This window comes from Mobula birostris, chromosome 4 (assembly GCF_030028105.1).
Source record: "Mobula birostris isolate sMobBir1 chromosome 4, sMobBir1.hap1, whole genome shotgun sequence".
Classification (NCBI taxonomy): Eukaryota; Metazoa; Chordata; class Chondrichthyes; order Myliobatiformes; family Myliobatidae; genus Mobula; species Mobula birostris.
The window spans coordinates 92,114,900-92,236,795 of NC_092373.1; the positions used below are offsets into that span (position 1 = coordinate 92,114,900).

The following is a 121,896-nucleotide window of genomic DNA, read 5'->3' on the forward strand; positions in this document are numbered from 1 at the left end:
ACTAGGATAATTGACCATCACTGGGTTTTGACCAGATGTATAAGTACAGTTTGGAATCATGACTTGGTTCTATTTTGTATTCATGAAGTGTTGTGAATATGATATAGAGATAATCAAAGGTAAAGAATGAAAGATGTGGAGGTTAGAGAACTTCATATTCATTTGGAGCTCTAGGTTAGCATTTATTAGATTATGAAGACACGTAGTCCTTTTTATTGTCATTTAGTAATGCATGCATTAAGAAATGATACAATGTTTCCTCCAGTGTGATATCACAAAACACAGGACAGACCAAGACTGCAAAAACTAACAAAACCACATAATTGTAACATATAGTTACAACAATGCAACAATACCGTAACTTGATGAAGAAGTCCATGAGCACAGTAAAAAGTTCAAAGTCTCTCAAATGTCCCACATCTCACGCAGACAGGAGAAGGAAGAAAAACTCTCCCTGCCATGCCCGACCACGATCATTCTTAAGTAGCCTTCCAAAAATGGTAGAGAATCAGTTTTAGATCCACTGCCATGCCTATGGTGAGGATGATCTCACAGTATGGTCAGGTTTTACCAGTGACAACTGAGAATCAGAGATCTGTTTTAACAGGACAGAGTAATCTAATTATACAGTAGCTTCTCTTCTACTTCTGAGTGGCTGATATTACAGGTTTGTAGGATGCTTTCAAATAACCCTTGGTGAATTGAGTAATGCATTTTGAGTAAATGGCATACATGTCAGTCATAATGGGGTGGCAGTACAGAAAAGGAATGATCGGGGTAATGGATAAACTGCTTAATCCTGGCTGATGTCAAACATTTGAGTGTTTTTGTAAACAGATTCCTTTGTTTTACCACACTCTGTAAGACCTACTCTGGTTTGTTCTCCCAAAGTGCAACACCTCTCACCTGTCTGCATTAAATTCCATCTGCCATACTTTGACCCATTTTTTCCGCTGCTCCAGACCCTGTTGCAATCTTTGATAACCTTCTTCATTGTCTACTCCGCCCCACCCCCAGAATCTTAGTGTGATCTACAAATTTGCTGATCCAGTTTACTACATTATCATCCAAATCATTAATATAAATGACAAACAACAATGGACCCAGTACTAATCCTTACGGCATACCACTAGTTACAAGCCTTCAGTCAAAGAGGCAACCATTTAGTACCACTCTCTGGCTTCTCTCGCTAAGCCAATGTTGAATCCAATTCAATACTTTGTCCTGAATGCCAAGTGACTGAAACTTCTGGACCAACCTCTTATGTGGGAGCTTGTCAAATGCCTTGCTAAAGTCCATATAGACAGCATCCACTGCCTTTCCTTCATCAACTTTCCCGGTAACCTCCTCAAAAAACTCTTTAAGATTGGTTAGAAATGACCTGCCACGCACAAAGCCATGTTGACCAGACCCTAATCAGGCCCTGTCTACCCCAAATATTTATACATCCTATTCCTTAGAATACCTTCCAATAATTTACCCACTACTGACATCAGGATCACCAGCCAATTTTTTTTACACTCTGTGTGAAAAAACTCAAGTCCCCTTTTAAACTCCTCTATCCCACCTATTTTGACTCATAATCTTATATACTTCCGTCAAGTTACCCACTTTGCCTCTTTGACCCCAGGGAAAAGAAGCTCACCTTATATAATTTCTCCTAACTAAATCCTCCAACCAGACAACATAAGACCATAAGCAATAGGAACAGAATTAGGCCATTTGGCCTATTGAGTCTTCTCTGCCATTTCACCATGGCTGAAATAGTCCCATTCTCTCTCCTTCCCATAACCTTTCATGCCCTGACTAATCAAGAACCTATCCACCTCCACCTTAAATACACTCAATGACCCGGACTCCACAGCTGCCTGTCCTGGGGAGTCTCCTCTGCACTCCCTCCAGCATCAACAACTGTAGTTCTGTTCTGCAATATGAAGTAGATGTATTTTCCAGAACCTCAGTCTCCACCTGCATTATTCCTCAGAAAGATCGACTTATAGCTGCTGTTCCCTGAACTATGTATCACCTTGTGAGGCCTCTCTGGCTATACCTGTTCTCTCACCCCTCACCTCCTGCCATTCCTGATCTTCCCCTTTTCTCATCACCTCTCTGTCATCCCAGCAGCCCAATAGGATGATCAACAAAACAACCTGAATCACAAATGCTAGTTTCAATTTGAAGGTTCTCTGTTGCCTTTTAATACGAGACCCCGATTGCACTGAGAAATCATATCTTTCAGGTTCTGCATTCAGTGCAATCGGGGTCTCGTATTAAAAAGCAACAGAGAACCTTCAAATTGAAACTAGCATGAATTCAGCCAAGATTACCAGCAAGGGAAATAAAAGATGAGAAGTATTTTAGAGTGACTAAATCTATGGCAATTTTATTGCTTAAAGCTGTGTGTGAATTCTCACTCTCACTTTAATTTCATCAGGGCCCCAATATATATCCACATTCTACAATGTAATCCGTCATACTAAGAGCACATCTCTGTGCATGGCAGCATAGCAGTTCGCACAATGCTTCACTGCACCTGCTGTAAGATCAGGGTTCAACTCCTGTTGCTGTCCGTAAGGAGTTAGTATGTTCTCACTGTGACCACACGGGTTTCCTCTGGGTGCTCTGTTTTCCTCCCACATTCCAGAGATGTACAGTTAGGGTTGTGGGCATGCAATGTTGGTGCCGAAAGTGTGGCTGCCCAGCACAGTCTTCACTGATGCAAGCTACACATTTCACTTTATGTTTTCAAGCAACACACACAAAATGCTGGAGGAACTCAGCAAGCCAGGCAGTATATAGGGAAAAGAGTAAACAGTCGAAGTTTTGGGTTGAGACCCTTCATCAGGATTGGAAAAAAAGATGAGGTCTGAGCAAGAAGGTGGGGGGAAGAGAGGAAGAAGTACAAGGTAGTAGGTGATATACGAAACTGGGAGGGGGTGAAGCAAAGAGCTGGGAGATTGATTGGTGAAAAAAATAAAAGGATGGAGAAGGGGGAATCGGACAGGAGGGGGTAGACCATGGAAGAAAGGGAAGGGGGCAGGGCACCAGAAGTAGGTAATGAACAGGAAGGAAATAAGATGAGAGAGGGAAACAGGAATGGTGAAAGAGAGGGGCATTACCAGGAGTTTGAGAAATTGATGTTCATGCCATCAGGTTGGAGCCTACGCAGACAGAATATAAGGTGTTGTTCCTCCAACCGGAGTGTGGCCTCATCGTGACAGTAGAGGATGCCATAGATTGACATGTCAGAATAGGAATGAAAAGTGGAATTAAAATGGGTGGCCACTGGAAGATCCCTGTTTTTCCAATACACGTCGGGTCTCACGGATATACAGGAGGCCACACTGGGAGCACCGGATACAATATATGACCCCAACAGACTCACAGGACTGTTTGGGGCCCTGAATGGAGGTAAGGGAGGTCCAATATCTGCAGATTTTCTCATGTCGCTGTATATTTTGATGTACATTTCAAATAAAGTTAATCTTTAACCACCTATGTTAAAAATATATTAAATTCCATTCCATGATTTTCCATGATTTAAAATAATAAGCACAGAAGGAGGCCAATCATCCCTTTTTGCCTGTATTGGCTTTTCTCTTTTCCTCACCTACCTATCACTTCACCTTGGTGCCCCCTTCTCCTTACCTTTCTCCCAGGGTCCACTCTCCTCTCCTATCAGATTCCTTCTTCAGCTCTTTATCTTTTCTACCTACCACCTCCCAGTTTCTCACGTCAACCCTCCTCCCACACCCACCTGGCTTCACCTATCACCTTCTAGTTTGTGCTCCTTCCTCTACCCAACCTCCTTATTCTGGCTTCTTCCCCCTTCCTTTCCAGTCCTGATGAAGGATCTCAGCCTAAAATGTCGACTGTTTATTCCTTTCAATAGATGCTGCCTGACCTGCTGATTTCCTCCAGCATTTTGTGTGTGTTTCTCTGGATTTCCAGCGTCAGCAGAATCTCTTGTGTTTTCATCGTAAAGTATCTATTTAATCTCACTCACCCAGTCTTTCTTTTTGGCACCAGATTTATTCCCCATGAATGAATCCAATTCCCTTTTGAAAGTTATTTTTGAATTTGCATCCACCAGCCCTGGGGCAATTCATCCTAGGTTACAGCAACGAACTGTATGTCCCCTACTCTCTGGTTATTTTTGCCAATCACCACAGTCTGGGATTCTTGCCCCCCCCCCACCCTTAAACCAACACACCTGGCAGTTTTTTTAGCTCCCTTGAAATTTTAGCAAGTAGTTTATAGTTTACACTGCGTGAACACTCATTGGGCCAATGATAAACTATAGTCCACTGTCATAGATGCTACATTGAGGGGGATTTATTAGCAATCAAGAGGACACAGAGGGCACAGATTTTATGAAAATGTGAGGACTGAAGCTTTTTTTATCTATGAGAGAAGACTGGCTAAAATGTATTATGCAAATGTAGAAACATACAAATAAGGAGCAGGAGGGGGATTCTACCATTCAATAAGATCAACTAAAACTCTGCATTCTCCCCTGCTCACTTTTCACCCCTTTGCCTATCAAGATTCAATATGCCTCTACCTTAAAAATATTCAAAGTCTGCTTGTACCATGAAGAGGTAAATGATAGATGGAGGCAGACAGACAGGGAGAAAATACAACCAATGGAGCAAGGTGGGAGAGTGGAGTGTGGAAAGGGAGACAGCTGCTGGAAGGAGATAAGCAGGAACACCAGTGCTGGATACTGATAAGTAAAGGAGATGAGAATAGGACCATTAGAGGAAAAGGGAAAAACTGGAAACAGGTGGAAGGTGGGGGAGGTGGTGAGGACAAACCTTTGTGTGAATTAGGTGGATAGAGGAGAAAGAAGGGGACAAAGATGGTGAAAGGGGCTTGGGGAAGAATAAGAAGGAGGGTCAAACATGAGAGGATCAGATCATCAGAAGGAGAAGGTGGGGCAGCACAGTGGGTGGGGTACAAAAGAAGGGGGTGGTTTACCTAAAGTTGGAAATCTCAGTATTCATGAAAATAGGTTGTCGATGACCAAGGCGAAATATAACTTGTTAGCTCCTCCGGTTTGTGTTGGGCTTCATCCTCCCAGTAGAGAAGGTCAAGGATGGACAAGTCATTTGGGATTGAGAAAAAGAGCTGAAATGGTGAAAATTTCTTTCCTCCCACCAATACAGATTAACCCACTGAGTTCTTCAAGTAGGTTGTGTGTCGTTCCCATTTTCAGCATCTGCAGTTTCTTGTGTCTTACATTGTGTAATTATGTCACCCCTCACTTTTATTAACTCCAGTGAATACAAGCCTCAAGATTTGAAGTAGATCTATCTACGTTCTGCAAGTGATAAATAATTTTGTCCTGGATTAATCTCCCTAAATTTCTACGACTGGTTCAGCTACTGACCTGCATCCTCTTTTTTCCAACAGCATAGGACATCTGCAATCCTTCAGTCTCCTGACCCATGGCCATATCTGAGCAAGACTAGTGAGTGATAGATAAAGCCTTTGTTATACCCACCAGTAAATCTCTCAGCAAACAACAATGCATTCCATTTGGCCACTTAGAGCAGGACCAGGTAGCCTGTCTAGTTTTAAGTACAGACTCTGAGCAATTTTACCCACTAATCACTTCTACCTCTTCCTTCTATGTTTGCTTCACTATTCAATCATGGCTCAAGACACACCCAAAATGCTGGAGGAACTCAGCAGGTCAGACAGCGTTTACAGAGGAAAATAGACAGTCATCACGTTGGAAGAAGACCATTCATTAGACTGAGGGACGCCTTCTCCAATCCTGATAAAGGGTCTCGCCCCGAAACTGAACATTTCTCTCTGTAGATATTGCTTCACCTGTTGTGTTCCTCCAGCAGTTTGTGTGTGTTCCTCCAGATTTCTGGCATCTACAATTTTGCTTGTGTATTCAGTCATAGCTGATTTTTTTCCATCCCCATTCACTGAAAACTGTCCTTTAAAACTAGGGAGGAATTTTTTCAGCCAGAGGATAGTGAATCTGTGGAATTCATTGCCATAGAGTTGTAAAGACAAAGTCATTGGGTGTACTTAAAATAGAGTTTTATAGGTTCTTGATTGGTAGGGGATTGAGGGTTATAGGGGATATAGGGAGAAAGCAGAAGAATGAGATTGGGAAATAAAAATCAACCATGATTGAATGACAAACTCAATGGCCTAATTCTGCTCCTATATATTGTGCCAAATTCCTTCACTATATTCCCTGGGTGTGTGCAGTCCTACTGTCAGAAGAGATTAACTGGAATTGACAATACATTAGTGTACAGGCAGAATGAAATAGGCTAAAATGTTGACAGCAGAACCATGAAGCCAGGTGGAAAGTATGAGGAAAGACATGCTCAAAGTGAAAAATGAGGTACCAATCTAGCAAAGCATTAACACGGGACTACATGTGCCCTAAACAATAACAGCATGCAGTAATCAATCCTGCAACCAACAAATCAAAGCTTCATAGTCACATCTAATCTAATTAAACAGTTCAGGATAGGCAATGGCTCCAGGAGCATCACTGGTCTTAAGGCCTGTACATTATTAGGCTGAAGTGTGGAGTGAATGACCCATCACAGTATTCTTTTAACACCCCCAACATTCAGAAGATAGTCTTTAGACAACTTGAATCACTCCGCATGATATCAAGAAAAATGTGAAAGCAATGGATACAAATCAGGCTAAGACCAGAAAAGATCCCAGCCTTGTACTGAAAAATTCATGTCTCCATCCAAACTGATCCTATAGTGTAGCTATGTTGATATCCAACTGCCAATGCAGAAAATAGTGCACAACAGACCTGTTGTACCATAAGATGGATTCTTGACCTCATAATCTGCATCGTCATGATTTTCTAATTTATCATTTACCTGCACCAGTAAGATGACAGTGCACTCAGATGCAGTGGCATCTTTAAGGTCAACCAAAGATGTTATCATCTTTTAAAATGTATTTTTTACAACTACAAGACACTGCTGGACATTAAGAACTTGAAGTACTGCAGGTCTATCCTTTCAGCGAGCTGCTCACTGGTGGAGAAACTGAAGGAGCTGGACTTGTTGCGGGCCGTAATGCTGCCTGCGTCAGAGAGGTATTGGTGAGTGAAGGAGGTGTGCAGTCTAACAGCGAGTGATTGTCTTAGTCATACTTCTTGTGATCGCAAGACCCTGTTGGACACTGGTGGTGTGGAATGCTGCAAGTCTAGAATACAAGAACAGGGATGTGATGCTGAGGCTTTATAAGGCACTGGTGAGGCCTCACCTTGAGCATTGTGAACAGTTTTGGCCTCCTCATCTAAACAATGTTCTGCATTGGAGAGGTTTCAGAGGAGGTTCAGAAGGATGATTCTAGGAATGAAAGGGCTATCATACAAGGAACATTTAATAGCCCTAGGTCTGTACTCACTGAAATTTAGAAGGATGACACGGATTTCATTGAAACCTTTTGAATGTTGAAAAGCCTAGACAGGGTAGATGTGGAATGGATGTTTCCCATGGTGGGGCAGTCAAAGACAAGAGGACTCAGCCTCAGGATAAAGGGGCATCCATTTAAAACAGAGATGTGAAGAAATTTCTTTAGCCAAAGGGTGGTGAATTTGTGGAATTTATTACCACAGGCAGCTGTAGAGACCAGGTCATTGTGTGTATTTAATGCAGAGCTTCATAGCTTCTTCACGGCATCAAAGGTTACAGGGAGAAGGCTAGGGAGGGGGGCTGAGGAGGGAAAAAAGGGATCAGTAATGATTGAATGGTGGAGCATACTCGATGGGCCAAATGACCTTATTCTGCTCCTATGTCTCACGGTCTATGTCCAATACATTGGTTTATTGGAGAACAGCAGGAGAGCTGCATGGTCTTGGTCTTAGTGAGGACTAGGCCAAAGCCACCGTGTCACCTGCTTGCAGCCACCCGGAGGAAGGCATCGAAGTAGGGTGCTCCACCAGAGTGCTGGAGGCAGTGTGGCGCAGCGTCCATGCTGGAGTTGGTGCTGCCCCCCAGTGTTCACTCGACAGGAGACAAACTGTATTGTATTCACCTGTAGACAGCTGCAGCGTTCATGGACTCAGGGACTTGGACTATACTTTGATGTGCGACTATATTTTACTGCTGTCTTATATGTGCTGTAAGTGCCTTGTGCTGTGTATGGCTGTTGGTGCTGTGTTTTGCAACTTGGCCCCAGAGTAACGCTGTTTCGTTTGGCTGTATTCATTGGTATTCATGTATGATTGAATGACAATTAAACTTGAAAATGAACACGGACATTTTTGGTAGCTTTACACTTTATTCTGCATTGTTATTGTTTTGCTGTATGTAGCTCAATGCAATGTGATGGTTAAATAGTATGCAAGACAAGCTTTTCACTGTACCTTGGTACATGAAACAATAATAAACCAATGCCAATACCATAACCAATACAAGCAGTGGGATAAATAAAATCCAACTAATTACTGCCTAATCAGTCCATACTGAATCATCAGCAAAGTATTAGAAGTTTTGTAACGTAGTCAACTGGTTACTTTTGGTTTCACAGGACCTCATCTTGTTAAAGCTTTAATCTAAACATGTACAAAAAACTTCCAATGGTAAATTGAGAATGCTTTCCCTGGTAAAACAGAGGTCAGTATAGATATGCAATGGAGAAATACACATCTTGTGCATAGGAAGATAACTGTGGTGGTCAGCAGTCAATCATCCCAGCCCCGGTACAATATAGTGGGAAATCCTCAGGCTTGTCAAAGCTCCAAAGATATTTAGCAGCTTCATGAATAAACTTCTTTCATCAGAGGTAAGGGTAATTATTTACATTTACAGCTTCTAAACAAGGACATAAGTGGGAAGTGGAATTATGGGGAATGATGAGTTGGCATTGGCTCAGAGGGCCTGGTATTTTATAAGGGAGTAATATGGAAAGATGGAGATTGAATTGAGGTATATAAAATTATATCTACCCTATTATCAAATACACATTTCAATTGAAAACATGGGTCACAAATAAATTGGACTTCCAATTCAAACAATTCCCATTCCTACTAATACGGTTGTTAAAATCATAATTCTTGTTGGTTGTGAGTTGCTACTTTCCTGGTAGGCCCCTCCTGCAATTTCTATCAATGGATGTCTCTGTCATAATCCTTTTGTTTCTACTGATTATTTGCTATACATCTGCCTCTTCTTTTTCTCTATACATTTCATACTTTCATTTGACTGTTCCAGGAATTAAGATTGCTTCAGAAAAATACTCAAATCACAGAATCTGTTTACAGAAGCACTTTCAGCCCATTTTGTCTGTGCCAGTTGCTGTTGATGAAATTAAAATGAATTTCCTTATCCTAATGCTTCTTCAAAGAAATGCAGAAGACTATGAAAGTTATAAACATGAGAAAGTCTGCAGATGCTGGAAATCCAAAGCACCACACACAAAATGCTGGAGGAACTCAGCAGGTCAGGCAGCATCTATGGAAAAGAGTAAATAGTCGGCGTTTTTGGGTCGAGACCCTTCATCCATAAAATTTATATTGTTTCTAAAAATGTAAATATTAACCAGCAATATATTTTACCCTCCTAACAAACTCTATTGCTACACCATTACAATAATTTAATGGTAGATTTCTAAAGACAATCTGCTGTATTGTTTGGAAATCTTGATGATTCAATATACAACTCTTCAGGGCCCTAATTACTGTACTGTCTTTAGCACACTAGGACCCTGGTTCCTGCACACCTGGGCTCATGTTCCTTCGCACACTTGAAATTAACCAGGATCCATTTCAATCATTACTTTGAAATTCACCAGGGCTGTTTTCCATTTTCCTTTAGCCTCACTGGGGCCTTCTTTGGCAAGCTCTTTTGAAACACACCTGATTCTGATTTCCATGCATAATTTAAACTCACCAGGGCCCAGTTTTTTGTGCTCCCTTTAAACAAACTAGCTTCACTGAAAAAATGTTTTACATTATTGTGTAACATGTAAAACAAAACTGAATTAGAAGTGTTTTAGAGTGTTAGGGTTAAACTCTGAAAAGCTGGAAATCCAGATAGTATGGTATCTAGCTCAATCATTGGTCTGCAGTGTGAGCTGGACATCCAGAATGCAGGTAGGTATGTCCCAGTATGAGGCTGGGGCTGGGTGTGTGACTGGAACATCAGGAGTCAGGAACATTTGTGGATTTAAAGCTGGAGCAGTGGTAGGTGAGTGGATCGTGCTGTCAGGAGTGGTGGTAGAGGCAGACACATTAGAGACTCTTAGATTAGCATATGGATAAAAGAATAATGGAGGGTTATGGGGAGGGAAGGGTTAGATTGATATTACAGTAGGTTAAAAGGTCAGAAATGATTGCCTGTATTGTGCTGTACTATTCAATTCTCCCTGTTCTACGTAAAAGGTCACTCAGTTCTCTCTGAGCATCAACATTTAATGATTGCACACCACTCAAAGGATACTCTGCTGTTCGGTCTTCCTGCCAAATCTACCATCTTTGACCCATATCGGCTTGCGTTTATCTATACTCTTAGTTAAATCCTCAGAGAACTTTGATAAACCTGCTAAGCACAATTTCTCTTTCGTACTATTATCCTGATTTTACAAACTATGCTTGAAGTGTTTTGTTGTGACTTTCTTATTAAAGAATGAATCATTTTCATGGCAGTTGATGTTAGGCCAACTAGCTTGGTGATCACTGTTTCAAAGAAGGACTTCAGCCGTTGGAGAAAATGTGTGGTAGTGTAAACAGAAAATACGTGAACTATATAAATTCCAGCACAATGGAGTGGCTATCACAACACCAGAAACCCAGTTCAAACTTGGCCTCGAGTGTTTTCTCTGTGCAGGTTACCTATTCACTCTGTGACCATGTGAATTTCTTCCGGGGGTTCATTTCCTCCAACATCACAAAGACATGTGGTTTGGTAAGTTAACTGGCCACTGTCAGTTACCCTTAGTGTGAAGCTGAGTGGTAGAGTCTGGGGGAAAGTTGATGAACATCAGGGGAAAATAAAAAAATGATAATAATTTAAGGTTAGTGAAAATAAGTGTTTAATGGTCATCAATCACTCAGTTGGCCAAAGGGCCAGTTTCCGTGACACATCTCCTTATGAATATGATTCACCAGGTTAGACACCATTTAGAGTGCTAGAGCTATACAGCTTGGAAACAAGCCCTTCAGCACAATCTGTCCATGCCAACCAAGCTAGTTTCCAGAGTACTCCCATTCACAGAGACAGAGAGTTAACATATCATCAGGTGTGGTGTTGGGCAATACAGAAGGAAACTTTTTGGTTCACATTTCATTCTTTGCACAGTAACAATCTTCTTCAGAAATCTACAGGATTCATTTGCTCTTGGTGCTCTCCTGATCTCCAGTGCTATCTCTCTGGATGTTGATAACATATCCTTGAAGCCACAGACCTTCACAAATTTCATCTGTGCTCTACAAACAAACTTAACTAGTGATGCAGGTCTGAATTTAACTGGTACCACAAACTCAGATGTGACTGCATTAAAGATAACATCAAGAATTATCATGGTGAAATTTGAGTCACCATGAGTTATACTTTAAGATGCTAGTATGAAACAGATAACTTCATTTATACAAAATATAAAAAGATATTTCCTACTTTTCTTCAAGGTTTTTCTACTCAGTTGCATATAGTTGTAACCATCTCACTGGGGATCGTATACAAACTCGGCTGATTAGCTCACTCTGCTAATGGCCACGTGACTCAGCAGTGAGAAGGCCATCTTTCATAAGCAGTATATGTCTAGGGTCAGTATGATCTGGGCTTCAACCAAATGGGAACATTGGAATTCTGATTAAAGGAACCTTTATTTAAAAGTGAATGCTGTGTAAATTCTGCCCATACACGATTATCAGTCACCAAGAAATAACAGATCGTACACCAGCGTAAAATTATAAAGAAAGTATATTTACCAATTTCAGCTTTGTCAAACAGTTAATAAGAAAAAAAGAAATAAAAGGGCCCATTACAATTAAAATAGTCTTAGTGTACACACAATGTTGGAGCTCATGTACTGGTCAGGTATATAGCTTTACTCATGGCTCTAAATTCTCATCACCAATTACAGGTGGAACTTCCCTCCATGGATTCCTTCGTCTCGCAAAGCACTCCTTGCAATAGGGTCTCCCCTTCGGATTGGATCCTCTCCTCTCCACGTCTCCTGCCAAAAAACCACAAACCTGACCACTGTCCGTCACAAATCTCTCTCCACCCTGCTCTCTCTAGAACCTTTTCCCGATCCCATCATCCTGATTGGCTGACACAACATTCATAATTTGAACAATATGGCTCCTTATTTTTAGCCAAAACTAAAAGAGCAGGACAAACTGCTCTTACAGAAAACTGCTAAAATGAGATACCTACAGCATAGCAGTAGAAATCTTAACCAGGGCATCACATGGTTCAAGTTCAAGTTTAATTGTCATTCAACCATACATGTATATCCAAGATTACATCCAAACGAAACAGCGAATAAACAAACAAAGCAGGCTATATTCATATAATAAGTGGGAAAGATTCTTTGACATTGGACATCATCATAGCTTTTTCTCAGATACCTACAAAGCACATACTGAAAATTTTCAAACTCTGAAAACCAAGGTAACATAAATGATGGAAAAGGTATGTTACTATATGTTGTGTATTTAATATTTCAGTAATATTTAAGTAATATTGTAAATATATTGTTTAAATAAGCATTTTTGTTTGCTTAATGAATTCATTATGGGTTATATGTAACAGTAAGCGAATGGCATACATTATCACACCACCACGTCATATGTAGGCATCTCACTAAAAATAAAACTAAGAATGTACACAAGTTATTCGAGCTCCATGTTTCCTTTCAATTAGTTTTTATGTTTTGAAGTTACAAACATAACAGTAGCAACAAGGAAGTTTTAAATGAACCCAAGATGACTACCTACCTGTTGAAGTGCAGTGAGGTGATCCGAGTTAAAAGAAGCACAGCGAGAAACAATCAAGTAAAAACTAGCACAGCATGTGTTCTTCAGAAAGGAAGAGATGTTCAAGTAATAAAAAAGCAGAAAATAGACAAATTCACAAGTTCATAAATAAAAGAGGGCAGAAATGGCTAGCTACTTTGGAAAGATAGATACATTCGATTGCACAAGAGATAACTGGGTATTTTATACTGAGCGGATTGAGCCATATTTTGAAGCAAATGATATGGACATTTTTCTGAGCGCATTAGGTGGGAAAGCACACAGTTTGCTTAATTTAACTGCTCCAACCAAACCAGCCAAAATGAGCTTTGCTGATATCGTGAAAGTAATGCAAGAGCATTTAGAACTGAAACCATTGTTGACTAAAGAATGCTTCGGGTTTCATAAGCAGAATCAAAAGGAAGGGGAATCAATTTCAGTGCACTTGTCTGAATTGAAAAGTTTGTCTGAGCATTGATGTACTGAGAAATCACTTAATTTGTTGAAGTTTACAAGAAGGCATACAAAAACAGTACCTAACTGAACCACAACTTACATTTAAAAGAGCAGTTGAAAAAGCTGTGTCAATGGAAACAGAAGTGATCCAACTGAGTTGCTGTCGGGAATGAAAGTGCGCATGAACAAAATTCCAACGCATGAACAGAAACTTGCTTAGCCTGTCAAATTCCGTTACCATTGTGGCAGGGGTCATATACACCAGACCAATGCAGGGTTAAAGGCGAAGCCTGCAGAAAATGCAACAAAGTAGGGCACATACAAAGAGCATGTCAGGCAGACAAAAATAAATGTACTGCACAGAAAAGATAAAAAGTCATTGCAGTTTCAAAAAAAGCACCAATCTGCATGCTGTTAATGAAAAATATAATGATGAGAGTGACACAGGACTGAGTAGCCTTGAGATTTACAATGTGAAAACTAACACAAGACAAGCAACATGGCTGACACTAAAAGTGAATGGCAAATTAATTAAAATAGAATTGGACACTGGCTCAGCTGTTTCAGACATTCCACAAAATGAGTTTTAATGGCATTTCAAAGATACTGAAAGGAAGTCTGCAGATATCAACTAAGAATTTATATGGGATAAAGGATGACTCTGGTGGAAATAACATTCAGAACAGTGAAATACAACAACCAACAAACTACATTGGATTTGTATGTGGTTAAAAAAAAACTGGAGGACCTGCATAGTGGGGCCATGATTGGCTGAGACAACTACAACTTGATTGGAGATCCATTCACCATTTGCATGCCACATCCCCTGCAACAGAGATAACCAAAAGTAAATTAAGGAAGGTACTGGATAATGCCACAGCAGTGTTCAGGGATGGCATTGGAAAACTCAAACATATCAAGGGTAAAATAGTGTTAAATGAAAATGCCACACATGTTTTTCAAAGCCCATATAGTTCCTTAGACCACCCATGACAAAATAACCAGTGAGCTAGATTGCATGGAGGCTGAAGGAATTCTTTGCAAGGTTGTATGGAGCTCATGGGCAACACCAATGGTCCAAGTAGCCAAGAAGAATGGGTCTGTCAGGATCTGTGCTGATTCTAAGGTCACCATCAACCCAGTATTGAAAGTTGATCAATACTGTCTGCCCAGGATAGGGGATATCTTTGCCAACCTTTCTGGAGGAAAACACATCAGCAAAGTGGACCTAGCTGAGGCCTACCTACAGATGGAGATGGAAGAAGAGTCCAAAGTGTTTCTCACCAAAAACAAAGGACTTTACCTCTATAATAGGCTTCCATCTATGTGAACAGATGGATATTCAAATTTCAAACTTTGGTGAGATATCATTTCTATCGATCAATAAGTAAACCAATTCTGGAAAGAGAGTTTGCCACAATTACCACAACTGAAAGGGCACTCCAATGATGATGCAGGCTGATCACTGGTTTTCTGGTTTAGATTACAATGCTAGTGATACTAGCCGCATAGCTGCTGACTGTCTGGTCCAAAGTTTACATTGCTATTTGCTTCTATCATTAGCTAAAGTTTCCCTTATCATAATTGAAGGCTTTTACTAACAATTTTTGCACTTTGAGCTATCAGGATTTTGGCTCAAACTACCTCCATGTAGTGCACACTTGAGGATGCAGCGCTCTTTCAATCTATCCACCTGGCCAATCCACTGAAGTATTTGTTTCTGGGATGATGATTGTGTTAGAAAACCTGTCCTTCCCTAAGTTATCAAGAATATGCCATTAAGTTAAAGGTGGAAGTTTTGAGCAGCTGTATAAAGTCTGTGTTCCAATATCTTTTAGAAACTACTGCTATTAATTGGGCCATCAGTTAATCAGGGCAGCTGCTTATTTTGGACAACTGTTAAAGAACAAAAACTAATTTAAAAAATAGCTAGGATACCCTTGTTTACTTGGGACACTATGCCAATTAATTGAGACAGGAGACTTGTTGAACAGTTTCTAACTAGCGTCCATCACATGAAAGTCGTGTGGTTGTGAGATTCTATGCCGTGCTTAGAGCTAACAGTTTTTAAATAGCATCACTTGCATGTATTTGCATCCAAAAAGCAGTAAGAAAATTTAGAACTGTTTTGTTCACTGCGATTTCAAGCATTCAGGCTTGGAGATGTCAGAAACAACTGGGAGTGAAACTGAAATGATTTCACCACTTCAACAAGTTAGAAACTATGAAAAATTTGAAGGTATCAACAATCCTCTTGAATATTGCAATGAAAACATTGATTTTCAGGATGCAATGGTCAGAAGCATTGTTTAAGGGCAGTCTACTGTCTGCACTAGCTGTCTGCACTGATCTTGTTAACTTACAGTCAATCAAAAGAACACAGCACCATACACTCGATGAATTCCCCTGACAATAACCATTAGGAACTAATACACAGTTTTATAGTACTGTAGTAGTTTTGGTCATGTTCTAATTTGTTATTTATTTCATTTAAATACATAATTTGTTACTCAGTTAAATGGTAGTTTGTCTTTTCTTACACCTTTATAACTTTGACTAATTGAGGCAATTAGTCCAGCAATGTTCGATAACCCTAGCCTAATCATGGGACAATTTAGAATGACCAATTAACCTACCAACTGGTACGTCTATTGACTGAAAGAGGAAACTAGAGCACCAGGAGCAAACCCATGCAGTCACGGGGAGAAAGCACCAGCTCCTTACAGACAGTGGCAGGAATTGAACCTGGGTCTTCAGTACTGTAAAGTGCTGTGCTCACTGTGCCACTCTGTACTCCTGAAATAAATCATATCAAAGGCCACAGGCATAGTCAGGGGGCATTATCAAGACATCAACTGACCTGAGTTAATAAAAAAGGGAAAGGTTCTGGAGAAAAGAGGACTACCTTACAACATTTCCCAGCCTTCAGAAGAATAATTCACAATGGAAGAGTTGTCTTAAATACCTGCAGAAGCTGTGCCTCATCATCTTGGGTCTGCAAGAAACCAGGTGGGCTTTAGTGAATTGCATAACCATGATAGTCTATATTTTTGGTGAGTGAGTCATAAATTTACACTTGGACCACACACTGAGTCTGAACCCCAATGAACCAACTAATTAAATTTAAAGGGGGACTTATTGTACACCCATACAGCAATATACTAAGAATTCAAACTTTTGAATATAATCCTAGTGCTGTATGCCTGTTTTGTTAATCACCAAAGTTGGCAGGTGTATTTCAATTGTGTGCAGGTTAAGTGAAAGCACTGAATAGTGGAAGGCACAGATTTAAGGTATAAAAACAATGCATGCACTTTAAATGTAATGGGGAGACTCCAGAAATATAAGGTTAAGGAAACAGAAACTAGACTTCATCACATAACATTTTGAGAATTGAAATGAGGAACTGTACTACAATTATGAACATCACACCTGAGTATAACAATTTAGGAAAACCTTTAAATTAAAGAATAAAATTATGGTAAGATACTGAATGAACAGGAACTTTTTCTTTACGATTCAAAAGCCACCTGATCTAACTGAGATATTTACAATTGTGGAAATAGGTAATAAGCTAGAGATGAATTCTTCATCATCATAGGGCCCTCATAACAGGAAGAATTTTTAAATTTAAATTGAACTGAGTTAAAGTAGACTCAGAATAAATTTACTTAGATAAGGAGAAAAAGTACACAGTCCCAGCTAACCCTTGGATACAAAGTAAATTAAGGTATTGAAAGAAGAGACAGAAGCTCAACTGGGACAAGGCAGGCAGTAAAATTGAATCGTTCAGTGCCAATTGTAGGCAATATGGAAGCCATCATCATAAGGGATTCTGCAGATGCTGGAAATCTTGAGCAATACACACAAAATGCTGTTACCCATGAGGCAGCTTATTGCGTCAGCTACATTGCAGTCACTGACCCATAAAACTGGATGCTCACCTGGAGATAAAAGACTATCCATTAGCACAGCTTTCCTTACTCTCAACCAGGCCCCTTGTTTTGATAGAAATCTACAAGCCCATGCTCAGTGCCGCCTAGGTTCTCAAGGTAGGGATCTGCACATTGTCCTGCATTCAGGGTCTCATGCTTTGTCATCCATTTTTGTATCCTCAACAATCTGAACATCTTGAAGACATGGCCTGTGTCCACACTGCAGCAGGAAGAAGAGAAGGAAGGTGGTAGAAAGTAATTCTGGACACACTGAGACGATGTGCTTTTTGTACTGAGATTAACTTAACTCCTGTATTCCAGAGTACAGAGAAGTAATTTATGTTCCAGTGTCTCAGGACTTTACAACTAAATAGAGTTGGAACTTTAAGGTGGAAGTTATTATTTAGGAGAGAGAAGACAGGGAACTATGAATTAAAAACATAAAATCATAAGACATTGAAGCAGAATTAGGCCATTGAGCCCATCGAGTCTGCTTTGCCATTCCATTATGGCTGATACATTATCCCTCTGAACACCGTTCTCCTGATTTCTCCCATAACCTTTGACATCTTTACTAATCAAGAACCTATCAACCACTGCTTTGAATATTCTATTCAAGTTTAATTGTCATTCAACCATACAAAAATACCCATGAATACAAACGCGACACCATTACTCTAGGGCTAAGGTGCAAAACACAGTGCTGACAGTCACAAAGCGCAAATAGCAGTTAACACATACAAGATAGCAAGCACATAAAGATATCAGTAAAACACAGCCAAGTAAAAATAATCGTACAGACCTGAGCCATGAATGCTGCAGAAATCTGCAGTCGACCACAATACAGCTTGTCTACTGCCGAGCAAACACAGGGGGGCAGCACAGACTCCAGCCTGGATGCCACACCACATCGCTCCCGGTGCGGCACACCAGCTCCGACTCCTCTCTCCTGGCAGTTGTAAACAGTCGACACCCCAGCTTCAGGCCTAGTCCTCGCTATGACTGAGGCTATGCAACACCCCTGCCATCCGAACCTGCTCACTGTCAATAATATCAGTGAATCGAACTTGTGGCATTCATCATTAACATTGCCCAAAAGGGACTTGTGATATCAAGTAAAGCAAATGAGAACATACTCGCTATTCGTCTGTATGCCTCCTTTGATGCAAGCAGCAGCACCATGCACAGATCCTTCACTTCCTCCTCCAACTGGCAACGTGCTGATGGGGTAGACATGCAGTACTTTGTTCTTAATGTCTTGCAGGATCTTGCAATCATAAAAAATACATTTAAAAAGGACAATAGCACCTTTCGTTGACCCCGTAAAAGCTGCTGCGATCAAATGCGCCACCATCTTACTGGAACCGGAATACCTAATGACTTGGTCTCCACAGCCATATGTGGCAGTGAATTCTACAAATTCATCGCCCTTTAGTTCAAGAAATTCCTGCTCATCTCTATTCTAAAGGGATGTCCTTGTATTCTGAAGTTGTGGCCTTTGGTCCCAGACTCCCCACCATCAGAAACATCCTCTCCATGTCCACGCTATTAAGGCCTTTCAGTATTCGATAGGCTTTAATGAGAACCCCCCCCCCCAATTCTTCTAAACTCCTGTGAGTACAGACCAGAGCCAGAGCCATCAAAGACTCCTTATACATTAATCCTTTCATTATGGGGTCATTCTCGTGAACCTCCTCTGGACGTTCTCCAATGCCAACCTAACACGAGTAGCAGTGAAAGTAATAGATCTATTATTACAACACAAAAACAAAGCATTGGAGGAGCTCAGCAGCTCAGGCCGCATCAGAGGCTGCAGATGCTTTAATCTGGAGCAACACAAAAAGCACTGGAGACACAAGATGTATTATTACACAGATGTGAAAAGCACACATAAAAATCATGTAGGATTGGGTAGAGTTGGCATGGATTAATGAATGAGAAATCGTGTCTGACAAAGTTAATCAAGCTTTTTTAACGCAGCCAACTGAGCGGTTAAGAGGAAAGCCAATGAGTATGGAAAGAAATTAGACTTTGATAAGATGCCCCACAAGAGATTATTAAACAGAACTACTGCACGCAAGTGATGAAAAATCAAAAATATACAATTTACAAATTAACACCTCAGGCTGAAGGCTCTTTGTCAGCATTTTTTATTTTTATATTAGCACACATGGAATTGTAAATTATATACTGGGTATTGATTGGTGGACAAAAACACTTTTGGGTTAGGATGTGTAAACCAGTGGGGTGGCACGGTGCCTGAACTTTATACATAGATACGTGGAGTTATACACCAGGCAACCAGGTCTTTTAGCCCTTACCAATTATCATTACATCACTTTCTTATCAACTTTCACCAGACTCTACCACTGACTACACTGCAGGGGCAATATACAGGAACCAGGAATCTTTGAGATAAATGAGGAAATCCATATATTCATAGATAAAATGTGTAAAATGAACAGACAGTTCCAGCAGTCAGCATAGTACCTGGCTCACTGGAGCTGTGAGGTAGCAGCTCCACCAACTATGCCAGCGTTCTGCTCCAAAGTAACAAGAAGCTAGGTCTGTAGTCCTAGTCTGTAATATCCAAATTTACTGATAGTATATCTATGTATAATAATCAAAAGCTGGCTGGCAGAATAAGATATGAGAATTAGAATTGGATTATTATTATCACATGTACAAGATACAGTGAAAAACTTGTCTCGCATACTGTTCATACAGATCAAAAGAATCAGGAGCAGAATTCAGCTGAATGAGTCTGCTCTGCCATTCCAGCATGTCTGATTTATTAACCCTCTCAACCCCATTCTTCTGCCTTCTCCCCATAGCCTTTGACACCCTTACTAATCAAGAACCTATCAACCTCTGCTTTAAATACACCAACGCCACAGCTACCTGTGGCAATGAATTCCACAGATTCACCACATCTGGCTAAAGAAATTCCTCCTCACCTCTGTTCTAAAGGAATGTTCTTATATTCCGAGGCTGTGCCCTCTGGTCTTAAACTCGCCACTTCTATCTCACTGTCTGCAGACTCATTCAAGAGTCTGTTAACAGTAAAAGCTGTTCTTGAGCCTAGTGGTGCAAGCTTCCAGGCTTTTGTATCTTCTGTCTTGTGGGAAAGAGAGTATGACCAGCATGAGGGGGACTTTTAAAGAGCAACAGAAGGTAACTAAAAAGGCAATACACGGAGAAAAAATGAGGTACGAAGGTAAACTAGCCAAGAATATAAAGGAGGACAGTAAAAGCTTCTTTAGGTACGTGAAAAGGAAAAAAATAGTTAAGACCAAAATTGGGCCCTCGAAGACAGAAGCGGGTGAATTTATTATGGGGAACAAGGAAGTGGCAGACGAGTTGAACATGTACTTTGGATTTGTCTTCACTAGGGAAGACACAAACAATCTCCCAGATATAATAGTGGCCAAAGGACCTAGGGTAATGGATGAACTGAAGGAAATTTATATTAGGCAGGAAATGGTGTTGGATAGACTGTTGGGTCTGAAGGCTGATAAGTCCCCAGGACTTGATGGTCTGCATCCCAGGGTACTTAAGGAGGTGCCTTTAGAAACCGTGGATGCATTGGTAATCATTTTCCAATGTTCTATAGATTCAGGATCAATTCCTGTGGATTGGAGGGTGGCAAATGTTGTCCCTCTCTTCAAGAAAGGTGGAAGAGAGAAAACAGGGAATTATAGACCGGTTAGCCTGACATCGGTGGTGGGAAAGATGCTGGAGTCAATTATAAAAGATGAAATTACGACACACCTGGATAGCAGTAACAGGATTGGTCCAAGTCAGCATGGATTTACGAAGGGGAAATCGTGCTTGACTAATCTTCTGGAATTTTTTGAGGATGTAACTATGAAGATGGACAAGGGAGAGCCAGTGGATGTAGTGTACCTGGACCTTCAGAAAGCCTTTGATAAAGTCCCACATAGGAGATTAGGGGGCAAAATTAGGGCACGTGGTATTGGGGGCAGAGTACTGATATGGATTGAAAATTGGCTGGCTGACAGAAAACAAAGAGTAGCGATTAACGGGTCCCTTTCGGAATGGCAGGCGGTGACCAGTGGGGTACCGTAGGGTTCAGTGCTGGGACCGCAGCTGTTTACAATATATATTAATAATTTAGATGAGGGAATTAAAAGTAACATTAGCAAATTTGCCGGTGACACAAAGCTGGGTGGCAGTGTGAAATGTGAGGGAGATATTATGAGAATGCAGGGTGACTTGGACAGGCTGGGTGAGTGGGCAGATGCAGTTTAATGTGGATAAGTGTGAGGTTATCCACTTTGGTGGTAAGAACAGGAAGGCAGATTATTATCTAAATGGAGTCAAGTTAGGAAAAGGGGAAGCACAACGAGATCTAGGTGTTCTTGTACATCAGTCACTGAAAGCAAGCATGCAAGTACAGCAGGAAGTGAAAAAAGCTAATGACATGCTGGCCTTCATAACAAGGGGAATTGAGTATAAGAGCAAAGAGGTCCTTCTGCAGCTGTACAGGGCCCTGGTGAGACCACACCTGGAGTACTGTGTGCAGTTTTGGTGTCCAAATTTGAGGAAGGACATTCTTGCTATTGAGGGAGTGCAGCGGCGGGACTGTCATATGTCGAAAAATTGGAGCGACTGGGCTTGTATACGCTGGAATTTAGAAGGCTGAGAGGAGATCTTATTGAAACATATAATATTATTAAGGGATTGGACACGCTAGAGGCAGGAAGCATGTTCCCGCTCATGGGTGAGTCCAGAACCAGAGGACACAGTTTAAGAATAAGGGGTAGGCCATTTAGAACAGAGTTGAGGAAAAACTTTTTCACCCAGACAGTGGTGGATATATGGAATGTTCTCCCCTAGAAGGCTGTGGAGGCCAAGTCATTGTATGCATTTAAGGCAGAGATTGATAGGTATCTGAGTAGCCAGGGCATTAAAGGTTATGGTGAGAAGGCGGGGAAGTGGGACTAAATGGGAGAATGGATCAGCTCATGATAAAATGGCGGCACAGACTCGGTGGGCCAAATGGCCGACTTCTGCTCCTTTGTCTTATGGTCTTACACAAAGCCAATATGCATCCAGATAGGATGTTTTCTATGATCCATTGATAAAAATTGGTAAGTTGGCAGTGACATGCCAAATTTCTTTAGCCTCCTAAGGAAGTAGAGGCAGGATGAGCTTTCTCAGTTGTCTCCATATGCTAGTACTAGAACAATCTATCGGTGATGTTCAGTCCTAGGAACCTGAAGCTCTCAACACTCTCACCTTTGATGCAGACAGGTGCATGTGCACTGCCCCTCTTCCTGAAGTTAATGACCAGCTCTTTTGTTTTGCTGACATTGAGTGAAATATTGTTGTCATAGCACCACACTAGTAAATTCTCTAGTTCTTTCCTGTACTCTAATTGATCATTATTTGAAATGCAGACTACTTTGCTGTTATCATCTGCAAACTAGTCGATGTAGTTAGAGCAGAATCTAGCCAAGCAGTCATAAGTGTACAGGGAGTAGGGTAGAGGGCTGAGGGCACAACCACATGGAGCTCCAGTGTTTAGAATAATTATAGAGGAGTTGTTGATACCTATCCTTACTGATTGCAGTCTATCGGAACCTTTCGGAGTGATATATACAGGCTGAGTGAAGGGACAAGATCATGACAGAATGTGATGTAGACAAATTTTGGATCACTTAGAAAAAAACATAAGGGAAGAATATACAATAAATCATGAGAGATTGGAAAAGTGTAGGTCTCAGGGAGACCCTGGTGGTCTTGCATGTAAATCACTGAAAGCTAACAAAGGATTACAAGCCACGGTGACTTTATTAGAGAGGATCTGGGTACCTTTAGAAATTATAAAAAGCCAGCTGGTGTTGTAGTGGCATCTGCACCAGACTTTGAGGCGAGTAGTCCTGGGTTCAAATCTTGCCGGCTCCTTGCATGTTTTCCATCTGTGTAGGGTTGAGCATTGAGCTAGCAACTGAGTCTCGTAAAAAAACAAATGCTAAAGAAATGGCTATTGCTGCCCGATACGCCACAATGTGTGGAGAGGAATAACAAGAAATTATATAGGGCGCCATTGGAATCAATCCTCGGTCAGTGAAGATTGCTAACAACAATGGCACTGTAGCATAATGCTTAGCACAACACTTTACAACAGCAGCAATCAGGGTTCAATTCCTATTGCTGTCTGTAAGGAGTTTATACATTCTCCTCCTGAGCATGTGGATTTCCTCCAGGTGCTCCAGTTTCCTCCAACATTCCAAAGACATATGGGTTAGGGTTAGGCTTAGTAAGTTGTGGGCATGCTATGTTGCCACCGGAAGCGTGAAGGCACTTGCAGGCTGCCCAGCACATCCTTGGACTATGGTGGTCATTGATGCAAAAAGACGCATTTCACTGTATGTTTCAATGTTTTGATGCACACGTAATAAATAAAGCTAATCTTCTTGCTGACCATCAACGCAGATGCACCTCAAGTCTGTGTGCTTAGCCCATTACTGTATTCCCAAAGGGGAAAAAAGATTATGAGAGAAAACTGGCAGGGAACATAAAAACTGACTGTAAAAGCTTTTATAGATATGTGAAAAGAAAAAGATTGGTTAAGACAAATGTAGGTCCCCTACAGACAGAAACAGGTGAATTCATTATGGGGAGCAAGGACATGGCAGAACAATTGAATAACTACTTTGGTTCTGTCTTCACTAAGGAGGACATAAATAATCTTCCGGAAATAGTAGGAGACAGAGAGTCCAGTGAGATGGAGGAACTGAGGGAGATATATGTTAGTAGGGAATTTCTTCGGCTCTTCAACTTTTCGACCACACTTTGACTCAGACTCGCTATCACAGCCATATATCCTTTCTTGGAACGTGCCTCCGTCGCCAACTTACTCCAGTTGGCTTTAGGATTCGTTTCCAAGCCTCTCAATTTGGACCTTCTGAGGATCCCAGGTACTCACACTTTATTGACTCTGCCTCTCGCCGCTTCTCCCGTCAAGCTCTGAAGGCGACTCTCTCCGCCATGAGGAGGTATTTGGTGTCCTTATCCCAGACCCTTCCACACCTTCGGGACACTTTCTTCGCCGTCTGTAATGGTCCTACCCGTTATTTCGTCCTCCGTCGGATTCACGCCTGCAATCGCCGTTTTTTTGACTTTGTCATGTTAGGCAAAGATCGCAAGATCCTACATCTACGGACTCCAGAGCCTGCTGGCCCTGAAACTAGCAGGCATGAATTTCAGATTGCGGCCTCTGCCATTGATCTCACCGGCTCCAACACCTCAGGACATATTCAAAACCCGGACTCCAGCAACGACCATGGACACCTTCACAGCGATTGCGCACCCACCAACTGCGACGCCAGCCTTGAACTCCGGGCCAGGTCTTTATGTGCTGCTGCTGTGACTCCCGTCTCCCCTTCCCCCACCAATACCCTGCAATCCCGTCTCCTTCAGATCCCACCGTCAACTCCTGGGCCCTCAGAGGCCCCATCTTCCTCTCACTCCAACTCTCCCCTCTCCATTGACACCCCCAGCCTCCCCTCTCACCCCTCTGATCCCAGCTCTCATCCGTGTCGGGTCTTTACCATCCCCTCCGACCTTCAACTGTCGGAGGAAGAGCGCTCTGTCCTCAGTAAGGGCCTCACGTTTGTCCCCCTTCGCCCACACCTCAGCGAGTTCCGTGTTCACCATGATGCGGAACTTTTCTTCCGCCGTCTCCGTCTCCGAGCCTACTTCTTCGGCAAGGACTCTTCCACCCCCACCGATGACCCCTTCTCCCGTCTTCAATCCTCCTCTTCTTCATGGACACCCCGCTCTGGTCTTCTGCCTGCTCTGGATCTCTTTATCGCTAATTGCCGACGGGACATCAACCGTCTCGACTTCACCGCACCTTGTCCCCATTCCAACCTCACTCCTTCGGAACGCTCTGCTCTCCACTCCCTCTGCACTAATCCTAACCTTATTATTAAACCCGCCGATAAGGGGGGTGCTGTTGTAGTCTGGCGTACTGACCTCTACCTTGCCGAGGCACAGCGACAACTCGCGGATACCTCCTCTTATTTACCCCTCGATCGTGACCCACTAAGGAGCACCAGGCCATTGTCTCCCACACCATCACCGACTTTATCCGCTCAGGGGATCTCCCATCCACTGCTACCAACCTTATAGTTCCCACACCCCGCACTTCCCGTTTCTACCTCCTACCCAAGATCCACAAACCTGCCTGTCCTGGCAGACCTATTGTCTCAGCTTGCTCCTGCCCCACCGAACTCATTTCTGCATACCTCGACACTGTTTTATCACCCCTTGTTCAATCCCTTCCGACCTATGTTCGTGACACTTCTCACGCTCTTAAACTTTTCGATGATTTTAAGTTCCCTGGCCCCCACCGCTTTATTTTCACCATGGATGTCCAGTCCTTATATACTTCCATCCCCCATCAGGAAGGTCTCAAAGACCTACGCTTCTTTTTGGATTCCAGACCTAATCAGTTCCCCTCTACCACCACTCTGCTCCGTCTAGTGGAATTAGTCCTTACTCTTAATAATTTCTCCTTTGGCTCCTCCCACTTCCTCCAAACTAAAGGTGTAGCTATGGGCACCCGTATGGGTCCTAGCTATGCCTGCCTTTTTGTTGGGTTTGTGGAACAATCTATGTTCCGTGCCTATTCTGGTATCTGTCCCTCACTTTTCCTTGCTACATCGACGACTGCATTGGCGCTGCTTCCTGCACACATGCAGAACTCGTTGACTTTATTAACTTTGCCTCCAACTTCCACCCTGCCCTCAAGTTTACCTGGTCCATTTCCGACACCTCCCTCCCCTTTCTAGATCTTTCTGTCTCTGTCTCTGGAGACAGCTTATCCACTGATGTCTACTATAAGCCTACTGACTCTCACAGCTATCTGGACTATTCCTCTTCTCACCCTGTCTCTTGCAAAAATGCCATCCCCTTCTCGCAATTCCTCCGTCTCCGCCGCATCTGCTCTCAGGATGAGGCTTTTCATTCTAGGACGAGGAAGATGTCCTCCTTTTTAAAAGAAAGGGGCTTCCCCTCCTCCACCATCAACTCTGCTCTCAAACGCATCTCCCCCATTTCACGCACATCTGCTCTCACTCCATCCTCCTGCCACCCCACTAGGAATAGGGTTCTCCTGGTCCTCACCTACCAGCCCACCAGCCTCCGGGTCCAACATATTATTCTCCGTAACTTCCGCCACCTCCAATGGGATCCCACCAATAAGCACATCTTTCCCTCCCCCCCTCTGCTTTCCGCAGGGATCGCTCCCTACGTGACTCCCTTGTCCATTTGTTCCCCCCCATCCCTCCCCACTGATCTCCCTCCTGGCAGTTATCCGTGTAAGCGGAACAAGTGCTACACATGCCCTTACACTTCCTCCCTTACCACCATTCAGGGCCCCAAACAGTCCTTCCAGGTGAGGCAACACTTCACCTGTGAGTCGACTGGGGTGATATACTGTGTCCGGTGCTCCCGATGTGGCCTTTTATATATTGGCGAGACCCGACGCAGACTGGGAGACCACTTTGCTGAACATCTACGCTCTGTCCGCCAGAGAAAGCAGGATCACACATTTTAATTCCACATCCCATTCCCATTCTGACATGTCTATCCACGGCCTCCTGTACTGTAAAGATGAAGCCACACTCAGGTTGGAGGAACAACACCTTATATTCTGTCTGGGTAGCCTCCAACCTGATGGCATGAACATCGACTTCTCTAACTTCTGCTAGGCCCCACCTCCCCTTCGTACCCCATCTGTTACTTATTTTTATGCACACATTCTTTCTCTCACTCTCTTTTTTCTCCCTCTGTCCCTCTGAATATACCTCTTGCCCATCCTCTGGGTCCCCTCCCCTTGTCTTTCTTCCCGGACCTCCTGTCCCATGATCCTCTCATATCCCCTTTTGCCTATCACCTGTCCAGCTCTTGGCTCTATCCCTCCCCCTCCTGTCTTCTCCTATCATTTTGGATCTCCCCCTCCCCCTCCAACTTTCAAATCCCTTACTCACTCTTCCTTCAGTTAGTCCTGACGAAGGGTCTCGGCCTGAAACGTCGACTGCACGACAGATGCTGCTTGGCCTGCTGTGTTCACCAGCAACTTTGATGTGTGTTGTTAGTAGGGAAGTGGTGTTAGGTAAATTGAAGGGATTAAAGGCAGATAAATCCCCAGGGCCAGATGGTCTGCATCCCAGAGTGCTTAAGGAAGTAGCCCAAGAAATAGTGGATGCATTAGTGATAATTTTTCAAAACTCTTTAGATTCTGGACTAGTTCCTGAGGATTGGAGGGTGGCTAATGTAACCCCACTTTCTAAAAAAGGAGGGAGAGAGAAACCAGGGAATTATAGACCGGTTAGCCTAACATCGGTGGTGGGGAAACTGCTAGAGTCAGTTATCAAAGATGTGATAACAGCACATTTGGAAAGCGGTGAAATCATCGGACAAAGTCAGCATGGATTTGTGAAAGGAAAATCATGTCTGACGAATCTCATAGAATTTTTTGAGGATGTAACTAGTAGAGTGGATAGGGGAGAACCAGTGGATGTGGTATATTTGGATTTTCAAAAGGCTTTTGACAAGGTCCCACACATGAGTTTAGTGTGCAAACTTAAAGCACACGGTATTGGGGGTAAGGTCTTGATGTGGATAGAGAATTGGTTGGCAGACAGGAAGCAAAGAGTGGGAATAAACGGGACCTTTTCAGAATGGCAGGCAGTGACTAGTGAGGTACTGCAAGGCTCAGTGCTGGGACCCCAGTTGTTTACAATATATATTAATGACTTGGATGAGGGAATTAAATGCAGCATCTCCAAGTTTGTGGATGACACAAAGCTGAGTGGCAGTGTTAGCTGTGAGGAGGATGCTAAGAGGATACAGGGTGACTTGGATAGGTTGGGTGAGTGGGCAAATTCATGGCAGATGCAATTTAATGTGGATAAATGTGAAGTTACCCACTTTGGTGGCAAAAACAGGAAAACAGATTATTATCTGAATGGTGGCCGATTAGGAAAAGGGGAGGTGCAACGAGACCTGGATGTCATTATACACCAGTCATTGAAAGTGGGCATGCAGGTACAGCAGGTGGTGAAAAAGGCGAATGGTATGCTGGCATTTGTAGTGAGAGGATTCGAGTACAGGGGCAGGGAGGTACTACTGCAGTTGTACAAGGCCTTGGTGAGACCACACCTAGAGTATTGTGTGCAGTTTTGGTCCCCTAATCTGAGGAAAGACATCCTTGCCATAGAGGGAGTACAAAGAAGATTCACCAGATTGATTCCTGGGATGGCAGGACTTTCATATGATGAAAGACTGGATGAACTGGGCTTGTACTCGTTGGAATTTAGAAGATTGAGGGAGGTCTGATTGAAACGTATAAAATCCTAAAGGGGTTGGACAGGCTAGATGCAGGAAGATTGTTCCCGATGTTGGGGAAGTCCAGAACGAGGGGTCACAGTTTGAGGATAAAGGGGAAGCCTTTTAGGACCGAGATTAGGAAAAACTTCTTCACACAGACGGTGGTGAATCTGTGGAATTCTCTGCCACAGGAAACAGTTGAGGCCAGTTCATTGGCTATATTTAAGAGGGAGTTAGATATGGCCCTTGTGGCTAAAGGGATCAGGGGGTATGGAGGGAAGGCTGGTGCAGGGTTCTAAGTTGGATGATCAGCCATGATCATACTGAATGGCAGTGCAGGCTCGAAGGGCTGAATGGCTTACACCTGCACCTATTTTCTATGTTCCTATGTTTCTACACAGGATTGGAAGGCAAAGCATAGCTTCACTGCTATATACAAATTGACCAGTGGTGGTGATGACTCAGCATACAAGAACAACATAGGACAACTGGTTGAATGGTGCCCAATAACAACCTCTCACACTACGTCAGTAAAACTAAAGAACTGATTGGGGAAGGATGATGCACATGCATCAGTCTACATTGGGGGAATCAGCAGTGGAGAGAAACAACAGCTTTAAATTCCTGGATGTTATATTGAATCGTCAATCCTGGGCTCAGCATATAGATGTAATCACAAGGATGTCCTTACTTTTTTTTAGGAGATTAAGTGATTCAGCTTTTCACAATCTCTCACGAACTTCTTCTCTTGAAAGTATCCCGACTGGTTGCATTGTTGTCTGGTATAGCAATTTGAATTCACAGGAATGTAAGAAGGTACAGACTTGTGGATTCAGCTCAGTACATCACTGACACAACCCTCTCCACCATTGGTAGTAACTACAGGTGGTGCTGTCTCAAGCAACAGCTGTACATGGAAGGCACAGTTAGATGACTGAAGAGATTTAGGAGGCTAAATAGACAACTCCTACTATCCAACATGCTCAGGGTGTCCTGACGAAGGGTCTCGGCCTGAAACGTCAACTGCACCTCTTCCTACAGATGCTGCTTGGCCTGCTGCGTTCACCAGCAACTTTGATGTGTGTTGCTCAGGGTGTTGCAAAAATCTTCCAAAAAAGGGCATGTAAGCTAACATCTCTACCTTTTCACCACGTGTTCAATATTTCAATTAAATTTCACTTTTGATGACTTAAGATCAAAGACTCATGTCTCCGGTTGAGGGCATTAATTTCTCTACATTCCACAGAGGAACAACACTCCAAGTACAGTATCATCTTCTTTCAGGTCCTCAAGCTCAGTTTCATCCTATAAAAACATTTCTGACAGCCTACTATATGCTGTGTGAGTGCAACTGAACTGGCAGTTAGGCTGCTATGATGGAGATAATGAAGGTGGAGCATCACATCACAACACAGCTGAAAGGTCAACTGTTCATTTCCCTCCATGGATGCTGCCTGACGTGCTGAATTCCTCTAGATTCTAAAATCTGCAGTCTTATATGAAGACGCAGCTGAAGTTGCAAAATACAAGCACTCTGAGAATATAAATAAGTGCAAACTTTTGTGAAGTACAATACCAAAGAATTGATTTGTAAAATCAGATATAAAGTAATTACTACATTGACTAATAAATATTGCAGTAGCCAATAAATACTCACTCCGTGTATTGATACAGTGAACTATCCATTTACTATTGTAATAATAACCATCCATGTGTGAATAATCTGCACGAGTATTAATACACAAATTGGACTGCAATTTAAAAGAAGATATTCTGCTAATTTCAAGTACATTTAGTCGTTGATTTGTATAGTGCTGTGATTTTCAGTCAGTTGTTCACTGGTTTCTCACGAAAGAGCCTAACCTTATTCCATCAGTCCTCCTGACCTTGTCCCTGCTTCTCACAGGCTACTGGGTTCATTTTCTGACTTCATTATCCCTGAAGAATTCAGGTACACTGATTTGGCTGGATTCCATATGCCCCTTGAGTTTCAGATTCCTGCTGGTCTATATTATTCTATATTTTCCTCTAGGTTTTACACCCTTATTGGGGCTTCCGATTACCCATCTCTGTTGAGCTCGCACTGTTCCTTTCTTCTGGAATACTTATTGTTGCAGGTTTACTGATCCCACTGCACCTATCTGTTTCATTCTTCTGGACTGGGACCCTGGTGAACTTGGTATTACTATTGGTTTTTACAGGCTTCTCCTGTGGCTTTGAATCGCTGGGTTTTTATATCCTCAACAGGGAGCCTGTGTTGAATGGGCTTTGCATTTTTGATGACTGTCAACCTCCTACTAGGTAGTTATACCAACATTGTCCCATTGCTTCTAATACCAGCCGGGCTTCTAGAGTGGATTTCGTAATTGGCTCCAAACATCATACACTTTCCACCCCACCCACAAAAACAATCTCGGCTTGAAACTTTTTTTTTGCTGTGTTTTTTTTTCTGTAGGGTTTGGAAAACCTGTGCTATTCCTTCTCTGGGATCCCTCTTGGTTGATCATGGTGTTGAAATCCCTGTCTGTCGAGCTGGGATAATTTTATTGGGTTCGTCGCTGGGGTTGGGGTTTAGGCGTCAAATTTCCTTTGCGACGCCATCCACGACGTTTAAACAACGTCAAAGGTCGTTCCCAGCTGCGAATCCCCCTTTGGAGATGCCGCTACATCATTGCCGGAGTGACGAGAGGCTGCTCCAAAGGGATTCGGAGAAGGAGGGTGTGTCGTGACGCCAGCCGAGGCGGCCTACTCAGGCCGGAATCTCCGCGCCACTGCGGTGCATGCCGGGAGTTGTCGTTCTTTGTTCAGTCGTCAGTGGCGAGTGCGGGTTCGTAGCCGGCTGGAGAACTCCGATTCCCGGCAAGCTCCACGGTGAGCGCGCGCTTGCGCAGTCGGCGGGCACAGGAGGGCTGGAGACCCAAACAGTGAGGAGCTGACGGGCTTTGCGGAGGTTCGAGGCGGCCTTCGGAGGCGGCGATGTCCTCTTGGGCCTATATGTAGATATTGTGCTGCAGTCCTTGCCCTCGGAGACTGCCAGTACCGGCCCTCATGGAAATGGCTCACATTCGAGACTTCAGTTTACAGGTAGGAGCAGAGGCAGCTGCTGGCGTTTTATTGGCTGTGGCTCCTCTGGGTATTTTTTCGCTCCTGTTCCCTGTTCTCCTGCCTGGTAGATTGAGAGCTCGGAACTCCCATTTTGGTTAAGCTCAAATCAAGCCGACGACGGGTCTACCATCTCCAGCTGGCTGCCACGTGCGGCCAAGGGCTCCCGGCCCGATTGGCGCCCACCGAGGGGACGCTGGTTTGAGTTGGCAGTGCCCAGATGCCCTCCCCACCGCACCTTGAGGTAAAAGCCCCCAGCAGTGTCAGAGAACTTTATTTACTGATTGAAGCACCCCATTGTGTCTTTACAGCAAGAACTGAGATTTTTTCCTAAATTAGCACCCTAATTTGATAAATAGGTGAAAATATATTTGTGTTTTACAATTGATACTTTACAGGTATTGTCACTGTATCAACTTTAACATACCTGCGCCTGCCTACTGATGTTTGCTTGGGTTCTCACGATTTCAGCTGACCACTGAGGTGCATCATTCCAGTGGAGAAGTTCACTGAATGGTGTGCAACCAACTATACTGTGGATATATGTCAGTAGCTGGTAACAATCGTTCTCACGCTTGTGTACTGGATCATACGATGGCAGCTTCTTCCACGTTAGATTGAATAGGATCAGTTCTGTACCTGTGCTCTTCAAATTTTTTCATTCTTGATAAGGAATCATTATACAAGAGACCTTATTGTAGTCAGTGAATTTAAAGCATTGTTTCTGTTTGATCCTACAAATCAGCTGTTAATCTGATGAACACATCAGATTGGTTGAAGATGTATGTCCAAAGTCGTTTTTACTGCATTTGAAAGTAAGTTCCAAATACATTAAATATACCAAGGATGCCACTTTGCACTCTGCAGCATTCACTTTGAAGAAAATTGCTTTAAAGAAAAATTGTTATTGCATGTGATCTGCTGAAGGGATTTGAAGAGTTTATGGGGCTGAATGACAACCAGAGTTTCAGTAAATTACCAAATTCAATCCCTAAATCAGTCTGAGAGTGGACATGAATGTCATCTCAGATCCCTTCATTGTTGGCTCCCCTGTAACCAATGCTACTGAATCATTTAGTCCTTATTGATGGTGAGGTTAAGAGATGCAATCAGTCAAGACATAACAATCAATGATGTAGTAATTGGTGGAGCTAAAATCTTGGAGTTGAACAACTGAGTTTTGTGGAAACAAATATGATAATGCATGCAATATATATTTTTGGAACATTTAGATCTACTGTTAAGTTTTAAGAATAAATTGGATAGGTACATGGATAGGAGAGGTCTGGAGGTTATGGACTGGATGCAGGCCAATGGGACTAGCAGAAATATGTTTCGGCACAGACTGGAAGGGCCGAATGGCCTGTTTTCTGTGCTGTAGTGTTCTATGGTTGGCATGAATCAGGACCTTTGGCTACCAAGTCCACAATAACCCTAAAGTATTTGCACTCGTTCTACACTGATCACACTTCATTCTTCCCACATTACCACATCATAATTAGCTGACAGAAATAGTTACCACATACATCTGCAACCTTTGTGCTAACTCTTATCTGGTTTGAATACAACATGGCAGCTATTCTCGTGGGTGAATTGAGAAGGAAAAGCTGAAGCTTAGTTAACAAGCTCTGTCCAAACAAAACTGCAGTTGCTGGAAATCTGAAATAAAAATAAGTTGTTGGAAATAATCAATAGATGTAAAAGCATCCATGGAGAGGGAAACAAGCCAGGGTTATCATTTCAGGTTGTTAACTTTTCTCTCTCCAGAGATACTCAGTATTTCTAGAATTTTCTGTTTTATGTTAGCAATCAGTGCCTGTTTTTGACAGATGCACAGAAATTGCCATTGACAGTTATATATGATTATTCTGATAAATTCTTTTTACAAGGTATGTTAGATATTCAGTTTGGAAGATCCATCAATAGAAAGTTTCTATTGTTGTATTCTTTAGAACAATATTGTCCTGTTAAAATTATTGATTGACCATGTGTGTAGCCATGCAGTTTCATTTTAGTCAAAACAAAAATGTATTGCATGTAATTTAGGTAAATGTATATATTCTTAAATCCTTCAGGTTTTTTGTTTCATCAGAGTTGGAAATTCTGGTATGAATTTATCAGATACCATAAATTTAATGTAGGTTTTAGTCCAGAGATTACCTTCAATATTCAAGAGAGTGAAATGAATCATGCACTCAGCATCAAATATTATTTGCAGTTCAAAACTTTTACCACTCGTTGTATGCAAATGTGACTTATAACTTCATACTTTAAAGATCTGACCCTCCATTTTTACTTTGGATAATGCTTTTTAGTCTAATATTTCTTAACTAACAAATTTTTCTGCCCTTTGGTACTAGCTCCTTAACTAATAGAAATAAATCCTCCCTATTGCCTTCATACATTCTTATTAATATCTTGAAACCTTCAATGAAATTATCCTAAATTGTAGATTACCAGACAGTGTATTCTTCCGAAGATTTGAGATCCAGAGTAGCTTGCATCAAACCATTCTTAATCCTATACTTTGCAGTTCTTTAGATTTATTATCATTATTATTATTATTTAAATGATCTGCACCTATTCCTTATTGGTGTTTTAATATTTTCGCCATTTAAAACATTATCCATTCTCTCTGTTTTACTTCTCACATTGTTTTTATTGAAAATTCGACCAATTTGCTTTGTATATCATTATAAATTGAATACTTTGATCTACATGATCACAATTCCATTGAACCTTCTGCCATTCACACAAACAAACTGGACTAGAAAGCTATACATTATATTGTTCATACATGTGATTACGTGTAGCTTTACACAGATTTCTGAAAAATGTCACTGTTCATATCCAACCTTCTGACCATTATCCCAACTGTCTCCTGCCAGTCAGCCTTTTCCTTAATCAGATCAATAATTTGCCTTTAATTGTTTAAGCTTCAGCTTTAGCTAATGGTTTCTTTATTTAAAAAAATAGAATCATTTTTAGACATCCAAGTAAACAATTTTCTTGCCTTTGTTGATAACTGAACTATTAAGGAATGACATCTCCTGCAAACCCATGTTTTCTCTATTTGATTAGTAGACAAATTTCAAGCCATTCAGTCATTTTATCCTCAATTATAGACTCTAATAATTTTACTATAATTGAAGTTGGGATAATTGATCTGTAATGTTCTGGTTTCTTCCCCACTGTTCTTAAATAGTTGAGTGACAAACAGAACTAGAAAAAGGAAGCACATGCACATATGGTAAATTTGAAATAATGCAAGTGTAAGTTGAACTTGGATGGTATGGTGTGGTTGTCCCATTGTGACATGGGAACCCAGTTAGTTTTATAATCTAAAGCAGGAGTTCCTAGCCTTTTTTATGCCATGGACTCCTACCATTAACCAAGCAGTCTATGGACCCCAGGTTGGAACCCCTGATATAAAAGAAATGCTTCCTCAATTGAGAGCATACTATAAGTGACTTAACTATTGCTGTCCAATTTTCTCACTTCATTTCTTTAAAGCCTTTGAGATGGAAACTCTTTGCGTGTTGGAATTTGGCACACTTCAGTGTCGCTTTACCCTTCATTGTTGCTAATTAGGAAATATTAATTTTGAGATTTCAGACACATTAATCCTGTTCCTCCCTATAATCTACTGATGTAAAATAATTATTTAACATGCCTGCCATTTCTCTGTTTTTGCTTATAGTATCATAAGTATTAGTCATTGCTCCTAGCCACACAAATGAATTAAAAAAAACATTAAATGGATTGACTACTTCACTGAACAACTCTTTTCTGACTGGAAGGATGAGCTTCCAGGTAGCTGTCACTTTGTTTTGCTTCCAATACTGTTCAATCCCAAGGAATAGCACCACCTCTTATTTGACATGATACAGTTTTCGGGACTTGATATTGGATTTGACAATTTCAGGCGATCAGCACTCCACTCTTGTTTGTTTGTTCTATTGTACATTTTGATTATCCTCTCTATTTCCGGTATATTAGTTTTCACTCATCATCTCTCTGTTGTACCTTTTTGTGCCTTGTTGCGCATCTGGCGGCATTTTTTTGCTGTTCCCTTAGCATTGTCTGCTGTTTTTTTTAATGAGGCCAAGTTGCTAATTTGATGCTCAACCCAGCACAGACGGAAAGCGTGCAAGGGGCCAGCCAGGGACCATTCGCTTCAAAGTATGGTACTGACGCCACTGCATCACTGGCAAGCACCGCCTTTCTGTACCTTTAGTTGGCATCTCCACACTTGAATTATTCAATCTCTACTAGTAAGACCTTAGAAGTGCTATATCTGATGCAAGTATCACTTGAATCACCAAGTTATGGGAAGTAAACGTAGTCGCTGAAAAAAGATGTGAAACAGGTTTGCAGATTGCTTAGGCTGGATTTGTTTCCTTTGAAACAAGAAACCTGAGAGGATACTGCATGTATAAAATTAGGAAGAACCCAGATAACGCTGGTAGGAGCTGCCTGATTCCAGTTTAAATAGCAGAGGGCCTAGATTTTCATTTGGAGGGAATCAAAGCAGGAAAATAATCACCCCAAAAGGAGGTATGGTCGAGAACATGCTGTCTGTAGAACATTTAGAAATCTTCAGCGCATTAAAATGGTATTTGAAAAATCATGACCTGCATGACTGAAGATTGTGCAGCAAATGGGAATAGGTTGGTCATCTCTGTTAAGGCTGGCACAACAATGATGACTGAATGGACTTTTTTGTTAGAATTTTTTTATTTCTCTTGTGCTCCATTCTATCACACCTTTATCCTTTATTGTTTTCTCTACCTCTCCTTTGACATTTTTCAATGTCTTCGCAGTTCTGATAAAATACTCTGTTTTTCTTCATACATATGCTGAGCAGCCTGCAGAGTATTTCCTTTTGCCTATTTTTACATCCGGTGTATTGAATTTGAAATTACTTGGAAATTTCTTTCCATACTCTTGTAGCTCATTTGTACCTCTCCCAGAAGCAAAAATCTGTGTGGAATTCCACAGTTTCGTGTGCTTTCCTTTTAGTTCTGTTATCCCTATTAGCGTTTTGTTTTCCTTGGGGAAAATAATGTGATTACATCAATTTCTTTAACAAATACCTTCCTTTTTGATCTTCTGTTGTTTTATCTATTTACACATTTTATCTTGTTTACTGTTGACAATGTCTTTATCATTCCATTGAAGTCGGCCTCACCTAAATCTATTTTCATAATTGATTTCCTTGATTTTAAACACTAAATTGAATTTAATCATGTTATAGTCATTATTAGATAAAAACTAATGTACTGTTAGGATGTTAACCATGTCTGGAATCTTAATCAATCATGGGCTTCCATTTCCTCTAACTTGTAGTGCGGTCTGTTGCTGTAGAACCCTTTTTACCATGCATTCAAGAAATTCCCTACATTTCAGGAAATTTAAAGCCCCCATTAAAACAAATCTGCCTTTACTACATCTATAACTTGGCCTAATATGTGTATTCTAAAAGCATAATATTACGTATATTTGTTTTCTATCCATTAAATTCCCACTGTCTACTTACCTCCTTCCTGACATTCAAACTTCTTCATTCTCAATCTTTAAAATTCCTTTATTCCTACCATTTTCTCAGTCTTTACTGTAGACCAGGTTTATTTATTTTCCAGTGTTGACCAAATTTCCGTGTCTCAATATGTTCTTTTTACTTCATATGTTTGCTTTTTCTAGTTCAGTGTATATATCTGCCACTGGTTTAAATTACACATTTTGTTTAAATCCCAGAGCTCATCTGACAAACAGTAAATTATTTTCACCTGCTGAAGAGGAAAAGATTATTTGGATATTTATAACAAATATCCCTAAGGCAGTCCTACATTGAGTTCAATGTTGACTGGCAACTCCTGTGATGCTGCTGACACCAAATTGTATCGGTCTCTGCCATTTCTTTGGGTTCATTAGATGTGTGGAGAGGGGGAGCTTGCTACATGGGCAGCAACTTGCTCTCCATATCATACTGTCCATGCTTGCGTATCTAGACAGCTAGATGCAGTATCCATAGTCAACTCCTTCCAACAGAGGCCTCAGCAGCAACAGCTCAGCCAGGTGTATTGGAAGCTGCCTCTATTCATTGAGAAATTTCATTTTTATTGAGCAACAGCAGTGAATATTAAGATGAAGCTGACAGATAGGGGCTTGGTTTTATTGGAGAGATGGTTGACATTTATTGTCAAGGAGATATATCAGCAAAAATAATTCCCTTTTGTCTTGCATGGAAAAATCATCTTTTATCATTCTAAATGAAAAAATCAGTCCCTGAAAATGTTCTGCTTTAAAATGAAAAGCTCAATCCCAGCTATGATCCATTTTACCTAGGGGAGCAAGTATGTGGAGGTAGAATTACTGACCTGACCTGCTTTATAATTAACTAGTTTCCTAAGTAGATTATGTCCTTCTAAGGAAGTTTAATGTGATTTAGCAGGTTAATAAGAAATTATTCACAAAACTATTTGGATTTAGAAGCAGTAAATTACTTCCAGCTCCCAATGTCAAGGAAACCTTCAGCTTTACTAACATCTTCCCAATCCAATATAAAAGCAATTTATGTTTTTATCATAGTCACCAAAATATTTAATAACTTTGAAGATAACCAACTGAACAGATTTACCATTGTAGGTAACGTGGTTGAATGTTAAAAAAATCAAAGCATTTGAAGTTTAGCAGGGAATCATCAAGGTAAAATTAGCAATTTCAGTCATATGGTACAAACGTTTGTAGATATAAAGTACGTATTATTCTGTGCATGTATCAATACAATTTCTGCTGTTTTTTAGTACATTTTGGATGCATTACACTATCCATTTGCTTAGGTTATTGATTCCTAGTCTATACAAACCAGGGTCTTCAAATTACAAAGTTATTTGTTGTTTTGATGTCACATTTGCTGTGGTTTCTTAGTACATTGGTTTTTGTTAATTCCTGTGTGGACCTTGGATGGCAGACTCTGGTTGCGAGTGCAGTTCCCCTTTAAGTGGAGACAGCATGCCAGTCTTCAAGTACAATTGAAACACGAAGGCCTTAGAACCTTATTCCTTTCTATACTACTGGCAAATATAAAGTCTATAGGAAAATAAAATTGAAGACCTCAAAGCAAAATTTTAATACCAGAGGGACATCAGGGAATGCTGTGTACTTTGCTTCATAGAAACATTGCTTACATTTACAACACAGCACTGCAGCCCAATGGCTTCACCATTCACTCTGATGTCTGAGTCAGTTGAGTCTCTTAAAGATAGAGGAGGTGGAGTATGTTTGATGATTAACTCATTATGGTGCACAGTCCTCACCTGACCTGGAACATCTTAGTCAAATGTCTTAACTTTTTATCTTCCAAGGGAGTCTTCTGAGTTTTCTGTCATCATCCTGGTAGCAGTGTTCATTCCACCTGAGGCCACATCAGACAGGCATCGGAGGAGCTGAGCACCATATTCAACAGGCGTGATACATCGCACCTTGATGCCTTCTCTATCATTGAACCAGGCCAGCTTGAAGAAGTCTCTGAGTAACTACCACCAACATATTACCTGTGGAACCAGAGAAGCCAACACACGACCACGGTTATACCTCCATCAAGAACGCTTATGTGCCATCCCACACCCATACCTTGGAAAGTCCAATCACTGGACTGTACTTCTGTGTCCAGCGTATAGACAGAGACTAAAGATTACAGCATTAGTGGTGAGAACCAAATAGGCATGGTCAAGGGTGGCAATGAGTGCTTACAGGGTGGCAGAAATTTTGTGGCAGGCAAGATGTACTGTTCAAACTCTTCTGAAGAAGCATGAAGAAACTGGCAAGATTGAGGACAAAAAACGCAGTAACTGGCCATGGAAACAGTGCAGGAGACGAGAGATACATCAACATGACATCCCTTCTAAATCAGAAGAAGTCCAGCACTGCTATAGCTCTAAACTCAACAAAAACCACTGAAATCCAAGGACACCCCTCTACAGTTTGAAGAAGTCTTTTCAGAAGTGGTCTTCATGGATGAGTTTCTGCCAAAGAGTCATTCCTCCATTGTAGGAAAGAAGGCAAGAGGCTCACCTATGCATAAAAACACAAGGACTATTGTGGTGAACAATGGCAACAAGTGCTCTGAACTCTAAAATGTTTAAGATTTAGCTTAAAGGAGTCAGTCCGTAGAAGAACTGAAGAGCACAACATTGATGAGTGTCTGGAGCCAAGTGAAGCATGGCGAATATCCCCTGCAGGTTTGGAGTAGGTGATCTGGTCAGAATTAATGGAGTCCTCAATGCCAATGTCCTCAATGCATATTCTCATCCATCACGTAATACCATCTGGTCTGATTGTTCCCACCTTCATTCTGCAGCAGAACAATGGCCAGGGTCTTTATGGACTATCTTCACTGAAAAGAAGAACGAGGAGTTCTGCAACAAGTGGTATGACCTCCGCAGAGCTTGGTCTCAACATCGTCGAAACTGTCTGGGATTACCAGGAGAGACAGAAGCAAGCAGGATAGGTAAAGGCTGCTGAAGAACTGTGCCAAGTTCTCCCAAGATGTTAGGAACAACTTTTTTTTCTTCTTTTTATGAAACTGCACAAGAGAACTGATGCAGTTTAAAGACAAAGGGTGGTCAACCAAATACTGATTTGATTTTTTTTATGGTTTACAGCTCTTTTTGGAATTTTTATTAATATTTAAAAACATTTCATTTCATTATTTTTCTAAACAGCTTTGCTTTACAGATTTTTTTTGCATGTGACTTTTGCACAGTAGTATATACCAGTGATATTAAACCTGATTCTGATTAGCATAGAACATAGAACATCCACAGCATGCTACAGGCCCTTCGGCCCACAATGTTGTGCTGACCATGCAACCTATTCATTTTCATGCAAGCTGTGAAATCTTAGTATTATGATGCATTGAAACTGTCAGCTGAGTTATTTCGATTTCTTTAATACATTAATGGGTTCAGAAGGGAAGTAATCACAAGTTGTTATTCAGCAATTTACTGCACATATATTCAACAGGTTCTTATAATTTTGCTACAGCTTGCATTGTCTCTGCCCATGAAATACATTATTTCCTACCAGGTATGGGCAATATTGTGCATCAATCATTTTGTTCCTGATATTATTCCCTGTAGGAAGTCAATGATCCCCACTTTATGCAAAATAATTACTGTTCCCACAATCCCTGGGTATTATAACCTGCTTTCCATCCTTGATCTCAAAAGATAAAGTATGTGCAAGTTCAGTTCAGAACATACGCAAGTCACAAGATTTGCATTTCTACAGTACATTTCTCAACCTCTATCTAAATCACTTTAGATCCATTTAAATATTTTAGAAGAATGGTCACTTTTTAGTGGAAGTTGATTATGATCGACTTCAAGCTTCCGTGGGATCCTGTGACTGATCATAACAATTTTATTTATGTATTACTTTTAAAATATAAAATATTATAAGTCAAACTACAGCAAGACAAATTAGCTGAGGCAGTTGAAACCATTAAAACTTTTCCTTTTAGTCCTCTAATTTGTTTTCCTCCTTGAAATGTTTATCCAATTCCAAACTATTCAGTTTATTTCATTACCCCTTTGGCTTCAAGTCACAACAGCTGACCTGTTTTTAGAAACGTTTCAAATTCAAGTTTAATTCAAATTCCTAATAATTGTCTCTGGTTTTGTTGGTAAACACCTCAACTTGTGCTGCGGTTAATACTTACTCTGAAAACCAGTTTCTCCACATTTACTCCAAATTATGAATTATTTTTGAACAACACTTTCCTCTTCTATTACAATAGCAAATGCACTTCAAGCAAGACAACCTCTTTGTTGTAATGTTGAAGATATGCTCAAACAATACATACTAATTAGCTGTTACAGAATTATTAGTATCCAAGCATCCAAATAGTAATTTTGAAATTATCCCTCATAAAACAGGACATATCCAGTGCTACACTTGGACTAAATAATTTGTAGAATTGCTGCCAGAGACCCAGGTTTATCTCATGTCTGGGTACTCCAGTTTCCTTCCACATGCCAAAGACCTGCAGATTGTGGGTTCATTGGTCACTTAATTTACCTAATCTGTAGGTGGGTGGTGGAATCTGGGGTGCTAATAACAATGTCAGATTTTTTTAAAAATAGGATTAATCTAAATGGGTAGTAGTTGATATGGATTCAGTGAAGAGAAGGGCCTACTACTATGCTACATATCATATTCCTGTCCTCTGCAAAATGATTATAGGTGTTATGGACAGTGTTATCAAGTATCCTGAATAGGGGCAGCAGGTTTAAGGAAGCCATGTTCCATTCCCATATACCATCTGACCATGAAAATGTATTGCCATTTCTTTATCCTCTGTGCTTAAATCCTAACAACGCTGGCATATCTTCATCAGAAGGATGACGGTAGTTCAGGACAACAAAGGATGACCACTACAAGCTGCCTTGCTAGTAAAGCTCACTTTCCATAAATTGAAAAAAATTATAGAATACCTCATTGTTTATAAAATGCTTCAGAATGATCTGAAGACATAATATGCACTATTAGAAATGTAAGCCTTTTGTACGGAGTTCTCAGCCAATTTTTTTCCTTTTGTCATTTTTAATTCACACAATCATCCTTTTTCAATAATGTTTTATGTAACACCTTCATCACTATTTTACAGTGCCTTCTTCAAAGGACTTGACCAAGTTAATCAAGCACTATTTGTCTTTAACTTTCATTTAACCTACCATTCTTTTCCAAATGTTAGTTAGACTTGACCAAAATTTATTTTTTCTATTAATGGTTTTTCCACCACTAATTTAGACATTCTTTAATTGTCAGGCTTAATTCCCTACCCATGTGTTTATTTGAGTTTAGCAAGTAGATTTGCACTCAACTCAGTTCTTTTGTATTATCTACAAATTCAGAAGAAATTTGGAATATTGTGACTTGGATATCCACAATTTTTGTCCTTGCTTCATCTGGACTGTATGCTGTTTCTACTTTGCATGCGTATGTATATTCTCCTAAATTGTAATTCTCTATGATTGTACCTACCTCCTCCTTTCAAATGGATTGACAGCATTGTCTTCCCTGTTGAAGTTAGATGTAAAATAATAATTATTACCATATCTATGCCCTCTACCTTGATAAGATAATATTTTTGGTCTGTAATCAGCTCCACTGGTAATTGACTTATCAGTAACAAATAATTTTTGTAAACTACAATAGATCAAGAGGAATTTAGCATTGATTTTTATCAAGGAATACAGCTGTAAGCTGGCATGAAAAGCTTTGATTTCCATTCATTAACTTGAAAATCAATGAATTGGCATGGTATTTTTCAGCTGTTTTAGATCATTCTACTGTAGCAGGATTTGGAGGGTTTTTTCTGGATTGTTAATCATCTGAGAATTGGGTTTCATTTTGTCATTAGTCCAGTACCCATTGGAAAATTACAAGCTGCCCATATTCTGTTACCGACAAAATGATTGTTTGCTGTGGTGCATTTCCGCTGGCAGTGTCCATCTCATAGAGACTCACGTGGCTATTTTGCATGGATGATTTGCACTAAGGCATTAAAATGCCCTAAGGAAACTTTAGGTTAGCATTATCAGGTAAAATTTGATACTGAGCCATGTAGGAAATATTGGATAAGATAACCAAAACCTTGGTCAAAGCACTAGGTTTGAAGATGCATCACCCGTTTGGTAAAGATGCTGTCCAGAAAGCGGCAATGGTAAACCATTTCTGTAGAAGAATTTACCAAGAATAATCATGGTTATGGAAAGACCATGATCTCCTCTGTCGTATGACATGGCACGTAGCAAATGAACGAATGGCTTATTTCAATACTCAGTTTTATATATTCTCTCTGAGCTATCAATGAAATGTGTTCATTCAGCATTGAGCATTTTCTAAAATTAATTAAAGTTTTAATTATTTGAACATTGATAGAAAATACAGTTCAGAATGGTTAAGCAGGCTAGGTCATCTTCTAGATTCAGATGTTGCTCTTTGCAATAATATTCAAAAATCTAACATTTGTGTCAAATAGAGCAATCCACTTAATCTTGAGGGATTACTGCTGGATATGTAGATTAAAACATTTTAAAATTGGCTGGATTTAGGGCAGTATTGCATGTGTCATGAGGAGTAGTATAGTAAAGTGGATATCTATGAACAGGTTTGGCCAGTTGGTCCTTAAAATTTTACTGCAGCTATGTTATTGTCATTGGTGGTAACAGTGTACAAAAGGAAAAAAAAATAAGGCTCAACGTAAATTGTTCAACAAACTTTAAAAAAAATTGCAGGTGAAATTGTGAACAGGGCAGGAGATTGTAGGAAAGTAGTATTTGTAATTAATAGCAGACATTTAAAAGCTAGGAGGGTAGTGGTGAGCACATGTGTTGGGAGGAAAAACACTTTTTGGGAATAAAATCTTTTTATATCTGCTATTAATATTGACTTGTATCTGTTGTTGAAAATCATTTGCTGTCAGCTATTATTTTACAGCAACGATTAAAATAAGCCAGCACTTAGGACTGGTGGACTGGAGGAATGGTGAATAATGCTGCTTCATTTTTCTATCACCCCCAGTTTGGGGAGAGTAAAATCCCGACATCACCAGGAGTAGGCCCCAACTCCCAGAAATCTCTGCAGGTACCCTTCATTGGGCCAGAGTTGTAAATCTCGTGCCAACACCGTCCTCTGCTGTTTCTTCCCTATTTGGATCACACATCAGTAGAGATTATGTGAAAGAGACAGAGAGAGTGACATAGTGTGAGGAACTACATGCGTACTAGGCTCCAATGTCACAGAACAACATCATTATTGTTGGGGCTTAATGTGCAATCCCCAGGTTCCACAAAATTTAAATTCTGGTAGGGATCGTGCCAATTATTTTTGGTCATATTTGGAACTGAACATGAAGTGTTTGTAAGAGAAATTAGGATAGAAGTTTTCTTATAGATGTGTGATACAGTCAGAACAATCAGAGATTAGTGGAAAGAAATGTAGTTACTATGAAATGACTGGGCGTCAATTTTGTAAATAGAGCGCAGCCCTAAATAATCGGAACATTCCTTAATGTCTGTACCAGCTGTTGGCCCGGATTAGGGTTTACCCTGATTATCAAGCCTTTTGGTGATTATTTCTTTACTGGTGGTGCCAATTTGTTTATACTTTTGACTGATAAAATGTACTTACTGTACTAATTTGTTCTTAATGCTTTACATAAATGAAGTGTTATCTAGCTGATTATTTGCATTTTTTGAGTTTGTTAACGTGCTTTACTATTTTTAATAAATTGCTTTCTGATCACTTTGCACCTGTACCCCATTTATATACAGTAGATTCTGGTTAATTGTGACAGCTGCTTATTTGGGGCAACTCTTAAAGGAAAAAAAAGTCAAGAAAATAGTCGGGATTCCCTTTGTTTATTAGGGACATTATGCTGCTTAATTAGGACAGGCGACTGTTGCTGAACTGTTCCCCCTAGTGTCAGTCAAGTACACTGTGTGGCCATCAGACACTACACCATGCTTAAAGCAAACAGTTCTAAGATAACGTCATTTGCATGTATTTGTGTTCAATAAGCACTGATTTTTGTCACTGATAGTTAGCAAGAAATGAGCTGTAAGACAATTCAGAACTGTTTTGCTCACTGCTGTTCAAGCAGTCAGGCTTAGAGATGCCAGAAATGGCCAGGAGTGAAAACAAAATAATTTCACTAATTCAACAATTTAGTAACTGTAAAGAATTTAAAGGTATCCCCAATCATCTTGAATGTTACTATTCAGTGGAGTTTTAAAAACTGCCAGTGTATGCACTGACAACAAAGTTGTTGGGTTGTCATAAAAATGCGACTGGGTTATTAATATCTTTTCCTTTATTTGTTCAAAATGACGTGTGTTTCTAATCTCATCCACAAAATATAAACTATAAAAATTGAGAGTTCCCTCTCAATCACTGCCTTGGAGATACTAATTCCCGAGATTTTTATTTCTTCAACTAGGCTTTCAACCTCAAGCTTTGTCTTCAGACCTTTGGTCTCGTTGTCATGAACAATTCATATAGTTTTTGATTTCTTTCACACCTGAAAGCACTGCAGCCCCCTGTAGCATAAACCAGACTTGATTTGATTTTGCTCGCACAGTTCAATGCAATATATGTATTTGGCAATTCTGAACATCAAGATCAGAGTGGTTTATTGTCACATGCACAAGTGTATGTGTGTGCAGGTAAAGTGAAAAACTTGTAGCAGCATCAAGGGACATAACATCAGATAAACCACATTCATAAGAAAAGCACATGATATACAGTGTTTACAAGAAAACACAATTAGTACAACTAAAGTTCCATGTTATTGCGATGTGGTCATAGAGTTGTTAAACTGTATGGTTGAAGGAAGTAAGTGTTCTTGAACTTGGTGATACAGAATTTCAGGCTTCTGTACCTCCTGCCCAACCTTTTTTTTTAATTAAATGCAATCGTGAACGGAAATGCTGATCAAGTCAACTAGTTCCCAAAGAGAACTCTGATAGGCCAATCAGATGGTTCACTGCTGCTCAGCAACAGAACATAAAAAAATTATACGTACAATTAAGAAACATTAAAAAAAATAATAGAAATACTGGAGTCATGATGATCATGATGAAGTCTGCTGGAGAGAGACATTTATATACATGCTGTCCTCCATAATTCAAAGAGATTGAAGGATAAGGTTGCAGGGTGACCAAACGTGGCAGGAGCACTTGGAACTAAAGACTAATCCCTACCTTTCCCCAAATACTTTCTAGTTCATCAACAAATAACTTTTTTAAATAGTAATTCGAATTGAAATCGGTACTTCTAAATAAATTTTCCAAGCATTCCGTGGAAGATTTGATTCTTTTAAAAATCTGTACAACTGAGGTATAAAAGATCAGAATGAGGTTGATTATCACTGACGTATATCATGAAACTTGTTTTGTGGCAGGGACGCAGTGTCAAACCGAAAAATTACTGTAACTTACAATACCTAAATAAATAACGCAAAAGAGGAATAATGAGGCAGTGCTCATGGGTTCAAGGACCGTTTAGAAATCTGATGGCAGAGAAGTTAAGTTACTAAAATGTTGAGTGTAGATCTTCATGCTCTTGTACCTTTTCCCTGATGATAGTAATGAGAAGAGAACATGCCTGCATACAGGTGGATGAATAATAATTCTGGAATTATTTTGAATTTAGCAAAATTAATCACAGTTTTTTGCTATGCTGTTGTCAGTTGTGTTGGTAGAATGCACTTTACAAACAAATGTCAACACTGAGTTGTGTTTGGCATATTGTTCTGCCTTGGAGGTTTGGTCACTGAAGCATTTGACATCCATGACAGAGCTGAATGTGTACTTGTGAACAAAGTGGAGGGGAACCAGCATAGCTGCAAGTCTTCTGATTTGCATGTTACATTAAATTAGCAGCACAGAAATGGACCATTTGGCACTACAGAGCCCAGACTAGAATTTGTTCCTTCACTATTTAATCATATCAGTGTAACCTGCATGTTTCTGCCATGCACATTTATATAGTTTTTCCTTGAATATACACTCAATGGCCACTTTATTAGGTACACATACAAATCTGCTTGTTAATGCAAATATCTAATCGGCCAATCATGCGGCAGCAATTCGGGGTGTGTGTGTGTGTATGCAAAAAAAAGCATGCAGGCATGATCATGAGGTTCAATTGTTGCTCAGACCAAACATCAAAATGGGAAGAAATGTGATCCAAGTGACTTTGACATTGGAATGGTTGTTGGTGCCAGACAGGATGGTTTGAGTAACTGATCTTGATCTTTTACACACAAAAGCCTCTAAAGCTTACAGAGATTGGTGCAAAAAAAATTGTAGTGAGTGACATTTCTGTGGGCAGAAACGCCTTGTTAATGACCAAAGTCAGAGAGAATGGCTAGACTGGTTCAAGCTGACAGGAAGGCAAAGGTAACTTAAGTACTATGCATTACAGATCGAATCAAGTTTAATTATCATTCAAACCATACATAGATAAAGCTGAACAAGACAGTGTCCCTTTGGGACCAAAGGTGCAAAATATTCAAAATAGTGGGTAACCTAATTCAAAGTAGTGAAAAAAGAAGTGCATTCATAAAAAAAAATGTATAGTCCAAGACCCTGAGCAACAATGTCTAGCAATTGATGATACAGTCTCCCAGCACTGTACAGACGCATACAATCCAACCTGTCATTCCACCGCTTGAACACGGGAGGACAGTACCAACAGGGGAGGCCAGGCCCCAGCACTGTAGCACTTCCGCTTCTTCTCACCTGGGCTGCAGCAGGCAACCCCAAGGCTTGAGGGCTAGTCCTCACTAGTACACAGCTTCCATGTTATTTGTCCCTCCACCAGACAAGGATAACAGGTCTGCGGCAACTTACGTTATCACTGTCCAACAGAGTCTTGCGATCGCGAGTGAAATGTCCAAGACAATCTCCCTCAGTTATGCTGCACCAAATCTGATGCTTCCAAGTAGCGGGCAGCAATACGGCCTGCAGCCAGGTCAGCTCCTCTGAACCCAAACCGGCTCCTCTCCCAGTGTTCCAGTGGGTGGGCTCCTCTCCCAACACCAGTTCTGCTACTCTGATCAACAAGCAACTCACTGATGAAATAACCCTGCAGTACTCAAAGTTCTTGGAGTAGCATTGTCTTTAGATCATGAAAACACAGTTTTTACCTATAAAATGGTGTTCAGAAAAACATCTCTGAATGCACTAGTTAAACTTGAAGTAGATGAGCTACAAGAGCAGAAGTCCACACCAGGTTCCATTCCGTATCTAATTAAGTGGCAACTGAGTATATCGAAGGTATTCTTCAAGTGTAAACACATTTCTCTTGAATTTTTTTGTTGGATATATAAACAACTTGCATGTATTTATAATTTTGATTTCATCCAGTCTTGCCCTGCACACTTCAGCTATACTTTCAGTGTATTGGTTTATGTAGAAGCCCTGAACTGTGATCTCCAATGGTCAGAGTTCATTGCTTTCACTGTAGTGTAATCTGTAACGGTCAGTGTTTATTATGAGTAACCCAGGTCAGCATGGTCTATGAACTGGTGGAGGAATTTATATTTGCAGCCTTTTATGAGATGGGAGGTGTGTCACAGTACACCATTAATGTTATGAGTCTTGTGTTTTATGTACTTGGATTAACTGTACAACAGTACAAAGTTACTTGTCAGAAAATTTTGGTGCTATGCAAAATGTGTGGTGTTTGTGCAACTTTGCATCAGTGCTGAATTATACTACCAAAATTTGATTATATTGTTAATCATCCGTTATAATTGGAGCTGTATAAATAACCAATCACTGTAACAGTAAGTACCCAGTGATGCATTATAATGCTTCCCTGAATGTCCTTATGGTGCAGTGGACACTACTTATCATCTCAGCACCAAATAAATAGTATTTCCTGGTTCTAAAAGATCTGGTGGTATAGTTATTGTATAATTGCCAAATTCAGAGAATACTTGCTGGCATTTAGTGTTTTATTGAATGAGATTGTTTCTGCAAACTGAATCAGCCTGTACACATGCATGTTCCTGTTTGTCCTGACTGTCATGACCAGTCATGGTAAGAAAGCCAACCAGACATTTGCTACATGTCTAGCACACATGAACCACTTCCCTGGTATCTGGCCCTAGATGGGTGACTCCAAATCACTTCTATAGGCTTCTCAGTTTTCCTATGAATTGTAATGCCATATTTGGATATAGTACAGTGCCTATAAAAAGTATTCAATCCCTTAGAAGTTTTAATGTTTTCTTGTTTTACAACGTTAAATCACAGTGGATTTAATTTGGCTTTTTTGACACAGATCAACAGAAAAAGACTCCTGTCAAAGTGAAAACAGATCTCTACAAAGTGATCTAAATCAGTTATAAATATAAGACACAAAATAATTGATTGCTCAAGTATTCATCCCCTTTAATGTGACACATCAAATCACTGGTGCAGCCGGTTAGTTTTAGAAGTCACATAATTAGTTAAATGGAGATCACTTGTATACAGTCAATGTGTTTCAATTGATGGTAGTAGACGGGAGAGACTGCACATACAACAATTGTTGCCCGGGTACTTCATTGGTCATAGCTTTATGGGAGAGTGGCAAAGTGAAAGCCACTATTGAAAAAAAATTACATGAAATCTCAGATAGAGTTTGCCAGAAGGCATGTGGGAGACTCTGAAGTCAGCTGGAAGAAGGTTCTATGATCTGACGAATAGAAAATTGGCCATGACTAAACATTATGTTTGATGTAAGCCAAAAACCACACATCATCAAAAGCTCACCTACCGAGAGGTATGGCAGTAGCTGCATCTTGTTGTGAGGATGCTTCACTGCAGCATGCCCTGGAAGACTTGTGAAGGTGGGGATAAAATGAATGCAGCAGAATACAGGGAAATCTTGGAGGAAAACCTGATGCAGTCTGAAAGGGAACTGCAACTTTGGAGTAGGTTTGTTTTCCAGCAAGGTAATGACCCCAAACATAAAGCCAGAGCTATACAGGAATGGCTTAAAATCAACAGAGTTAATGTCCTGGAGTGGCCAAGTCAGAGTCCAGATCTCAATCCAGTTGAGGATATATGGCTGTACTTGAAAAGGGCTGTTCAGTTTTGATCTCCATGTAATCTAACAGAGCTTGAGCAGTTTTGTAAAGAATGGAGAAAAATTGCAGTGTCCAGATGCACAGAGCTACTAGAGACCTCTCCACTCAGACTCAAGGCTGTAATTGCTGCCAGTGGTGCATCAACTAAATACTGACTTGAAGGTGGTGAATACTTATGTAGTCAATTATCTTGCTTCATACAGTTGTCCCTCGGTATCCGTGGAGGATTGGTTCCAGGACCCCCCCCCCCCCCCCCCCCGCAGGTACCAAAATCCGCGGATGCTCAAGTCCCTTATATAAAATGGCGTTGTATTTGCATATAACGTACGCACATCCTCCCCTATACTTTAAATCATCTCTAGATTACTTATACCTAATACAATGTAAATGCTATGTAAATAGTTGTTATACTGTATTGTTTAGAAAATAATGACAAGAGAAAAAGTCTATACATGTTCAGTACAGACGCAACCGTCGTAGCTCTTCTGGGAACGCTGATGTTGCCTCAGCATCAGCCGATGCAGATTCTCTGTGATCTTTAAGTTCTTGAGGCTGTAGCACTTTACATAGCTAACCAGCCATCCCTTACTAGCCTTAAACTCCTTTCTCTCGCTCACAACAGAAGTAGCGAACGAGCAATGCTCAAACAATGAGTGCTGGAGAGAGACGGAGGATCTGTGAAATGGCGGGAGGCTACAGCAGGGTATGCCTATACATCACTTCATTCGTGTGGATTCAGCGTAGTGCTCGGTGCGCGGTAAATTCAAGTTTTGCTTTTTGGAACTTCCTGGAATTTTTTTCTGAATATTTTTGATCCGTGGTTGGTTGAATCCACAGATATGGAGGGCCGACTGTATTTGTAATTAATTTAGATTACTCTGTTTTCACTTAGATACAAAGGAGTCTTTTTCTGTCAAAATGGCCAAATTAAATCCACTGTGATTCAATGTTGTAAAACAATAAAACAAGAAAACTTCTGGGGGGGGGCGGTGGTGGGGGGGGGGTTGAATACATTTGATAGGAACTGTATTTCAGGAAGCAGGAGTGATATGAAATCTTTAGCTGTGAATTTTAAAGTAATTTTATACCTAGCAGAGGATATTGTTTACTGAAAATACATTAAACTCAAAGTAGATTAATTCAACCAATGAAAGAGAATAAAAGCTATGAAATAAGTGGAAATAAGTCTTATAAATCCCTTCTAGAAGTCTACCTTGTGTTCAACAAACTGCTTTCATTAACTTTTTGTTCTTGCGTATCTAAACCTAACATTTCCTTTACAAATAGGAACCAATTACATCATGTCACTACACTGATATTGATGTTTTTCTTTTCTTCCCTTTAAAGATTTTAAGAAACCTACAGCTTATCTGGTTGAGTTTTGGAATTAGACTCTGTGCAGGTTAATTACCAATTGGTGCCATTCCATGTGTGCAGTTATTTCAGGGGCAAGGGAAAAGAAAATATCAATCATCTGCTTGTATTTTAAGTTTTTCTTATATGCATATTACAGTTTATATACATGTAACAGTTTATTGTATGTATAAGCAAGTTTAATGTGCCCATTAGTAGCTGTATTGGTATAATTCTGGAAGCTTCTCTTGTACTGTAGAATTTAAATAAGTGTTTTCTCATTGGCTAACTCTTATCTATAAATTTGAATTAAATTTTCCTCATCTCTGGGTACAAAAATAGCTGCTCCATGTTGAGTGCCAATGTAGCTTTTTGTCTGTCCCTTCACTTAGATCTCTATCACTGCCCATTTTCAATTTTCCTTTGTTCCATCAACACTTACTAAAACAATCGTGAAACAAGTTTTCTGTTTTCCTGACCTCTGAAAGAACCTTGGATTAAATATCAGATTCCAACAAGTTGGCGTAGTCGGCAAAGATTTTGAAGTTAAGGACTCGGAACAGTCGCGGACAGTGGAATTTTTAGTGCACGACAGAAGGGGGAAGAACTTTCTCTGTTCCTCTGTCTGATAGAAAAACTGGTTCTGGCTCCAGATATCTGATGGAAATTAGGATTGAGAACTGCTGCATTACTATTTAAAAAGAAAACAGCTATAAAAAATATCACTTGCTGGAACGACCCATTTTGGTTGCAGGGCAATCAATCAATACCTAGTAAAAATATCGGTGATGTAATCCATTAATTCGGTTGTGGGACGACCCAGCAGTCGTGGGAACAATCTGTTGGTCGCAGGATGACCCAATTGGTTGCAATATATTACAATCAAAGCAATAAGAGGCAGGCATGAATTAAGATCAAATCAAAATTATTGCCAAAGTCATGAAACTTGCTTACTCAGAGCTCTTACCTGAATAAAACATCAGTAAGTGCTCAGATGACCCTATGACTCTCAATGAAGAATTGAAAGTGTTTCAAATGGTAAAGGTGACATTGCGTACTGCATCTGCATTAAGAATCCCTGATTCAGATGGACCATCTGTATGTCAACAAGAAACACGTGATTGAAGGTTCTACTAGAAGGTGCCATGCATGGATGCTGCAGCCATTCCAGTTCCAACCAATGGTGAAATTGCTGTACATTAAGATGTTAAAATCTGCAAGACTACCTCGCAAGGGAGTGGAATAACAAAGGTGCTGTACGGTTACAGACTAATGTGGGGAACAGGCTTTTGCTTAGTGCTGCAGCCTTCTACAGCTACTCAGAAGCAGTGCACTTGAACGCCAGTATTAAAGTTAGACTGAAAGTGGATCCTGCAGGTCTGTTATCCCATCATTTTCACTCACTAACATCTGATTGCTGGAAAATAAACTGGATTACCTGCATCTGCATCTGAACCAGAGTAAGATGAGGGACTGTTGTACGCGTATCCTGAAAGAAGTATGGCTCCAGGACACTATTCTAAACTCAGCCATCCAGCTAGAAGGCTTAATCAATTTTTGGGTGGACAGAAGTGCTGCAATTTGCAGCAAAACCCATGGGGAAGGTCTATGTATCTATATCAGAGTTTCCTAACCTCTTTTAGGCCACGGCCCCCCCCACCCACCCAAGCACCTTTGCTAACATGAGAAAAATTACTCTGTTTTAAATTTTTACTTGCCTCTGATCCTAGCTTACACAGTACCTGTGAGCTGTATAGCAGCTTCGATATCAATGTGGCTCTTAGGAAGAGTTGAAGTATCTAGTTCAAGTTGTGATTGATTGTAGATTGATTCTCCGTTGATATTTGTTTTTAACTTTTTAGAAAAACTTCAATTTTTGATAAACAGTACATGTGGCATTAACAATGCCTCGTTGCCTCACACAGTTGACTGATCCAGTTGTATTCCAAATTCTGGTTTTTGTAGCTCTGTGCATAGCTGATACTCAATATCTTCATTCATTTTGTCAATACAAAGTTATTACTCAGAGGAATTGATTTAAAAATACTGGTAAACATTTTGAGAACAGTGGGTGAGCACTTCTGATACAGCAGGCATTATTAATCTTTTACCAATTGTATGAGATTTTCCACACTTTGCTGTCATTTTGGAAATGTTATAAGACCACTGTCGGTTATTTTTAACTTTCTTGGCAAATGACTCAATTGTGCAACACTTTTCAAATGCTTCTTTCATCTTCTGTAACTGAGTAATACCCTAAGTAGCCTTTTCAGGGTGTTGTGTTTTTTAAGGATGTGTTACTGCATTCTTGATGGATTCCTGACTTCATTAGACTGTGCAGTATAACAAGTAATACACACGGGGTGTCGCTGATCTGACGGGAAAAGAATAAACCATATTCTATGCATATAACATTGTATTGACACACTTTCTGTCATTTTAGTCTCTTAGCAGGATTGGAATTCAAGGCTTCACTGCCTTCAGACTCGAGAGATCATAGAACATAGAATAGTACAGCACAGTACAGGCCCTTCGGCCCACAATGTTGTGCCGACCCTCAAACCCTGCCTCCCATATAAGCCCCCACCTTAGATTCCTCCATATACCTGTCTAGTAGTCTCTTAAACTTCACTAGTGTATCTGCCTCCACCACTGACTCAGGCAGTGCATCCCACGCACCAACCACTCTCTGAGTAAAAAACCTTCCTCTAATATCCCCCTTGAACTTCCCACCCCTTACCTTAAAGCCATGTCCTCTTGTATTGAGCAGTGGTGCCCTGGGGAAGAGGTGCTGGCTATCCACTCTATCTATTCCTCTTGTTATCTTGTACACCTCTATCATGTCTCCTCTCATTCTCCTTCTCTACGAAGAGTAAAGCCCTAGCTCCCTTAATCTCTGATCATAATGCATACTTTCTAAACCAGACAGCATTCTGGTAAATCTCCTCTGTACTCTTTCCAATGCTTCCACATCCTTCCTATAGTGAGGTGACCAGAACTGGACACAGTACTCCAAGTATGGCCTAACCAGAGTTTTATAGAGCTGCATCATTACATCGTGACTCTTAAACTCTATCCCTTGACTTATGAAAGCTAACACCCCATAAGCTTTCTTAACTACCCTATCCACCTGTGAGGCAACTTTCAGGGATCGGTGGACATGTACCCCGAGATCCCTCTGCTCCTCCACACTACCAAGTATCCTGCCATTTACTTTGTACTCTGCCTTGGAGTTTGTCCTTCCAAAGTGTACCACCTCACACTTCTCCGGGTTGAACTCCATCTGCCACTTCTCAGCCTACTTCTGCATCCTATCAATGTCTCTGTGCAATCTTTGACACTACACCACCAACCTTTGTGTCATCTGCAAACTTGCCAGCCCACCCTTCTACCCCCATATCCTGGTCATTAATAAAAATCACGAAAAGTAGAGGTCCCAGAACAGATCCTTGTGGGACACCACTAGTCACAATCCTCCAATCTGAATGTACTCCCTCCACCACCACCCTCTGCCTTCTGCAGGCAAGCCAATTCTGAATCCACCTGGCCAAACTTCCCTGGATCCCATGCCTTCTAACTTTCTGAATAAGCCTACCGTGTGGAACCTTGTCAAATGCCTTATTAAAATCCATATAAATCACATCCACTGCACTACCCTCATGTATATGCCTGGTCACCTCCTCAAAGAACTCTATCAGGCTTGTTAAACACGATCTGCCCTTCACAAAGCTATGCTGACTGTCCCTGATCAGACCATGATTCTCTAAATGCCTACAGATCCTATCTCTAAGAATCTTTTCCAACAGCTTTCCCACCACAGACGTAACGCTCACTGGTCTATAATTACCCGGACTATCCCTACTACTTTTTTTGAACAAGGGAACAACATTCGCCTCCCTCCAATCCTCCGGTACCATTCCCGTGGACAACGAGGACATAAAGGTCCTAGCCAGAGGCTCAGCCATCTCTTCTCTCACCTCATGGAGCAGCCTGGGGAATATTCCATCAGGCCCCGGGGACTTATCTGTCCTAATGTATTTTAACAACTCCAACATCTCCTCTCCCTTAATATCAACATGCTCCAGAACATCAACCTCACCCATATTGTCCTCACCATCATCAAGTTCCCTCTCATTGGTGAATACCGAAGAGAAGTATTCATTGAGGACCTCGCTCGCTTCCACAGCCTCCAGACACATCTTCCCACCTTTATCTCTAATCGGTCCTACCTTCACTCCTGTCATCCTTTTTTTCTTCACATAATTGAAGAATGCCTTGGGGTTTTCCTTTACCCTACTCGCCAAGGCCTTCTCATGCCCCCTTCTTGCTCTTCTCAGCCCCTTCTTAAGCTCCTTTCTTGCTTCTCAATATTCCTCAATAGACCCATCTGATCCTTGCTTCCTAAACCTCATGTATGCTGCCTTCTTCCACCTGACTAGGTTTTCCACCTCACTTGTCACCCATGGTTCCTTCACCCTACCATTCTTTATCTTCCTCACCGGGACAAATTTATCCCTTACATCCTGCAAGAGATCTCTAAACATCGACCACATGTCCATAATACATTTCCCTGCAAAAACATCATCCCAATTCACACCCGCAAGTTCCAGCCTTATAGCCTCATAAGTTGTCCTTCCCCAATTAAAAATTTTCCTGTCCTCTCTGATTCTATCCTTTTCCATGATAATGCTAAAGGCCAGGGAGCAGTGGTCACTGTCCCCCAGATGCTCACCCACTGAGAGATCTGTGACCTGACCCGGTTCATTGCCTAGTACTAGATCTGGTATGGCATTCCCCCTGGTCGGCCTGTTTACATACTGTGACAGGAATCCATCCTGGACACACTTAACAAACTCTGCCCCATCTAAACCCTTGGAACTAATCAGGTGCCAATCAATATTAGGGCAGTTAAAGTCACCCATGATAACGACCCTGTTATTTTTGCACCTTGCCAAACATAATTATCTGTCATTAAGGGGGCTAAATTAAAATTTAAAAAATTAACACAAACTGGGAATACCTATCAGATGTTGATGGCAACAGTGAGTTGATGTGGATGGAATGATGATAGTGGCACATAAAGGAATGAGGTGAAGATGAAAACTATCACAACAGTGAAGATTGCATTGACAAGGATTCATATTGGAATCAATGTTAGTCGGGATAGAGCTGGTATTTGGCAAGCTATCTTTATTCTATTCTAGTTAGCACAATTGATCAATCGTAGCTACCTACGATCATCATGTCAACATTGATAACTATGCTGGTTTGATGACTGGCTACATTGGAAAGTACATTGAGGACACTACACTGCAAGAGCAAACCAGAAACCATGCCTGACTGTAGGGTTTTGTGCACTGCTTAAGGATCAGGATACTGCCTTTAGATCAGGGGACAGAATGACTCTAAGGTGAACAAAGCCACGCTGTCCCAAGCCATCAGGAAGGCAAAGTGTGAGTATGCATAGAAAATCTATAGGCACCTTTGTGACACCAGGGACACGCAGAGCATGTGGCAAGGTGTACAAACCATAACTGATTATAAGTCCACCCTGGTCATCAATAACAAATTTGTCTTCTTTCCTGATAGGCTTGAATGTTTTCTGTGCACGATTTGACCAATTGAATGATGTGGCGTCAAGAGAAGTCCCCTTTCTTCCCAAGAAACATGCAAACATGCACACTATTTGGCCACAGTTGAAATGTGGAGGACCCTAGCCTGGTAAATCCAAGCAAAACTGCAGGGCTTGACAATGTACCTGGTCAGGTGGTGAAAGACTGTGGCCCAGCTAACAGAGGCCTTTGTGGACATCTTTAATCTCTCTCTGTAGCTGTCCTTTGTCCCTGCAGGCTTCAAGACAACCATTGTCATTCTGGCGTCCGAGAGAGCAATGGTAACCGGCCTAAATGATTACCACCCAGTGGCACTGACTTCAATAATCATGAAGTGCTTTGACTGGCTGGTAATTGATTGTATGACATTGCAACTTCCGGCTGGTTTGGACTATTTCCAGTTTGCATACCGCTCATACTGATCCACTGATGATGCTATAGTTTCAGGCCTGAACTTTCTCCTGTCCCACCTAGTAAACAATGCCTCGTACGCCAGAATGTTATTCATTGACTTCATCTCTGTTTTAACACAATCATCCCTTAGAGGCTGGTGGGTAAACTGGCCTCTTTGGAACTCGGCAATCCTCTTGGACTTATTGGCGGAAAGACCCCAGTCAGTCTGAGTTGGCAGTAAAATCTCAAACTCCATCACACTGAGCGCTAGTGCTCTTCAGGGTTTTTGCTCAGTCTGTTGCTGACTCATGATTGCACTGCACTGCTCAAACCATATCATCAAGTTCGCTGATGTTACTACAGTGGTTGGCCTCATCAGCAACAATGATGAGTCTGCATACAGAGGGGAAGTAGAGAGGCTTGTCAAATGCTGCAAGAACAACATCAATGGTTCTGCCATGTAGAGTGAAGAGTGCAAAGTTCCTTGATGTGCACGTAATGGATGATCTAACCTGGTCCCAGAGCACCTCACTAGACAAGAAAGCACAGCAGTGTCTACAGTTTCTGACGAGTTTGAGGTGTGCAAGTCTCCTCACCCCCATTCTAACTCCTTTCAGGAGCACTATCGAGAGTGTCCTGTCTGGCTGCATTATTTTGTGGTACAGAAGTTGCAAGGCATCAGACTGCAAGACCCTACAGAGGATAGTGAAAACCACAGAGAGGGTCATCAGAGTCTCACACTGCTCCCCCTCCCCCCCCCACACTGTTGGTTATTACTGCGATTCTGTACGCTGCCTCCTCAGTGATTGAGAGGAGAATTCGAATGGTTGTTTTTGGAACTGAAATGCTGGCATCAGGAAGCATGGCTTCTGGTACCCCTGAGCAACAGGGAGAACTAAAACTTTTGAAGCTTGTAAGTTGGCAGAAGAAAGATCGGATATTATCTACACTGATTCTTTATATGCTTTTGGAGTTGTGCATGATTTTTGAAACTTACGGAGACAGAGGATTCCTTACGACTGTAGGAACCCCAAGCAAGAATAGCCAGCTAGTACAAGAACTTGTTAATGTCATTGGAGGTTGCTGCATGAAAATGTAAAAGCCACTGCAAAATAATGACAATGAAATGCATCCACAGATGAAATAACAAGAAGGGCAACATGGGAGGAAATAAAAGAAGTAAATTGCACATGTACCAAGAACATGTGCAATGAACCTGACAGCAGGAATTATGGAAACAAAGTTGACTCTGTACCACAAACATACAAATCATCCGGCACAACAGACACGCTCCCTAGGACAAATTGGAGTGCAGAAGATGATTGTCAGATTTTCACAATAGTTGTGAAATCTAAAGTTCAGGGCACAAGCTCGACAAATATTTGAAATATGCATGACATGCCACAAAACAAGTCCTGGAGCAATGGAAAAACTACCATAATTAGGTGCTCCTGCCCACCTGCTCCATTTTTGCACTCATTAGTATACTAAATTTCTTTATCAAAGTGTCAAGGATACTCAGATGTACTGGTAATAATGGATAAGGTTTCAAGGTGGATGGAACCTATTCCAGCAAGGAAAACCACTGCCACAAACACAGCAAAAATTCTGATTAAGGAATACATTCCTAGATGGGAATTGTCAGGAATTATGTTGACTAATGAACATTGAATGGTCTTTTCATGGTCCACATCACCCAGAGTTGAACAAAAGAATGGAATTATCAAACAACAACTAAGTATCCTGATGATGGTGTACCATGGCCTATGGCTCTTCCTGTGGTCTTGTGTATCATCAGAGCACTCCCGAACAAGAAAACTCAACTAAGTCCATTCAAGGTGGTAACAGGACGTCCTATGTCATTGCTGGGAACCCTTATTCTCAGAGTGGCTGATATACACATTATGGCAGGTAGTTTAGTTAACTATTGTGTAAAGTTAACCCAAGCTGTCTAGTCTGCTTCTCAAGAGGTTTCTGCTGCAAGGAGTGATCCAACAGAAAGAGGACACATCCTGATAAACTGCGTAAGAATCCACTGGGAATTTGACAGCTGTTGAGTGTTGTTAATTTCCAATTCAGTGGTGAAAATAAAAAAAAAGGTAAATATGCCAGCCACTGAAGGCAAACTAAAGTGGTACCCAGTGAAGGCAAGCGCTGTAATTAATGTGCTAGTAATGTCTTGGCCCAATGTGTACTGTAATGGGCTACAGTTAGTAAATCACTAAACAGGCAGAAGACTTGAAGCAGATTGCAAATTACTGGACATTATGAAATTTATTCTAATATTAGCTGGTATATTTTTGTCAATTTTTCCTAGTCATAATGTGCCAGTTGAGTTAACTCATAATGTATACTTATGGGTATCACATGAATTTGCTGGTGCTATCGGGTATGTCAATATATACCACACATTTCAACACTGGGCATTCCTGCAGGCCCAGAATAAACATCCACCCTCTTTATTAAACATTCTAGCAATGGCGATGTTGACATTATGCCTATGATACATTATTCTCAAGGGAGACATAAATATGCAAATATTATACCTCTGCTTATTGTTTTAAACTGAATCATTTATGTAAATATAATCAGCATGATTTAGGGAATATTATACCTGACCCTATTCATGTCTTATCCTGAGATATAGCCTCATCTTATGTTTATGACAAAGCTATTAACTATTTCATGTTTACTGTAAAATCTACCTTTTGAGTAGAGATGGTACCATTCCAGTTGGGCCTTGTTCATGCAATTACACTTTACACTGACCTAAATAGGTAATAAAGCCATAAGATAGAGGAGTAGAATTACTCCATTTGGCCCATCAAGTCTGCTCCGCCATTCAATCATAGATGAACTTTCCTTCCCTTCCTCAGCCCCACTCCCTGGCCTTTTTCCCCATAACCTTTGATGCCTTGTCCAATCAAGAACCTATCAAGTTCTGCCTTAAATACACCCAATGGCCTGACCTCCACAGCTGCCTGTGCTGATAAATTCCACAAATCCCCCACTCTCTGGCTAAAGAAGTTTCTTCTGTTTTAAATGGATGCCCCTCTATCTTGAGGCTGTGCCTGGTTGTCTTAGACTCCCCCACCATGGGAAACATCCTTTCCACATCTACTTTGAATGCCTCCCAACATTCAAATGTTTCCAGTGAGATCCTTCCTGGGCCTTCTGAATTTCAACGCATACAGACCCAGAGCCATCAAACGTTCGTCATAAGATAACCCTTTCATTCCCAGAATCATCCTTGTGAACCTCCTCTGAGCCCTCTCCAATGCCAGCACATCTTTTCTTAGATGAGGAACCAAAAACTGTTAAGGACTCTGGAATTTCCATTGATGATCAGAAAAATAGTACATTTCAACAAGGTTCATCTTAAGTGATAAGAAATGGTCTAAGTTCATGGAACTGTTTGTACTTTATGAGCAGAAATGGAGCCTAATCCTCTCGTCCGCAAAATTCGTTAGAGTCTTGTTATTTAGGGTAGCTTTTCCCTGTCATAAGACATGCACACATCTTGCCTTTACCTCCCGAGCCTGGAAGTAAACGAGACATTTCAGAAGGAGATCACTTTGCATCAATTTTATTTCCATTTTATGATGTTACAAGGAGTATAAGAGAGACTAAAAATGTTGCAGCAGCCTTAGAAAGAGTAAACAATAACACTGCTGAAGCCTGGGGGAAATTAACAACAGAAATAGTCATCATGCATAAGATGGTTCTTCAAAATCGTATGTCATTAGATCTTCACCTAGCAGTTAAGGAGAGAACGTGTGCAGTTGTAGGCAAAGAGTGTTGTACTTACACATCTGAGAGTCTGAAAACGTAACTAATTTGGCTGATCATATCTGTAAAGAAGCAGTTAAAATACTGATGAAGGGGATTTCTTTGGATTCATTTAAGTTTCAGAAGCTAAAGTTACTCAACATTATGAGTCATGTTATAGTAATCTCATAATAGTCATCTCATAATTACATTGTTTTTTACTTAAAGGCTATCATTAATATAATGGTTCAAACTCGTGTACTAATCTGCCTAACCATGACATAATCCTGTGAATACTTTGAAGAATATATACCCTTTGATATTCCATGACTTGGGTAGTTTTTGATTACAGTTGTCCCTCGGTATCCACGGGGGATCGGTTCCAGGACCCCCCACGGATACCAAAATCCGCGGATGCTCAGGTCCCTTATAAAAAATGCGTAGTATTTGCATATAACCTATGCACATCCTCCCCTATACTTTAAATCATCTCTAGATTACTTATAATACCTAATACAATGTAAGTGCTATGTAATTAGTTGTTATACTGTATTGTTTAGGGAATAATGACGCTTTGGAGGAGGCTCAATAATACTAATGTCAAGATCTGTGGAGGTTGAGGGCTGAGGATCTTAAAGCGTTGAAGGTCGAGGCTTCACAATTGCAGATGCTTTAGTTAGAAACATTGTTATAGGAAGCTGTTTCTTTTTCTTTGCATCATCAAACAAATCTTGCAGTGGTTGTAGGCATGTTGTTATCCCTCTGGTGACATGGAGGCTTCGTTCCATCGAAGGATCGTACTCGAGGATCATATCCTTTAACGTTTGCGCCTGTTGAAAAACTGCTGCAAATTTTTCAGGTGTCCAAATTGATGGCTCTGCCTCCTCTAAATCTTCATCATCATCATCATCTGTAGAGGATTTCAGCAGATCTTCAAGTTTCTCATTGGTAAGGGTTTCTCTATGCTCTTCTATGTGTTCCTTGGCGAGTGCTAGAGAGAGACGGAGGATCTGTGAAATGGCGGGAGGCTACAGCAGGGTATGCCTACACACTGCTTCATTCGCATGGATTAAGCGTAGTGGTCAGCGCATGGCAAATTCAAGTTTTGCCTTTTGGAACTTCCTGGAATTTTTTTTCGAATATTTTCGATCCGCGGTTGGTTGAATCCACGGATACGGAGGGCCGACTGTATACTTAACGTAGATAAAACAAGTTTTTCTACCTCTGAATTTTCAGATGTAATAATGTGTGATTTAGAATAAAAAGGGAGATTGTTGTTTAATTGATATTTTCTTTGTTAAATTCTTAGCTAACAATCAATTATCAGCTTGTATTTTAGGTAGTTCTGTTGTTTGTTTGTTGTGCTTCTTAATGGTTATGTATATTTGTGTGACGTCGGGCAGTGCAGCGCGGCAGATTTAAAAGGGCAGAAATCCTGCTTCGGGTTTGATTCGAAGAAGGAAGTCTGAGAGTCGGAGCGGGAGTGCGGAGGAAGACATTTTTGGAATTTACGGTTTTTTTCTCTCCAACGGCGTTCAGAGAGGCGGGACTGCGCAGGCGTGTGACGTCAGGCAGTGCAGCGCGGCAGATTTAAAAGGAACAGAGCCTCATACAGCGGGCAGCGTAGTTTGCGGGCGGCGGAGTGAGCCGGAAGCAGAGTGAAGGCTTAAGGGCTTCGGCTCAACGGGCTTAGGCGGAAACAGGCGAGGCGAGGAAGGTTTGGTATTCATTTTCTGTTGTTATTTGAGGAGAGGAGCAGTATGAGTGTGAGGGCAGTTTGTTGTTCTCGGTGTCGGATGTGGGAGGCCCTGGAGTCTCCAAGCCTCCCGGATGTCTACATCTGCGCCAAGTGCATCGAGATGCAGCTCCTTAGGGACCGCGTTACGGAACTGGAGCTGCAGCTCAATGACCTTCGTCTGGTCAGGGAGAGTGAGGAGTTGATAGAGAGAAGTTACAGGCAGGTGGTCACACTGGGGCCACAGGACGCAGACAAGTGGGTCACGGTTAGGAGGAGGAAGGGGAAGAGTCAGGTAATAGAGAGTACCCCGGTGGCTGTGCCCCTTAACAATAGGTACTCCTGTTTGAGTACTGTTGGGGGGGACAGCTTACCTGGGGGAAGCAACAGTGGCCGTGCCTCCGGCACAGAGTCCGGCCCTGTAGCTCAGAAGGGTAGGGCAAGGAAGAGGAGGGCAGTTGTGATAGGGTATTCAATAGTAAGGGGGTCAGATAGGCGCTCCAGAGACCCGGATGGTAGTTTGTCTCCCTGGTGCCAGGATCCGGGATATTTCTGATCGTGTTCAAGATATCCTGAAGTGGGAGGGTGAGGAGTCAGAGGTCGTGGTACATATAGGTACCAATGACATAGGTAGGAAAAGGGAAGAGGTCCTGAAAGGAGAATATAGGGAGCTAGGAAGGGAGTTGAGAAAAAGGACCGCAAAGGTAGTAATCTCAGGATTACTGCCTGTGCCACGCGACAGTGAGAGTAGGAATGCGATGAGGTGGAGGATAAATGCGTGACTGAGGGATTAGAACAGGAGGCAGGGATTCAAGTTTTTGGATCATTGGGACCTCTTTTGGCGCAAGCGTGACCTGTACAAAAAGGACGGGTTACACTTGAATCCTAGGGGGACCAATATCCTGGCAGGGAGATTAGCGAGGGTTACTGAGGTGACTTTAAACTAGAATGGTTGGGGGGTGGGAATCAAATTAAAGAGGCTAGGCGAGAGGAGGTTAGTTCACAACAGGGGGATGGGATCCAGTGCAGAGAGACAGAGGGGTGTAAAGTGAGGGTAGAAGCAAAAAGTAGTAAGGAGAAAAGTAAAAGTGGCAGGCCGACAAATCTAGGGCAAGCATCAAAAAGGGCCACTTTTCAACATAATTGTATAAGGGCTAAGAGAGTTGTAAAAGAGCACCTGAAGACTTTGTGTGTCAATGCAAGGAGCATTTGTAACAAGGTGGATGAATTGAAAGTGCAGATTGTTATTAATGATTATGATATAGTTGGGATCACAGAGACATGGCTCCAGGGTGACCAAGGATGGGAGCTCAACGTTCAGGGATATTCAATATTCAGGAGGGATAGACATGAAAGAAAAGGAGGTGGGGTGGCGTTGCTGGTTCAAGATGAGATTAACGCAATAGAAAGGAAGGACATAAGCCGGGAAGATGTGGAATCGATATGGGTAGAGCTGCATAACACTAAGGGGCAGAAAACACTGGTGGGAGTTGTGTACAGGCTACCTAACAGTAGTAGTGAGGTCGGGGATGGTATTAAACAGGAAATTAGAAATGTGTGCAATAAAGGAACAGCAGTTATAATGGGTGACTTCAATCTACATGTAGATTGGGTGAACCAAATTGGTAAAGGTGCTGAGGAAGAGGATTTCTTGGAATGTATGCGGGATGGTTTTTTGAACCAACATGTCGAGGAACCAACTAGAGAGCAGGCTATTCTAGACTGGGTTTTGAGCAATGAAGAAGGGTTAATTAGTAATCTTGTCGTGAGAGGCCCCTTGGGTAAGAGTGACCATAATATGGTGGAATTCTTCATTAAGTTGGAGAGTGACATAGTTAATTCAGAAACAAAGGTTCTGAACTTAAAGAGGGGTAACTTTGAAGGTATGAGTCGTGAATTAGCTAAGATAGACTGGCAAATGACACTTAAAGGATTGACGGTGGATATGCAATGGCAAGCATTTAAAGATTGCATGGATGAACTACAACAATTGTTCATCCCAGTTTGGCAAAAGAATAAATCAAGGAAGGTAGTGCACCGTGGCTGACAAGAGAAATTAGGGATAGTATCAATTCCAAAGAAGAAGCATACAAATTAGCCAGAAAAAGTGACTTACCTGAGGACTGGGAGAAGTTCAGAGTTCAGCAGAGGAGGACAAAGGGCTTAATTAGGAAGGGGAAAAAAGATTATGAGAGAAAACTGGCAGGGAACATAAAAACTGACTGTAAAAGCTTTCATAGATATGTAAAAAGGAAAAAACTGGTAAAGACAAATGTAGTCCCCTACAGACAGAAACAGGTGAATTGATTATGGGGAGCAAGGACACGGCAGACCAATTGAATAATTACTTTGGTTCTGTCTTCACTAAGGATGACATAAATAATCTTCCAGAAATAGTAGGGGACAGAGGGTCCAGTGAGATGGAGGAACTGAGCAAAATACATGTTAGTAGGGAAGTGGTGTTAGGTAAATTGAAGGGATTAAAGGCAGATTATTCCCCAGGGCCAGATGGTCTGCATCCCAGAGTGCTTAAGGAAGTAGCCCAAGAAATAGTGGATGGGTTAGTGATAATTTTTCAAAACTCGTTAGATTCTGGACTAGCTCCTGAGGATTGGAGGGTGGCGAATGTAACCCCACTTTTTAAAAAAGGAGGGAGAGAGAAACCGGGGAATTATAGACCGGTTAGCCTAACGTCGGTGGTGGGGAAACTGCTGGAGTCAGTTATCAAAGATGTGATAACAGCACATTTGGAAAGCGATGAAATGATCGGACAAAGTCAGCATGGATTTGTGAAAGGAAAATCATGTCTGACGAATCTCATAGAATTTTTTGAGGATGTAACTAGTAGAGTGGATAGGGGAGAACTAGTGGATGTGGTATATTTGGATTTTCAAAAGGCTTTTGACAAGGTCCCACACAGGAGATTAGTGTGCAAACTTAAAGCACACGGTATTGGAGGTAAGGTATTGATGTGGATAGAGAATTGGTTAGCAGACAGGAAGCAAAGAGTGGGAATAAACGGGACCTTTTCAGAATGGCAGGCAGTGGCTAGTGGGGTACCGCAAGGCTCAGTGCTGAGACCCCAGTTGTTTACAGTATATATTAATGATTTGGATGAGGGAATTAAATGCAGCATCTCCAAGTTTGCGGATGACACGAAGCTGGGCGGCAGTGTTAGCTGTGAGGAGGATGCAGGGTGACTTGGATAGGTTGGGTGAGTGGGCAAATTCATGGCAGATGCAATTTAATATGGATAAATGTGAAGTTATCCACTTTGGTGGCAAAAATAGGAAAACAAATTATTATCTGAATGGTGGCCGATTAGGAAAAAGGGAGGTGCAACGAGACCTGGGTGTCATTATACACCAGTCATTGAAAGTGGGCATGCAGGTACAGCAGGCAGTGAAAAAGACGAATGGTATGCTGGCATTTATAGCAAGAGGATTCGAGTACAGGAGCAGGGAGGTACTACTGCAGTTGTACAAGGCCTTGGTGAGACCACACCTGGAGTATTGTGTGCAGTTTTGGTCCCCTAATCTGAGGAAAGACATCCTTGCCATAGAGGGAGTACAAAGAAGATTCACCAGATTGATTCCTGGGATGGCAGGACTTTCATATGAAGAAAGACTGGATGAACTGGGCTTGTACTCGTTGGAATTTAGAAGATTGAGGGGGGTCTGATTGAAACATATAAAATCCTAAAGGGATTGGACAGGCTAGATGCAGGAAGATTGTTCCCGATGTTGGGGAAGTCCAGAACGAGGGGTCACAGTTTGAGGATAAAGGGGAAGGCTTTTAGGACTGAGATTAGGAAAAACTTCTTCACACAGAGAGTGGTGAATCTGTGGAATTCTCTGCCACAGGAAACAGTTGAGGCCAGTTCATTGGCTATATTTAAGAGGGAGTTAGATATGGCCCTTGTGGCTACGGGGATCAGGGGGTATGGAGGGAAGGCTGGTGCAGGGTTCTGAGTTGGATGATCAGCCATGATCATAATAAATGGCGGTGCAGGCTTGAAGGGCTGAATGGCCTACTCCTGCACCTATTTTCTATGTTTCTGTTTTTTTAAATAATACTTTTTATAAGATATGTACTTTTTAAGAAACTCATATTTTTCACTCAGTGACAGAAAATGGTATAGCAGCTGAATAAACAGTTTATCACCTTCCTCATTTTTCATTGGCTAAGTATTAACATATTACCCATGTGATGTACTTATTTTAATTATGTAGCCGACTAACTTGTTTAATCCTATCTAAGGATTTTCACGTATCCATAAAAGTGATAGATTTCTTAGAAGTGTCATCTTCATTCTTTTGTCTTGCATCCCTTAGCATCATTTCACAGCTCTTTATTTAGTGCACTTAGTATTAGTATGTTTGTTTGTTCTCTTAAAATAAACTGAGGTCTTGGAATTTAGACTGCTTCCTATTTTTGACTTCCAGATTAGAAATTTAATGGAGATCCAACAGCTAATGCTTATATTGGTATAACACTGGAAGCTGCTCCTGGTACTGCAGTATTGAATAAGTGCTTTCTCGTTGGTTAACATTTATTTATAAGTGGAATTTCCTTATCTATTGGTATAAGAATAGCTGACCCATGCTGGGCACCATCTTGCCTCTTTATCTCTCCACAAACACGAGGAAATCTGCAGATGCTGGAAATTCAAGCAACACACAAAATGCTGGTGGAACGCAGCAGGCCAGACAGCATCTTTAGGAAGAAGCACAGTCGACGTTTAGGGCCGAGACCCTTCGTCAGGAGTAACTGAAAGAAGAGATATTAAGAGGTTTGAAGGTGGGAGGGGGAGATCTGAAATGATAGGAGAAGACAGGAGGGGGAGGGATAGAGCTAAGAGCTAGAAATTTGACCTTCCCCCCCCCCCCCCCATCTTCTCCTATCATTTTGGATCTTCCCCTCCCCCTCCCACCTTCAAATCTCTTACTGTCTCTTCTTTCAGTTAGTCCTGACGAAGTGTCTCAGCCCGAAACGTCTACTGTGCTTCTTCCTATGGATGCTGTCTGGCCTGCTGTGTTCCACCAGCATTCTGTCTTTATCTCTCCCTTCACTTAGTGGACCTCTATTACCCTCCATTTTCAACTTTCCTTTGTTCTATCAACATTTGATAAAATATCATGAAGCAACAAGTTTTATGCTGTTTTCCTGACTTCTGAAAGAACCTTGCATTAAAACATCAGAATCCAGCAATGAGTTGATGCTGATGTAGAGTCAGGTTCATATGGCACAGGAGAGTAAACTCTACAAATCTCCTGCAATGATATTTTTTCATCTTGTGTCTCATAATAGATTGTTGAGAAAATCAAAAATGCATGAAATTGGATACAAATTTGTGACTTGGGTCAGAAAGTAAGACCAATGAAGGATAAATGGGTTGTCTTCTTATGGGGTATGACAAAATGGCATTTGTAGAGATCTGTGCTTTTGGTTTGTAACACATTTCTATAGGACAGGCCTGGAATTTTTTCCCTCAAAAGATTGGTGCCAGATCAGATTTTCAGCTTTCTGTAAAGTAAGTGTAGTAGGGAATCTAGAAGTTGATTATGTTACAATTTAATAACTTGAATGTTGGAACAGCCATAAGAGGTTGAATTCCTGATTTTGTTTCATAGAGACTAGAAAATTATATTGCGCTTAGAAAGAGAGCATTTGGTCCATTGTCCTGCCTCAGTTCTTTGTGAAATAACACTTGAGATATCTTTTTAAACTCCACTTTGCATCCTGTATAACATTCTAAATTGTTTAGAATTCTGAATAAAAGCAATTATGGAATTGAACGCCAGTTATGTTATACTTGAACAATACTTTGCATTCTCTTTAGACCAAAAAATGTGTGATGTTGTGGTTTTCCTTTAGAATACACGCATGGACCCTGAGGAGCTCTTTACGAAACAGGAACGGATTGGAAAAGGCTCTTTTGGTGAAGTTTACAAAGGTATAGAGAATCGCAGTAAAGAAGTTGTGGCAATCAAAATCATTGACTTGGAAGAGGCAGAAGACGAGATAGAAGACATACAGCAGGAGATTACAGTGCTCAGCCAGTGTGACAGTCCATATGTCACCAAGTACTATGGCTCTTACTTAAAGGTAAGGGATTTGGAGTAAGTATTGGACAAGACACCAGCACCATGCTATTTAAATCCGTACACCTGTATTCATAATTTCCAAAAGAGAGATTATTTATTTACTGCCACAATTTTGTTTTTGATTTGAAAGAAGTTTTGTCTGCTTAACCATTTGCTTCCAATACGTGCAGTCATAGGTGTGTTAAAATGACAAATCTGGTATGAAGGCATGAACTTGCTGAACTGTGGAAAGCTAGACGAAACTAAACCAATATGAAATAAGAAAATAATATGAAAAATAGGAAATGTCCAATAATTCCCCAAGATTTAAGACATGAAAATCTTGTACAACACTAAAAGTACATTTGGAAAAAGTCATTGTTCAGTTCCAGTAGAACACGACAATTTCATCCTGCTCCACAAAAACCTATAAACGGCAACAAGGGGAGCAACAAAATAATCCATTTTATTGATGTTTATTGAAGAATAATCCTGAAAGAACAGTGGGGGGGGGGGAATCTTTTCAAAATAGAATCTATTACTTCCTCTTTTAGAAGGGGCTTCATTTTGACTTCCTCAGAGTATACCAGTATAGTCTGATCTCAGTACTGAAACAGCATGTGCATTTTGTGCTCAGATTTCTGCAGAGAAGGTCTTTAGTTTTTCACTTGAGCAGGAGTTCTGCCACTATACCAAAGATGGCACACAATTAGTGCAAGTTAACTCTTCTAGTAAATTAAAAGATGTTTCTTGTACAATTTGGAGCAATTAGAAAATCCTCATGGGTAAAGTAACTTAACATCTCAAAATCTTGTTAATTCTGGCCTTCGGGAAATAACTGCATGTAACACTATAGTTGTAAAAGTTATAAGCAGGCAACTTATTTGCACCAGAGTATTTTCCATAACTTTAATCTTTTGAAGGTTGGCTGCTGTGCACCTGATGCCCTATTCTATGTAAAGTTGGTGCTTGTTTCATCTATTAATCTCCGCACATTACTTGATCCTCAACAAAAATAATTCACTTGAAGCTGTGGGGTGTTTGAGATTCAAAGAAGGCGCAGGCGGAGGTTGCCATGGGGACAAGTTAAGAGAACCAAAAATAATCATTTTAAAGCAAAATAATATGGATGCTTTTTAGAAATAAAACAGAAAATGCATGACGTACTAATAAGCTGGGCAGTACCAAATGAAGAAATAACCAATGTTTCAGGTTATGATTTCCTTATTGTCCTGAAATGCTAACTTCTCTCAGCCTGAATTGCTGAATAGTAGGAAGACATCTTGGGGTGATAAAGGTTCTTAATAAGGTTTCCACTCTTTGAGCAAGCGGATTTGAAATCCCAATAAGAAGCGTGACTTCAGTATCTAAGAATGGGTTATGAGTGAAAATGAGGAAGCAAATGAGTGACTGGACTATGGGATGAAACTATGTACAATAGTTTAGAAGTAGCTGTTTAAAAGACCATTCTTCCAAGTATTAGAGAACAGTTAAGTCAGGACGATGAAGAGAAATATAATTTTGAAGTAAGCAATTACCAATTATGTGAATTTATTTATCAGAGGAATCACAACATAAAATCTCATCTTTAGCATGTATTGTTGGTACTGTATAAGAAAATCATAGTACATGAAGCTACGTAGAAATCATCAATTGTTCAGAGGGCTGGAAAATAGCATTAAATTCTTGATTGTGATGAATATTAGTTCAGTTTGCTCCATATAATCCTTCCCCCCCCCCCCCCAATTATTTTCCTTTCTTCAAGAAGCTCTTTCTAAATGTATTCAGGGAGTCACAAGTGAGTAAGAAAACTGACATACAGTTGGTAGTTAAGTGTAACATTGGACAGGAGAAAAGTAGGGGCAAATACCTGAGATCTTCGTTGCTGTGATCTGTTGCTTTTTTGTAAGTTGTGACAATGCAATAATTGGAAAGGGTTTTCCATTTAAACCATAATATTAGCAAAAACAAATGTCTGCTCCTGTGACCTATGGTCTAAACCTCAAGTATCTCATGCCATTTTTCTGGATGATTGTGAAGGATGGGATTTGCAAACAGCAACTCTTATGTTAGCCAACTATCCAGCTAATATTTCTAACATGTATTTCTAAAGATCCCAACGATTCATATTCAATCTGTATTACTGATTACATTAATCTATTAAACCTCTCCCAGATTTAATGTTTGTAAAATATCTAGTTAATTTTAAAATTTAGGTACCTACAGTAGAGATTCAAGGTTAAATTCAAGTTTCAGAGAAAAGGGTTTTGAAGTATCAATGTTGTTTATAGTCCTTAAGCACAAATTCTGAAGTATCTTTAAGTTTTGCTACTTTCATTATCCTCAGAATAAGCCCATATTTACCTTACTGATGCACAAAATGATGTCAGAGCTGCAGCATGGTCCTCGGAAACATTATCATGTCTCTCCTAAGAAAAGTGTGTATGACTTATTTAATAAATTGAGCACAAGCTAATTAAATCAAAGAAATGTAGATTAAATTAAATAAGTGTAACATAGAAATTTGTCTTTTTATTAAGGGGAATTGTAGGCAGGAAGTGATTTTAATTACCACCTTAAAAATCTAGCAGAAAATATTCGGTGACTTTTGATTAGCTTACCAAATTTTAGTTATGTGAATTATTGCTAAAGAAGAAATGTAATCTAGGCACAGTGCAGACGACACCTATAACTTTCCCAATGACATAACTGTTGTCGGCAGAATTTTAGATGGTGACAAAAAGACGTACAGGAGTGAGATACATTAGCTAGTTGAGTGGTGTCACAACAACAACCTTCTATTCAACATCAGGAAGAACTAGGAATTAACTGTGGACTTGGCTGGAAGGGAAAGTTGGGGAACATACCAGTCCTCATCAAGGGGTCGGCAGTTGAAAGGGTGAGCAGCTTCAACTTCCTGGTGTCAGCATCTCTGAAGACCTATACTAGGGCCAACATATTGATACAACAACAAAGAAGGCATGACAGTGGCTATATTTCATTTGGAGTTTGAGGAGATTTGGTACTTAAAATACTCTTTACAAATTTCCGCAGATGTATTGTGGAGAGCATTCTAACTGGTTGCAGCACTGTCTGGTATGGAAGGGCCACTGCACAGATTGGAAAAAACTGCAGAAGTTCCCCCCCCCCCCCCCGAAGCGTTGAGGTCATCTTCAAAAGGTGATGCCTCTTATTGCTACCATCAAAGAGGAGGTACAGGAGCCTGAAAAAAAAACTCAACATTTTAGGAAGTGCTTCTTCCCCTCCACCATCAGATTTCTGAATGGACAATGAATCTAACCCTGACTCTGTGTATGTGCATGGATGGGAGACAGGAGCGGAGTTTGCTTTGCTGTTCTTGTTGCTTGTTGTATCCTGTGATTTTTCTGCCGAGCATCGTGGGCATGCCACATTGGTGTTGGAATGTGTGATGACACTTGGGCTGCCCCCAGCACACTCTATGGTGTGTTGGTTGTCAACACAATCGACACATTTCAGTATACACATGATAAATAAACTTAAATCTTGAGTCTGTAAATTATAAGCTTTTGAAAATGCTGAGCTAAATCTATTTTTATTGTATCCAGAACTCTGGTCACTGTCTGGAAAATACTTAAAATTTTGAATACAATTTATAAAATGAAGTATTTTGAGTATATCAGTTTAATAAGTAAACTTTGAAAGAATTGTCAGTAGAATGTTCATTTTTGAACTGCTTTTCCTGAATGTGATATATCGACCAAATGTGGAGTCCTGAATTAGGTAGCGATTGATGGGGATTAACCAGCGAAAGGGATAATGAAAATAAATATATCTTAATCAAAGGGGAATAAGAAAAAGTGGAGTGAATAAGTAAAACTGGAGATGGATACAGGGACAAAACATGGTAATTTAAGCACCTTTTAAAATTTGTGATGTGGGATTAAAAGCCAATATAGATGAGCAAAGATGGGTCATGGATGAGGGGGACTAGGTGTGGTTTGTATTTAATGTATTTATTTTTGGCATTTTTGTGGCACCTAATGAAATTTTTTTTTTCCATATGGAATGGGCTATATGACATCTAATAATGCAATAGCTTTTCATCTTGTCACTTTTCAAAGAAATTGGTGGATAACATTAATTGTATTTAGTCGTATTGCATAGTTAAGGATTCCTTATGCAGGCTTTTAAAATGCTGAAGTTTGCTGGGTGAACACAGGAGGAACTTCAGAAGTAAGAGTGTAGAAAAATGGCAAATGAAATCAGAATCTGAATCACATTTAATATCTCCAGCATATGTTGTGAAATTTGTTAACTTCACAGCAGCAGTGCAATGAAATACATGATAAATATAGAGAAAAACTGAGTTACATGAAATATATATATTAACTAGTTAAGTTAAAATAGTGCAAAATAACAAAAATAAAAATGTGATGAGGTAGTGTTCATGCGTTCAGTGTCCATTTAGAAATCAGATGGTAAAGGGAAAGAAGCTATTCCTGAATCGTTGAGTGTGTGCCTTCAGGCTTCTGTACTCCTTCCTGACGGTAACAGTGTGAAGTGTTCTGGGTGGTGGGGACACTTAATATTGGAAGCCAGCTTCCTAAGGCACCGCTCCTTGAAGATGTCTTGGATACTATGGAGGCTGGTACCCTTGATGGAACTGACTAATTTCACAAGTTTCTGCAACTTATTTCAATCTTGTGCAGTAGCCCCCCCATCCCATTCCAGACAGTGATGCAGCCAATCACAATGCTGTCCATGGTACATTTGTAGAAGCTTTCAAGTGTTTTAATTGACAAACGAAATCTCCTCTAACTCCAAATAAAATATAGCCGCTGTCTTGCCTTCCTTATGGTTGCATCAGTATGTTGTGTCCAGGTTAGGTCCTCAGAGATATTGACAAGCAGGAACTTGGAATTGCTTATTTTCTCCATTTCTGATCCCTCTGAGGATTAGTTTGTGTTCCCCATTTTACCCTTACTGAAGTCCACAGTTAGCTCTTTGGTCTTGCTGATGTTTAGTGCAGGGTTGTTGCTGCAATACCACTGAACTAACTGATATATCTCTTTCGTATGCCCTTTTGTCACCATCTGATGTTTTGCCAACAGTATCATCAACAAAATTATAGATGCTGTTTGAGCTGTGCCTAGCCACACAAGTCATGGGTGTAGAGAGAGTAGAATACTGCATTAAGCATAAGCTCAAGGGCAAAAAGAACCTGATTGTAGAATAGATAAGGAAAAACCAGTGTATTTGAAAAAGCTGTAATGGAGTTTAGTAGTGACAGCTTTCAGTGGGGTCACATAACAGGAGGCTGGTCAACAAGCTAGTGGAGAGAGATGATCTTTGAGAGTTAAACGCCCATATATTTGTGTCATGAGGAAATTCTTAGACAAAAAACAAATGCACAGACTATTCAAAATATGTAACACATAACAGTAACTTAAGGGGGAACAGCCAGAGGTCATGGTGCATTTTGGCAACAATGACATAGGCGAAAAAGGGGAAGAGGTCCTACACTGTGAGTACGGAGCTAGAAAAGAGGCTGAAGAGAAGGACCAAGGTAGTAATGTCCAGATTGCTCTCTGTACCGCAGGCTGGTGCGGGTAGGAATGGGTATTAACACTGGTGAATAAGTGGCTGAGGAGAGGTTCAGGGGACAGAGTTTCAAGTTCTTGGATCATTGGAACATTTTCTGGGAAAGGGGTGACCTGTACAAAAACTATGGATTGCACCTAAACTGGAGGAGAGCCAGTATCGTGGCTGATGCTACTCAGGAGAGTTTAAACTAGTTTTGCAGGGGGCTGGGAACAGTTGCCCTAGATCAGTGAGGGAAGGTTCAGGCCTGAAAGTAGGTGTCAGGGAAAGTATTGAAAGGCAGAATAACAAGTATGATGGGTAAGATAGTTTGAAGTGTGTATTTTTTAAAATGCTAGGACTATTATGGTAAAGCAATGAACTTGGAACATGGATCAGTATGTTGAACTATGATGTTGTAGCCATTACTGAAACTTGGTTGAGAAAGGAGGAGGTGGGGGTGGGGTCAGTTGCATGATTAATCAGGGATAATATCACAGCTGCACTCAGGAGACATTATGGGGAAATCAGACACTGAGTCCATTTGGGTGGAACTCAGGAATAGGAAGGGTGCAATCATGCTGATGGTATTGTACTAAGTCCCCCATAGCCACCAGGAAATTTTGTCATGGAGGATGTCAAATTCCCTAATGTATACTGAGACCTTCTTAGTGCAAGGGGTTTAGATGGGGCAGAATTTGTTAAGTGTATCTAGGAAGGTTTCTTAAATCACTATGTGGATGATCCAACGAGAGGTGGGGGTTGACTTGACCTGGTTTTGGGGAATGAGCCTAGCCAGGAGACTGACCTTTCAGCGGGTGAACAATTAGGGAACAATGACCACAACTCCTTATTTTGCAGGATAGCTCTAGATAAGGATAGGTTTAGTCCTTGTGGAAGAGTTTTAAATTGGGATTAGGGCAAATTATAAGGGCAGTTGACAGGAACTAAGTAAAGTTACTTGGGAATACCTATTTTCTGGCAAGTCCACATCACATATGTGGAGGGTGTTTAAAGATCAAGTGCACAGAGTATAGGAAATGTACAGTGCCTATAAAAAGTATTCCTTCCCCCTCCTCCACTCCCCCTTGGAAGATTTCATGTTTTATTGTTTTACAATATTGAGTCATAGTGGATTTAATTTGGATTTTTTAAAACAGTTCCCTACAAAGTTTCCTAAATTAATTATAAATTTAAAGCACAAAATAATTAAATGCACAAGAATTCACCCCCTTTAATATGACACACCAGATCATCACTGGTGCAACCAATTGGTTTCAGAAGTCACATAGTTAGTTAAATGGAGATTGCCTGTGTGCAGTCAGTGTGTTTCAGCTGATTATAGCAAAAATGCACCAATATCTGGAAGGTCCAACTGCTGATGAGTCAGTATCCTGGCCATAGCTACATCATGAAAACTGCAAGCAGCTCTGTGAAAAGGTTATTGAAAAGCACAAGTCAGGAGATGGATACAAGAAACATCAAGAAATGAAAAGAATATGGCTGTAAATCTGCCTAGAGCAGGCCATCCTCAAAAACTAAGTGAACTTCCAAGTAGGGGCTAGTGAGGGAGCCCACCAAGAGGCCTGTGACAACTCTGAAGGAATTAAAAGCTTTAAAGGCTGAGATGGGAGAGACTGCACATATAACATTTGTTGTCCGGGGGCTTTACCAGTCACAGCTTTATGGGAGAGTGGCAAAGAGAAAGCCACTGTTGGGAAAAAAAAACTCGGATGAAATCTCAGATAGAGCTTGCAGAAGGCATGTGAGAGACTCTGAAGTCAGCTGGAAGAAGGTTCTATGGTCTGATGAAAACAAAATTGAGATTTATGGCCATCAGACTAAACACAATGTTTGGTGTGAGCCAAACACCACATATCATCAAAAACCCACCATCCCTACCATGAGGCATGGTGGTGGCTGCATCATGCTGTGGGGATGCTTCACTGCAGCAGGCCTGGTAAGGCTTGTGAAGGTAGAGGGTAAAATGAATGCAGCACAACACAGAGAAGTCCTGGAGGTAAACCTGATGCAGGCTGCAAGAGAACTGCGACTTGGGACAAGATTTGTTTAGCGATCAGCAAGACAATGATCGCTAGCATAGAGCCAAAGTTACACAGAAGTTATTTAAAAACAACAAAGTTGATATCCTGAAGTGGCCAAGTGAGAGTCCAGATCTCAATCCAATTGAGAATTTGTGGCTAGACTTGTAAAGGACTTTTCACTTATGATCTTCATGCAACCTGACAGAGCTTGAGCAGTTTTGTAAAGAAGAATGGGGGGAAAATTGCAGTGTCCAAATGCCACACAGACTCAAGGCTATAATGCTGCCAAAGGTGCATCTACTAAGTACTGACTTGAAGGGAATGAGTAATTAAGCAATCAATTATTTTGTGTTTGATTATTATATTAAATTTAGACCAGTTTGGTGAAACTTAACACAAGAGTCGTTTCTGTTGATCAGTGTGAAAAAAGCCAAACTAAATCCATGTGATTCAATGTTGTAAAACAATAAAACAGGAAAACTTCCAAGAGGGATGAATACTTTTTATAGGCACTGTTATGTTCCTGTTTAGAAGGAAGGACTGAGATGAAAAGATAAGAGAACCTTGAATGTCCAGAGAGGTGATGAATTTAGTCAGGAAGGAAAAGTATGTAAAGCTTTGGAAGTTAGGATCAAATGAAGCACATGAGAATAAAGAAGCCAAAAAATAACTAAAGAAAGGAATTAGGAAAACCAGGAGGAGTGATGAAAAGTCCTTGGCAAGTAGGATTAAGGTGAATCCCAAACATTCTATACATACATCGAGCAAGATAATTACTCGGGAGAGGGTAGAACCACTCAAGGATAAAAGGGGAACATTTGCTTGAATGTGGAGAATGTGAGTGAGGTAGTTAATGAGTACTTTGCTTCAGTATTTACCAAGGAAAAAGATATGCAGGACCAGGAGATCAATGCTGAGTGTATAAATATGTTAGGGTGTTTAGAGGTTAAGAGGAGGAAGTTTTGGGCCTCCTAATGAGTTTTAAGGTGAATAAGTTTTCGTGGCTGGATAAGATTTACCTGAGGATTACTGAAGGAGGCGAGAGACGAGATTGCTGGGCCCTCTTCAGTTCCTTTCTTGACATAGGCAGGGTTCCGGAGATCTGGTGCATGTCTGATGTTTTACCTCTATTTAAGAAGGGAACAAGGAAAATCCTGGGAACTATAGACTTGTGAGTCTCACATCAGTAGTAGGGAAATTCTGAGGAATATTCTTAGGGATAGGATGTATGAGCATTTGAAACCCCATGGCGTAATTAGGGAAAGTCAGCATAGCTTGCGCATGACACGTCGTGCCTTACCAACTTGATTGAGTTTTCTGACAAGGTGTCAAGGGGATGTTGTCTACTTGGATGGATTTTAGTAAGGCGTTTGACAAAGTCATTCACAGGAGGCTGATCTAGAAAATTAAGATGCATGGTCTATGATGAATTGGCTGTTTGAATTCAGAACTAGCTTATGCATAGAAGGCAGAGGGTAATAGTTGAAGGGACTTACTTTAGCTGGAGGTCTTTAATAGTGATGCTCTGCAGGGATCCGTGTTGGGACCTCTGCTGTTTGTGATGTATATAAATGACCTGGATAAAAACGTAGATGGGTGGTTTAGTAAGTTTGCTAGGGCAAATACAAGGAGACAATACACTGTTAAGGACAAGATCCTTAACAGTACTGTTGAGGAGAGAGATCTTGGGATCCAAGTCATAGCTGTTTGAAAGTGGCTACACAGGTTGATAAGGTGGTTAAGCTGGCTTATGAAATGCTTGCTTTTATTAGTCGAGGTGTTGAGTTCAAAAGGCAAGAGGTTATGTTGCAACTTTGTAAAATGGTGGTTAGGCCAGATCTGGAGTATTGTATACAGCTCTGGCTGCCCCACAGTAGGAAGGATGTCCTTGGCTTTGGAGGTTTACCAGAATGCTACCTGGTTTAGATTGCTTTCTCTGGAGTGCCAGAGGCGAAGGACAGATTTGATAGAGGTTTATAAGGTTAGCAGAGGCATAAATAGAATGCACAGAGTATCTGTTTCCCAGGATTGAAATGTCTAATACCAAAGGGCATGCATTGAAGTTTCTTTTTGCTCAGAGTTGTGGATGTCTGGAATACACCTTGTGATATAGTAGTAGATGCAAATACATTAGAAGCTTTTAAGAGACATTTGGATAGACAAGGATGTAAGGAAAATAGAGGGATGTGGACATGGTGTAGGTAGGGATTAGTGTTCAAGTGTTTTTGATTTACTTTTTAGCTGGTCGGCACAGCATTGTTGGCCGAATGGCCTGTTCCTGTTCCTGTGCTGTACTCTTCTATGTTCTAAGGTAGTTTGGTTAGTCATTCCTCATCACCATGGGTCTCCTGGCTACTAGTTCCTTGATCTGGTGGCACCACTGGCTGAATGTGTGATGCATGGACCCAAGTTGTCTTCCCCTGGGCCTTCAGAACAGTATATGTGGTTAGCAGTACTTGACATGGGCCTTCTCAACAGGGCTTAATATAATTCTTTCATTAGTAGGAGCTCACCAGTACCCAATCTCCCGGCCAGTGGGTATGGCAGTCTGCAGTCATCACATTCTTAATGAATGTTAAGAAAGCGGTTGTGCTAGAATGTTTGAAAAACATTAGGATAGATGAATCACCAGGGCTAAATGCAGTGTACCCCAGATTACAGTGGAAAGCAAAGAAAGAGATGGTTATGCCTTTGTTTTGATCTTTGCTTCCTCATTGGCTGCAGGAGAAGTACCAGATGATTGTAGGGTGGCAGATGCTATTCCTTTGTTCAAGAAAGGGAGTAGGTAAAATTCTGGGAATTATAGACCAATAGGTCTTATTCCAATGGTGGGCAAATTATTTAAGGGGTTTAGAGATGGGATCTATATACTACTAAAACTCTCATGCCCTGTCTGTTTGTGACCTCCAATTAGCGCAAACGGTGCATTACAGCGGCATTTTTTTTGGCTAAATCAAATTAAGATGCGCTAACTTACAGAATGCAGGCACAGTTCAGGGTTATATATTCGTGTAAAATTGCTCATTCACCAAAAGTCAACAGGCTCCCTTCACCCGAGACCCGATCGGCCATCGTGGAAATCGGGACACGATAGCCCATCGCATGCGCACGGCCAACCTCAGCAGTGACACCTAGAGGAGCAAAATGGCAGGGCAGCTCTATTTCAAGGGGTCACATTCTGCTAATCACCATCAGCATGTGCAGGATTGGGACAGATCTAACAGCCACCTATCAATAAAAGCTAATTAAATCTTATTGTAATGACGTACTTCAAGACACCCTTAAATCCCTTTGCTGCAGTCAAAGGACAGCAGTGACTATATCACCTCCATTTAGGAGAGCTCCAAGCACATCATCAAGAATAATCAGCATTCTTTGGTGTTAGTGCTTCATATTTCTATCCAGCATTAGGGTAAAAAAAAAAATGGTATGCCACATGGAAAGGAAAGGGGGACATTGTGTTCAAGAGATGACGCCAAACGTCGTTGGGAAGTGGCAAGGAGAGGGAGAGAACAAGAATCTGATGAGGCCAGGGCCTCATGACTCCAGGATCAAAGAGTCAGGACAAAAAAAGATGAGGGATGAAGAGATGGGGGAATGAAAGGACTGCATGTCTCCAGAATGACAACAAGAGGCACGAGGGTGGCAGATAAACCAGAAATGATGCCATCAAAAGTGTCCTTCGTTAAACGAGGAGGAGCTATATTTACTTTGCTACACATTGTTCTTTAATAAACTGAGGTCTTCTACTTCAGTTTCCAAAGCAAAGCAATGCCAGTAGCGTTCAGGAAAATTTAATGTTCATTCTGGTCACATCAGACTGCACTACCCTTCTCTCAAAGGGTGCCCCAATGGGTCACCCTGTTGTCTAGTTAATGCATATTTAGAGAAGCACGGTCTAATTAGGGATAGTTAGCATGGCTTTGTGAGGAGCAGATTCAATTCCATGAGGATGTGACAAAGCACATTGATGAAGGTGGAGCAGTGGATGTGTTGTATATGGTGTTAGATAAGGCTGCCCATTGTAGGCTCATTCAGAAGGCTAATCAACATTAGGAAACTTGAAGTTCCCCATGACAACATCCCTGTTATTTCTGCATCTTTCCAAAATTCTGCCTTCTGTCTCTCTTATTTTGGAGGGTCCAGAGAATACTCCCGATTGTGTGTTTGCTCCCTTCCTGTGACTTCAGGTTTATTATCACCAGCATGTGTCACGAACAGCATCCTGACATAGGTGTTTGTTTTGTCCAGGTGGTCTAAAGCCGTGTGAAGAGCCATTGAAATTGCATCTGCCGTTGACCTATTGTGGCAAGGCAAATTGCAATGGGTCCAGGTCCTTGCTGAGGCAGGAGTTCAGTCAAGTCATCATCAACCTCTCAAAGCATTTCATCACTATAGATGTGAGTGCTACTGGGCGATAGTTACTAAGGCAGCTCACATTATTCTTCTTAGGCACTGGTATAACCACTGGTTTGAAGCAAGTGGGAACTTCCATCTGTAGCAGTGAAAGGTTGAAAATGTCCTTGCATACTCCCGCCAGTTGATTGGCGCAGGTTTTCAGAGCCTTACCAGGTACTCCATTGGAACCTTCTGCCTCACAAGGGTTTACTCTTCTTAAAGACAGCCTAACATCGGCCTCTGAGACAGAGATCACAGGGTCATCAGGTGCAGCAGGGATCTTCACAGCTGTAGTTATATTCTCCCTTTCAAAGCGGGTGTCGAAGGCCTTGAATTCATCTGGTAGCGAAGCATCACTGCCATCCATACTATTGAGTTTCGCTTTGTAGGAAGTAATATCTTGCAAACCCTGCCAGACATGTAGACAATGTGTTTTAGCAAGACCTTTGACAAAATTCTACATGGAAAACTGAGCTTAAAAAGAAGTCCGTAAGATCCAGTGATCAGTGGCAAGTTGGAGTCAACATCAGCAAGAAATGAAAGAAAATGTTGACAGGTGTATTAGTTACTGGAATGCCATTTACAGTAGTTCTGCAGAGCTCAGCACTGGCCAGGTCCCTTATAAATATCGAAAATTTAAACAGCTGTATGGCACATAATTTAAAAAGTTTGGAGGTAATAAATTTGCCCGTGTAGTTAGCAGAGAGGATCAAAATCAATGGACTCGTCACAATGACAGAAAAGGAATTGCGTTCTGATCAGTGTAAGGTGCAAGGATTAGAGGAATATACAAGTTAACAATTTTTTTTATTGAAAACCTTACTGTGTGCACTCTTTCTAAATGGGTACAAAGAAACATTGGAAGGAATGGGAGTAAAGAGGACAAGGAAGAGGTGATCAAATGAGGATGCCGAGTAATGAGGAAGGAATGTCCTTAAGCCATCCAGGGAAAACTGGGAATGATGATTTCTTTTTTTAAAAATCCAATAAATGGCATGAGAATTTGAATAGAAAAGGAGCATTTAGGAGTCGGTTACCAAAAAGTATCATTAGTCATGAGCAAGGTTCTGTCAATTTGTGCTGTGTGCATTTCAAAGGATAAAGTTGTTTATCTTTAAATTGATTATCAGTTTCCTGGATCTGTGCCTTTTACATTTTGGTGAAACTCTTGAGTTATATTTCGGGACGACTTGTTGCTGATGTTAGAAGTTGTTTGTTTGATCCCTAGGGCACAAAATTATGGATAATTATGGAGTATCTGGGTGGAGGCTCTGCATTAGACTTGGTGAGTACAGTTTTCAAATATGAAGCCACTGTACTTTGTCTTATGTATGGACTAATTTTCAGTTAACAAGATTCACTACTGAAGGGTAATGAGATTTAATCCCATTTTTGGTGTGGCTTTGAAATAATACTGGAAATCCATTGAAAAAGTATGTTTTAATTCCAAATGTAAATCCGCATGTTAACTGCTTTACTAGGTTATCCTGCCTTTAACTTCAGCAATAGATGTTTTAATATTTTCTGGTTTGGTGACAATTTTGTATGCAACCCAAGGTTCCTGATGCTGATTATTAATTTCAGAGATTTTTTGGCCTGGATAAGAAATAGTTATGCTTTAAGGCAATGGATTTGAGCTATTAAGTTGAATTTGCTGGACAGAATAAAACAGATTCAATGAAAGAGGCATTTTACATTCAGACACAAAATGCAAATTTCCAGAAGAACTGTGGGTCAGGCACATCCGTGGAGATGAGGGGACAATCAACATTTTAGGACGAGACCCACATCATGACTGAGTATAGAGGGAAGATGGTCAGCATGTAGAAATGAGGGATGGGTGAGACAAAGCCCGGTATGTGAGATAGAAACAGGTAAGTAGATGGTGCCAGATGAGGGAAGGAATAGGAAAGGTGAACCAGGGGAAAACTTACTTGGGTACATGGGTAATGAGCAGATGGAACCATGTAGGGGAGGGTGGACATGTAGAAAATGGCAGAGAGGAAGCGATGTTTCTGGAAGGAGGACATAGTCATAGTCATACTTTATTGATCCCGGGGGAAATTGGTTTTTTTCAGAAGTCCTAAAGCAGAAAGCCTAATAAGAGCAGATGTGGCAGAAACGGTAAAACAGAAATAAGTGTGTTGTCTTTGCAGGAGACTGGACAGGCAAAGGTATGGTGTGATAGCCATCCAAAGAATAAATAGTGGTAGTGATTTTTTTTTTAAAATATGGAAAACATAGCTTGCTCCAAAGCGAATTTATTACCCTTTTGCTGTCAAATTCTGCCCTTCATTCATGGTCCACTTCTGACTCTTCCCTTTCTCAATTTCACTATCACTATCTCAGGATATAAGTTAGCAACTAATGTCAATACAAGCCCTTTGGTTCCAAGGAAGGGGCTTCGACTTGAAGCATTCACTCTCTTTCTCATTCTATAGATGCTGCTTGACTGGCTTAGTATTTGGTGTTTTCTATTTTATTTTAATCTATTACAAGCTTGCAAACTCCCAGAGGTATCTTACACCTCTTTCCTCTGAGAATGTTCTCCATTTTCCTAGTTTGTCTGACTCTTCGGTCTGTTCTAATAATGATTCTTCACTCACAAGTGCTCCTGAAATATTTTCCATTCTTCTTAACAGTGGTTCTCCATCACCATTGCTTTTGTCTCCACAGATGCTGCCTGCCCTACTAGGTACTTCCAGCTGGGCTGTGATCTGCAGCTGTATAAAATTCCCACACTCATCCACAATCCTCCCACCTAGAATAAGTATAGGCTTCCTTTGTCCTTGTCCTTATCTTCCACCAGCTTCCACATTCATGTATAATTTTCCATAATTCTGCACTTTAAATATATCATAAGTTTCCATTACCTCCCCTCCCCTCTTAGCATTCCAAAAGAACATTTCTCTCAGAGATTCTCTGATTTATTCTATGAACACCCATATCAATCTCACAGTGCTTTTCTCATGGAACTGAACATCGTCCCAAACACTGAACAGTGATTCACCTGTAAATTTAGTGTTTTGTCTCCTGAACATTAGCAACAACAACAAGGTGGATTGAGCAGATGCTTTGTAAGTCACTGTTCAATTTGCAAAGGCAAACCTGGCTTCAGTTTGCTCGTCACTTTAACTCCCAACTGACCTCTGCCTTGGACTTTTACACTGTCCATATAGGGCCTGGCATAAACTCCAGGAACAAGACTGGAAATGCCTTGTTTATTTATGATATTTGAACACTGGATGCTTCCCCTGGCAATACCACCTACATGTTCTCATAGGAAGGTTTATGGTCTAGAATCTCAAATGGCTAGCTTGCCCAAGCTAATTCTTAACCCCTTTAACCAATAGCCAGCTGAACTTGTTTGAAACATTGCAGGTTTCGAATTGAACCAATGATCTTTCTACAGTGTAGCTCAGTTATTCAAGCGTGCTCCCCGACCGTCAGCATGGTTAATTCACTGCTGTGATCTTTGCAGCTGAAACCAGGCCCTCTGGAGGAGACGTACATTGCCACAATTCTTCGGGAAATCCTTAAAGGTTTAGACTATCTGCACTCAGAACGGAAAATTCATAGAGATATTAAAGGTAAGAGTATCTGATGGATGGAATTATGCATAATGATATAATAATAATAATTACTTTCTTGCCCCCGAGTGGGAAATTATTTCATTACAGCTGCAACATTTAGAAGTACACTTAGCAATAACAATATTAAATATAATAATATTAGCTAGTAATAAAGTACAGAATAATATACACAATAACAATTTACCAATGTGCAATAATGTGGAATACTGTGCAATAATAAAATATGAAATAATAAAACAGACTATTGTATTGTGATGTGTGTCCTGTCACACAGAGAATGAACTGTTGTCTGTGCTTACTGCATTTATTATGAAAGATTTTCTGTAATGATCCTTGTGACAGCGGAGCTGAATGAGCCTGTTGAAAAGGGTACTCCACTGTTTATTCAGTAGGTCATGAAGAAGATGTGCCTGATTGTCCATAATGGATAACAGTTTGTTTCGTGACCTCCTCGCCGCCACTGACTCAAGAGTCCAGGTTGTAGCTAAGGACAGATGCAGCATTTTTGATGTGTTTATTTAATCCTCTTGCATCACCAGCACCGATGCTGCTCCCCCAACATAAAGCCACAAAGAAGGATGCACTCGCTACAACAGACTGGAAAAAGATCTCCAACATCTCAGCTTCATTAGAAACTAGAGTCTGCTCATCCCCTTCTTGTAAACAGCCTTGGTGTTGGTTTTCCAGGCAAGTCTGATGCCGAGGTGAACACCCAAGTATTTGTACTCCTCCACCACTGCATCTGCTTCTCCCAGGATACATATAGGACTCGTCACAGTCCTCTTCCTCCTAAAATCAATCACTATCTTCCTGGTTTTGGCCACATTCTAGAGCAGATGATTTCTCCTGCACCATTCCACAAACTTGTCCACCAGTACTCTGTATTCCAACTCCTGCCCATCTCTGATACACCCAACCACCACAGAGTCATCAGAGAACTATTGCAAGTGACAAGACTCAGATTTGTACTAAAAGTCTGAGGTGTACAATGTGAACAGAAACTGAGACAGGACAGTCTCTTGTGATCCAGTGCCACTCACCACCATCTCAGAGAGAACTACCCAGCCGTATAAACTGTCAGTAATCCAGGTGGTGGTGGATTTGTCTACGCCCATTCTTTGCAACTTCTCGCTCAGAAGAAGTGGCTGGATTGTATTGAAGGCACTAGAGAAATCAAAAAATGTGATTCTCACAATGCCACCAGCATCATCCAGGTGGGAATGAGCTCTCTGCAACATTCGCTGGCACCATCCGCTTCCACATGAGGTTGGTAGGCAGACTGCAGAGGGTCCAATAAACATAAGGACATAGAAGTAGGAGCAGGAGTGGGCCATCTGGCCCATCGAGCCTGCCCCACCATTCAATTAGATCATGGCTGATCTGTCCATAAACTTAGTTCCATCTACCTGCCTTTTTCCCATAACTCTTAATTCCCTTACTATGTAAAAATCTATCTAACTGTATCTTAAATATATTTAGTGAAGAAGCCTCAACTGCTTTCCTGGGCAGAAATTCGACAGATCCACCACTCTGGGAAAAACAGTTTCTCTTCATCTCTGTCCTAGATCTTCTCCCCTGAATCTTGAGGCAATGTCCCCTAGTTCCAGTCTCACCTACCAATGGAAACAACTTTCCTACTTAAATCTTATCTATCCCTTTCAAATTTTTTTGTTTCTATAAAATCCCCTCTCATTCTTCTGAATTCCAGAGAGTATAGTCCCAGGCGACTCAATCTCTCCTCATAAGTTAACCCCTTCATCTCTGGAATCAACCTGGTGAACCATCTCTGCACTGCTTTCAAAGCCAGTGTATCCTTCCTCAGGTATGGAGACCTGAACAGCACACAGTACTCCAGGTGCGGTCTCACCAGTACCCTGTATAATTGCAGCATGACCTCCCTGCTCTTGAATTCAATCCCTCTAGCAATAAAGGTGAACATTCTGTTTGCCTTCTTAATAACCTGTTGCACCTACAAGCCAACTTTTTAGCGATTCTTGAACAAGCTCTCCCAAGTCCCTCTGCACAACAGCATGCTGCAATCTTTCACCATTTAAATAATAATTAAATAGAGGAGGAGAAGATGGCGGCGCGACGCATCTTGCGCAGCTACTCCAGTGAATGACATCTAATCTGTCAAGAAGGGTGCTGTGCACAATCCTGATTTGTTGGAGACAGACATGAGAGAATGGAGGAACATCTGGAGAAACTTCTGAAATGCCTTTTTCGCTGCCGCTGTTACTGTGTGATCCAGAATCTCCGGAGGGGAAGGCCCCGAATCCTCGGCTTTGCTTGTTGCTTGGCGGCCGGGATGGGTTCGAAGCGCTCAGCAGAGATGGTGCTCGGTGCTCGGTTTCGAAGGGCTGGTTGGAGGCTCGAAGTTTTCAGATGGAATCAGAGTTAGCTGTGGTCGGGTGCTTCCAATGCATCGACAGTTGTTGGTGCCTGGAGGTTTATGGCAGAGAGAGTTTCTCCCTTCTGCTGCCTGCTATTGGGGACAATCGAGAGTCGATCGGAACTTTGAGACTTTTTTTTACCGTTCCCATGGTCTGCTCTTCATCAAATTATGGTATTGCTTTGTTCTAATTATGTTTTTTTTGTGATATCACTCTGGAGGAACATTGTATCATTTCTCAATGCATGCATGCATTTCTAAATTACAATAAACGAGGACTGAGTGTCCTCATAGTCTAATCTAACCTAATCTAATAATCTGCTCTTCTATTATTCCTTCCAAAGTGGATGATCTCACATTTACCAATGTTGTATTCCATCTGCCAGACCTTGGCCCACTCACTTAACCTATCTACAGTATATCCCTCTGCAGACTCTCCACATCCTCTGTACAATTTGCTTTTCCACTCAGTTTAGTGTCATCAGCAAATTTTGTTACGCGACACTCAGTCCCCTCTTCCAAATCGTCTGCCCAGCAGCGACCCCTGCGACACACCACTCACCACTGACTGCCAGCTGGAGAAACACCCATTTATACCAACTCTCCACCTTCTATTGGTTAACCATTCCACTATCCATGCCAATACACTTCCTCCAACTCCATGCATCCGTATCTTATTTATAAGTCTCTTGTTTGGCACCTTATCGAACACCTTCTGGAAATCCAAGTATACGACATCCACCTGTTCCCCTCTATCCATTGCACTCATTATGTTCTCAAAGAAGTCCAGTAAGGTTGTCAAACAGGACCTGCCCTTTCTGAATCCATGCTGCATCTGTCTAATGGAATCACTGCTTTCTAAATGTTTCGCTATTTCTTCCTTAATGACAGCTTCAAGCATTTTCCCGACTGCAGATGTTAAGCTAACTGGCCTATAGTTGCCCGTCTTTTGCCTACATCCTTTTCTAAAAAGTGTGGTGACATTTGCTGTCTTCCAACCCGCCGGGACCTGCCCAGAGTCTAGAGAATTTTAGTAAATGATTACCAACACGTCTACTATAACCTCCGCCAATTCCCTCAGCACCCTGGGCTGCATCCCATCAGGACCAGGGGACTTAATCTACCTTCAGGCCTTCTAGTTTGTTCATCACTATCTCTTTAGTGACAGTGATTTTATCGGGGTCCTCCCCTCCCATTTCATCCATAACATCATTTGTTAGCATATTAGACGTATCCTCCACCGTGAAGACCGACACAAAATAGTTGTTCAATGCCTCAGCCATTTCCTTTATCATCCAATATCAAAATACCCTTCTCGTCTTCCAAGGGACCTATGTTGACTTTAGCCACCTTCTTCCGCTTTATATATTTATAAAAACTTCTGCTATCTGTTTTTATATTTTGTGCTAATTTACTTTCATACTCTATCTTCCCTTTCCTTTTGTTTAGTTGTTCTTTGTTGCTTTTTAAAATCTTCCCAATCCTCCAGTCTCCCACTACTCTTTGCAACTTTGTACACATGAGCTTTTAATTTGATACTACCCTTTATTTCCTTAGTTATCCAAGGCCGGCTTTCCCCACACTGACTGTCCTTACTATTGACTGGAATATACTTTTGAAGTTCTCACCTGCAGACCAGCCTGTCCAGCACCTTCATCACATGGGATGTGAGGGCAATTGGTCTGTAGTCAATAAATTCAGGTGGAGTTCCCTTCTTGGGTGCAAGCAGGAAATCTTCCATAACACTGGTATCTTAACCTGATTCAGTCCTGATTGTAAAGGTGCTGCAAAATACCAGACAGCTGGTTTACACAGGCCTTCAGGATCCTAAGGCTGTTGCGTTCCAGTCCAGCAGCCCTGCCCTGGTGTAGCCTCTCCAGCTGTCTCTTAACCTGATCTGCAATCACAGTCAGGCTGGGTAGGGTGGTCATCCCCAGGAGGCAGGATACTTAAAAGCTTGAGGGTTTGGAACATAAGCAGTCACCAGAGGGGAAGAAGGGGTGGAGGGAGAAGGCTTCGGGGGTAGGGAAGCTGTGTGATTTGGGCAAGTGGAGGAGGGGACAGCAGGAGGCCCCATGCTGAACCTGTTGAAAAACGTGTTCAATTTGTTGGCCCAGTCCATCTCGATCTTCCTTTCCTTCAGCTTGAAGCCAATGATCTGCTTCATGCCCAACCATACATCCCTTATGATATTCTACTGAAGCTTGCACTCCAGCTTCTTCTTGTAAGATTCTTTGCGCTCCCTCAGCTTTACCCTCAGTCCACTCTGTACTCGCCTCAGTACTTGTCTATCTTCAGACCTGAAGGCTTTCTTTTTCTTGTTCAAAAGTTCTTCAGGTCACTGGTGATCTAGGGCTTGTTGTTGGGGAAGCAGTGTACAGTCCTGGCTGGCAAGATGGTGTTCTCACAGAATTTGATATAGTCTGTGATACAATCAGTCATTTTGTTAATGTCCTCCCTGTGTGGCTGACATAACACATCCCAGTCTATCCTCTCACTGCATTCCTGTAGTACCTCGTTAATATCCTGAGTCCACCTCCTTACAATCCATGTTGATTCAGGCTGCCGGTGGACAAGAGGCACGTACCCGGGTGTTAGCAGGGCCAGGATATGATTAGATCTGCCAAGTAGGGGAAGGGCAACCGCACTGTATGCGTCCTTTACATTTGCATACAGAAGGTCCAGTGTTCTTTTGTTCTATGTAGGGCAACTGACATATTGATAAAAAGTTGATATTGTTACCTTGAGAGAACCATGATTAAAATCCCCAGTAACAGCCACAAAAGCATTGGGATATTGAGTTTGTATTCTAGAGACGGTTGAAAGAATAGTGTCGCACCACCACATTTGCATCAGCCAATGGTTGAATGTAAACAACAGCTAAAACATCGGTTGAGAATTCCTGAGGCAAATAATATGGTCATATCCCATGCTTGATGTCCAGGCTACCTCATCATTCCTTTACAGTACATGTGTGAGCTTACACCACCTTTCATTCACATTTATGTAGTAGTAAAGGCAGTGACTGCTTTCACATAATTATATTTGCTATAATTTGATTTTCTTCTGACTTAAACGCTGGTGATTGGAGAAAAAAAAGCAAGGAGGATGAAAAATATCTTTTTGAAAGCGAGAGATTTCTGCTATCAAGCACACTATGTGATGCATACTGAATTATTGCTGTGACACATACCGAAAGCCCTTTGGTGATGGGATCTTACTGCATTGCAATTGAGTACTACACAAGTGCTCCACATCAGTCTTGACCTCAGACGTGTTCTATTTCTGAAACTGGGTGCAAACTCAAAGCACAGAACTGCAGTGAGAAAGCTGCAATCGAGCCAGGTGAACAATAATGCAATTGCAGAAATTGAGTTGGGAATAAAGGAGAAAACTTGCCATTGGGGAATGACAGAAGGAAAAAGACAGCTGGTTGCTGAAGCAACACACATCAAAGTTGCTGGTGAACGCAGCACGCCAAGCAGCATCTTGAGGAAGAGGTACAGTCGATGTTTTGGGCCGAGACCCTTCGTCAGGACTAACTGAAGGAAGAGCTAGTAAGAAATTTGAAAGTGGGAGGGGGAGGGGGAGATCCAAAATGATAGGAGAAGACAGGAGGGGGAGGGATGGAGCCAAGAGCTGGACAGGTGATTGGCAAAAGGGATATGAGAGGATCATAGGACAGGAGGCCCAGGGAGAAGGAAAAAGGGGGGGGGGCAGAAACCCAGAGGATGGGCAAGGGGTATAGTCAGAGGGACAGAGGGAGAAAAAGGAGAGAGAGAAAGAATGTGTGTATATAAATAAATAATGGATGTGGTACGTTTTGGTGGCTTTGTGGAACAATATATGTTCCAAACCTATTCTGGTATCTGTCCCCCACTTTTCCTTCGCTACATCGACGACTGCATTGGCGCTGCTTCCTGCACGCATGCTGAGCTCGTTGACTTCATTAACTTTGCCTCCAACTTTCACACTGCCCTCAAGTTTACCTGGTCCATTTCCGACACCGCCCTCCCCTTTCTAGATCTTTCTGTCTCTGTCTCTGGAGACAGCTTATCTACTGATGTCTGCTATAACCCTACTGACTCTCACAGCTATCTGGACTATTCCTCTTCTCACCCTATCTCTTGGAAAAATGCCATCCCCTTCTCGCAATTCCTCTGTCTCCACCACATCTGCTCTCAGGATGAGGCTTTTCGTTCCAGGACGAGGGAGATGTCCTCCTTTTTTAAAGAAAGGGGCTTCCCTTCCTCCACCATCAACTCTGCTCTCAAACGTATCTCCCCCATTTCACGCACATCTGCTCTCACTCCATCCTCCCGCCACCCCACTAGGAATAGGGTTCCTCTGGTCCTCACCTACCGCCCCACCAGCCTCCAGGTCCAACATATTATTCTCTGTAACTTCCGCCACCTCCAGTGGGATCCCACCACTAAGCACATCTTTCCCTCCCCCCGTCTCTGCTTTCCGCAGGGATCTCTCCCTACACAACTCCCTTGTCCATTCGTCCCCCATCCCTCCCCACTGATCTCCCTCCTGGCACTTATCCTTGTAAGCGGAACAAGTGCTACACATGCCCTTACACTTCCTCCCTTACCACCATTCAGGGCCCCAGACTGTACTTCCAGGTGAGGTGACACTTCACCTGTGAGTCGGCTGGGGTGATATACTGCGTCCGGTGCTCCCGATGTGGCCTTCTGTATATTGGCGAGACCCAACGCAGACTGGGAGACCGCTTTGCTGAACATCTACGCTCTGTCTGCCAGAGAAAGCAGGATCTCCCAGTGGCCACACATTTTAATTCCACATCCCATTCCCATTCTGACATGTCTATCCATGGCCTCCTCTACTGTAAAGATGAAGCCACACTCAGGTTGGAGGAACAACACCTTATATTCCGTCTGGGTAGCCTCCAACCTGATGGCATGAACATTGACTTCTCTAACTTCCGCTAATGCCCCAACTCCCCCTCGTACCCCATCTGTTACTTATTTTTATACACACATTCTTTCTCTCACTCTCCTTTTTCTCCCTCTGTCCCTCTGAATATACCCCTTGCCCATCCTCTGGGTTCCCCTCCCTGCCCCTTTTCCTTCTCCCTGGGCCTCCTGTCCCATGATCCTCTCGTATCCCTTTTGCCAATCACCTGTCCAGCTCTTGGCTCCATCCCTTCCCCTCCTGTCTTCTCCTATCATTTTGGATCTCCCCCTCCCCCTCCAACTTTCAAATCCCTTACTCACTCTTCCTTCAGTTAGTCCTGACGAAGGGTCTCGGCCCGAAACGTCGACTGTACCTCTTCCTAGAGATGCTGCCTGGCCTGCTGTGTTCACCAGCAACTTTGATGTGTGTTGCTTGAATTTCCAGCATCTGCTGAATTCCTCGTGTTTGAGCTGGTTGCTGAGATTAGGTGACTTTGCCTTCCCATACCCATTTCCAAGTTGTCACACACAGTTCCTAATCCAATTTTACATTTGAGTGTCAGTTTAAATGTAGGTGCAAAAGTCTCTGGAGTTAAGATTTGAACCCACAGCCTTCTGATGCTGGAGACTTAAACCAAGGCTGACTTACGTTTAGTTTTAATTTTCTATTTTATCACTTCTCCACAGCTGCTAATGTTTTACTCTCAGAACAAGGTGACGTCAAGCTCGCAGACTTTGGAGTTGCAGGCCAACTAACAGATACCCAAATAAAGAGGAACACTTTTGTGGGCACACCCTTCTGGATGGCACCAGAAGTCATCAAACAGTCTGCATATGACTTCAAAGTAAGTGAACAAATGCAGTCATTTGGTCTGTGGGTTTGTGTTCTACTCTCCTCCAGGATTGTTCCTATTGCTATCAACAAACACCTTTAGTGCACAAAACCAGAGAAAATTCAATTCAACACAAGCACTATTCCAGGAATAACATTTGAATATTGCTCAAATTGCCTGGGCAAGTGGCTTCCCCCAGCTAAGTTGTAATGGGAAGAAGTGGAAGATGATTGTTAAACTCAACTATTCCAAATTTTGAGCTGTGACCAATTACAGTACTTCAACTAACTTAATAGATATTACTTGATTAGATAGATACTTTATTGATCCCAAAGGAAATTACAATGTCACAGTAGAGTTACAGGTGCACAGATATCCAGTATTAGAAGAGAAGTAAGAAAGAATTTTTCAAAAAGTTACCTTGAACAATCTAACAGGACGGTATCATCACTTCCCCAGATATAAGTTGATTCATTATAGAATGTAATGGCCGAGGGTAAGAATGACCTCATGTAGCACTCTTTGGAGCAGCACAATAGTCTTAATCTATTACTAAAATGACTCTTCTGTTCAGGCAAGGTGGCATGCAGAGGGTGAGAAACATTGTCCAGAATTGCCAGGACTTTACATAAATTGCCTTGATAGTTCTCCCACAGTTTCCAGTATGACTCCTATAACAGAGCCAGCCTTTCTGATCGCTTTATTGAGTCTGTTGGCATCACCTGTGCTGATGCCATAGCCCCAACACACCACGCATTGAAGATTGTACTGGCAACAACAGGCTGTATGAACATGTGATTTTTTTTTTATTATTCTTCCCCCCCCCCCGCCCCCCCATCAATGAGAGCTGTATGGTGTTCGGCCCGCTTGGCCTCCCCCCCCCCCCCCCCAGCTCTTTCCAGCTCGGGGGCCCCCCTTTCCCTCCCCCCCCACCCTCTCGTTCCCCCTCTCCCCTCCCCCCCCTTCCCTGCTTTAATTCATCATGAAGTTATTTAAAACAAAATGCAGAAATGCATTAACTTCTTGCCTCAGGCCTTCTGCAGAGCAGAAGATCAGGTATATGATAACCACCTTATTCCTGCCACCGCCTCTGCAAGGCATCAGAAAGTGCAGCTACCAGCAAACCTCATAAGAAGTAGAAAATATGGCCCGTTGTGTCTGTTCTGCCATTCAGTATGATCGTGGCTGATCTTCCCTGCACTAATTCGATAAATAAGGATTCCCTTGAAAGCTGAACAATTCATAAGTGGTTATTTAACCAAATCTATTCATCTCACTTGACTGAACTCAACCATTGAACTCTCACAGCCCTTTGTGCTGTGTGTTGCAAGGATTTATCAATCTGTGTGCAGAAATTTCTTCTCATTTCTGTCATGATTATTCCACCCCTTGCTTTAAGACTGACTTCTTTCTTGACACCGCAATCTGAGAAACATTAACTAAAAATCTTTCCTGAAAAGGCTCCATTGAATTTTTGTTGTTGTTGTTAGACTGCTAGCTAAAAAGCACGTGATCTGACCTGACATTACCAAACTGCTCTGATAAAAGGTCTTGACCTGAAATCTCTGCTGCCTCCAGAGATAATGTCTGTTCTGCCATTTCCAGCATTTTCTCTTTATTTCTCCTTGTATGTGTCTGGTATTTGTAGTTATGTGTTTTTGACTTTGCTCATTCAGCACTAATCCTTGAAAAATAAATTCAGAGGTTATTTAAGCAATGATAAATATTATAGCTGCAATAAAATACTATGACTTTGTGAAAATGGGAAAAATCTTAGTAGATCTCGGGTGTCTCAGCCACAGCTCATGGATTCTAAATCAGGTCAACTAGATAAAATCCTTCTGGTCTTAAGCAAAATTGGCTAATTTTGTTACTCAGTAATCTGCATTTACTTACATGTTGTGCTACCATTATTGGTAAAATGCATGTGCTACTAATTCCATTTTGCCCGCTGTACTTTTTCTCCCATTTGTGCATGTGGTTCCTTTTATCTTCCACACCAATTTTGCCATTTGTTTTCCATCTTTTGCCTTTTTGTTTCTGTTCCCCCCCTTTATTTTTAATTGTATCTGTGTTACTCAATAGTTTCAGTTAGATAACTGGATCACTCCAGAAATTACTTTTCTATCTAATTGGTTGAAGGTCCAATTAATGTAAGTTTTAATCATTGTTAAGTATGAAGGTGGCTTCATGCCACAAAGGTCATTGGAGCAGAGAAGCCCGATGAGGGTGGGGAGAGGGAACCAAACTTTTCCACATCATGAGTAAACAGATTAAACTTGATTATTCTTCTAAATGAACTAAACCAAAGAACGAGACTTAAGCAAAATGAACTCCCAGTCTGTTAACCTGTCCTGTACAGTTTGGGTTCACTACACTGCAATGTATGAAAGAGAGCCAGCGTGTTCTTTAGAAGCGACAGGTTCAACAATGAACAAAATCTGGTCACTTCTCTGCACAGACTGGAAATAGGTGGTGAGCTAGGAATGGTGGTGTGGTTTGGAGATTAGGTCTAGATTTGCCAGGTGACGAATTGGAAATGTAGTTGCCACTGCGGCAACCCAGAGTGGTGTGCAAGATTAGTTAATTTTGGAATCCATGCTTTTGGAAGCTCTGTTGAATGACTTCAACAGCTCTGTCACATTTAAAAACCAAGACACTACCAGTTTTTTAAATAACAATATTTTCATCGGCAATTTTTTAGTCTGATATATCACAGCTGCTTCTGTATTCATACTTATAAATAGAAAAGTTGCCAAATGTAGACTGATGTAGAGACCTAGTCTTTTTTAAATAGTTTCTCGTTCTCTGACATTAATTTTCAGGCAGACATCTGGTCCCTTGGAATAACTGCAATTGAATTAGCAAAGGGGGAGCCGCCTAACTCGGAGTTGCATCCTATGCGAGTTCTATTCCTTATTCCGAAGAACAACCCCCCAACTCTGGAAGGAAATTACAGCAAACCCTTCAAAGAATTTGTAGAGGCTTGCCTCAACAAAGACCCCAAATTTGTAAGTAGGTCTGATTTGTTTTGAAGGAAGGAATATGGATGGTCCAGAATGTGTAACTAATGAAGAGGTGTATATTCCAGTGTCTGTGCTTATGAAAAATTAAAAGGGAAGAAAGAATTAAAAAGCATCTACAATGTTTACAAAGAATATTGAGCACTTAATTCCCACAAATTACTTTGAGTTATGTTTATTATTGTAAAGAAATTTAATAGCTAATTTGTGCATTCAACACTGAGAAGTGTGGTAAATACCAGTTGATGTGTTATTCCAAACTTCACTGATGGATAAATGTTGGCTAGGAAATGAGGACAAATCAGACTCAGATTGTGCTGTAAAATCCTTTATTCACCAAGGCAGAAAGAGAGCATACTTGCATTTACTACTTATCTGAGGATGGTGCATCTAAAAGTATAGCCCAAAAAAACTAAACTAAATACAGACTTGGATCAAGTGTAGTGAGTGAAGTTTTAGTTTACAATCTTTCTACATTGAGGCATCAGATCTACCGTCAAGGCTGGATGTGTTAAACAAAGGCTTTATATAGAGAAGTATTTGTGCGGCTGCTCTACTGTTATCAGGATGAGGGAATGTTAAAAGAAATATGTAAGATCTGCTGTAGTGTAGAGATTATAAGTGTGAGGTTGTGTAGTGCTACACATGAATGTAGATAAACCAGTTTGTTAAACAAACAAATAATCTTAAAGTTGATGTAGATTGTATTAGAGAAAAATGGGTGGAGCAATATTTCAAAAGTAGTTATACATTTGCGTAGTGTTCAGAATTTCTCTGCTTTGGCTTGGTTCTGTCTGCTGGTAGCTTCTCAGTTTCTTCCCAAGAAATTATCCAGCTTAAGTATGACAGTCCTGCTTCTCAGATTGGATAAACAACATCTCATATTCTGCCTGGGTAGCCTCCAACCTGAACTTCTGGTAATTTCTCCCCCGTCCCCTTCTGTCCATTTCCATCTCCCATTCTGGGTCCACTCTCATTTCTTCTCCTTTCCTCACTTGACTATCACCTCTCTCTGTCCCTCCTCCTTCCCTTTCTCCCATGGTCCACTCTTCTGTCCTGACAGATTTCTCCTTCAGCCTTTTTATACATTTTCCACCTATCACCTCCTAGCTTATCAATTCACCCCCTCCACTACCTACCTACCTTCTTCCTTACATATCACCTTGTACACTTCCCCTCCCCCCATTCTTATTTAGACTTCTTCCCTTTTCCTTTCAGTCATGATGAAGGGTCTCAGCTCAAAACACGAATTCTTTATCCATTTCTGTAAATGCTACCTGACCTGCTGAGTTCCACTTAGCACTTTGTGTGTGTTACTCTGGTTTTCCAGCATTGACTGAATCTCTTCTGTTTATGACAATTCTGGTTCCTCATTTGTCAATATATAGTACTTTCCAAAAAGTGTTACTGGATGTCTGCAGGGAGCAGAAATCCATTTGTGTCCCACCTTCCCCCTCCTATCCCATGAAATGTAATAACACCAGTTGTTACAGCCATTTCTGCTTATAGTGTGGCAAGTATTGTCTTCATATTGTTACGTACCCCGTAACTGGATTGCCAAACCAGCAGAAATCTGGAGTCTGGATTACTGGAACTAAGAAAGTTTTATTAAAGAAGTAAGTAACACAGTACTCTAAACATAAGGATATAAATGCAACAGGTTAGCAATGATAAAACACACATGGACACAGAACTAGGATAATAGGATCAATCAAGCTCTGTCGCAGTCTAGGGGTAAAATGATCAGTCTCAAGTGACACAGAGTTCAGTTCAGTGTAGTTCAGTTCGCAGTAGTCGCTGTTGTGCCGTTGGGGGGAGAGAGAGAGAGAGAGAGAGAGCGAATGATGATATTCAAATCGGATTCAAACAGACCTCGCAGTTAGCTTTCGGGCGAGCCCTTTGTAATGTCTTCTGAGGTCACCGACTGTGACTCCTCCGTTCCGGATACGATTGTTCTTCTGCGGTGAACCCGGCACCCAGACAAGGGCGGACACACACACCAGGTTCCCGCCGATCGTACCTTTTCACCCTGTGCGTCTATGGTCGGTCCTGCGACCAGACCTCCAAAAACTCCCACCAACTTGTGGGGGGGGCACAACACACTTCCAGGGTCTCATTATCGTGGTGTCATGGTGTGTCACTTGCCTTAGCGAACCTGTTCCTTTTATCCCCCTGCTGGGGTATCGCCTGTCCATCAAACTTCAAATAGTTCAGGTTCAAAGCAACTGGTCTAAACAATACTCGGAACTGTGTCTCTTTTCGTTAATCTCTCTCGTCTCTCTCTTATTAGCATTTTGAATGTTTCCCCCATTTGTCTCTTTCTTATCTCTCTTATCGGCATCAATCTTCTGATAACTTGGTCTGTTGTCACACCCCTACCCTTCAAAGGATTTTTACCGGGGTAAAAATTATAGGCATGAATACATTATTAGATACTCACAAATAGACATGTTCATCAGCTATTTGGCTGATACAGAGAACTTTAAGTTGTCAACACCTTGACAGACAGTCAGCAATCACATTTTCCATTCCTTTTATATGTGTTATTTTAATAATCCTCTAAGACCAGGCTCCAACTTAGCAAACTTCATAGTGGCCAAAAACACTAATGAGTTGTGATCAGTGTAACTTCTCTGGTTTTCGTCCTGGACACAGATAACAAGGGTTGTCCCACACCAACTTAGCATTCTTTGGCAAGGGCTTAGTAAGAGGGTGGGTAATATCTGCAAAGTTTTTGCCAAACTTCTGATAGTACCCCACCATCTCCAAGAACCTTCTCAGGGCTCTCTTGTCTGTCAGGGTTGGGACGTCAGAGATAGCCCGCACCTTAACTTGCATCGGTGCCAGCTGCCCCTGTCTTACCACAAATCCCAGATAAGTGATTTTTCCGTGGCCGAATTCACTTTTTGCAAGGTTCACTGTCAGGCTGGCTTCAAACAGCCGTTTAAACAGTGCCACAATGTGCTCCTCCCACGTGTCACTCCAGCCCACTACATCGTCAATATACGCTTCTGCGTTCTTTAGCCAGTTTGTCACTGAATTAATCATCCTATAGGGGTGTTGCTCACTAGGCTGACCTGATGTGAACACAATCCCATGTCCCAGCTCTTTGCATCGCCTTGGGACATTGGGACATACGTGTGCGTGCCGTTTAATTAGCTTTGGCGGCAGCTGGCTTTGTTGGGGAGTTAGGTGAGAGAACTCATCAGCAAAGTTGGTCAACACAGTTATCCCATCTGGTCGGCACACTTATCTTTTCAAAATGGGTCCTCCCCTTATACTTGTTAGTAGGGAAGTGGTGTTAGGTAAATTGAAGGGATTGAAGGCAGGTAAATCCCCAGGGCCAGATGGTCTGCATCCTAGAGTGCTTAAGGAAGTAGCCCAAGAAATAGTGGATGCATTAGTGATAATTTTTCAAAACTCGTTAGATTCTGGACTAGTTCCTGAGGATTGGAGGGTGGCTAATGTAACCCCACTTTTTAAAAAAGGAGGGAGAGAGAAACTGGGGAATTATAGACCGGTTAGCCTAACGTCGGTGGTGGGGAAACTGCTGGAGTCAGTTATCACATTTGGAAAGCGGTGAAATCATCGGACAAAGTCAACATGGATTTGTGAAAAGAAAATCATGTCTGACGAATCTCATAGAATTTTTTGAGGATGTAACTAGTAGAGTGGATAGGGGAGAACCAGTGGACGTGGTATATTTGGATTTTCAAAAGGCTTTTGACAAGGTCCCACACAGGAGATTAGTGCGCAAACTTAAAGCACATGGTATTGGGGGTAAGGTATTGATGTGGGTGGAGAATTGGTTAGCAGACAGGAAGCAAAGAGTGGGAATAAACAGGACCTTTTCAGAATGGCAGGCGGTGACTAGTGGGGTACCGCAAGGCTCAGTGCTGGGACCCCAGTTGTTTACAATATATATTAATGACTTGGATGAGGGAATTAAATGCAGCATCTCCAAGTTTGCGGATGACACGAAGCTGGGTGGCAGTGTTAGCTGTGAGGAGGATGCTAAGAGGATGCAGGGTGACTTGGATAGGTTGGGTGAGTGGGCAAATTCATGGCAGATGCAATTTAATGTGGATAAATGTGAAGTTATCCACTTTGGTGGCAAAAATAGGAAAACAAATTATTATCTGAATGATGGCCGATTAGGAAAAGGGGAGGTGCAACGAGACCTGGGTGTCATTATACACCAGTCATTGAAAGTGGGCATGCAGGTACAGTAGGCGGTGAAAAAGGCGAATGGTATGCTGGCATTTATAGCGAGAGGATTCGAGTACAGGAGCAGGGAGGTACTACTGCAGTTGTACAAGGCCTTGGTGAGACCACACCTGGAGTATTGTGTGCAGTTTTGGTCCCCTAATCTGAGGAAAGACATCCTTGCCATAGAGGGAGTACAAAGAAGGTTCACCAGATTGATTCCTGGGATGGCAGGACTTTCATATGAAGAAAGACTGGATGAACTGGGCTTGTACTCGTTGGAATTTAGAAGATTGAGGGGAGGATCTGATTGAAGCGTATAAAATCCTAAAGGGGTTGGACAGGCTTGATGCAGGAAGATTGTTCCCGATGTTGGGGAAGTCCAGAACAAGGGGTCACAGTTTGAGGATAAAGGGGAAGCCTTTTAGGACCGAGATTAGGAAAAACTTCTTCACACAGAGAGTGGTGAATCTGTGGAATTCTCTGCCACAGGAAACAGTTGAGGCCAGTTCATTGGCTATATTTAAGAGGGAGTTAGATATGGCCCTTGTGGCTATGGGGGTCAGGTGGTTTGGAGGGAAGGCTGGGGCGGGGTTCTGAGTTGGATGATCAGCCATGATCATAATAAATGGTGGTGCAGGCTCGAAGGGCCGAATGGCCTACTCCTGCACTTATTTTCTATGTTTATCAGGTGGCACCCTAGCCTCATTAATTTTCATGATAACACCAACTAGGTTTGTTCGCCTATCGTGGCAAGCTGTTAGCATATCAGAAGCCTCGAACTGTGTTAACTCACGTCTACAATAGTCAATAACATCCTTCCTCCTGTGTGGCCAGGAAAACTCTCATGATTCTACCGACTGTTTTCTTCCCCCCAAAATGTCCACCAAGGGGTATCTTGTGGGCCAGGTTAAGAATCTCATCCCCATAAATTTTTGGCACCACCCCCCCATTCCTCATCTGCGGGCACGGTACTTGGTCTCCATTTCTTCCTTTGCACTCCCTCCTCCACACAATAGCCCACTGGCTCCCTTTTTAATTCTGCTTCAGAGAGAGCTGTCTCCGCCAAAACCATCAGCTCCTCGTCTCGCTCCTGTGCCTGTACAAATTCCTTCCTTGCTTATGATAAATTTACCTTAATTTCTGTTTCACTACGCTGCTCCTCACTTTCTAACCCCTTCTGATACAAGGCTGGTAAAAACGTCTCAGCCAATTCTATATTTTCTTCGGCAGCCTTTCTGGACACACGCCAAGTCACTGCACAAATGGGATAAACCTGTGAGCCCATGGGCGGGACCTCAATGCTGGCAGGCTGGCTTGTCGATCTTACTGCTGGGTACACCTCTCCGCCGGCAAGGTCATTACCAAGTAAGACCTCCATGTCTTTCATCGGTAGTTCGGGCCTCACCCCTATCGTGACCGGTCCAGAGACCAAGTGGCTTTTTCGGTGTATCTGGTGCAAAGGTACTGCTTCAGTCCCTTTTCCAATGCCTTTTACAACCCTGACCTCCCCAGTCTGGGTCTCTGAACTAAAGTCTAACACACTCTTTAATATCAATGACTGACAAGCTCCAGTGTCTCTCCAGATCCATACTGGAACTGGGTTTAACCCCTTCTTCACCAACACCAATTCAGCCGAGATAAACCTCTCGCGCCCTTCCTGAACCTTATCAGACCTCTTCTCTCCTGGCAGTTTGTTTACCAGCTCAATACAACCAGTCGGAACCGCCGTTTTTCCTTTCCCCATCTCCTTCTTTGGGGCAAAGCAACTGGACGCAAAGTGTCTGACTTTCCCACAATTATAGCATACGACCCCAGGAGACTTCCTACCAAACTGCTCCCAGTCTACCTTATCCTTCTAACTAGTCCCTGGCTTACTTTCTGACTTTTCTGGCGGACTCTCCCCGCCGTCCTGACTACCCTTCTGGTAGCCTTTACTCGGGGCAAACTTCGTTTTATGTGTCAATGCATACTCATCCGCTAACTTAGCAGTTGCGGCTAAAGTGTCTGCCTCTTTCTCATTTAGGTAGGGTCTCATACCTTCAGGGACACAACCTTTAAACTGCTCAATCAGGATGAGCTGTAGCAGTCTATCATAATCCCCATTGACCCCTTTCGAGGCACACCAATGCTCACAATATGTCTGCAGCTCACGGGCAAACTCTAAATACTGCTTCCTCGCATTCCGGAACCTCTGCCGGTATGCCTCCGGAACCAACTCATAAATCCTGAGGATGGCCTCTTTCACCACCTCATACCTCTGGGCATCTTCTGCGGACAAAGCCGAGTAAGCTTGTTGGGCTTTTCCTTTAAGTACACTCTGAAGCAAAACAGCCCACTTATCCCTCGGCCAGTCCTGACTTGCAGCAACTTTTTCAAAATGGAGAAAATACCAATCAACATCGGTCTTGTCAAATGGGGGAACCAGCCTAACCTCCTGGGTCGCCCTGAACCTTCCACCTTGGTTCGGCATGGGCCCCTGTGCTGCCGTCATCTTTAACCTCTCCAGCTGTTGGGGGGAGAGAGAGAGCGAATGATGATATTCAAATCGGATTCAAACAGACCTTTGATATTCCTCGCAGTTAGCTTTCGGGCGAGCCCTTTGTAATGTCTTCTGAGGTCACCGACTGTTACCCCTCCATTCCGGATACGATCGTTCTTCTGCGGTGAACCCGGCACCCAGGCAAGGGCGGGCACACACACCAGGTTCCCGCGATCGTACCTTTTCACCCTGTGCGTCTATGGTCGGTGCCGCGATCAGACCTCCAAAAACTCCCACCAACTTGGGGGGCACAACGCACTTCCAGGGTCTCGTTATCTCGTGGTGTCATGGTGTGTCGCTTGCCTTAGTGAACCTGTTCCTTTTATTCACCTGCTGGGGTGTATCGCCTGTCCATCAAACTTCAAACAGTTCAGGTTCAAAGCAACCGGTCTAAACAATACTCGGAACTGTGTCTCTTTTTGATAATCTCTCTCGTCTCTCTCTTATTAGCATTTTGAATGTTTCCTCCATTTGTCTCTCTTATCCCTCTTATCGGCATCAATCTTCTGATAACTTGGTCTGTTGTCACAATATGCTGAACTTTCAAGGGCTATGGAGGCTGTGGAAGCAGGGTGTGATTTAGGGAAAGAATACTGATGTATGTATTTAGGCTCTTTGGACTAAATGGTTCATCTTTCATATTCTCATTGTGGAAAAACTTCCTTCAACTAATGACAATAAGCTGATGTACTGAATTTGTGTAGTTGAGCAATAGTGATCCATAAAGTGAAGCAAATCAGTTGAGAGAAAATATTTAGCGGGAAAAGAAAAAGTAGATTCAAGGACGGCTATAAAAAGCATCAAAGGAAACAGAAAAATGTACAAGCTGTACAATGAAAATGTCGCAAGAACATTTAAGCTGTCAGAGTGTAAAGGAATTGAGAGATAAGGAAGAATGAAAGTACATTAAATATAAATATGGGCAATATTGTAATGGTTAATAAGGAAATGGAAGAAGACTTAAGTATTTTATGTATTTTTAAATAGAGGAATATACCACAAGTAGATGGAATCTAAAAATATCAAGTGGAGGAACTAATTAGAGGCCTTAAATTTTAAAGTCATGAATTTGAAAATAATAATTAGAAAAGTACACCTTCAAGACCATGGGAGGACTAGAGAATAACCAGCGTTGTTCCCTTGTATAAGAAAGGCATTTGGGACAAACCAGGAAATCCTAATGCAGTGAACCTTGCGTCAGTTGTAGGGAAATTATTAGGAGAAGATCCTTAAGGATAAAATTTTCTCACGTCTATAAATGCCTGGTTTTATTATGGATGTTCACAAGGTTTGCATGAGGGAGGTCATGCTGGCTAACCATTTTAATTCCTATCCCCATTCCTGTTCTGACAGGTCAGGCCATGGCCTCGGCCTCCTTTTTTGCCATGATTAGGCCACTCTCTGGGTTGAGGAGCAACACCTCATATTCAGTCTGGATAACCTCCAACCTGATGGCATGAACATCAATTTGACCTTCCAGTTTTTCTTTCCTTCCCTCCTTCCCTCTTCTTCTATTCCCATTCTGGCTGCTTACTACTTCTCACCTGCCTATCACCTCCCCCAATGCCCCTCCTTCTTCCCTTTTTCCCGTGGTCCACTATCTTCTCCTATCTGATTCGTTCTTCTTTAGCCCTTTACCTTTCCCATCCACTTGGCTTCACCTATCAGCTTCTACCTAGTCCTCCTTATCCAATCCCCTACCTTTTTATTCTGTCTTCCCCATTTCTTTCCAGTCCTGAAGAAGGGTCTCAGTCTGAAACATCAACTGTTTATTCAATTCTATAAATGCTGCCTGACCTGCTGAGTTCCTCCAGCATTTCGTATGTCTTGCCATGGTTTTACAAATTTTTGAGGAGATGACAAGGGTAATCGGTGAGGCCAATATCTTAAGTAAAGCATTCAACAAGGTAATTCGTGTTGGGTGATCCAGAAAATTAAGGTAGCTGAGATCCACAGAAGCTTGGTAAATCGGATTCAGGCTGGCTTGACCTTCGAAAACAGAGGAGAGTGGTGGAGTATTGTTATTCTGACTGGAGGTCTGTGACTACTGGAGGAATCGGTACTATGGCTTCTGTTGTTTGTAATCGGTGCTATGGCTTCTGTTGTTTGTGATATACATTAATGATTTGTATGAAGATATAGGTGGACTGATTGGTAAGTTCACAGGAGTCACAAAAGTTGGTGGAGTTGTGTAGAGTGAGGAAGCAGCAGCATATAGATCAGGTGGAAATCTGGGCCGAGGAATAGCTGCTAGAGGTTAATCTGGATACATGTAAGGTATTGTGCTGTGCCATCTCAAGTGTAAGATGGAAGTATCACTAAATGTCTGAATCCATGGGAGTATTGCTGTATAGAGGGATCTTGGGGTGTTTTTCGGCTTCTTAGGTAAGGAGAGTTGTGTGTCTATTTACAGATGACACCAGGTTCGAAGTGCAGTATGTTGTGTGTGATGAAGCAGAAAATTATAAAGCTGGAAGGACCAGAAATGCTCAGCATGTGGATTATGAAAATGTCAAATCTGGCTGAGTCAGACCAGAATATTTTCAGAATTGGAAGGGGAAAATGTTTTTGATGTTCACTCAAATATCTTGAAAGCCTTGTACACTTAGCCAAAAGTAATCAAAAATAATAACAAGCAACACACACAAAAGTTGCTGGTGAACGCAGCAGGCCAGGATGTTGACTCCAGCAACAACCATGGACAAGCCTGGCCTGCTGCGTTCACCAGCAACTTTTATGTGTGTTGCTTGAATTTCCAGCATCTGCAGAATTCCTGTTGTTTGCAAAAATAATAACGACTGTTTAAAATGTTGGCTACCCTTTTCAGCCAGGGGTGCCACAGAGGTTATCCTTATTATTATTTTCTTCACAAAACCAGTTTTTGACCAATTTGCTTCAATGCCAATGACACCAAGCATTGAGCACAAAGGTTATGGACTTCAACAATATCCTGATAGTGCTGAAAAATTGTCCTTTAGATGCAGCTCTTAGATGCAGATCAAGCTCTTTCTGCACCTGCAATGGTGTCTACCCATTGTGGAGTGAAGTTGTATGATTATGTCCAGGGGAAGCCATGAAGGATAATTTTACCTAGTCACTGAACCACTCCATTTATCTGCTCTCAATTGACATTAAAGTGATGGAATAGGTCTGATACATTCACTCACCATTAACTTCATATCTGTTGATTCTAGGTTCTGCAGGGATCAGATAACTAAGTTCAGCACATCCTTGTCCAAAGTACATAGAAAAGGGCAAAGACTGGTGGTGATATCAAGGCAGAATATAATTGTGTACCCATGAGAAACCCAAGTAAAATGGAAATCAATAGGAAAATGTTTGACTGTCTAAGTTCACTTGTCACAAGTGGAAGCTACTGTGCAGTTCTAAGAGGAAAATCAGTTTGGCCCAAAGACATTGCTACATCTGACCCTTGTGAGAGTGTTTGAGGCATACCCAATTCGGCTGCTTCATCAGTGATCCTCTCTAGTTTAACATAAGAATTGGAAACATTAGCTAATGAATAAGTAATATGCAGTTTCATTTTAAGGTTCTCAGATACACATAGGCACATGCAGCAAGACTTGGGCAATCTCCAGGTTTGGGTTGAAGTGGTGAGGTTTATCCAAGCAACACGACAACCTTCTCTATATCCTAGGAGTCATCAGTGACTGGAGACTTAATTAAACTGGCCAGATAAATGCAGTACATGGGGATGGGGGTAAAAGGACAAAAAAAAACACGTCAAGCTGTGCTTCTTCAAAGCTTTTACTAGCATAACTCAGGTGTATGCTGTGTTATACTCTAGCTGTGTAATTCCAATTACAGTGAGTAAAGCTTTACACCAATCAACCCAAGGCAATCTGCTTGACTAATGCACCATCTGCCCCTCAAAATCTTAATGGCTTTCTTGAGGCACAAAATGACTAGTGCATAATACTTATGAGATTTACTAAATCATGTTTTCAGACTTTCTTTGAAAGTTTCTCACAGCTTATGACTTCCATCCAGAGGTACACCAGCACCTCCACATTTCCTCTAAGTTAAAACTTGTGTTGATTTTGATTTATGCGATAGTTCCTTCGTTGTTGCTGTTGCAACATTCTGAAATTACTACTTAACAGCAGAGTGAAATGTCACATAGATTACTGTAGTACAAGAAAATGATTCTGAACACCTTATCAAGGACAATTACAGCTTCCCAAATGTTGGTTGTCAGTAATGCACTTAAAGAAAAGTTTTGCAAGCTGGAGTTAGCTCTCTAAGCCTCCATTGGCATCTACTTCTCTTTCCTCTAAAGATGCTTTCTAAAACATTTTTGATTAAACTTTAAATCATCTGATTATTTCCTTCATGATTAATTTTTACTAATGCTCCTGGGAAGTGTTGTGGGATTTCGCAATCAAGGACGTATCTTGTGGAATTTATTGTTTTGCAGTGGTAGTACAGTGCAAGACAATAAAATTACTTTAAGTTACAAAATAAATAAATAGTTCAAAAGTTGAAAATTAAAGTATAATCAATGGACTGGTCAGAAATCTGATGGCGGAAGGGAAGAAGCTGTTCTTAAAATGTTGAATGTGAGCTTCAAGCTCCTGTACCTCCTTCCCAATGGTAGAAATGAGAGAAGTCATGTCCCAGATGATGGTGGTCTTTAATGGTAGATGCAAATTTAGAGATGGTGTTTGAGCTGTGCCTGGCCACACAGTTATGAGCATAGAGAGAGTTGATTAGTGGGCTAAGTATGCCCACATCCTTGAGGTGCACCTGTGCTGATTAACAGTGAGATGATCTTGCTGCATCGAAGGTACTACATAAATGGAAGTTACCCTTGCTGAGCAGAGTTGTATCTAATCAGGTGGCAGGCCACGTTAAAAATGTCTTCACCTAATTTGCTGAAACTTCAGGCTAGCTTCTATCATTTTGTAAAAAGCTGGATGTGTGTTTTTGTGGTTTGCCTATTTGTACCTATTAACTTCAGTTGGATGTATGGAAAATGTTATCAATAGGTCTGTATGAGAATGCAATTCAAGGTTTCAAGTGAGTTATAGATCACCAGTAGCACTGAGCCAGTGTATGAAAGTTAACTAGAGATATTAAAGTAATGACAAAAGAATGGTCTGAATATTAAACTGAAAGGGCGGCTAAAAACCACATGACTGGAAAATGAGAAACAGGAAATACTGCAGGTGATGCAGGGGAGATCAAAAGATCCATGGAACTCTAAAACCTCTGGTTTCAAATCCTAGAGACCAACAGCAAAAGAACTTCTGAAACACAAGTACATCCAGCGCTACACAAAGAAAACTTCTTACTTAACAGAACTGATTGACCGCTACAAACGTTGGAAATCAGAAGGTCATGGTGAGGAGTCCAGTTCCGAAGACTCTGACCTGTAAGTATCTATGTGATAGGAGGGGGTACACAATAACTGAATGTGTGTTCCTGCATTCAGTCTACTCTGAGGAACACATTTTTATTCAAAATGTATTTTCCTTTCATTTAATACACTTTATTATTCATTGGTTTGTCAGGAATATTCTGTGCAATCAAATAATCGGTTTATCCTGTTTCAGTCACGAGATACTGCAGATGCTTAAGATCTTAAGTAACACAAACAAATGCTGGAGGAAACTCCACAAGCCAGTCAGCATCTATGGAGAGGAATAAACAATCAAACCTTCAGGCCAAGTCCCTTCACTAGGACTAGAAAGGAAGGAGGCAGAAGCCAGAATAAGATGGTGGGGGTGGGGAGAAAGAGTACAAGGTGGCAGGTGATGGGCAGAGAGGGATGAAGTAAGAAGCTGGGAGGTGATAGGCAAAAGAAGGAAGATATTAATAGAAGAGCTCAAGTTTTACAGCATTTGCATAATCTCTTGTGTTGATTTGCTGCTCCACTGTGAAGTCTCTTAAGATGTGCATACTCTTAAGAAGTATAAATCCTTTCTTCAATGGGAATTCATTGAGACCCTCTCTCACTGCTGTTCCCTGACTCTTTGGTAGTTACTCCCCTCCCCCCTTTTTTTAAATTTACCCTTTTACCCCTTTTCTTCTCACCTACCAATCACCTCCCTCTGGTTCTCCACCTCCTTTCCTTTCTTCCATGGTTCACTGTCCTCCCTCTTAGATTCCTTCTTCTTCAGCCCTTTACCTCTTCCACCTATCACCACCCAGCTTCTTCATCCATTCTCCCTCACCCACCCACCTTCCCCCTCACCTGGTTTCACCCATCACCTGCCAACTTGTACCCGTTCCCCTTCCCCACTACCTTATTCTGGCTTCTTCCCCCTTCCTTTCCAGTTGTGATGAAGGGTCTTAACCCAAAGCATCAACTGTTTATTCCCCTCCATAGATGCTGCCTGACTTGCTGAGTTCCCCAGGCATTTTGTGTGTGTTAGCATGTTTTAGTATTTGTTGAGACATTTTAAGATTCTCCTCTCCAAGTTTGTATCTCAGTCTCAAGCCTATTCCTGTTGAATGCAGGCATGGACAATAATGTTATAGAATGGAGTTGTAAATGTGGAATAAATTTAATTATTGGTGTGAGATGGCACCTTTTGACAGAAGGAGCAGATCAGAAAACAGCATATACAGTAATCACCTTGATTAGCAATGTAGGTTAACATGAAAATGAAAGCAAAATACTTGAGAAAGAGAACATAAAAAAGAGGAACTGCAGTTGAATCTGGGAACTAGCTGTTTTTATTTGGTGAGGTGATGCCATACATCAAGTCCCTTTTGGTGCTGTTATGAATATGACTGCCTCTGAGAATGACTAGAAATACTGAAGCTATTTAATAAAGATTAACTGAAGTTCCCTGTGTGGTTCTGATGTTAAGTATTCTCATGGGAGCTTGCTATCTGTAAACAGTGAAGCTGATGCCGATGAAAGAGATCAGTGTCCAGTTTGGACTTTCCCCACTGTACGCCCCAGCACCTTAAGCAAGCTGCAAAACGGAATGCCTGTACAGAGTTCTCAGAAGGTAAGTCTGTATACATCTAGCACCTTCTCACTGACGTTATAGCAATAAGTGGGTTTGGCAATTTCCATAAAAGTACTCTGAGAATTTGCATGGTTGCAGCACTCCTTTAATCCTATGGCTGTAAAGACAGGCAGTTCTATTTTTCTAGTCTCTGGGCTTCTTTTCTTCTCTGCTTCTCTTCTCATGCCATCCCAAGCCATAGTTTGACCAAGGATGATCAAAAATCTATCTCTTTATTTGCACCAAAATGAAATTGAACTAAAAACAAGAAGAGAATACATTCAGGCAACATTTGGGAAAAGAAAGATAATTAATGTTATTGGTCCAAGACCTTTTTCTGGAAATGGGAAAGAGAAAATAACTGTTTTCAATAGCACAGAAGTTGGGTTATTTGCTTTTGGAAACTAACTTGTATCCTTTGCTGAAAAATCAAAAATCTCATTTGCTAGAACTGTGAAATAAAAACAAAAGCTGCTCAAAGTATTCAGTTCAGGCAGTACATGTGGAAAGGAAATAGTTGTTTCAGATATGGGACTCTTCATATTCGTATTCAAAGTTCTGACAAAGGGTCCTGAACCTGAAATCTCAAGTGTATCTCTTCACTCAAGTATTGTCTGATGACTTGCTATGTATGTCTGAGGAGAAACATCAGCATTTTAATGTTTTGTATACTGAATCTTGACTGCATTCAAAGAATGCTCGATCTGCACAAAAACACTACATAGAAGATGTTGAGGCACAAAGATCAGAAAACCAATTCCATTGTTTTGTCTGCACCAGGATTGACTTTTCCATTAAGCATACTTTGGAGGCACATGCAGCACCTGAGGTTGAAAATCAGACAAGTTTAGCAAAGGGGTACCATAGGTTAAGGCTTCAGGAGCACAAGACACAGGCATCAGTTAAAATCAGGCCAAATATTAAAAAAGTTACCACTATGGAGCTCTAGACAGTTACACGCTCAGCAGAAGGAAAAGGCCATAAAGGAATTTGAAAATGTCAGGCAGTCCTGCTTTAAATTGTAAGTTTAGAGGGTGGAGGTAAGCCAGCTGTATCTGAGGAAAGTCAATATAATGAGAGAAATAAATTGGAACAACCAATAAGGCAAGGCATAATATAGTGATGTTACCAAGCTGGAAACAAATGGATTTACAGATGTGAAGTGTACAAGGACTGAAAGTGACAGTGATATGTGACATCAAACTGACAATCTATCTATTTTGTCAAAGGACTAAAACAGAGGTCTGAAATTTTATTGGTTTCCATTGGTAAGGCAAGGAAATTCAGAGCCCTGTGGAAAGTTCAAAAGCATTGAGTATGGTATGAAGTAGAGGCAATTGTGGTTGAGATCAATTGCATGGAATTTTCACCATTGGTTTGTTTACTGTTCTTTTGTGTTATTTTAAAATAAGCCCTCGGAACCAATGAAGCGACTGCCAAAGTCGAAGTGCTTGACAACCCTGGTCAATCCCATGTTCAGAGAGGTAATATAGCACTATGTGACCATTTACTACTTATGAATATACTTGTGCTTACACCAGTTGCTTTGGACCACAATGAATTATTTTCCCATTGATTAATACCAAGAGAAATTAAGTACAAGGATGGGTTGGCCAAATGCCCAATTTTCCTGTCTTTATTAAGTGTGACTTTTTTCCCAACTAACATGATGTCGACCAAGCTAATCCCAGTGTCCTGCTTGAGACCTTAGCCCTCTAGACCCCTGCTATCCACATACTTGTCTCAACCACATTCTCCGGTAGTTCATTCTGTAGGTACACTACCCTCTATTTGAAGAGGTTACTCTTCGTATTCCCTTTCAAAGTTCAAAGTAAATATATTATTAAAGTACGTATATGTAACCAGATACAACCCTGAGATTAATTTTCTTGCGGGCATACTCAATAAATACATAATAGAATGAATGAAAGACGGCATCAACTTGAGCATTCACCCATTGTGCAAAAGACACAGACTGCAAATACAAAAAGAAAGAAATTATGCTAATAAATAAGCAATAAATATCAAGAACATGAGATGTAGAGTCCTTGAAATTGAGTCCATAGGTTGTAGGAATATTTCACTGATGAAATTGAGTGAAGTTTTCCGTTTTGGTCAGGAACCTGCTGGTTGAGGGGCAATAACTGTTTTTGAGCCTGGTGGTGTGAGTCTTGAGGCTCCTGTACCACCTTCCCTGATGGCAGAAGTGAGAAGAGAGCTTGTCCTACGTGGTGAGGGTCCCTGATGATGGATGCTGATTTCCTGCAACAACGTTTCATGTAGATGTGCTCAGTGGTGGGGAAAACTTTACCTGTGATGGACTGGGCCATATTAACTATTTTTTTGTAGGATTTTCCATTTCAAGGTGTTGATGTTTCCATACCAGGCTGTGATATAGCCCATCAATACGCTTTCCACTACACATCTATAGAAGTTTGTCAAAGTTTTAGATGTCATGCTGAATCTTCACATTAAACCTATGCAGTTTGATTTTTAATTTCCTTTCACAGGCGAAAACACATTGTATGAATTCACCCTAGCAATGCTCCTCATGATTTCATATACCTCCTCAATCTCCCACATTCCAAAGTCCTTGCTTGCTCAACCTCTCCCAGGTTCTTGAGTCCTGGCTGCATTTTAACAAATCTATTTTATTGATAATAGCACCCAGAATATCATTCCAAATCTCTTTTATTTTTAAGATGTCATAGATCTGACATATTTTCCTTCATTATCTGAAATAATTTTATTCTAGCTGTCTGCAGTTGTATTCTGAAGATGTTGTTATCATTGTAAGATGCCAGTTAGTTAAAGACTTGTTACAATGAAACATTTGTTAAACTGCATTTGTCAAGTCGGCTCTTTAGTATAGTGAATTTTTATATTAAGGTAACTCACTCCCTAAAAATGTCAAGAAGTTTATCCCTCCCTTTGATCACCCTCTTTTAGTTCTGATCCTTAGTGCAAGTCCCATCCCATACTATTTGAAGTTGGTTGTTTTTCTTTGATGTTGGCATGTTGATCAACAGTTTTTTTTAATTTTGGTGAAGCTACAAGAAAAGCACAAAGTAAGTGGTGGGAATCTGGGTGCCATTGAAGAGCTGGAGAATGCTTTTAATCTGGCAGAGGAATCGTGTCCAGGCATTTCGGATAAACTGGTAGCACACATGGTGGAGCGGGTACAAAGGTGAGTTAACCACTGTGCATTGTGCAGCAATGTGGTCACAGAATTAAGTGAGTTTCCTTGTATAAATAGTAAATCCTCGTTACCTTTTATGATTTGGAATATGTTAGTGTTTTTGTATTAAGCACACACTAAACTGAGGACTGATCTGTTCATTAAACTTTCAAATGCATTCAAGTAGGAACCGACTCCTGATAAATCCAAAACCTACTTTTAATTCATATGATAATTTCCTTGGCTGTTGATTAAGAAATGCCATAGAGCTGAACACTAACAAAGCTAGCACCTTACCAAAAGGGAACTGAGTTGCCAGAGGTACTGTGATTCTAAAAAACAAATTTACTTTTAAAACAAGTGACACGACTGCTTGCATTTGCATTGCAGTAGAAATTAAATCAAACTTTTGATGTATTTTGTGTTCAACTGAGCAGCCATATACGCACATTTAGTACCTACAAGTATGTGAAGAGCAAGAGGATAAGATGTGGGAGAATAGGACCAATCAAATATGACAGTGGAAAAGTGTGTATGGAACTGGAGGAGATAGCAGAGGTACTTAATGAGTACTTTGCTTCAGTATTCACTACGGTAAAGGGCCTTAGTGATTGTACGGACGACTTATAGTGGACTGAAAAGCTTGAGCATATAGACATAAAGAAAGAGGATGTGCTAGAGCTTTTGGAAAGCATCAAGTTGGATAAGTCACTGGAACCGTGGCTACTGTGGGAGGTGAGGAAGGAGATTGCTGAGCCTCTGGCAATGATCTTTGCATCATCAATGGGAACGGAAGGGTTCCGGAGGATTGGAGGGTTGCAAATGTTGTTCCCTTATTCAAGAAAGGGAGTAGAGATAGCCCAGGAAATTATAGACCAGTGAGTCTTAGGTCAGTGGTTGGTAAGTTGATGGAGAACATTTGGAGAGGCATAATATGATTAGGAATAGTCAGCATGGCTATTAGGTTGTGCCTTAAGAGCCTGATTGAATTTTCTGAGGATGTGACTAAACACATGAAGGAAGAGCAGCAGATGTGTATATAGAGTTCAGCAAGATTTGATGCAAGGCTTATTGAGAAATTAAGGAGGCTTGAGATCCAAGGGGACCTTGCTTTGTGAATCCAAAGAGTGGTTGTAGATGGGTCATTTTCTGCATGGAGGTTAGTGACCAGTGGTGTGCCTCAAGGACCTGTTCTGGGACCCCTTGTCTTCATGATTTTTATAAATGACCTGGATGAGGAAGTGGAGGGATGGGTTAGTAAATTTGCTGATGACACAAAGGTTGGGGGTGTGCTACTCGTCCTCCTTCCATTCATTGCAAATTCCTAGATTTCATGGTGTGCTACAGTGTTATTGAACTAAGGGTGTGATATCCTGTTTCAGTCATGCTGTTAAACATCATTGACTTTGCTCAACATCACTGATGTTCCATCAGAAGTGAAGTTGATCAATTTATGGAGGTCAAGTTTGTTCTTTTCATAAAACTCTTTGGGCAGGTTTTATGATGGAGGAAGCATCACATGCCTTCAGCTGAGCTATTCCACCAAAAAAAGTTTTATACACAGTACAACTTTTCTACAGGTCTGAACTTGAAGCACAGAATGAGATATTTGTTGACGGCTATATCTGGATTCATCCACAGTTAAAGTGTGAAAATCTGCTGATGCTATTTCTTCAAACATGTCTTTTTGAACAATACTGTTGATAACATCAATAAATTCAAACGCATAGTTTTTGCTTCTTCGGCTACCCAGGATTTGAGCATACTTTTCCATATGTTTATTAATGTGTTGAACTGAATATATAGAGGTATTCATTTTAAAAGCTAGCTAAACACTATCAGTAAGAACTTTGTTCTCCTCTGAGTCTGATCATTTTCACTCTCGTTCATCTGCACTCTCTCAAAATATGAGTTGTGGGTAATGAAGGATTTTCTCATGGAGCTCTTGCACACCACCCATATGTGATTTGCTTGCTAAATGACGCTTTCAAATGTCAAGTTTCCAAATATCAGTCCACTTCTTCCCACTCGCAAATTCTCCAGCAACTTTTACATCGCAACAATACACAAAGGTAACACCAGTTTCTGTATTGTACATAAACATTTCTCGTAACTGCACGTTCCTAACCTCGGTTTTGGTATTGCAGTTTCTACTGTTTCATTAAGCCACTTCGCTTTCAGTGAACTTAGTTCTTTTGCGCTTCATGCCCTTTTGCTTCTTTGGAATTTGACATAGTGAATCAATAATTTCTTCAATAAAAATAGTATAAATAAGCTAGTTCTAAAATCTGCAGACAAATCATTGCAAACTCCACATTGTCAATACCATCTGCATCAGAAACGGAAATGTCATTGTGTACAATCGTGAAGTATACTTACAGCAACATGCCAACAAGGTAGAGGGTGACAACTTTTGTGCACAGTTTAAATTCCTTAACCCGAGCGTGTGGTGTGTTTTTTTTAAAACTCGAACATCTCGCTGCGCTTTGGCAGGTAGGTAGTCTCTCGGACTAGTTTTAAAACTTACACATCATCACTGTAATGTTTTGTGGCTCCAAAACAATAAACTAATTCAAAGAAAACCAGTGTCCAAAATGAGAGTCTTAGTTTCATTTTTACTTTAATCAAGGCACACATTAATGACGCAGTGGCGAGATGATGTATGCCATTCACGTACTTCGTACATATAACCATAATGAAAGCATAATAAAAAATGCTTAATCAAACAATATATTTAAAATATTACTTGTATATTAAATACACAACAGCTAAGTTTCCAGGGTATGATGCTGTGTCTCCTCTGACCATGTGGGATTCTAGTGCAGAAAATACAGAGGCCTTGGCAGAGGTATTTAAAACATCCTTAGTCACAGATAAGGTACTGGAGGATTGGAGAATAACTAATGTTGTTCCTTTGTTCAAGAAAGGCTCTAAGAATCAGCTGGGAAATTATAGACCAGTGAGCCTGGGTTCAGTAGTGGGTAAATTATTGGAAGAAATTCTGGCGGGCAAAATATATAAGTATTTGGATAACAACACACATCAGAGTTGCTGGTGAACGCAGCAGGCCAGGCAGCATCTCTAGGAAGAGGTACAGTCGACGTTTCAGGCCAAGACCCTTCGTCAGGACTAACTGAAGGAAGAGTTAACTCTTCCTAGAGATGCTGCCTGGCCTGCTGCGTTCACCAGCAACTTTGATGTGTGTTGCTTGAATTTCCAGCATCTGCAGAATTCCTGTTGTTTTGTTAAGTATTTGGATAGACAGGACTTGATTAGAGATAGTCATCATGGCCTTGTGTATGGTAGCTCATGTTTATAGAGTTTTTCAAAGAGATTATTAGGAAAGTTGATGCAGAAAATTCAGTGGACAATGTCTACATAGACTTAGCAAGGGCTTTGGCAAAGTTCCACATGGAAGGCTGTTCAGAAGGTCAGTGGCTTACCACTCAGGAAGTACACAATTGCAATCAGTATTAGCTTAGCAGGAGGGGCCTAGTGGTGTGCGCAAGGTTTGATGCTGGTCTGTTGTTGTTTTTCATCTATATTAATGATTTGGGTGATATTGTAATGTGGTAAACTGGATCAGCAAGTTTGCAAATGACACCAAGATTGGGGTGTAGTGGACAGCGAACAAGGCTGTCAAGAGCTTGCAGCAGGATCTGGACCAGCTGAAAAATGTCAGATGAAATTTAATGTAGACAAGTGTGAAGTGTTGCACTTTTTGGGAGGACAGACGAGGGTAAAGCTTGTTCAATGAACGGGAGGGTCCTGAGAAGTGCAGTAGAAAAGAGGGATCTGGAAATACAGACCCATAATTCCTTGAAAATGGTATTACAGATAGATAGGGGCGTAAAGAGAGCTTCTGGCACATTGGCCTTCAGCTCAGAGTATTGAGTAGAGGAGTTGGGGTGTTATGTTGAAGTTGCATAAGGGATTGGTGAGGCCTAATTTGGAGTATTGTGTGCAATTCTGGTCATCTACCTGCAGGAAAGATACCAATAAGATTGAAAGAGTACAGAGAAAATTTACAAAGATATCGTTGGGACTTTAGGACTTGCGTTATTTAGAAAAGTTGAATAGGTTAGCTCTTTATTCCCTGGAGCATAGGAGAATAAGAAGACATTTGATAAAAGTATACAAAATTAGGAGGGGTATAAATGAGGATAAATGCAAGCAAGATTTTTCCACTGAGGTTGGGTGGGATTAGATTTAGAGGTCATAGGTTAAGGGTGAATGTATTTTAGGGGAACCTGAGGAGGATCTACTTCACTCTGATGCAAGCATGGAACAAGCTGCCAGGGGAGGTTGTGGGTGCAGGTTCAATTGCAGCATTTAAGAGAAGTTTGGATAAGTACATGGATGGAAGGAGTATGGAGAGCTGTGGTCCAGGTGCAGGTTGATGGGACTGGCCAGAATAACAGTCGGCATGGACTAGATGGGTTGAAGGGCTTATTCCAATGCTGCGGTCCTCTGTGCCTAGATTCTACCACTCACTCAGCTCACACCGGGGTAATTTAGTGGCCAGTGTGGGAGGAAACTACAGCAGTTGGAGAAAGCCCACATCCCTCGCAGCACTGAAGGTCAGCATTGAACCTAGCCTCTGGGGTTGTGTAGCAGTAGCTGTCGCTGTAAATGTTAGCCATTTACTCAATGTTAAAATGTTGGATAGTCACATGTGGGATCTTGTTTCTTTTCCAAAATTAAAACTGATGGTTGGCTGCTATTGATGGTATTGCACACTTTATCTACAGTGAAAGATACAAAAATGTGAAAAAATGAGTTATGTTTTGAAAGGATTGTTTTAGCCCATTCCTTCCAACACAAGTACAAATTTCAAGTGGATAAGGGGAAAGGCAGAAATTCAAGTTTAAACCAATGCAGAATGAGTACAAGAATACAAGAAATATATAAACTTTTACAACACAGGTGTCCCAAATTGCTGAATTAGTTCTTTTGTAATCCTAATTGTAATGTAAGAATCAGAACAACCAATTTATATATGGTAGGTACCCATGAATGATCTGCCCAAGTTGCATAGATTGAGGTAGTAATACAGGCCATGGAATGGCTATAACTCCTTTACTGGTAAACAGACTTGATTTAGCATCTCATTTGACAAGGCAGCATTTTCTCATCAGGTCTCATACTGATGGGCAAACATTGAGAGAGGCATAAAGAGAGTAGATAGGTTTTTATTTTCTCCCCCCCCCCCCCCACAAGTGTAAAGATCAGATCGTAGAGGGTATAGGTTTAAGATGAGAGGGGCAAAGTGTAAAGGAGGTGTGCAAGGCAAGTTTTATTTTATATAGACAATGGTCAGTGCTGCCAGTTGAGCTGGTAGACACAGGTTTGTTAGCAATGTTTAAAAGGCACTCATACAGCTATATTCACAGGCAGGGAATAGAGGGATATGGACCATATGCAGACAGATTAGATTCATTATCTTGGCACTGGTTGCACAGAAAAGTCCACCTCAAAGGCCTACTAATCTGTTCCTTTGTACACTTAATATTTTCAAAGAACAAATGAGACCCTTCTCCTGCAGTCAATTGCCTATTCCATTCCCAAATGCAGTGCTCTTGAAGCAGTTGATTATCACGAAAACTGCATGTGTGTGTTTATGGGTGTGGGAGGGTGACAGGACAGAACTGAAATTGAGTGGGTGCAGTAGAACCAGTGGGTTTAAGCTGCTCGTTTAAGCATCTCTGTCTTTTCTCAGGTTTTCATTAAGCGGTTCTAGCAAGAACTCGGCACGGTGAGGATCTCGGCACCTTCAGGGGCTTCCTATGTGCCCCGTGACCCAGCACCCAACAACACCCTTCCTGCTGCAGTTAGGAAAGTCCGTGACTGCTGATGCCACTGCTTCATGGCCAAGGCGCTGAGACTCGATCACACTGTTGGATCAGAACTGAAGATGTTTTACTTTTAACACTGCTGCCATGAGGGGTGGCACCAAATATGAGGGGTTGATTTTTTTGTTGTTTTAATTAGAAGTTATAATATTTTTACAGTTTCTTTATATGCAGAGAAGGTTAATTGATGGTGTATATCAAACTGTATTAGTAGAAATGTACTGTGTGAGAGACAGCATCTCTTGCTTGCCTGTCTAGGTTCTGTTTCTGATTTCAATGGTCAATTTTTTAAAAATGGTTTTAAAATTAAATAATGCCATTTATAAGGGTGCGCAAGCATGGATTATATACATTCAGGGTAGAGACTCTGAGACAACTTTCACTGAACTACTCTGTTTAAGAGGGGGCTACGATGCTTTCTAAGATGTTAGTTGGATGTGGGAGTTGGATGTGCTTATCCAGACCTTAGATCAGTCAAATCAGCCAGGACTACCATTGGAGGAGTCTGATGGTATGGGCAAAATACCTCTCGACTGCCGAGGCTGCATTTTTTCAGTCAATCCAATCTGCTGACCTGATCAAGGGAGACTACTTGAGTAACAGCCTTCGAGATGGACCCTGCATATTGCAGGAGGAGATCGAGGTTGGCCATTGAAAAGACCAGCTCAGCAACTGGAAGGGAGAATTCGTGAAGGATAAGGTTAAAGGAGGATTGAAAACAATTTTATTAAAAAAATATGCATTTAAATGTGAAGTTATAGAAATATGAATGTTACTCTTGAGTATATAATAATCCCTCATCTAAGACAGCACAAAGCTCCCTTTTCTGCCACCTTTCCAATACCCCAAATTACAGTGACATCACCCATATTCTAATTTTTGCTATGACCTGCAAAAGTGATTCTGTCTCTTCATAGGACAGTTCCACAGTGCTGAATTGTAGAGTTGGTTGAAAGGATGCAAGTCTCACCTGTTGGGGCTCACACCTTGTTCCCCTGCAGACTTTTTTGATGGAGGAGAGAGGAACATTTTGCCTTCCTAGGCCAGATCTCAGTAAGTACTCCAGTCTGGGTTGTGACACAAGAGCAGGAAACAAACAAAATAGGTTGTTACTTGGATCAGATGGTAGACAAGTTGAAGACTGAATGGCTTAAATCAGAGGCTAGTCACATCTGGAACAGTTTCTCTTCAGATTAACACTCCAAACTTGTAACTAAATTGTTGGCAATGAGTGATCTTTGGGGAGCTGGAAAAGAATATTCTCTCTTGTTTTAAGGACCGATTCTCAGATGTTATAACCATAATCTGCACCCTCACCCCAACACTGATTTTGCATTGTTAGTGCTCCAGCGAACAAGAATTTGTAGGCATATTGAAGAAGTATTACTATTACCATTTGTACAGCAATGGAGTTGCTGTTGCCAAAGGATCACCAGGTCATTGGAGATCTGTGGAACTGTGTTCAGTCCTTGAACTGAAACGCTGCTGGCCAATGTCTTTAATGGCATTGACATGGACTTTCCTACTGAACAAACTGGGGAAATCCTGGTGTTAGCAGGACTCATGACAAATGAGTTTTGCAAAGCAGTTTTTAATTCCTCTGTTTTCTTTATCTCACTCAATGTAGCACAAAAAAGTTATCATAATATCGTGTCCCAATTACGTTTGTGTTTTCCTCTGCGAGTACATAAATGTTCCATTGTGCGAGTACGATCACATTCCTTCTAGGTTCTATTATATAAGTTGGAATCAGTGATAATTTTGAATGGATCCTCTGTATGGCCTTAAAAGGGATGCCAAGCTGATTGGATTATTTTGCTTTTACACTATGCATTAAGAAGGTAAACAAAATGAGTGACAATAGCACGATAAGGTATGCCCAGCCACATTGTCCTACTTATACAATAAAAACATTTGCCCCAAATCTGGTAAAAATGCCATGATATAATTAGGGGTGAGCTAAACAAATGAGTTTTTTTTAAGAGTGGAGGAACTGTGTTTAGAACTTAAATGTTCTTGATCTAAAAGACTGTAGTAAAACTTGAGGGTGGACATTTGGTAGTAAAGCTGGGGAGTAACAAAAACTGTAGCAAAATGTAAAGGAAAATGAGATGTGCGAAAGAGTTTTTTTAAAAATACAGTTGGTAACATCCAGGCAAGAACTCAGTGTGTGAGAGTAGCAGTCGACCATGAGTTACAGCTGTAAGTTTTGCAAGATTCCCAGGAAGAACTAGTTGATTCATTTTGCAGAGTTTTACCCCAGGGCTGTGGCTGGAGATCTGGAGAAACCCACCCTAATGTGACTCAGGATCATGGTTTGCTGGCACAAAATCTGACTTTTCTTTACAAATTATTGATTCTGCTTTTCATCAAGGGCCTATTCTCTTGGTGATTCCAGGTCTGACACACAGCCGTATGCAGTTCGAAGTTCTAGATACCTGCATCCCATTGAGGAGATGAGCAGTAACTCCACAACCTTGTCAGCAAAACTGGGGATTGTATTCCTGTCTGTCTTATATTTGTATACTGCATGCATCAGCAGTGTACGTCTGCACACTAGGTCTGCAAATCCAGTTATTACTCATCTTAAAATCCAGTTTAGGTTTGGTTGTAGTTATTTATGGTGAAGGAACGTATCCATGCTCTTGGAGCACCGGGTCGTGTTTTATATACAGTGTAATGAACAAGAATAAAAATCAAGAATGGGCCACCTGCTGTTTCTGACTTTATTTGCAACAACTACTTCAAGGTGGGTCTGTTTCCACCCATGCATATTTAAGGAAGAAATGTTGATACTCACATGATTGGTCAGCTAATTTGTTTTAAGTGAGGAGGAATTCTGCCTAAGGTACCCAGAAAACTGCTATAACACTCTCAACAACACCTAGTTATCCTCAGTCAGCTGAGAGACAGCAACAAGGGTCATTAATTAATATTTTACAGACCC

At 41.3% G+C, this 121,896-nt stretch overlaps 1 protein-coding gene across 3 annotated transcripts; it reads left to right on the forward strand.

Annotated features, from left to right (window-relative positions):
- Positions 1-31,592: 31,592 nt before the first annotated feature.
- On the forward strand, positions 31,593-121,652 carry stk25b (serine/threonine kinase 25b). 3 transcript variants are annotated; one of them, XM_072255749.1, is made up of 11 exons: positions 31,594-31,806; positions 69,215-69,445; positions 82,657-82,713; positions 84,910-85,018; positions 93,020-93,177; positions 95,991-96,176; positions 108,186-108,331; positions 109,808-109,919; positions 111,332-111,403; positions 112,970-113,106; positions 118,817-121,652. In XM_072255749.1, exons 1-11 carry the CDS (start codon positions 31,771-31,773, stop codon positions 118,854-118,856), a joined length of 1,284 nt encoding a protein of 427 aa, XP_072111850.1. In that variant the 5' UTR covers positions 31,594-31,770; the 3' UTR covers positions 118,857-121,652. The 3 variants fall into 3 exon arrangements, with proteins under 3 accessions (XP_072111851.1, XP_072111852.1, XP_072111850.1); XM_072255750.1 differs by lacking the exon at positions 111,332-111,403 and having other exon boundaries at positions 31,593-31,806; XM_072255751.1 differs by lacking the exon at positions 95,991-96,176 and having other exon boundaries at positions 31,593-31,806.
- The last annotated feature ends 244 nt before the right edge of the window (positions 121,653-121,896 follow it).

Coding starts and splice junctions, on each gene's coding strand:
- stk25b (XM_072255749.1), top strand. CDS start 31,771: ATGGAAATGGCTCACATTCGAGACTTCAGTTTACAG. Junction 82,714..84,909: donor GAGGCTCTGCATTAGACTTG/GTGAGTACAGTT, acceptor TGATCTTTGCAG/CTGAAACCAGGCCCTCTGGA. Junction 111,404..112,969: donor TCAATCCCATGTTCAGAGAG/GTAATATAGCAC, acceptor ATTTTGGTGAAG/CTACAAGAAAAGCACAAAGT.